This window comes from Akebia trifoliata, chromosome 9 (genome assembly GCF_017979445.1).
Source record: "Akebia trifoliata isolate Shusen 1 chromosome 9, ASM1797944v1, whole genome shotgun sequence".
In the NCBI taxonomy this organism is placed as follows: domain Eukaryota; kingdom Viridiplantae; phylum Streptophyta; class Magnoliopsida; order Ranunculales; family Lardizabalaceae; genus Akebia; species Akebia trifoliata.
Window position 1 is genome coordinate 11,237,446 of NC_141383.1, and position 144,179 is coordinate 11,381,624.

Genomic DNA, 144,179 nt, shown 5'->3' on the forward strand with positions numbered 1-144,179 from the left:
TTAACTATTAGTGCATATCAATTTGGGGTAGAATAAATTTTTTTCCAAATGTGACAACATCAGCAACATTTTGTCAAAGTCAGAATCGATTTTTGAGCTCGTTTACTATCGTTTACGTTAGCATTTCTGTTTAACGTCTCGTCGGGATACAAAATGAGTAGGAAAAAAGAGCATAAAAATTTTTTTGGCCCAAGCAAAAAACCAGAGGCAATGTGCCTCAAAATGAGCACAAAAAAAAATAATAAAAAAAATTAATTAAATTTTTTTTTTACTTAGCTTGTTCCTTACGTCAGTCTTGGAAACTTTCCTCTTGGAATTTATTTTTGTTTCAAGTTTTAAAACCTTCAAAAGATCAAATGGATCATTTTTTTTAAAAAAACTCAGGGCGTACCGCTCGCCACTATTTGATTGATCAAAATGAAAATTCAAAGCGATCATCGATTGAACCATACAAAAAATATAAAAATAAAAAGAGAAGTCCTTTTGTTATTAGTTCATTCATAAAAAAAAAGAAAATTGAAAAAAAATGATGAAAAAAAAAATCGATTGGTTGATGCGTAACCATGAATGTGCTATCCTTGTGGACTGATTATCTAAGGACCATGGTCTCTATAGGTATATTTTAATGTACCTACATGATTGTAATGTGGATGTAATAGATTTGGTAGTCTTTGAGCTATGTGGTATCCATGTAGAAATGGTTTGATCTGGCCAATGGGCCCACTCATCTGGAAAATGCCCCGGGCACACCCTATCCTATTTGCACACACCACTAGCACGTTTACTTTACTGCATTCTATTGTATGTCCCTAATAGCCAACGTGGCACTAGTGCGTGGCCCGGTCTCCTCGGAGATGCGACGTCATTCATGAAAATCACAACTCCAATCGCGTACCGTAAGGTATATAAAACTGGGGCATCAATACCGTTTGGTCGGGTGATTTTGAAAGGTATATTGATATACCCATGTTGGAGTGACCTGAGCCTTTGTCCTATTGTAAGCCGCACGGTCACATGTCCCGATTGCCAACGTAGTACTAGTACATGGTCGGTCCCCTCGCGAGATGCGAAAAAGCTACAACTCTTGACTCGTACCCGTAGGTATATAAAAGATAATCCAAGTACATCAATTGCACTTCTTGGTCAAAACCAGTGCCTAAACGAGATCCTGCCCCGTTGTACCCTACTGAATGAGGGAGATAGACTACGTCTATTCCAGATGAGAGGTATTTAAGTGGGCCTTTGCTCAGCATCGTGCACCACCTCTCAACTGGGGATCAAACTGACTGTTTTTGACTTCAGAGAAGTGGGTTGAAGTTTTAGATTATCACCTATACGGTATATCAAATCAAGTCACCACGTACCGTCTGATTGAGTACGCTTGAGAGGTATATAGGTGTGCTTGGGTAAGGATGGCTAGATAAAAATGCATTGCACGTAGTAAGCTCAGAGTCTAGAAACCTTCCCTGTAGGTCACGACTCGAACTTATCGTGGGTGTTCCCGGGTTGTTCATTAAATGGAACCTGATGATTGATGTATGTGAATTATGAGAATGATGAGATCAGAGTTTATGATTGTCCTCAAGGATCAAAATTTTGTTTTCAGAAATTAAAATGGGTGCACCGACCCAATAAAGAATCCATTTCTTGTAAAAATTCAATAATGACTCAGTCCATCTCGATCCAACAATCATGATAGGCCGGCCCATTTAAATCAAAATGGAAATTAAATTTTCAAAGGAGAAAAATGGTGTACAAAAAGAAAATATTTTCAAAAAAAAAAAAGTGTTTTCAAGAAAATGTTTTCCATAAGAATAAAAATTTTCAAAAAGAAAAGTAATGTTACATGGACCTTGGAAATGTACTGAACTATTCTTTTGTGTCAACTCAGGATGTTAGCTGTAGGCAATAACCCAATCGACCAATTGGTCAAAACAACCATTACGGGGATGCACACCGTAGAGAAATTCAACTTTGGAAAATTTATGTTGAGGTGCACCCTATACTTCCATGAGGTTGGGATAGATTGGAACCTTTTGCGCGTTATGGATAAGTGTTGGAACCCTTATCTTCACATCTTCCACATTGGACATATGCATTTGTGTCCTACTCATGAACATTATTGTGGTATCATGGGGATATCTACTTCAGGTCCTCTAGTCAGGCCTTCATTGAAAATAGGATATTCTGGTGACCTCGCCACAGGCCTAAACATTTCAAAAGAAGAAGTCAAGGCCTTAGTCTGTAATGGGAGATTGGATTTAGTACCCTTATTGAGTCCACACCACTCCCGCAATCATCCCATCAATATAAAGCCAGAAGCTTGGAGAGCCACTAAAGACTATCGATTGTGTTTAGGAATCTTAGCCCAATACATACTGACCTCCAAAAGTGAGGGTCAAACTGTTCCTGAGTTTTTCATAGACATAGCTTCCCAGCTCTCTAGAAAAGCCAATCCTATACCTCTCATTCTAGCTGAAACCTTTTCAGGTTTGGATGCCATAAAAAATGGTGAGGGAAGGGATTTCAAAGGAAGCCCTCACCTACTTTATATGTGACTTTGCGATCGTCTTAAAATTGTGGACATTCCTTCAACCCTCGAGTATAGGCCAGAGTACTTTTCTAAGAGAGACATGTTAGTGCGTTACAACTCAGTTAAGGCTTAGAGCAAATGGTTGGATTCTCATCTTGCCCGTCATATTGGTTTGAGATGCCCTTGGTGGATGACGAACTACCCTGTTTTAGGGACCAAAGGATCCTATTATGTCTGTTTGATTGGACTGGAGGAGACGTCTTTTTACCAACCTACCTTGATCCCAGAACAATATGGAGTACCGATAGAGTTTTCGCTACCTCAACAGAAAGAATTCTTTCCTTCCGAACCATTGACTGAAAAGTTAGTGCATCTCATTGAGAAGGCTTGGAACAAGCGCACCTTAAGATATCCAGATGGACCAGCAGAGTTCAAAGAGTTAGTCGTTAGAACCAAGAGAAGCAAGCCTAATTGTCCTAGCAATCCTGATGACGATCAAAACAAATCCAAGCGTTCATTGAAAGTTGTTATTCAATGAAAATCCTATTTGTCAAACAATTTTCAATAGTTCAATAAAATTTCTTTTAGTTTCTTTGTAGATGATTATTGCATAAATGAATTGTTTAATGGGTTGGTGTACAAAATTCAAAATGTAATCTTTTTTTTTTCAAAATGTTTTACCGACTCCGTGTTGATGCCAGCTCCGTGCTGATGAAATTATTTTTAAATTTTACCTACTCCGTGTCGATGCCAGCTCCGTGCTGATGAAATCATTTTTAAATTCTACCGACTCCGTGTCGATGCCAGCTCCGTGTTGATGTAATCATTTTTAATTTTACCGACTCCGTGTCGATGCCAACTCCGTGCTGATGAAATCTTTTTAATTTTACCGACTCCGTGTCGATGCCAGCTCTGTGCTGATGTAATCATTTTTAATTTTACAGACTCCGTGTCGATGCCAGCTCCGTGCTGATGAAATCGTTTTTAAATTTTACCGACTCCGTGTCGATGCCAGCTTCGTGCTGATGTAATTGTTTTAATTTTTACCGGCTCCGTGCTGATGAAATCTTTTTAATTTTACCGACTCCGTGTCGATGCCAGCCCCGTGCTGATGAAATTTTCTTTTCAAAATGTTTTACTGACTCCATGTCAATGCCAGCTCTGTGCTCATGAAATCTTTTTAATTTTACCGACTCCGTGTCGATGCCAACTCCGACTGATGTAATTCTTTTTCAAAATATTTTGCCAGTCCCGTGTTGATGCCAACTTCACATTAATGTCAGCTCCGAGCCGAAGAACTCTTTTCTTTAAAACTCGTTTACTTTAAAATAAATAACTTTACCCGACCTAATAAAATGTCATGCATTTTTCTTTTTGTAAACAAGATAGTAATGCTTGGTTTTCTGTACCCAAAGGTGGCCAAACGAAAGATAATATAAACAACCAGAGGAACCTCCGTATTTTCTCATATCTTCTACCGTCATCATGAGTTCCTTCGAACTAGCACAACCCCCAGTAGTTGAACGTTAGCTATCGATCCATAAATAGTAGCACTATTGAAAATAATTGAGAGGCAAGAAAAAAAGGTAAGTGCCGTGTTAGCCAACGCCAACATCATACAAGCCCAAACAATACAGCAACATGCGTCCGGATCGAATCAGGATCTACCCGAACAACCTCCACAGGACCACAGACCACCATGCCTCTTGTAGTAGCTGAATACCAGGGGCCCCTGCTCTATATTCCACAGAATCGACCACCCCCTATGGTCATTCCTGATGACGAATGCGAGTATAGGGTCACAGAGGCCGAGAGTGCCACAGATGAAAAATTGGCTCAGCAAATCGAGTCTCTGCAGGAAAAAATGAGGAGGATGAAGGGCATCAACACTATGAGTGGAACTCGATTCAAAGACCTCTATTTCTATCCCAATGCTCAATTACCAGCCAAGTTCAAATGTTCAGAATTTAAAAATACAATGGGGTAGGGTGTCCGCTGTCACATCTAAAGTTGTACTGTGGGTCTATGTGCCAATATGGCGAGGACGACAGGCTGTTGGTACAATTATTCGAAAGGAGTTTAACAGGGCCGGCCCTCAAGTGGTTCTCCGGATTGGACCATACACTCATCAAAAATTGGCAAGACCTAGCTGAGATGTTCTGGCACAACTATCGGTTCAATACGGATGTGGGACTGGATTGAAACGACATGGCTAAGATGGTGAGAAAACAGAGGGAAACAGTAAAAGAGCATGCCCAGAGATGGCGGGAGTCTGCTTCACAAGTGAGGCCTGCAATGACTGAACAAGAGATGAACACCACGTTCATCTCAACACTAGGGCATGCCTTTTATACTCATCTAGTTGGACACACCACAGGCACCTTCTCAAATTTAGTTCAAGTGGCAGACCGGGTCGAGGACGGGATCCGAACTGGTCTAATATTCGACTTTACAGCCTTGAGTGCAATAGCAGGGACATCGGCACAGAGGAAGTTAATGCCTTTTGTCAAAAAGAAAGAGGAAACTCAAGTCAATCATGTACAACCCAGCCAATCTCTTTTCATTCAGACTCCAATTCAGAGGCCGCAGGCACCACAAGTCCCTTGGGCACCAGTACCTCGAGCTGCTTGAGTTCCAGCACCGTAGAATCCCTTTCAGCAGTTCCTCCACAAGCACAACCAGCACCACAGTATGGGCAAAATCAACAAGCACGGCCCAACAGGGTAAACAGAGTATTCACCAGATTGCCTATGACGCTGACAGAATTACTTCCGCTCTTGCTTAGGGGAGAGTATCTCACGAAATGACCACCAAATCCAGAGGCTGCGAAAGGACTAGGGTATAACCCCAGCTTATTTTGTGAATTTCATATGGGTGCACCGGGGCACTCTACTGATCAGTGCTCGCAACTCAAGCACCAGGTACAAAATTTGATAGATAAAAAAGTACTCATACTGGATGGACCAGCGAATCCCACTCAGCCGCAGAACATCAACCAAAACCCCCTACCTACTCACAATAGAGAGGGGAGTGGGCACAGGGTAAATGTTGTTTGTGGAGAACTCGACTTCAATCCCTCAGATTTAATAGCGCCTATCGAAGCAAAATCAGGGTCCACTTAACAAAGGAATTAAAAGCACCTGCGGTTAACACAGTCAACCACCACACAACAAACTCATCCCAAAATTCACTACCACCTCTCAGATTGTCTGACCTCACCATCCATCCCACTCATCAAACTCCCAATACTGCTACTCGACCGCCTCTCATTATACCATATGCATCGCAAGGTTCTCAATATATGACTCGACTACCCCTTCATATACCTTACACTCCACGACCACCGCTCGTCATTCCATACATGCCATCAACTCCTCACGCAACCCTCCTATCATCATCATATCCAAATCATCACCACCACCCCTCATTCTTAGTGTAAAACCTGACCCACCTCTAATGACCATCTGCTCACCTAAACCATTCCCCTATAGCTCCAACCAAGCAATTCTTTAGAGCTACGAGACCACCATCACCACAACCGCAGCGGTTGAGACCATGAAGAAAGCAATGGTAGTTGACATTGGCCATATGACAAAGGTAGGGAGGTGCCAAAAGTTACCAAAAAAAGGGGTAAGCATCAAGGAAGAAATAAAAGAAACAGTGAATGAGGAAAAAAGAAAGGAAAAAGACAAGGACAAGATAAACGAAGAGGGCAAAGAAGAGAAAATAGGGAAGGTGACAGACAAGGAAGCAGCAGACTTCATTAAACTCATTCGCAAGAGTGAGCACAATGTCTTGGATCAACTGAACAAACAGTCGGCAGATCAGCATCCTGGGTCTGCTACAAAAGTCAGAAGAACATCAAGAAGCATTACTGAGAATTGTGGGAAAATCGTATGTACCTACAACTACTTCGCCGGCACAGTTAGAACAAACAGTGGGTAAAATCATGGCTCCCAACCCCATCGTCTTCACAGAAAGTGAGTTCGTGTCAAAGGGACGGGGGTACGTCGAGCCACTAAATATCATGGTCATGTGCAAGGGCATGATGGTTGCTAGGGTGTTAATCGATAATGGTTCAGCCCTCAATGTCTGTCCTCTGGAAACCTTTCGAAAACTTAATGCGGACTGGTCGCATGTTAAACCCAACAATAAGGTTGTCCGAGGTTTTGACAGCTCGAGAAGAGACTCTCTGGGAGAAATAGATTTACCAATCACTATAGGACCCTGCACCTTCGAGGTAACATTCGAGGTCATGGAGATACCTACAACTTTCAACTTGTTGCTGGGCTGGCCATAGATTCATATTGCTGGGGCAGTGCCTTCCTCTTTGCATCAAAGAGTCCCATTTATTATGGGGCAGAGGATGATATCTGTACTAGCAGAAAACTTGATTCCAGCTGGGAGAGTTCCGGACGTCCCCTTTATTGACATAGAGATGACGAAAGACAAGGTGTTATATCATTCTTATCAGTTGCTGCTGTTAACCACATTGAAAAAGGGAAAGAGAAGGTGAAGGCATAAATATCAATGGTAAATCTGATGATTGGTCGGGTCTTGAAAAAGGCAGGTTATCAACCCAGGCAAGGTTAGGACCGGGAGGAAAAGGGAAAGCTATGCCAGTTGAAGCAAAGAAACATACTCCTTATTTTGGTTTGGGATTCAAGCCCACGAAAAAAGATATTATGGAGATGAACGACAAAAAAAGGAACTCCGGTTAGTCAGAAAACAAAATCGTGAGCCTAATGTCTGGAATCTAGGCAGGATTCCTCATATCAGCGTCAGTTTCCCGAAATCACAAGTTAGACCCGACAGTCTTTCAGAACCACTATCAACAAAGCCAGCCAGAAAGAAGAAAATAGTGAGTTTCAAACTCCAGCATAATCAAGAAGACTTAGTCGTTGAGTCCCAATCATCCTTCATAGAAGGCATTGATGTCTTATTCAATGGGGATTAGAGATGAAAGTGTATCAGAAACGACTCCAGAATCCACCAATGTGGAAACCACCACGAGCCAAGAGAAAAAATCACCATTCCCCACTGGTATCGCCTGGGCATCAGTGTTATCCCACCAAGCTTGGGAGGGACTATGCCCCAACTTAACAAATCGGAGATCATGGTCATCTCCGAACCATCGACCAAATCACCCAAAAAATCACTTTCGCATCTCATTCGCCCCCTCAGAGAAAGGGAAGTTTTGAACAACTGGGAGGATTTCCCATTAACCCGGAGGCTATTGAGGCCTAAAAAAAAAGCCGTTAAACGAATCTAGTTTGCCCGAGGATCATGACGAGCCCTCGTCCTCGGGTAAAGACTGTTTTGAGGGCTCCCTATTTTTATTAACGAATTTGCATAATTATTTTTCTTATTTCAGGTATTCGAAAAGCAACACAAAAAAACAAATATTCCTCAAAAAGCAAAAAAAATCAAAATTTTCTCAAAAGATAAAAAAATCAAAAAGCTTTCAAAATTGTAAAAAAATAAATATTTTCCAAAGCCAAAAAAAGAGTTTTCAAGGGATCTGTCTCAATCAAATGAGTATCCAAAAAAACATAACTTGAAAGGACGAGTATGATTTTGATTTTGAACTCGACTTTGACCTCATGGGGATCGAAGAAGAGTCTGAGGACGAAATGGAATACCCGCCTAAAGAAATCAAAGACTTGGTAGAATGTCACGAGAAAGGTGTTCAGCCAAACATTGAGGATACAGATTCAATCAATCTTGGTACCGAAGAGGACTCACGAACTGTCAAGATCGGAGCCTTATTAACATCGCAACAGAAAGAAGAAATGGTCGAACTCTTACGAAACTATCAGGACGTTTTCGCATGGTCGTACAGGGATATGCCGGGATTGGACACAGATCTTGTTGTGCACAAGCTACCAATTGCCTCCGGAAGTAAGCCGATCAAGCAAAAATTCAGAAGATTAAAGCTAGAATGGACCCTCAGGTCAAGGACGTGGTCATGAAACAGTTCGAAGTCGAATTTCTTGTAGTCTCTACGTACCCTGAGTGGTTGGCTAATGTCGTCCCAATACTCAAGAAAGATGGGAAGGTACGCATGTGTGTTGACTATCGGGACCTGAACAAGGCCAGTCCTAAGGATGATTTCCCATTTCCACACATCGATACTCTAGTCGATACTACAGCAGGGCACGGCATGTTCTCGTTCATGGACGGCTTTTCAGTTTATAACCAGATAAAAATGATGGAAGAAGACCAGGAAAATACTGCATTTATCACACTATGGGGTACTTTCCACTACAAAGTCATGTCATTCGGACTGAAGAACGTAGGGGTGACTTACCAACGGGCAATGACCACACTATTCCACGATATGATCCACAAGGAAATGGAGGTCTACATAGGCGACATGATTGCTAAATTCGACATTGAAGAAGATCATCTGGTGAATCTAAAGAAGTTGTTCGACAGGCTGAGGAAGTACAATTTAAGGCTAAATCCTGCAAAATGTGTATTCGGGGCAACATCGGGCAAACTACTAGGTTTCATCATCAGTAGAAGAGGCATCGAGATAGATCCGGCAAAAATCAAGTATATCTTAGAGATTAAAAACCCGTTTCAGATAGAGATGTTCGGGCATTCTTGGAGAGAATACAGTATATTAGCCGTTTCATTGCTCAACTTACGCCTATCTGTGAGCCAGTCTTTAAGCTACTCAGGAAGGATACACTAAAAAAATGGAACGAAGACTGTCAAGAAGCGTTCAACAGATTAAGCAATTTCTACTCAATCCACCAGTCCTAGTCCCTCCTACTCTGGGGTGACCTTTGCTAATGTACATCTCAGTGCAAGAAACGTCAATGAGGTGTGTGCTAGGGCAACACGATGAATCAGGATGGAAGGAACAAGCCATCTACTATCTCAGCAAGAAATTTACCGAGTACGAAGCAAAATATTCAACACTTGAAAAGACTTGCTGCACATTAGTCTGGGCATCTCAACGACTACGTCATTATTTGCTCAGTACTCGACTATGCTCATCGCTAGGATGGACCCCCTGAAGTACCTTTTCGAGAAACAGGCATTAACAGGTTATACAGCGAAGTGGCAATTATTATTATCTGAGTTCGACATCACCTATGTTACTCAAAAAGCCATCAAAGGGCAAGCTATCGCCAATGACTTAGTCGAGCACCCATTTCCTGATTACGAGCCATTAAAGACGAACTTCCCGGATGAAGCCATACTATTTATCGAGATTGAGAGCGATGATGACGAACCAGGCAGGAAAATGTACTTTGACGAAGCAGCCAATCAGAAAGGAAACGGAATAGGGGCAATCTTGATTAAACCAGATGGATCTCACGTGCCAATTGCAATCAGATTGAAATTCCAATGCTCTAACAACGAGACCGAATACGAATACGCATGCATAGCAGGGTTGAAAGCAGCACTAGATCTCAAGGTAGATGAGATCGATGTTTTCGGAGATTCAAGCTTAGAGTAGTCTATTAGACGACTGGAGAATGGAAAATTAGAGAGCAGAGACTAGTCCCCTACCACGAGTATCTGGAAGAACTAAGCTCGCGCTTTGATAGGATTTCATTCACGTACATGCCGAGAGCTAAGAATTAGTTTCCAGATGCACTAGCTACACTTGCCTCTATGATCAACATCTCGGAAGACCTAATCATCGATCCTATTGAGATTGGAATTCAAGATGAGCCAGCCTATTGCTTACTAGTCGAAGTAGAAGAATCTGAAGAAAAGCCATAGTATTCTGACATCAAGGCATATCTTGAAGATCGAACGCTCCCTTCAGATGCAACGCCAAATGATAAAAGGACCATTCAGAAGCTAGCAGGGCAATTTTTCTTGAGCAACGGTATTCTGTACAAGAAGTCGCACCATGAGATCTTACTCAGGTGTGTGGTAGAAACAGAAGCAAAACAACTAATTGAGACTGTATATGGGGGAATCTGTGGACCCCACATGAATGGTCATATGCTGGCCAAGAAAATCATGAGAATGAGATATTACTGGACTACAATGGAGAGTGACTGCTATCAACATGTCCGCAAATGCCATCTATGTCAGATCTACGCCAATAAGATCAATGCCCCACCTTCAGAACTACATAATATGACCATCCTTGGCCCTTCTCACTCTAGGGCATGGACGTCATTGGGCAGATCTCGCCAAAAGCTGCAAACGGGCATCGTTTCATCCTTGTTGCTATCGATTACTTCACCAAGTGGGTAGAAGCGGCTTCATATGCCAGTGTCACTAAGAGCAACGTCATGAAGTTTGTCAAGAATAACATCATTTGCCGGTATGGACTTCCAAGCTGATTGGTAACTGACAATGCCAAGAACTTCAAGAACAAAGATATGATCAAAATGTGCGAAGACTTCCAGATCACTCATCATAACTCTGTACCTTATAGACCTAAGATGAATGGAGCAGTCGAGGCAGCCAACAAGAACATCAAGAAAATAATCGAGAAGATGGCAGTGACATACAAAGATTGGCATGACATATTGCCTTTTGCACTACACGCCTACCGAACCTCGCTCAGAACTTCGACTGGGACAACTCCGTATTCATTGGTCTACGGAATGGAAGCAGTCTTACCCGTAGAGGTATAGATTCCCCCCTCCGAATCTTAAAAGAAACAGAGTTAGATGAAACTGAATGGATTCAAGCTCGATTCTATCAGCTAAATCTGATTGAAGACAAACGCCTTGCAGCCATTGCCATGGACAGATCTATCAGCGACGAATAGCTCGTGCCTATAATAAGAAAGTTAAGCCTAGGGATTTCTCGCCAGGAGACCTGGTCTTAAAGAAGATTCTGCCAATCCAAGAAGACGCTAGATGAAAGTTCAGACCAAACTATGAGGGACCATTCATCGTGCAGAAGGTAATGACGGGAGGAGCTTTGATTCTCATAGAGATGGACGGACAAGTCTTCCCGCCAACCGATCAATGCTGACATTGTTAAGAAATATTACGCTTAAGATCTGACCCTGAGATGACGAAATGACATCTTTGTTATCCCAAACAAACTATCACACCCTAGTAAACCCTTTTGAGCCATCACGTTCATTTCTTAAACTAAGACTGGGGCAAGTCAACAACTGAATGAAAACGAAAAAAAAAAAGACAAGAAAAGAAAATTAGAAAGATCAAAGCATCAAATTACTCTTGGCCCGCATGACGATAAACTATGAACGGCTAAAAATACAAAAAAATCAAGAAAGTCAAAAAACTCGAACACTTGATCTGGCTTAATTCTCCAGCTTAAACAAGTTCGAGAGACGCTAGGAGGAGACATAGATCACTTTTTCGAAACAAAAATAGACGAACCCCATGTTTAACCCACTTTAGATAAACTAAGACCCAGACCTTAATCTTTTTGTAACCTTCCACTACCATAAGCCTAAGCCAACGTTTCGTCCTACTTAAAGTCCTTTTTTATCAGGAAATGTTCTAGGGCAACATAATGACAATGGCAGCACCAATGATCTTGCAACTTTGTCCGGACCTCAAAGTCTTGTTAGTCGTTGGAAGACTCGAGAGGGGAATCCAGATCGGATATTCGAAAAAAAAGAATACTCGAAGTGTAGAATAACCGATCTCGCGGCTCAACTTGAATTACCGAATCACAAATAGTCATCGAAAAACTCGAGAAGGGAATCCAGATCAGATATTCGAAAAAAAAGAGTACTCGAAGTGTAGAGTAGCCGATCTCGCGGCACAACTTGAATTGCCGAATCACAAATAGTCATTGAAAAACTCGAGAGGGGAATCTAGATCTGTTACTCAAGAAAGAGTGCCACTACAAGAGTAGAGTCACCTATCTCGCAGCTCAACTTGAGTCACCAAGCCATAAAGACACAGAGACTCTGAGCAGAATTGTAATGAAAAAGAAAAAAAAATACAAGCATAATCTGAAAGGGCATAGTGAAAACCTGAAGGGCGCTATGAGTAAAAGAATTAGACTATGGCAAGATCAAAGCCACCGGCACGATGAAAATCCCAAAAAGGACGTCGATGCGCAAAAAATGTTTTCTAATGAATTCCTTGGATGGTAGTGTTATGCAATATGAGTCAAAACTATGCAAGCCCCTTCAGACTAGCAAAGATCAAAGTGGTAATTGTACTAACTGGATCTAACACTTTCACAGTAGCTTTAAAATTGCAGATGCACATGCAACAAAAAAGATAAATGTTAGCGTTGACTTTCTGTTTTATTTCTTTAGTTGGGTTTTATTTTCATTGACAGGGTAACTTCTCGAGTGTTCTCTTGCAAAGCCACAAGCTGATCGCAAATCTGATGCAAGACTCAATTCGCATGAGTCTACTTTTTTCTAGTTAGTTACCCATATTGCTGTCATTATAATGAAACCTATAGTTTCCCTTAAGTGTTGGTCCTACCCTTCAGAAGGAGTAACGAGCTTTTCAACTTTTTTTGTGATTTCATTTTGTCGCAACCACCACCTACTTCAGGTATAGTTTTCTAAAATAGAGTTCTTTGTAATTTTATGTTCTTTCCAAATCAGACTTTTATTGCTATTGTGATTTGATATTCTTTTCACTGCTTAATACCAAATTTCAGGGAGGACAGGGACCCGTGAGAAACGAATTAGTGGTATGGAAACCATACCAAATAGGTTGGTCCATAATAGTGAGGTGACAACCATTCTTGTTATATATGGCATCCCTAGGTAATATTTTTATTCCACATTTTGATTCACATATTTAGTTCATATAGTTTAAGTCCTTGGGTAAATACTTTTGAGCGACAATTTTTCTCTTAGTGTAGAATAATAACTGGGTTGATCCTAGCTCACGAGTTGATGCATGTGTATATGCGACTTAATGGTACTCTCTCATAAATAGGAGACCTTATGCCATGTGGACAACTATAATGCTTCTTCTTAGCAATTCTTTGTATGAAAGCTGGATCAAGATAATGACATCTTAGTAATAGGGTTTTTATTGTAAGCATGGTTGGTTAAGAGTATTGATGGTGAAGTAGTGGGTAATTTTGTATATTATGACCCATTGTAACTCTTTTTTGTATAAATTAATGTGATAGAGAACCTCGATGTTCTCTATTTGGGTCTATTTTGATCGTGTGTAATAGGTGCATAGAAAAAAAAATTAATTAAATTTTTTTAAACACTTTAAATATTGGTTTATGACCACTTAAGATATCAGTTTGTAATCGATGCCTAAAATCTTAAACTTAGGACATCAGTCTCATAGACATCAGATTTTAAATCGATGTCTAACTTATTTTTTGTAGTAGTGCGTTCTGTTTTATAAGTACATATTTGGAACGGTTTTTAGCACTTCCAAAATCTGAGACCTGGACGGTTTTTATCCGTTCCAAATCCTGAGATCTGAATAGCTTCCAATCGTTTAAACTCATCAACGACACCTCGATTAGAGATGGTCTTTCAACCGTTTTAGACAGTATTAGGAACAGTTACAAACCGTTCCTAATTTGCATTTTGGTTGTAGTGTTTGAGAAAACGATCTCACAAATGTATTATTTTCACCCTTGAATTTTAATTTTAAATTTGGGAGTTCGCGCGGAAGTTTGATTGCTATCAATTTTTAAAACCTTCGATCAAGCCCTAACAAATTATTTTTTGAATTTATTCTAATTGGATCTGATGTTTTCAATAAATTCAAGAGGGTTGTGGTGCTGGATTGCCAATATGTTAATCCATTTGAGCTCAAGGACTCTTGGTAAAGGTTAAAATTCATACTAAGTAAGGAAACTGTTTTTCTTCAGAATTTTAGTATGCGGATTACAGTGTGTGTCGGTGAATTGCACTCGGGTGTCTCTAATTGTTTATTGGGAAATGGTGTTAATTTTCTACCAGGATGGTCATTAGTGTTGGAGATAGATATGATTAGGGCTTGTCAACGGATAGATATCCGATCGGATAGTTTATATCCGAATTCGAATCCGAAAATTTTTAGTACTATCCGAATTCGAATTCAAATCCGATCGGATATCACTAATGAATATTCGAATTCGTATCCGAATAAATTATCGGATATCCGATATTATCTGATTCGAATACGAAATCTAAAATTCGAAAATTATCCGAAATTTATCCGAAAAAAAAAATAAATAAATAAAATCAAATGTTTGAGAGAGAGAGAGAGAGAGAGATTTCGACCGATTCGACCTGTCAGTGGACGCCGATGATGAAGGTGAGCCGCTGAGAGAGATTCCGACAGTGATTGAGAGGGGTTGAGATTGTGGAAAACGATGAGGGCTGAGGGCAGAAGACGATGAGGTTTTACCCTGTAAAAAAAATTGATTTTCTTATTTTTTCAACTCCATTCGAATCTGATAAAAAAAAAATGGGGTTTTATTCTACGTGTGAGAGAGAGAGAGAGAGGTGCCAATGGATAGCCGACGAAGACAATGGTTATGAAGTTCGCACCGCATGGGTTTTACCGAGAGAGAAGAAGAAGAAGAAGAAGAAGAGAGAGAGAGAGCTGAGAGAGAGGAGAGAGAGGAAAATGCGTACCTGCATGGTCGCCGGCCGAGAAGAAGCTTGCAACCCCGCACGGTCGAAACCCCATCGTCGTTCCATTTACTTCGACTGGTTCGTGTGGGTTAGGTGAGAGAAGATATAAAAACAATTAAGTTTTTGATAAAACATGAATACACAGCTTATATATACATAAATAAATGTTTTGTTGTAAAACATAAATACAGAATACATATATTATTTCGGAGCGGATATTATCGAATCGGATAGCGCAATATCCGAATTCGTATCCGAAATTCATTCGAATTCAAAAATAACATCCAAATCCGAATCCGATATCCGAAATTTTCGGATAATATCCGATTTTTCGAATTCGAATTCGAATTCGGATTCGAATTTCGGCTATCCATTGACACCCCTAGATATGATGAGGCAGACATGGATTTCATAGGGATAAGGTATTTGTTGGATAATTGTTGTCCAACAATGTTTACACTATCTACCCACAAGAAAAACAAAGGTATCCAGGAAAACATTTCCACTTTGCAAATAAAACACTCATTTATGCATTTCAATCGTGCGTTCTGTTTTATTTTGTCTTTGCCTCTCTCTATCTCTTTGGGTGCATCTTCTCATTATAAAATGCCATTTCTGATACGCAAACATCTGAGGAGTGCAGATGGAGAAGCTGTTACTCATGCCTGCTCTTCTCTCTTCTTCTTTGTTTCAGTATCATCGTACAATGTTCCCGCAATTTTCACTTTTGGAGATTCAATCTTCGACGCTGGAAACAACCATTTCAACAAGAACTGCACCGTCCAGGCTGATTTTCTACCATACGGACAGAATTTCTTCCACTACCCCACAGGAAGATTCACCAATGGGAGAACCGTTGTAGACTTTATCTGTGAGTCATCCATTCATTTATTTCTGTAATTTTTTCAATTTGCTCTATGATTTTGAGGATGATGGAAGTGATTTTTTTTTTTTTTTTATATAAATATATATATATATTATATATATATATATATGGGTCAGGTTCAAGGGCCATATGAGAAAACTTTCGTTTTTCAAAATAAGGGTTAGAGGTTTTGGATTGAGCTGATTTTTTGCAAGGATGGTCACTATGATGAGAAGATCATCCTCACAAAAAATCAGCTCAATCAGAAACTTCTAAATCTATCAAAAGTGATTTACAAATTAGTGATTAAAATTGGTAAAAATGGACGGTCCACATTCTAAATCACTTTTAATGGGGTTAGAAGTTTCAGATTGGGCTGATTTTTTTTTGGGATGATCTTCCCATCATAGAGATCATCCTCACAAAAAATCAGCTCAATCAAAAATTTCTAACCCATATTTTAAAATTTTATTTACCGTCGAAAGTTTTCTCATATGTTTTCTCATATGGCCCTTGAACCTGACCCTATATATATATATATATATTTGATGTGGGGTTGCCCAGACCCGTGGGCCCAACTAGCAGGGCCTAGGCAAATGGCCTTATAGAACATAATATATATCTCCTAAATCCCTCTGGTACATGTAATACCTTATAAACTAGGGGCTCAACTTGGTCAGGTTCAAACCGAGAACTGAACCAAATTGGTGACTTTGGATTGGTTTGGTTGATTTTGAAATAAGTTGTTGTTTGATTCTAGGTTAACAAGATAGAGAACTGATTAATTTGATTCAATTATTGGTTCAAGGCTTGTGTAAAATCGAATCAAACCGAGAGCCGAACTCTTAATCAGTGACTACTTTATAGGAGATATATATTAATGACTTTTTTTTATACATAGAATAATGATTTTTTTGATGGATAGATTTACGAATTATCACATCTTCATTATTTATTTATTTATTTATTATCCTTAATAATATTTTGCTTCCAAGTAGGTTTATAGGATATTGGCAACACTACTCGACATGAAAAAGGGGTAAATTTGACACCAAGATCTATTAAATTTGACGAATTACCTTAGTTTGGTTTGGTTTGATGTGCATTTCGGTTTAGTTCTAATTCTTATATATATAGTGGAATTAACTAGTCTATGTTCATTCGGTTCTAATTTGGTTCCAAATCAAACGAGGTTGCACTCGTACTAAAAATCACTCATACAAGGTAAGTTGGGATAAATCCCTATTAGTGGCCAACGAGGGAGTTTGATCCTAAGACCTCTACCTTTCTGGAGGCAAGCACTGGTTACTACGCCCAACACTCATTGATTGAAAGTGATAATTTTCATTTAGGAATACTTAATCTAACCTCAAATCAAGCGAACTATTCTTATACTTTTACCCAAACATCGATTTGACATGACATGTATGATAGTAGGTGGCATGTGCAACTAGCACACATGTTATACAAAAGTTAATAGTTATATATGACTAAATACTTTTATAATTACTTCAAAGTTTTCAAACAGATTATCTTATTTTATCATTCAGTATATCATAAAGGCCTTTTTGTAATGGGAGTTTTCTAAAAGTTTAGAAAACAAACTAACCATTTTATAGGGGTCGTGGGATTGTAATTTTATGTTCTAAAGATCATTTTGTAATTGGAAATACTAAATAAGGTGATTTAGAAAGTAAATAATAAAAGGACCTTTTTGTATTTTAGAAAACTAATTACATGGAACATGGAATTGTAAGTTTATATTGTAAGGATCTCTTTGCAACTTAAAATAAAACATTAACTAAGGTTTTAATAAGATAATAAATGGATAATTTTGTAATTTTAGAAAATAACTAAGGTCCTAACACCGTCAAGTGATTGTAATTTTATTGATTTTGACGAAAATAACTTTGATATTAGTAAAGTTTAATGTAAAAATGTAGGGTCATTCATGATCTTTCAAATTTTGATTTGAACTGCGCATTCTTCGATTTCTGGTTGAGTTACTAAGGTGATTGATTCATTATGAAAAACTTGGTAGATGGCCTTCAAGTTGCCGAATCAATTAAAAATCATCACCTTTTTAAAATAGTGCTCGATTCGTTTACAATTTTTTTTTTTACTTTCTTTTTATTTGTGTCCTTTCAAAAAAAAAAAAAAATTTCTTCTTATTTGTTAAATCGTTCATTGAGAATGTTTATGTAAATTGAGCCAATGCAGCCCAATTCCTTGGCATCGATTTGCAAAAGCCATATCTCGAGGCTGAGTTGGAGATTGTAAATGGGAGTCGCAAGGATTATCCATCAAATGGCTTGAACTTTGCGAGCGCTGGGAGTGGTGTATTGAACGAAACTAATAACGAAATGGTAAACCAATTTTCCTCTCACGTTATAGTTACTACTTAATAATATAATTCATAAAATGTGAATGATTCAGAGCACCAAATGTTGTAGGAAATTAAATTTGGGCTAAACAAAGTATAATTTGAAGGAGAGAACCTTTTTTTAAACATCAAATCTCCACTAAACAAGTCCTGATAACGGATTCCTTTTTGTATACTCACTTTTACTCCCCCCTTAATGTCACTGTACAAAATATAAATGTTTGGACTTATGTATCCCAAAGCAAAGGATGTACGGTGGTGTGAAGGGAGAGTCAAAGTCAAAGTCAGTATGAAAAAAGTGAGTCCGATTATCATGACTCGTTAAATATATATAATGATATCTTTATACTGAATTTTGTCTCCCTTCCTCTATAGGAACATCACATTTGACATTTGCAATTGAAGCTACATGTCCACAGTCTAGGCCATTTTACATGATAAAGGGGTATATGAATCAATAGCTTTTGAAAATGGAATCTTTAAAAAAATTGAAATTACACTTATAACCATAGCATATTACTCTATACACCCACATCTTCTCCATATTCTACCGAATAAAATCCTAACCTTCTCTCTGCATTCTCTCTCTCTCTCTCTCTCTCTCTCTCTCTCTCTCTCTCTCTCTCATCATTCTTCTACTTTGCATCTAACAAAGTGGAACCAGGGTATGCCAATACTGAATCTTTATTGTAAGGTTCGGTAGGCACCTACCGACCTTATACACAAATATTCGAATTCGGCATACCGAACTAGAGATTTACATGAGAAAGTTCTATTTAGTATGCACTTATAGAATCCGATCGATAGATACCCACCAAACATTACTTTCTTATGTAAATCTTTGTTTGGTATCTCAGTACATAATTGATTTTGTGATGCTCAGTAGGCACCTACCAAATCAACTAAAAAAAGTTCGATTTTGAACCTTTTGAAATTCATTCAATGACTTTTAAGAATTATTACAAGTGGGTGTGATGTGTATTATAAAATAATTGTTGGCTGAAATGAGTGAATGGGTGCCAAGAACATATATGGTGGGCACGAGTAGCAAGACTCAAAATTTAAAAATAAGTACATTTTTCCTGACTTTTTTTCTTTTCATAAAAGATAACATTTACAAAATCAATGCATCATTCACCCAACCAATTTTATTAACATAAATCTACTTGGAACGGATGTCTAGATACATGGTTCTCGATTACGATGGTCATATCTACTAAGGTTTGGAGTCGTCATCATTCATATTGTAAGAGGGTATGAATGGTCACCCGATGCACATTTTTTGAAAAATGTGTCGTTTTTGGCACGTAGTGACTCTTGATGGATAAAGTATCGATCAACCTCGAGATCGGGGTAAACGGCTCGATTGGAGAAAATGGAAAGTGTTAGGCATCCTTTTCTCCTCACCATGTGGTGGTAACCTCAACTCAACTCAGTCATTTTAATTGAAAATGCAAAACAAAAGTAAAGTGCCACATGTTGATATCTTGTACCCTTAGTAGGGATTTGCTTTTGGCTTGATTAGGGAATCATCCCATTGAAGGAGATGATCATTTGAATCATTTGCCTCGGGAGCTAAGTGTGATTTGAAAAATATTGGCTATGGTTATGGGTTTATTCTCATGATTTGAGAAGAACTCGAACACCAATTGCTTCAAAACAGTTGAGGGATTAAAACCGATTTTGTTTTCAAAATGGATTGCAACCTTTATACTTTCTACTGGACCGAAGTCCGATCTACTGGAGATAAGGGAGGGGGATTATTGCATCTGAAGTATTTCTAAAATAAAAATAAAGAAAGAAGGGGGATAATAGAAGAGGGAAAAGGAGAGGGTAGAGAGATAGAGAAGGGGAGGGGGGTTTCTTTTGAACCCACCTTGAAACTTCTCTTTTCTTTTTTCCTTCTTCTTCTATGTTTTCTTGAGTCCTTAATGATTTAGGAAAATGTCCCCCTTTTTTTTGTTTTATTTTGTGTAATTGAAAAGAGTGAAGAAGAGTTGATGAGAGAATTGAGATGGAGTATTTTTTGTTGTAAGACTTGGGGAGAGAAAGTCGGTGAGTGAAAATAAATAAGTGAGAGTTAGTAAGACTTGGTAACTCATTTTGGGAAGAGGAGGGGGGTATTTATAGATGTTTGAAGGGTATTTTAGGGGTATAATGAGGTGAAGAGTTAGGATGATAGATAATGGCATGGGTTTTTAGGGTGGAGGGTATGAAATTTGAAATTAAATAGAGGGTAATTATGTAATGAGTGGAAATGGGTTGTGTTTAGATTCAAATGGTTTGGATCCTACCCAATCCATTTGGTTAGAGTATTTGGTGAGATGAGATGAGTGATGTGTAATGGAGAGAATGGGAGGTGTAAGGTATTAGGTGTTTGATTGAGTGTTGGGTTGGTTAAGGAGGTGAGGTGTTTAGATTTAGGATAATGAGTTGTGTAAGGGGGTGTAAAGAGTTAGGTATTTGGGTTTTTGGGAGGGTTAATGAGATGATGACATGTGTTGAAAAGGCTAGAGAGATAGGGTGATTAGATGAATTGATTGGTGAGGGTAAGTGTTTGATTGAGAGAATGAGTGTTGATTAGGTTTAAAAGAATGGATTTTTGTAAGAAATGATGAGGGGAGTTGTGGGTTGTGATGTGAGTTAGTGAAGTGATTAGAGAAAGGTGATGGGTTAAGGTGTAGAGGATATAGGTGGTTGATTGTGTTAGAGAAGAGTGATGGAGGGTAGGTTAGGGAAGGGTATGGGTTGAGGTGATTTTTGGAGAGAAGTGATATGGGTAGATGGGTTGTTAGAGAAAGGTGATGGGGTAGATGGATTGTTAGAGAAAAGTGATGGGGGTAGGTAGTTAGATAAGGGAGGTGTGAGGTGGTGATGACATGTGTAATCTTTGATGATCAAGATTGTGATTGGTTGATGTGGGTAGTGGTTTGTGGGTTAGGGTTAATGGGAATTGGATATGGATAAGGGCTTAGGGGTATTGGGCTTGGGTTTTAGGGATGATTTTGGTCATTTTGGATTGGGTTTTCGATAGTGAGTATGTTTTAGGTTTTTTGGTGATGTGAGGTTAAATTTAGGTTAGGGAGTAAGGTGAGAAATGCATTTTTGGAGAGTTGAGGGCTTATGGGCTTTAGGTGGGCTTAGGATAATTTGATTCAAGAGTAGAGCGATGGAGGGTAGTGGGTATCCCAAGTCTCATTTTATATATTTTTTTTATCTTTTTAGGAATTTTTGGAATAATTGGATTGATCAAAATGCCATGTGTTGGCAAATTGGACTTTTTAGCCCTGTCGGCAACTTTTATTGAAAATCGGGTAATCTTGGTTTCGGGAGTGGAGCGGTGAACGTGGGGTGCATCAAATCTTTTTGGGTGTGCCCACTAGGCTATCAAGGGGTCTTGGGGACCTCGGTTCGATCAAAATGTCCTTTTTGGAATGATTTGGGCCTTTGAGGCCCATTGACAAATTTTGTTGAAAAATTTGTATTCTTGGGCTCTTTCGAGTAGGGGTTCGTTTAAATTGGGTGTTTACAGCTATCCTTCTTTGTTGGAATTACATGCAAAGAACTGCAAAGAATAGACTAAACCCCTATTTGTACGAGTTAGAAAATTTTGTAAAACATGATTTCAGATTATCGATTGAATTGATGAATTTTGTTGAAAATGGCTACTCAAGCACGGGGTATGACAGAGTTTTACCATATTAATTCCTTGATCTCGATGGTGCAGAGCTCGTGTGAGATTTCGGATTTGATGAAAATTTGATGAATTTTTGACATTCAGATGTTTCTTTGGTCGTGTTTTGACAAATCAGAGTTGAGTACAACTCGAAAGGTTTTTTGAATTTTTTTTAAATCTTTTTGACTTTTTTTGTATTATTATTTTTTATTTTGTTTTTGTATTTTCTTGATTTTTGATTTTTTTTTGTTTTTGTATTATTATTATTTTTTATTTTATTTTTTTGATTTTTTTATGGTGAAAATGTTCAATGGGGTTTGAACAAGCTGGGGTTCACCATCTCCTTGCCAAAAGTCCCATTGCAATAAAGTTTAATTGAGGCAATGTTGGGGTATTGGATTCTCGAACTCAACCTCTTTTGATTTGAGGAGCATGAAATGACTCCCATTATTGAGGAGATTGAAGTATTGTACCCTTGCGTGATGGGTATCGAGACGAGATTTCCGATTTCTTGGGGATAAACAGTAAGTTCTTGAAGACCCCGGACGGTGGGTCGGTTTTGAAAATGATGTCTAGATCATTCTTGGTTGAGTGCCTTACGAATCCCTTGAGACCGTTGGTTCATTTTAATGCCCTCACTTTAATGGTGGTAAGTCAACTCTTGTTTGCGGGTAGCGGAGACATCATAGACCTCTCTCTCATTCACGTGATCCAACAAGTCTGGGAGGACGTTGGTTGGCCCATATGTTTTTGAATAAGATGTTCCAATCTCTTACGGCTTGTAAGTCCGGTCATTATCGAATTTTTCGTGGGTACGCTCCACTCCTATAGGTAGATTCCAAGCTTAGTATGAATTTTCAATTGAGTCTTTTAGTTTTCAAAAGTTTAAAATACTCCTGTTCTTGTAGCTTTGGTTCATGGACCATGTGGCTTCAACCGAAGCAATAAGCTGTCCATTTTGCGTTAATACCGATCTCGTGCTTAATGTCGAGGTGAGTTGCCTTCTTGACCTCGAGTGGTATAGAAGAATGATACTCTTTTATTTACAAACTTGATGATGAAGGGGTGCGATGGGTTGGTGCGTTCCAACCTCGAGGGTCTCTTGTGATTGCCTTTGATGGGGCCCGTGTCCTTGTTTTGGTTGGTCTCAAAGGGGCAACTCACTATGTGCCGCTTCAGGTTCTTCGACAGTTTGGCTATGATTAGGGTGTGCTCCCTGAGAATTTTAATGAGTTGGCTGGTCCTTTGTCGACTACACTTTTGAGTCAACTCGTGAAAGAATGGAGTCGAGTTGAGGTTTTGAGTCAACCCATCTTTGCACCACACCTATTCCCATCATATTGGCATTGGATTCGAGAAATCATCTTTGGGAAGTAATCGGTATCGATAGTGCCCTGAGCATGTCGTGGTGTTTCATCCTTATTTGATTATCGGGATCGAGTGGAGGAGTCTCAAATCGATCATCGAAGAATTCAGACTATCTGGCTTAAGTCCGAGAAGAAAATGCAGAAAGAGATTACTCGACTTACATGCGAACTTGCACGGTTGGGATCCAGTGATAGTGGTGAAGTGGCTAGGCTTCGAGCTGAAGTTGCTGAGTTGAGGGACAAACTTGCCAAGTGTCCTCATTTTGATGATTTTGCAGTATATTTGGTAAGTCGCGATGCTTTAGATGTTGAAAGGTTGATGATGAGCCAGGCTGTCCAGATCCATGCTTTGGTGGAACACCTTGACTCTTTTTTCATTTTTCACCATGATGTTTGACTGACTGCGTTGTATTCCCACCTTTTTGTATTTTCTTGTCATTATCTGGATGTATGAAAAATGTTGAAAGATTAATGCAAAGAAAATAGTTTTTGTACTTACTTGGCCTCATGTATATCTATTGTTCTTGAAAACATGAAGTTTTGTTGAATGAGATCTAGATTTGTTGTCATTGGCCAAAATAATAGTTTTTGAAATCTTACGAAATACTTTTATCAAATGAGTACGATGAATTCAGAGTTTGTAAAATCTTTGGTTGTGACGGTCTTGATGCTTTTGCCAAACACAGGAGATACAAGTATCAATTATCATTTCGATTCCTTTAGAATCATCCTATGTGCCCTGGTATTGGAAGACTATTATCTGTTCGGGACTCAGGATTTTTGGAAGATTTTGCTATTCACAGTTTATACTCTTGCAGACCAGGAGTTTTTATTTTTACCATTATTTCCCCTGGTGCCATTTATAATTTTCAGTAGACCCAGTTTCCATTTTTTTGCGCATCGACGTCTTTATTGGGATTTTCATCGTGCCGGTGGCTTTGATCTTGTCATAGTCTGATTCCTTCACTCATAGCGCCCTTTTGGGTTTTCACTATGTCCTTTCAAACTATGCTTGTATTTTTTTGGATTTTTACATTGCAATTCTTATTTGGAGTTTCTGCGTCTTTGTGGCTGGGTGACTCAAATTGAGCTGTGAAATCGGCGACTCTACTCTTGTAGTGGCACTCTTTCTTGAGTAATAGATCTAGATTCTTCTTTTGAGTTCGCTGATGACTATTCATGGTTCGGCAACTCAAGTTGAGTCACGAGATCGACTATTCTACACTTCAAGTACTCTTTTTTTCGAATATTCGACCTAGATTCCCCTCTCGAGTCTTCCAACGAGTAACAAAACTTTGAGGTCCAGACCAACTCGCAAGATCATTGATGCTACCATCGTCACTGTATTGCCCTGGAACATTTCCTGACCAGAAAGGTCTTTTAATAGGACGAAACGTTGGCTTAGGTTTATAGCTTAGGGTAGTGGAATGATACAAAAATGTCGAGGTCTAGGTTTGTCTAGAGTGGGTTAGACCTGGGGTTTGTCTATTTTTGTTTTGAAAAGGTGATCTATGTCTTTTCTCAGCGTTTCTCAAATTTGTTTAGACTAGAGATTTGGGTCGAGCTCAGATCAAGTATCCGAGTTTTTGAATTTTTTGATTTTTTTATATTTTTAGACGTTCACAATTTATCTTCATGCAGGCCAGGAGTTGCTTGCTGCTTTTGTTTTTTCTGTTTTTCACTTTTTGTTGTTGTAATTGTTGACTTGTCCCAGACTTTAGTTAAAAAATGAACGTGAAAGCCCAAAAGGGTTGACTAGGGTAGATAGTTGGTTTATGATAGCAAAGATGGCTTTTCGTCATTTCATGATCAGTTCTCAAGCGTAGTATTTCTTGACAATGTCAGTATTTATCGGTTGCGGGAAGACTTGTCCGTCCATTTCTATAAGGATCGGAGCTCCTCTCGTCATTACTTTTTTCACGATAAATGGTCCTCATAATTTGGTCGAAACTTTCCCTTGATGTCTTCTTAGATTGGTAAAATATTCTTTAAAACAAGGTCTTTTGGCGAGAAATCTCTAGGCTTGACTTTCTTATTATAGGCACGAGTTATTCGTCGCTGATAGATCTATCCATGACAGATGGCTACAATGCACTTTTCTTCAATTAGATTCAGTTGATCAAACCGAGCTTGAATCCATTCAGTTTTATCTAACTCAACTTCTTTTAAGATCCGGAGGGAGGGAATCTCAACCTCAACGGGTAAGACTGCTTCCATTCCGTATACCAATGAATACGAAGTTACCCCACTCGAAGTCCTGAATTAGGTTTGATTGGCGTGGAGTGCAAAAGGCAACATGTCATGCCAATCCTTGTACGTAACTGCCATCTTCTCGATAATTTTTTTAATGTTCTTGTTGGCTGCTTCAACTACTCCGTTCATCTTAGGTTTGTAGGGTATAACAATCGCTTACCGTTGTTGTCCAGTAATATCCTATTCTCATGATCTTCTTAGCAAGCATGTGACCATTCATGTGGGGTCCACAGACTCCCCCATGTACGGTCTCGATTAGTCATTTCACTTCTGCTTCTGTCACGCATCGGAGTAAGACCTCGTGATGCGATTTCTTATACAGAATACCGTTGCTTAAAAAGAATTGCCCTGCTAATTTCTGAATGGTCCTGTGATCATTTAACATTGTATCAGATGGGAGGGTTTGATATTCTAGGTATGCTTTAATGTTCGAGTACTAAGGCTTATTTTCAGATTTTTCTACTTTGACAGGTAAGCAATAGGCCGGTTCATCTTGAATTCCAATCTCTATTGAGTCAATGACTAGGTCCTCTGAGATACTGATCATATAAGCAAGTGTAGCTAGTACATCTGCAAATTGATTCTTAGCTCTCAGCATGTATGTGAATGAAATCCTGTTGAAACTTAAGCTTAATTCTTTGAGATACTCATGGTAGGGGATTAGTCTTTGTTCTCGGGTCTTTCATTTTCCAATTGTTTGATAGACTACTAAGCTTGAATCTCCGAACACATCGATTTAATCTACTTTGAGATCTAATGCTGCGTTCAACCCTACTATGCATGTTTCGTATTCAGCCTCGTTGTTAGAACATTGGAATTTCAATCTAATGCCGATTGGTATGTGGGACCCATCTGGTTTGATCAAAATTGCCCCTATTCCGTTTTCTTTCTGATTAGTTGCTCCGTTAAAGTATGTTTTCCAGCCCGATTCTTCGTCATCGTTCTCAATCTTGATGAATAGTATGGCTTCATCTAGGAAATTCATCTTTAGTGGCTTGTAGTCAGGCAACAGGTGCTCGACGAGGCGATAGGCGATAGCTTGCCCTTTGATGACTTTTTGAGTGACATAGGTGATGTCAAACTCAGATAATAGTAATTGCTACTTCGTTGTACGACCTATTAGTGCTAGTTTCTTGAAAAGGTACTTAAGGGGGTCCATTTTGGCAATAAGCATAGTTGAGTAACTAAGCAAATAGTGACGTAATCGTTGAGATGCCCAGACTAATGCATAACAAGTCTTCTCAAGTGTCGAATATTTTCTCTCGTATTTAGTAAAGTTCTTGTTGCAATAATAGATAGCCTCTTCATTCCGTTCAGATTCATCATGTTGCCCTAGTACACACCCCATTGACGTTTCTTGCACTGAGATGTACATCAGTAGGGGTCACCTAGAGTAGGAGGGACTAGGACTTGTGGATTGAGTAGGTATTTTTTTATCTTATCGAATACTTCCTGATAGTCCATTTTCTACTTCTTTGGCATGTCTTTCCTCAGTAGTTTAAAGACCGATTCACAGATAGGTGAGCTGAGCAATAAATCGGTTGATATACTGTATTCTTTGCAAAAATGCTCAATCATCTCTCTTTGAAATAGGTGCCTTCATCTCGAGGATATATTTAGTCTTTACCGGATCTATTTCGATGCCCTTTCTACTGACGATGAAACATAGTAGCTTGCCCGATGTTGCCCTTAATACACATTTTGCTGGGTTGAGCCTCAAACTGTACTTTCTGAGCCTGTCGAACAACTTCTTAAGATTTACTAGATGGTCTTCTTTTATATCAGATTTAGCGACCATGTCGTCTACGTAGACTTCCATTTCCTTATGGATCATGTCATAAAACAAGGCAGTCATTGCATGTTGATAAATTGTCCCTGCATTTTTCAACCCAAATGGCATGATGAATGCCGCTTTCTCCTGGTCTTCTTCTGTCATTTTTATCTGATTATAACCTGAGAAGTCATCCATGAACGAGAACATGCCGTACCCAGCTATACTATCAACTAGAGTGTCGATGTATGAAAGTGAAAAATCATCCTTAGGACTGGCCTTGTTCAAGTCTCGATAATCAAACACACATGCGTACCTTCCCATCTTTCTTGGGTACTGGGACGACATTAGTTAGCCACTTAGGGTATGTAGAGACTACGAGGAATCCTACTTCGAACTACTTCGTGACCTCATCCTTGACCTTGAGGGTCCATTCTGGCTTCAACCTTCTCAGTTTCTGCTTTATCGACTTACTTACAAGAGTAATTGGTAGTTTGTGTACAACGAGATCTGTATCTAACCTTGACATATCCTTGTATGACCATGCGAAGACGTCTTGATAGTTCTGGAAGAGTTCGATCATTTATTCCTTTTGCTGCGATGTTAATAAGGCTCCGATCTTGACAATTCGTGGGTCCTCTTCGGTACCAAGATTGATTGAATCTATATCCTCGATGTTTGACTGAACATCTTTCTTGTGACGTTCTACCAAGTTTTTGATTTTTTTTGGGTGGGTACTCCATTTCATCCTCAAACTCTTCTTCGATCCCCATGAGGTCAAAGTCGAGTTCGAGATCAAAATCATACTCATTCCTTTCAAATTTTGTTTTATCTGGGTACTCATTTGATCGAGACAAATCTCTTAAAAACTTCTTTTTTTAATTTTTGGAAAATATCTATTTTTTACAATTTTAAAAGGTTTTTGATTTTTTTGTCTTTTGAGTTGTTTTTGATTTTTTTGATTTTTGAGGAAAATTTATTTTTTTTGTTATTTTTTGGATATCATTAGTAAAGATAGGGAGCCCTCAAAATAGTTTTTTCCCAAGGATAAGAGCTCATTATGATCCTCGGGCAAACTAGATTCGTTTAACGACATTTTTTTTGGAGGCCTCAGCAGCCTCAAGGGTTAACGGGAATTCCTTCCAGTTGTTTATAACTTCCCTTTCTCTAAGGGGGCGAATGAGATGTGAAAGTGATTTGTTTGATGGTTTGGTTGGTGGTTCGGAGATGTCCATTATCTCCGATTGATCTTTGTTAAGTTGGGGCATAGTCCCTCCCAAGCTTGGTGGGATGATGACTGATGCCTAGTCAATGCTGATAGGGAAAGATGATTTATTCCCTTTGCTTTTGATGATTTCCACCTTTGTGGATTCTGGAGCGGTCTCTTATAGACTTTCGTCGGAATCCCTATTGAATAGGATATCAATGCCTTCTACAAAGGATGATTGGGACTCAACAATTGAGTCTTCATGAACGTGCACAGGTTTGAAACTTACTGTTTTCTTCTTTTTGACTGACTTTGTTGGCAATGGTTCTGATAAGTTGTCGGGTCTAGTTTGTGATTTTAGAAAGCTGACATTGATATGAGGAACCCTACCCAGATTCGAGACATTCGGTTCACGATTTTGCTTTCTCGCTAGTCGAAGTTCTTTCTTCTTATCATTCATTTCTATTATATCCTTTTTCGTGGGCCTAAAGCCCAAACCGAAATAAAGAGTATGTTTTTTTTGCTTTGATTGGCGTAGCTTTCCCTTTTCCTCCCAGTCCCAACCCTTGTCTGGGTCGGTAACCTGCTATCTTCAAAACTCGACCAATCATCAGATTTGTTCTTGATAGCTTAGCCTTTACCTTCTCTTTTCCCTTTTCCACGTGATTAACAATGGCAAATTAACAAGAATGGTAGAGCGCTTTGTCCTTTGTCATCTCAATGTCGATAAAGGGGACGTCCGGAGCTCTCCCAACTAGAATCAGGTTTTCTGCTAGTACATAAATCATCGTTTGCCTCATGATAAATTTGACTCTTTGGTGCAAAAAAGAAGGTACTGCCCCGACAATATAGATCCAAGGTTTGCCTAGTAATAAGTTGAATGTCGTTGGTATCTCCATGACCTCGAACGTTACTTCGAACGTACAAGGGCCTATTGTGATAGGTAGATCCATTTCTCCCAAAGAATCCCTTTTTGAATTGTCGAAACCTCGGATGACCTTTTTGTTAGGTTTGACATGTGACCAGTCGGCATTGAGCTTGGAAAATGTTTCGAGAAGATAGACATCGAGAGCAAAGCCATTATCGATTAGTACTCTGGCCACCATCATGCCCTTGCATATGACCATGGTATTCAGTGGCTCGATGTGCCCCTGTCCTTCTGGCACGAATTCACTCTCAGTGAATATGATGGGATTGGGGGCCATGATTTGACCAACCGTTTGTTCTAATTGTGCTGGTGACGTGGTCGAAGGTACATGTGACTTCCCTAGAATTCTCAGCAATACTTCTTGGTGTTCCTCTGATTTTTGTAAAAGACCCAGAATACTGATCTGAGCCAGCTGCTTGTTCAATTGGTCCACTATATTATGCTCACTCTTGCGAATGAGCTTAATGAAGTCGACTGGCTCTCTATTTGTCACTTTTGCCTCTTTCTTTTCCTTGTCATCTTCGTCTGCCTTGCTTTTCCCTTTTTCTTTCCTTTTTTTCATCATTTTTCCCCTTTGTTGTTTCTTTCGTCCCTTCCTTGATGCTTATCCCTTTTGTCGGTGCCCTTTGACACCTTCCTACTTTTTTCATATGGCCAATGTCGGCCACCATTGCCTTCTTCATGGTCTCGACCCCTGTGGTTGTGGTGATGGTGGTCTTGTAGCTTTAGGGAATGCTTGGTTGGAGCTATAGGGAATGTTTTAGGTGAGCGGATGGTCATTGAAGGTGGATTAGGTTTTATACTGAGAATGAGAAGTGGTGGTGATGATTTGGGTGTGGTGGTAATAGGAGGAGTTGCGTGAGGAGTTGATAAATTGTATAAAATGACAAGTGGTAGACGTGAGGATGGGGTATATGGAGAGGGGGTTGAGTCATATTTTGAGGACTTGGCAGTGTGTAAGGTATGTTAAGAGGTGGTCGGATAGCAGTATTGGGAATTTGAGAAGTAGGGTAGATGGTGTGGACAGCCATTCTAAGTGGCGGTCGTGTATTTCGACGTGAATTTGTTGTGCAGTGGTTGACAGTGTTAACCGTTGACATCTCTGATTCCTTTGTTAAGTGGACCCTGTTTTCCTATAGAAGTTCTCAAAGCAGATAGATTGAAGTTGAGTTCCTCGAAAATGACATTTATCCTGTGCCCACTTTCCCATCCACTGTGAGTAGGTAGGGGGTTTTGGTTGATGTTATGTTGTTGGGGTGGGTTGGTAGGTCCATCCAGTATGAGTACCTTCTTATCAATCAAGTTCTGTACCTGATGTTTGAGTTGCTAGCATTGATCTGTAGAGTGCCGTGGAGCACCCATGTGAAATTCACAAAACAAGCTTGATTGTACCCTGATCTTTTTTTCAGCTTATAGGTTTGGCAATTGTTTCGTGAGGTACTCTCCCCTAAGCAGATCTGGAGTAATTCTGATAGCGCAATTGGCAACCTAGTAAACACTCTATTAACTCTGTTAGGCCGCACTTGCTGACCCTGCCCATACTGTGGTACTTGTGGTGCGATTGGTGGAGGGTTTGCCTTGAATTGGTTTTAAGGTGCAGGGTTCCAAGCTGGTGGTGGTGTCGGAGCCCATGAAGTTGATGGCGTTTGTGGTCTTGGTGTTGGTAAAGGGATGAAAAGGGATCGATTTGACTGCACATTGTTAACCTTTGTCTTTTCTATCTTTTTCGCTACCAGCACTGGTTTCCTCTGAAAAAGGATCCCTGTTGCTGCCCCTAAGCTTCTAAAGTCAAATATCAAACTGGTTCAGATCCCGTCCTGAACCCGATCTACTACCTGTACCAGATTTGAAAATGTGCCTGTAGTGTGCCGCACCAGATAAGTGTAAAATGCGTGCCCTAGTGTCAAGATAAACGTGGTGTTCATCTCTTGTTCAGTCATTGCGGGCTTTACTTGTGAAGCAAACTCTCGCTGCCGCCTCTGTGCATACTCTTTCACCATTTTTCTTTGTTTCTTTGTCATCTTAGCCATGTCGTTTCGGTCTAGACCAACATCCATATTGAATCGGTAGTTTTGCCAGAACATTTTTGCTAGGTCTTGCTAACTTTTAATGAGTGTGGTCCAATCCGAAGAACCATTTGAGTGTCGGCCCCGTCAAACTCCTCTGAAACAATTGTGCCAACAGCCTGTCATCCTTGCCATATTGGCACATAAACCTACAATACAACTTTAGATGTGACAGCGGGCACCCCACCCCATTGTATTTTTCAAATTCTGGACTTGAACTTGGCTAGTAGTTGAGCATTGAGGTAAAAATAGAGGTCCTTGAACCGAGTTCTACTCATAGTGTTGAGGCCCTTCATCATCCTCATTTCTTTTTGCATAGACTGAATTTATTGAGCTAATTTTTCATCTATTGCACTTTTGCCCTCTGTGGCCCAGTACTCACATTTGTCATCCAGAATGACCATAGGGGGTAGTCGATTCTACGGAATATAGAGTGGGGGCCCTTGATATTCTGGCACTACGGGAGGCATAGTGGTTTGTGGTCCTTGCGGAGGTTGCTCGGGTAGATCCTGATTTGACCCTGACGAATGGTGCTGCATTATTTGGTCTTGTATGATACTGGCGTTGGTTAACACAACACTTAGCATCTTTTCTTGCCTCTCAATCATTTTCAGTAGTGCCGCTATTCTTGGATCAACATCTGTCGTTTCGGCCGTTGTGGGCTGTGCTAATTCGGAAGACCTCATGGTAACGGTGGAAGATCTAAGAAAATACGGTGGTATCTCTAACTGCTTATATTTCTTTTGTTTGGGCACCTGTGGGTATAGAAGATCAACCGTTATTATTTTATTTGCAAAACATGAAGATGCATGATGTCATATTAGGTCAGGTAAAGTTATTTATTATAAGGTAAATGAGTTTTAAAGAAAAAGTAGTTTCTCGACGCAGAGCCGGCATCAACACGGAGTCGACATCAACATGGAGTTGGATTGTATATTTTCGAAAATAACTACATCAGCACGGAGCTATCATCAACACGGAGTTGGCATCAGCACGGAGCTGGCATCGACACGGAGTCGACATCAACGCGGAGTTGCGTGGTGTTCTTTTGAAAATAATTTCGTCAACATGGAGCTGGCATCAACACGGAGTTGGCATCAGCACGGAGTCGGCATCGACACGGAGTCGGTAAAATATTTTAAAAAATAGAGTTTCATCAGCATGGAACTAGCATCGATACGGAGTTGGTAAAACCTTTTGAAAAATAAAATTATATCAGCACGGACCTGGAATCGACACGGAGTCCGTATCAACACGGAATTGGCATCAACACAGCGTTGGCATTAGCATGGAGTTGGCATCGACACGGAGTTGGTAAAATATTTTGAAAAAGAAATTTCATCATCACGGAACTGACATCGACATGAAGTTGATAAAACATTTTGAACAAAGAATTACATCAGTACGGAGTCGGTAAAATATTTTTAAAAACTAATTTCATCAGCACGGAGCTAGCATCAATATGGAGTGGGTAAAACATTTTGAAGAAGAAATTTCATCAGCACAGAACTGGCATCGACACAGAATCGGTAAAATATTTTGAACAAATAATTACATCAGCATGGAGTTGGCATCGACACGGAGTCGATAGAATATTTTGAAAAAGTAATTTCATCAGCATGGAGTTGGCATCGACACGGAGTTGGTAAAATAATTAAAAACGATTTTATCAGCACGGAACTGACATCGACATGAAGTATGTAAAATATTTTGAAAAACAAATTACATCAGCACGGAGTCGGCATCAGCACGGAGCTGGTATAAATTTAAAAATGATTTCATCAGGACGGAGCTGGTATAAATTTAAAAACGATTTCATTAGGACGGAGTTGACATTAACACGGAGTCGGTAAAATGTTTTGAAAACGGGATTACATCAGAACGGAACTTGCATCGACACGGAGTCGGTAAAATATTTAAAAACGATTTCATTAGCACGGAGCTGGCATTGACACGGAGTCGGTAAAATATTTTGAAAAAATAATTACATCAACACAGAGCTGGCATCAATACGGAGTTGGCATCAGCACGGAGCTGGCATCGACACGGAGTTGGTGAAACACTTGAAAAAGTAATTTCATCAGCACGGAGCTGGCATCGACATGGAGTCGGTAAAATATTTTGAATAAATAATTTCATCAGCATGGATTTAGCTTTGACACGGGGTCGGTAAAATATTTTGAAAAAGTGATTTCATCCGCACGGAGCTAACATCAACATAGAGTTGGCATCAACACGGAGTTGGCATCAGCACGGAGTTGGTATCAATACGGAGTTGGCATCAACACGGAGTTGACATCAAAACGGAGCTGGCATCAACACGAAGCTGACATCGACATAGAGTCAATAAAATATTTTGAAAAAGTAATTTCTTTAGCACGGAGCTGGCATAGACACGGAGTCGGTAAAATATTTTGAAAAAAAGAATTACATCAGCAAGGCGCTGGCATCAACATGAAATTGGCATCAACATGGAGTTGGCATCAACAAAGAGTTGGAATCAGCACGGAGTTGATAAAACATTTTGAAAAATCAAATTTTTGTAAGCACATCAAGTTGGAATAGGACATGTTTTTTTTTGTTAGCTTTCAATTCAGTTCTATGAAATCAAGGTTGGCCAGTTAAATCCTCGAGGAAGAGACAGCGTACAATGCTTTTGTAGGGACACTCTTAAATCACCTCATTTCCTTGAATAAACATAGTCTATCCCCCTCGTATCAACAGGGCAAAAATCATTTCTAGGCACCGACTTTGATCAAGGACTACAATTAGCACTTTTAAATCTTTTTTTTGTTGAAAAAGATCAATTTTATTTGAGTTGATTATTCAATTGTTAGCTTTGTTAGATCATGGGCTTGGTTCGAAATTGCATATGGGTCATGGACCCAGTTTGAAATGGATCTAGGTCATGGACCCAGTTGAGGTGGATCTGGGTCATAGACCCAGTTGAGTTAGATCTGGGTTGTGGACCCAATTGAAATGGATCTGGGTCATGGACACAATTGAGGTGGATCTGGGTCGTGGACCCGGTTTAGATGGATCTGGGTTGTGGACCTGGTTGAAATGGATCCGGGTCGTGGACCCAGTTGAGATGGATCTGGGTCGTGGACCCAATTGAAATTGATTCTGGGTCATGGATCCGGTTTAGATGGATCTAGGTCGTGGACCCGGTTTAGATGGATCTGGGTAGTGGACCCAGTTGAAATGGATTCGGGTCGTAGACCCGGTTTATATGGATTTGTGTCGTGGACCCACTTGAAATAGATCTGGGTTGTGGACCTAGTTGAAATGGATACTGATCATGGACACGGTTGAAATGGATTTGGATTTGGGTCGTGGACCTAGTTGAAATGGATCTGGGTCGTGAACCCGGTCCAAGTGGATACGGGCATGGGTCGTGAGCCGATTTAGAAGTGGATATGGGTCGTGAACCCAAACTTGAAATGGATATGGGTCGTAGTCCCATTTTGAATGGATGTGGGTCATGAATCAATTCGGAGTGATCACGGGTCGTGGACCCGATTCTAGTTGACCCTCGATAATGGATTTGATTGTAGTTGATAGTGCGCCACGTTAGGTCTTGGTAAAGAATAGGCGGACTCAATTTCGATTGCAAATGGATACTTAGGAGAATCGAAATCCTATTTAAAATGATGATGAGTGGTAGGCCCTGAACTTAATTACAAAAATGTTCCATTTAAGCATTTTGAGGTCTTAAAATTCAAAATTAAAATAAACATTAGAACAAAAGTTGTCAAGATTGATGTCAGGAATAAAATAAGCAAATTTTTTTATAAAATATATATCCGTATTTCAAGTACGGATTCAGGTATTTTATACCTATTCGTGCTTGAAATACGGGCCAGTACGAATTTTTGGCTAAATTTTTTTTTTTTTTTTTGAAATTTATGAATCCAAAATTGAGGCACATTATCTCTAGTTTATGGCTTGGCCAATAAAAAAAATACATTTTCCAATTTTTTTTTTGTTTCTATTTTTTTTTTTTGGGTGGAATTGATGCTCAAACAGCAAGTGGGAGCTCTATACATTTTGTTTGTTGTCAGGATTCATACTAGTCCGTGTTCAGGACACGGATGAAACTATCATTTGTGTTATACGTATTTTGGGCTCAGATGAGACATTCACCATTTCAACTGTGCTCCCAACACAGATGAGGCATGTTCTGTTTCAATCGTGCTCCTAACACGAATGAGGTACATTCTATTTCAACCGTGTTTCCAACATGGATGAGACACATTTTTGTCCATCCGTGTCATGGACACGGACTAGAAAGAAATCCAGTTCTTGTAATTCATAGAAACTAGTTTCTTATTTCCTATTTTCGATGTGCCTCACTTAGTTGCTGTTTTACTCACTCACTCACTGTTTTTTTTTTTTGTGAACATGATGCAACATGCATTCCTCCCCTTTTACCTAAGGGAAATAAAAAAGAAAGTGAAAATAACAACCTACGATCTAACATGCCTTTTTGGACTTACAACTTGGGCTTCGAGGCCAGACTACAATAAACTCATACAACGTTGCTTCGGGGGTTGATGTAAACTTGAAAACTGGTGTCCTAACATTGTCTAATCGGACACATGCATGAGTCTAATAGGTGGTTTTACGGCTACCCAATCTTCAAACCTCGATGCATACCGAAATTCACACGTCGTTGGTTGGTAATCGGATTTGATATGTCCATCCCCGAGACTTGAAATAGTTATCTCAAGTCGTATAACTACTAGGCATCGGGGCTAAATATATTAAGGGTGGGGTGGTCATGCAATGGGATTATGCTCGTGAGTGCATGTGCATTTTCATTTATTTCTTTTATCGATCCCCTTACAAATATCTTGAAAGAAAAACAAAATAAATATTACAACATGTCACTTGAAATAAATAAAAAAGAACATGAACAACAAACATAAATTATGTTAGTAAACCAAATAATAATAATAATTTATTTTTGTTTTGTTTTTTTTTTAGAAGTGCCCGAGTAGACACGACGGTAGAACTTTGCTCCCCAGTGGAGTCGTCAGCTGTAAATACGTGGTTCTCGATTACGATGACCACATCTACTAAGGTTTGGAGTTGCCACCATTCATATTGTAAGAGGGTATGAATGGTCACCCGATGCATATTTTTTAAAAATTGTGTTGTTTTAGGCACGTAGTGACTCTTGATGGATAAAGTACTGATCAACCTCGAGATCAGGGTAAGCAGCTCGGTTGGAGAAAATAGAACGTGTTAGGTGCCCATTTCTTCCCACCATGTGGTGGTAACCTCAACTCAACTCGATCATTTTAATTGACCCCACATGTTCTATATAAATTTGATGAAGGAAAAATAGCAATGTTGACGACGGAATTGGTGATCAAATTCCATTCAAAATTCGATGAACAACACAACACAGCAACAACATGTTTACAGCCAAAACATCACGAAAATCCAGCAAGTTGTCCTCCTTACATTCTTCTTTAATGGTGGAATTACAGTGACATCAATGGTTTGTCCTTGAATTCCAGCAGTTCGTCTATGTTCAATGAACGGACATGAAAGACAACTCTAACGATGAAATTCAACGAAGAAGATACAGCAACTTAAAACGTTATCTTTCTCGCTGTTCAGTCTTAATAAGGATTTCAAGTCAGCCACAACGTTCTCAGAAATTCAGAAACGTACTTCTAAAAACATATTCTTTACACTCCAATGTATTCTTGCTGAATTCAGAACAACAGCAACTAATTTCTTGTTTGAGAACAAAAAAAAACAAAATAAAATAAAAGAAAACAAATTCGACAACTTGGACAGTGGTTTGTTCTTAAATGGTAATCAAACTTTAACTCTAACAATGATATTGGTGTTTAATCTTCAGCAGATGACGTAACATGTAACATTCAAGAATTAAAAGTCTGGAGACATTCAGCAAATCGTAATTCAGCACAAAACAAAACAAAACAAAACAAAAAAAAATCAGTATGGCAAACGATATTCAATGGTATTCAAGAAGATCAGATCGTGGACGATCATGTAATAACGTTCTACCATTATAATTCAGCAACAATCAAGAAACACAGTTGCTGAATTCAGTCAATGACCATTGAAGGACAACAACAATAATATGTATACCAACCAAGAACTCAGCCAAGAAGTTTTTTTTTTTTTTTTCAATGAAAAACCCAACTTAGATTAGAATTAATGTAGCTATGTTTCAGCAACAAATAATGTTGTGGATAGCAACTTTGGTTTGTTCTTCAACATGAAATTAGAATCTGAAATCTTTTAAAAAAAAAAACAAAGATGATCATATAGATTATATATCTTAGATTGATTGTTGATGATCGATCATAATTTGTAATTTCAGTAAGAAAATTTTCAGAACTCACAAACAAAAAAAAATACCACAAAGTAAATGCAGAATTCACAAAGAACTATATAAGAACAACTAAGAAATTCAATGAATGTTCATGGTTTCCAACAAGAACGTATCAAGAATGCAACAAAAAATTGATTTAGAATAATAAAAACCTAATTTTCAACTATCGTTGGTTTTGAATTGGTATGAATTTTTTGTTGGGAAGCAAGATCTATCCGTTTTATTCTCCAATCCAATTGTTACGCTTCCCGAATCTTCAAAGAATTCCTTCAATTAATGTTCTATTTTTCAGCAATCTTGATCTCTGATACCAAATGATATGTTTCATCTTGGAAACTCCTCTTGATGATCTCTTCTAGGAATCTTTTAATTCGAAGGAAACACAAGTTGTGTAGAAATAAGAGATGATGTTGATCGGATTAGAGCTTTAAGGAAGCTATGTCCTTAAAACCCCAACCTTGAGACGCCACAAAGGATGATCACTCCTTTGTATAAGTCGAAGATTCATGAACTTCTTCAAGAACTCAAGCAAGAACTCATACAAGAACTCATAAAGAACACATGAAGACTTAAGAAACTTCTTGAATAAACTTCAAAGAAGTGCTCATAAAATGTAAATTGTAAATTGTGTCTCAATTACAAGATGATGTGCCCTTTTATAGATAAATTAGATCAAGATTGGTTCTAATTAGTCATTGAAAAAATAAAGAAAGTCTAATTAGTCCTTAGGAAATAAAGAAATCAAAACTAAGGATATAAAAATTTCCAATTAACCCTTGCATCCAAATTGATCTCTTGCATAAAAAGATAGTTGACCATCCTTGATGAAACTTTGATATCTCCGAAGTTAGCCTTAGAATCTTCTAGAATGGCCTCTTTGTATTGTACTTCCATAATCAAGTCTTGTAATGCCTCTTCCATCCTCTTTGTCCTTGTCCTAGTCATCGGACCGCCAATTCCTTGCAATGGTTCTTGAGAAGACTTGGAAACATCAACTTGACTTATTGGGTCAGCAACTCGATCTCCATTATGCTTGATCGTCCAATATGCATGATGCTCGAGCTCTACAAGAAGATGACAGGCCTTGCCAAAAATTAACCGGTAGGGAGACAGCCCTATGAGTGTCTTGAATGCAGTCCTACAGGTTCATAGTGAATCACTCAATCTCAAAGACCAATATTTCCTTGAAGGATTGACTATTTTTTCTAAGATAGTCTTTATTTCCTTGTTAGAAATCTCCACTTGCCCACTTGTTTGTGGGTGGTAAGGTGTGGCAACCTTATGCGTTATGAGATATTTTTTCATCAACGCAGTAAAGATGTTGTTGCAAAAATGTGAGCCACCATTACTTATGATAGCTCGTGGAGTACCGAATCTTGAAAATATCGTTTTCTTGATGAATTTTATCACAATTTTGTGATCATTACTTCTACATACCACATCTTTGACCCATTTTGACACGTAGTCAACTGCAAGTAGGATGTATTGGTAACCTTGGGAGATAGGTCCCATGAAGTCTATACCCTACATGTCAAAAATTTTAATGATCAGGATAGGATTTTGAGGCATTTCGTTTCTCTTGGAGATTTTCCTAATCTTTGACATCTATCACAAGATTTACTAAACTCGTGGAAATCACAAAAAATACTAGGACAGAAAAAACCGCATTGTAAGATTTTCATAGTAGTCTTCTTACCACTGAAGTGCCCTCCACAAGTATGATTATGGCAAAGTTTTAGGATATTGACTTTCTCACAGGTTGGAGTACAACGTCTAATCATTTGATCGGGACAATACTTAAATAAGTATGGCTCATCCCAGAAATACCATTTTATATTTGATAGAAGACAGAGTTTCTCTTGGTTAGTCATTTCGACTAGGAATTGACTTATAACTAGGTAGTTGACAATATTCGCATACCATGGAGTGTTGGCTTGAGAAATTTGCATAAGTTGCTCATCGAGAAAGGATTCACAGATGTGTAAGGATTCCTCGGATGACTTATTAACTATTATAGACAAGTGATCAGCTACGACATTTTCTGCCCCCTTTTTATCTCGGATTTCGAGATCAAATTCTTGTAGAAGCAGAATCCAACGAATTAACCTTGCTTTAAAATCTTTATTTGATAGAAGGTACTTCAATGTTGCGTGGTCTGTGTGGATCACAACTTTAGATCCTATGAGGTAGGGGCAAAATTTTTCAACGGTATAGACTACAGCTAGCATTTCCTTTTCTATTGTAGAGTAGTTAAGCTAAGCATTGTTAAGGGTTTTACTAGCATATTGGATAACATGAGGTTGTTTTTTGATTCGTTGACCCAACACAACGCCTATTGTATAATCCGAAGCGTCGCACATAACTTCGAATTGAATGCGCCAGTTTGGAGGGTGAATAATGGGTGCCGAGGTTAACTCAAACTTGAACTTATTGAACGCAGAGAGACATGACTCCAAAAATTCGAAAGAAACATCCTTTCCCAATAGTTCATATAAAGGCTTCGAAATTTTCTCGGAATCTTTAATGAATCTATGATAGAAACCCGTATGGCTTAGGAATGACCTAATTTCTATGACGATTGTAAGAGGTGGTAATTTTTTTATTAGACTTACCTTCGCATTATCTACCTCAATCCCCTTAGTAGAAACAATGTGCCCTAACACAATCTCCAATGTTACTATGAAATGGTATTTTTCCCAATTGAGGACTAGATTGACTTCTTTGCAACGTACAAGGACCAAAGTCAAGTGATGGAGACATTCCTTAAAACTTGGTCCGAAAATTGAAAAATCGTTCATGAACACTTTGAGATATCTTTCTAGCATGTCGGAAAATATACTCATCATACACTGCTGAAAGGTAGCGGGTGCATTGCACAATCCAAAAGGCATGCGGCGATACGCAAAAGTTCCGAAGGAGTAGGTGAAAGTTATTTTCTCTTAATCGATTGGAGCAACGGGTATATAGTTGTACCTAAAATAACTATCTAAGAAGCAATAATAAGAAGATCCTACTAGATGCTCTAACATTTGATCAATGAAAGGTAAGGGGAAATGATCCTTAGAAGTTATCGAGTTGAGTTTGCTATAATCGATATACACTCTCCATCCATTTTGGACTCTAGTAGGGATTAATTCGTTGTCTTGGTTCACTACTATAGTGATACCAAACTTCTTAGGAATTATTTATATAAGACTCACCCAACGACTGTCCTCTCAGGTAGATAATACTCACATCTAGCAATTTCATCACTTCCATCTGAATCACGTCTTTCATGATAGGATTTAGTCGTCTATGAGGTTTTAAGAAAGGCTTAGCGAAATCTTATAGACGAATCTAGTGCATCACTATAGATGGACTAATTTTCTTAATATCAACTATGGTCCGACCAATAGCTTCTTGATGTTCTCTTAATACTCCTAATAACTTTTCCTTTTGGACTTTATTGAGGTAAGAGAAAATGATCATAGGAAAGATTTGATTCTTGCTAAGAAATGCATATCTTAAGGTCTCTAGAAGTGATTTGAGTTCTAATTCTAGAGGCTCAACATGGGAAGGAACAAGATTGGATGTGTGCACAAAAAGACTTTCAGCTTTTATGTGCCACCGCACAGAATCTAAGAATGGAACGGATTCAAGCAAAGCATTAATTTCGCCTATAGACTTTTCTACATCCAAGTCAAGGCCAAAGTGAGATAAATATTTCGTTAGGGGATTAGAGTACCCTAACTCTTGATACATTTGATTGACTAGCGTATCTATCATATTCACTTCCTCAATACCGTCATCTACATCAATTCCTTGGAAATTGTAGAAGACATTCAGTTTCACTCTCATATTCCCAAATACTAAAGTCATAATCCCGTTTCTACAATGGATGACTACGTCAGATGTGACTAGCAATGGACGTCCTGAGATGATAGGAATATGACTGTTTGATTTGATGACTAGCTCTGTGTCAACAAAGTCAACAGGAAAGTAGAAATCTTTGACTTTAACTATCACATCCTCAACTAAACCCTTTGGAATTTTTGTGGACCTATAGGCTAGACTCAATGTGATATTGGTGGATTTCAAAACTCTCAAACCTAATTGTTTATAAATCGAATATGGTAAAACGTTCACATTAGCCCCTATGTCTAAAAATCATTTCTTGACCACTTGATTTTCAATGTGAATGGAAATTATTGGACATCCAGGATCCTTAAATTTTGGTGCAATCGTTTGTTAGATGAATGACGAAGCTTGGGCTGCCATGATGGCTTCCCGAGTTAATGTGTTTTCCTTTTAGTTGTAGTCAAATCCTTTAAGAATTTCACATAAGAAGGTATCTACTTAATGACATCTAAGAATGGGATATTGATATGCACATTTTGGAAGACTTCTAAGAAACCTTCAAACTGCTTACCCTTTTTGGGGTCTCTAAGGCAATGGGAAAATAAAACTTTGGAATTGACAAAATGATGAGAGGATTTTTCAAATCTTTCTTCTTCTCTTTTGGAGATTTTATTACATCTTTTTGATCTTTGTCCTTCTCTAGGATTTTTTCTCCCTTGTCAATAGGTTAGACCTTGTTGTCCACCTTCTTTCCCGAACACAAGGTGTGGATAGCTTGGACTGAGTCTTATGGAGCTCTAGAATAGCTTCTTACTTCGTATTGACCCTTCGATCCGTTTGGAATCGAAGGTTGACCTCTAGGATTAGGGATAGTTTGACTAGGAAATTGACCTTTATCTCTCCCACATAAGGAGAGAGCTAACTGCCCCAATTGAACTTCCATCTTAGCTATGGATTGCGTAGTGGCCTGGTTAATCTGAATTTGATTTTGATGGGGTTGCTATTGAGTTTGGATGAACTGTTGTTCTTGCTTCATTAACTTGGCAATCATAGATTCTAAGGACGACTGTTGTTGGGTAGGCTGCTGGTAATTGCTCATGAGATCTGATATGATGAGTCCACAATCTGTAGATTGTTGGGATTGATAAAGAACTTGAGGAACAATGACTTGGTTTGTGAAAGAATCAGATTGCCAGGAAAACTCCAATTGTAACCTAACGGACCACTTAAATTAAATAAGTTCGTTTTGCCTATACGAGAAATTAGGATGGAACCTAGTATCTGGGTGATATGTTTGACTAAAAGAGTTCGGAGTTGGCTTCCTAAAAGTACTAAGTCATTAATCGTATTTGCTTGTTCAACTTTGATTTGAGGTAAGTTGGGACAACACTCGACCAAATGGTCATTACCGTCGCATATGATGCACAAAAAACTCGGTTCGACAGTCACTTGCAAAACTGTACGAGAATTTATGTGAGATTTGGATGCTGAGATGGTAAAGGCATCTAACTTTTTCGTGAGACTGTTCATCCCACTCACTAGACTAGACATAATATTTTTGAGATCAGGGTATGCCTTCATCTCATACATGCCTGTCTTCCTAATTGGATCATCTCTATCAAACTCTCCTTAGTTAGTACTCCAATTTTGAGTACTCTCGGCTAACTCTACAAAGAAATCGTACACTCGGTTGGGAGTCTGGTTCATGAACTGACCCTTATGCATTGACTCGACTATGGTACGTTGATTCATTGTTAATCCTCTATAAAAACTTTACACCAACTGTGCTTTGTCAATGTCATGGTGTGGGTACTTGACCAATTAATAATTGAATCTTTCCCAAGTTTGGAAAAATTCATTATTAGGACGGGCTCTAAAATTTCTAATGGAGTCTTTCATTTTCTCAATTTTGACCACGGGGTAGAATTTGACCATAAATTTCTTGGATAGAACCTCTCAAGTGGCTATAGAATTGGGTGCTAGAGAGCTCAACCATGCAGCTGCGTGGTTTTCCAAGGATAACGGGAACAAAATAAGTTTGATACTCTCTTCATTTAGATTCTTATTTCTAAAACTTTGACATATAGTCAAGAATCGATTAAGGTGGGTGTAAGGTTATTCACGCTCTAAACTGTGGAACTTAGGGAGCATAGTGATGGTGCCAGCCCTAATTTCAAACTGAAGTGAATTATTTAATGGTAACATTATGCATGTAAGAGGAGATGCAGAAGCTAGAGCGAAGAACTCATTAAGAGTTCGCTTTCGATTGTCCATCATAACTATTGATGGTATTTTGCATATCCTACTAATAGTACGTTCGATCTTAGAATCAAATGGTTCTAATACGTTGCTCTGTGAACGTCTACCAAACATGCAAATCACACAATCGATCAAACAATCACGAAAATAAAAGACTGGACCTAGATAGGTTGCCTAAAGCTAGACAGCTCCTAATTAGGTAGAAATAGCACAACTAGACTTCCAACTCGGTTCTATGAAGTCAATTTTGAATCATTTGCATCTCTAGATTGGAGGTGGCGCACAATGCATAAGCAATGACACTCTTAAATCACCTTCCTTTCTTTAATTAAACTGAGTCTATCCCTTCAAAGGGCAAGATCTTACTAGATATAAAAGATGACTAAGAAGCGGAATTGGTACAACTTGAAGTGAAAATTTTCTTATTAAGCTCATGGGCCTTATAGTCAAGTTTAATTAATTTTATTTAATTTGATTGGATGACTAGTGAGTTGATTATCCTAATTACAGTAAGGAATTGGTAATGACTTCTATTCCTTATCTTATCATGTCATCCCTAGGAGAGGAGCGTTCTTTACAACTTAATTAACTATTCTACGTGCGTGCAAATTGGAAATATAACACACAAAGGCAAAGAGTAACCCACTAGCATAGAGAGGCATGGATCTTTTAGGATTACCTCCAGTGCTAGACGGGGTGAAGACGGTTTAAGTCTACTTGGGCCATCAATTCCAATTTTGGTGTGCAAACTTAAGGAGCCGTGACGGTATTGTCTACTCGTTGTCCTTCCTTAGCTTATTACAATCCCAGCCTTCTTGGATAATTAAAAAAAATTACAACGAATCCTATACAAGAGTTTATAAAATAGAAAAATAAACCTAAGTAAAGATTAAAGGAAATTGAAAGAAAAGAAAAAAAAATATACACCTACAAGGAGTAGAACAGAAATGTTAGTAGAAATGATAGTAAACGGATTCAAAAATAGATTCTGACTAATCAAAATCTTGGTGACTATGTCACATTTTGTAGAGAATTTTGTTCTACTCCAAATCGATATATTAAAGTAGTTAATCGGAGATTGGAATAGAAAATTATATTCAGTTTAAGTTCTGCAATCTAGGGTAAAAAAACAGGAATGACTTCTTTTTTCTTTCAATTTTTTTCTTCTTTCTTCTTTTTTCTCTCTTAAACCCTCAAGAACACTTGAACTTACAGAAAAAATCAAAAGAAAAAATAAAACAAAATAAAATGAAAGAAATGGATTTTAAATCAAAACTTACCACTATATTTACCTTTCCCCAATAGCGACGTCAAAATTCTGGTGGGACTATCGTTGTTATTTCCACCAGAGTTAATATTAATTTTCTTTTACCTTACTTGTGGGGTAAGTAGGGGATCGAACCCAAGAGAAAGGTGGAGTAGAGTTAAGCTAAGAGGATAAAATTCAAATTAACCAAAAGGAATTAAAACTATTTTTCTTTGTATTTTGGAACTTCTCAAGAAGATTTAAAGTTGTTAGAAAATTAACTAAAGTAACTGAAGTTAAAAGCAAGTAAACTTATGAAATTAAAGTATTATTGGAGGTGGATCTACCTAGAATATGTTGATGAGCAATTTTTAGTCTCTAGCCTTTTTATAACTCAATTGTAAGGGCTTGGTGTTAGCTCTTTAGATCAGAAAGTTTAGTAAATGAAATCAAATGAGTTCATAAACAGAGTAGAATTCCTTAAACTTTCTATTACCAATTATCTAGTTTAAGCATACTTTATCTTAATCTAATCTAAGTATAAAATATCTATATTAAGAATAAAAAGTGTAAAAAATCTTAAAGAGAACACATAAGCATTTTAGATAAAAGAAAGGCATGAAACTAAAAACAACACAAGAACTTGCTCTAGGCTTTTTCACTCCCCAATGGAGGGGAGCTTAGTCTAATGTCATTGCAAGAGAGGAAAGATAAGAGATGAAAGAACTTTTCTTCATTTTTTGGAAAAATTTACAAATTCTTGTTCTTCTACTTCTTACAAGACTATTTAGTCAAAAAGAAAATAACTAGAAGATAAAAATACAAATATAAGAGAAGAGACTAAAAGTCTTAGATTAAAAGAGTCTTAGATAAGAGAACCAAGAGGGAAGCTTTCTCTAGACATTGAAGCTCTATTTATAGAGACAAATATGTGTAGAAGAGTCCAAAAGTAGCCTCCACTTTTCTTTGCACAAAAAGATAAAAGATTAGAACATGAGTTAAGGATTAGGACATTCCAAAGCAGCCCAAATGCTTTTATCTTGAGATTTTGATTCCAAAATATTGATTTTCTGCACAAGAAACATACGTAATTAGATTTATCTAGTAAATAAATTTATTTATGTATAATTAAGCCTAATTAACATGTAACATGATGTTTCGAGACTTATCATGATTATTACTTAATACGGAGAAATAAGGACAAAAATCAAGATAAATATCCAGGAAATGTGCGTATAATTCAGTGTTTCGAGACATTCATCAAGTAGCATTGCCTCATATTCTACTTCATTGTTCGATGCTCTGAATCTCAATCTGACTATTTTTTCTATCTTGGAACCATCAGGAGTGATCAGCACCACTCCTATTTCTGATTCCTCCAGGTTTGAAGACCCATCAACGTAGAATCTCCAACCTGGATGGTTGTTTTACTTCTTGTCCTTCTTTTGCATATTCCAAGTCTTCTACCAATAAATATGTTATTTCCTCTACTTGAAAGTCTGCCAAGAAATCTGTTACTACTTAGCCTTTTAGAGGAAATATGGGCTTATATTCATGCCTAAATTCTACTTGCTATACAACTTACTTTACCATTTTGCCTGATCCCTCCATCTTTCCTAAGACAGACTTCAAGTGGTACTCTGTGATTATTTGCACTCAATATGCCTAGAAGTACAGTCTCAAATGTAAAATTGTGTAGACTAAAGCTAGTCCCATTTTTTCAATTCTAAAATACCGTGTTTCTATATCGGTGAAAGTCTTGTTTAAGAAGTAAATGGGTTGCTCTGCTACTGTCCTTACTTTAACCAAGACTGAATTGAGCGCGTATTCGAAAATCACTAAGTACAAACCAAGCTCCTCTCTAACTTCTGGTTTGGAAAAATATCAGTGGATGGCTTAGATACTTCTTCAGCTCTATGAAGGCTCGCTCACATTCCTTTGTCTACTTGAACTTAGTATTTTTCTGCAGTAGCTGGTACAAAGGCCTGCATTTTTCTGAAAATCTGGATATAAATTTGTTAAGTGCCGCAACCCTTCCTACCAATTTCTGGACTTATTTCTGCATTTTTGGGGAGGACATCTCTAGTAATGCTTTGATCTGGTTCGGGTTGGCTTCTATACCACTTTTTCGTAATCAGGTAGCCCGAGAACTACCCCGAAGTTAATGCAAAAGTGCACTTCTTCGGGTTCAACTTCATCTTAATCTTTCTCACTCGTGAAAAGACCTCTTCTAGATAAGCGACGTGATCTTTCTTCTTCCTGCTCTTTACCAATAGGTCATGAATATAGACCTCCATGGTTTTCCCTAACAGATCTTTGAAGAGCTTTGTTACCAACGTCTGATAAATTGCTCTTGCGTTATTCACCTCGAAGGGCATAACTTTGTAGTAGTAAAGCCCTTACTCGGTAATAAATACTATCATTTCTTGGTCTACTGGGTTAAGTTATAAATGGTTGTAGCTTGAATAGCCATGCATGAAGGACAACCTTTCGTGACCTGAAGTCGTATCTACCAGCTAGTCCATCCTCGGCATAGGAAAATTATCCTAAGGGCAAGCCTTACTTAGATTTGTAAAGTCAATACAAACTTTAACTTTACCATTATTCTTTAGTACTACCACAATATTTTCTATTCAATCAAGGAACTGCACTTCCCTGATAAAGCCTACTCATATTAGCTTGCTCACCTCTTTACTTATTGTTTCCCTCAACCAAGGTATTAGTCTCCTTGGTTTTTATTTCACTAGCTTGACAGTTGACTCCACATTCAAATGGTGGCAGATCACTCCGGGGTTGATCCCCGACATTTCTTCTATGGACCAGGCAAAAACATTCCATTTCCAATTCAAGCAGTTTGTTAGCTTTTTTAGCTCTTCTGATGTCAAATCTACTTCTACCCCGATCTGCCTACCTACCCTTATATCCACCATTTGGACATTTTCCAAGCTTAGTTTCCCCTCATTGTAATTGCTATTACAGGACCTTATTTTTGGAGAACTCCTCTTTATCTAGCATGCACACAGGTGTTGCTACTTGATCCCCTCGTATATCCTAAATCCTTTGCAGCATTGGGAATCTCAAGACCTGGTAGTGCATTGAAATAATGGCCCTCATATCATGAGTTCACCACCTCCCAAAATGACATTGTATGGAGAACTTGCTTCGACGACCATAAATCTAGTCATCAAGGTTTTTGGTCCTGCCTGTATGGGCAAGACTATCTATCCCTATGGTTTGTTTGTTCTCCCATCAAACCCAATCAAAGGGATTCCTGACTTTGATCGTGTCTAGTCTTAGAAGGGGGTGAATAGGAAAAATAAAAAATTCTTCTAAGTGAGAGTACTTAGATGTAGCTGAATTTTCAATGAGTTCGTTTGATATGTCCATTCATCATTACCCAATTTGTGAACTAATTCTTCAATAAGCAATATAGGTAATTATGTAGAATCTAATTAGAGCATTCACCAAGTCGTTCATAGAATAAGGGATTAAGCATGTAGTGTTTAATCATGACATACATTCAGATTCACATAAAGTTGAGGAAGTTAAATAGATACACAAGACAAGCAATTTATAGTGGTTCAACAATTTTGCCTACGTCCACTCCCAAGAGAATCCAATCAGTGGTTCTTTGGTATTCATTAAAACTAAGGTTTATGGTTCAACTTAAACCGTATATAGAATTTTCTCTAGCCTAATTTTACAACCTTAAGATCGAGTGAACCACATCTACTTGAAATATTTGAGTTTTATTCTTTGGGAACCCAGTAAACCTTTTTTTCTTTTTACTTAACTTGAGTCCGCAACTCAACCAAGTACTTGATTTTGAAGAAAGAAATCAAGAAAACTATTACAGTGTTTTTGAAATTAAAAACAAACAAGGACAAACTCACAATGATGGAGGATGTGATAGGTTTGTTGGTCCTTGGTTCTTCACTTCCTTCTTCGTCTATCGTTCCTTGCTTGGTCAGATATTCATGAGTGGTTGCAAGGAATATGAAGGCAGTGAAGCTTGATCAACTTGGATGAATCAACATGATGTACGTGATTTCGACTTCACCCGAAGAGTCTCCTTCCTTTGTTCAGCTTCTTGATGTTTACTTATGAGCTTGAGCTTAGATGTTGATCAACCACAATGAAGCCAAGAGCTTCTAATTTATAGAAATTGCATTTCAACAGCTTCTTGTCGATGGCATCGACCAAACTCAACGGTGAAAAATGTTTTCGTTGTGTACTGTCGGTAGCACTGTCGGTGGGAACTTCAATTGTCATCGATGGGAACTTCAATTTTCATCGATAGGACCAATGAGTAGTCTGTCGGTGGAATCGGTATAAGCATTCTTCTACCATTGATAATGTTGAAGTTCATTTTGTTCTATCGGTGGATGACGGTGGGACCGACAATTTGTCATCGGTGGAACCGATAACCATTCTGTCGGTGAAACCGACAAAAATATGCCTCTGCCATCGACAAGCTAAAATCCAGACTATTCTATCAATGGCTGACGATGGAACCTCCACTCCTGCCGACAGCCCCAATTCACTTGAAATTGAGCTAACTATGGATTGAGCTTGAACACTATATTCCAATACCAGTTTTTTCTAGAGCTCCACAGGAATGCAAGTGGTTTCGATAATGACCCATGTCTTTGATTAGTTTTGGCACACGCAAGATTTGTCGTTGGTGTACTGCGTAACAATGTGTCTTCACTGCGTAACAATGTGTCTTCATGCATCTTGAACAAGATCTTCAAGTGGTTACAAGTTGACAATATTTGACTAACTCGGAATTGACAACCCATGGTACTAACAATCTCCCTCTTTGTCAATTACGAGACAAAAACCAATCCTAGCCTACTATCTGGGAAACATTCCCAAAAATAATCGAAGTCATACAAAACCCAAAATAAGAGACTTTACAGAAGATATACAGATACAAAGCAGTACAAACTCTTGAATGATTACAAACACTTCCCAAGGCAATGACTGAGCAGAAGTCGGCTTTCTCCTCCTTACTTCTTGCACTATACATATATTTATGCATTAAAAATAGTAGTTCACAGGTGGGATGCTTCTCCCCCTTTTTGTCAGTATTTGACAAAGGGTGTAATCAACCCAAAGCTAACAAGCACATATGCAGAGGCAAACAGAGTAACAAAACATGGATGCATGCAAGATGACTATCAAAGCGAAATGCATGATGGAAGCAATCAAAAACATGTCAATTATAGTATGACTATTAAGCATGGGCATGATATAAATGACACAGTACATATATATAAATGAAGAGAACAGTGTCAAAACAGGCAAATAGGTGTGCAGGAAACCAGAGATGGAAGAATATGAGAAGAACTAACCAACACATATTCATTTCATACAGTAAGAGTCAATAGGTATATACAAGAGCCATAATGGATCAATCAAGGCACAAGTCGCCTAATGCAATTCCAGAAGTACAGGCTCAAACTGACCATATCTAATAACACAAAACAAACAACCTAACAACCAAACAAAAACTATAGGATCTAAGAGCTGCCCGAACTGTCATCAGAAAGAGCATGCCCAAGAAAGCATGCTCGAACCAAACTCTTCAAGTAATGATTCATCTTCTTAATTCGAGACTCCATGCGAGTCTGCCCATGCACCAGATCACGTTGAACTGCTTTCAGAGCAGTGAACTGAGACTCAATGTTGAAAGGGGCAACCGGAGGATGAATGGGCTCAACCAGAGGTGGTGGAATTGGGGCCCAACGAGCAGGATGGGCAAGAACGAGAGTATCCGGGAGGTCAATTCGTATTTTGGAAAGTGTGGATGCTACAAAAATCTCTTCATAAATGACCGGGCTAGTATTAGGTGGAAGCCCACAAAATACTGCCAGTTGAGAGATGAGATGTCCGTAGGGCAGATTCCCTAAAGTACGATCGGATCGTGCAAAGCCGACAATGGTATGGAGAAGATACGTAGCAAGACACATGGCCTGACCGATTGCAACACCATACATGGTATCGACCATGTGTATGGCTACATCGATTTTATTACCCGCACGAGGATAGAGGTTGGAAGTAAAGATTTTGTGAAGTATTCTATACCTTCGGAGGAGATCCGTACCTCGAATGGCATTATCCTTTACCCACTAGATATCCCGACGACCACAGAGGGCATCCATATAGGCATTTCGTTGAGCCCCAATGTTGGGAATAGGATATGAGTGCTATGAGTGCTAACTGAATCAGCCATGCCAAAAGCTATCACATCGAAAGATGGTGGGAAGTCGCGAGAATCCACAATACTGGCATAGAGACACCGACCACGGGAGGGAAAGACATCACCGCCGAAATCTAGCAAAGCCTCCCAACCCATTTGGTGAAGCAAGGCCGGAATGCCAAAGGGGTGAACGACGGCAGCTTCAACTCTGTGTTCATAGATGATTTTCCGCTCACAAAGAAATTACAAGTGCTGGATTTACACTTGTTGATCTTCATCAATACCCACATCTGAAGCAGGAGATGGAGGCTGTCGAGAACCCTTGGGAGAAGGCAAGTCAACGTCTACTTTGTCGTCTTCGTCTTCTTCGACTGAAGAGGGAGAAGATGAGGAGCGTGCATAGAATGTAGACACACGTTTGCTGTGAACATTGCGCCTAACAATCGGAGGTCTTGCTTGTTTTCAACGAGTCATCAAGGCGATCACGGAGAGAATGGAAATTAGGGCAAGGATCTAAAGAAGAATGACATGGATCATCATGATGGTGATGAAGTCACACACGAAGGATGGAGATCACAGAGGAGGGAGAAAATAAGGGAGGAAATGAATAGTCAAGGTGGAGAGGAACAGTGAAGAATTCGAAAGAGTGCGGGAGAAAAGTGAGAAAAAAAAAACTTAAAAAAGGAAAATCAACAGAAGACCCATTCAGCCACTGACAGATTTTTTGTTTTGTTTTGGCCAATAAAGAGGCTAGACTTCTTCAAGTATACCAATAATTTCATATAATGTTCTTGGCCAAAAGGGTTTGGGAAGGAACCTTGCTTCCCAAGTGCACACAGGCACTCAACTCATTTCTCATAACAGATCTGCTCACAGTGAGCAAACTCCAATAGATTTCCTAAGGTGATTGAACCTTATGGAATCCAATGGTTTGGTGAGAATGTTAGCAAGTTGACTCTCAATGGGAACATATTCCAACCTAATAGTGTGCTCTTCAACAAGTTCATGAATGAAGTGATACCGGATGTCAATATATTTCGTTCAAGAATGCTGGATGGGATTTTTGGAGATATTGATGGCTCTCGTGTTATCGCAGAATAGGCACATCATATCTTGAGCTATCCCATAGTCCGACAGCATCTGCTTCATCCACAGAAGTTGAGCACAGTAGCTTCCAGCCGCAATGTATTCAGCCTCAACAGTGGAGAGAGAGATGAAACTCTTCTTCTTGTTATGCCAAACAACTAAACAGTTCCCGATGTAAAAACATCCTCCACTGGTGGACTTTTTGTCATCCACGTTACCAGTCCAATCAACATCTGAGTATCCGGTTATGACTGACGGGGAGTCAAATGGATACCAAAGGCCATACTCGGTAGTACCTGCTACGTACCTGATGATTCTCTTAACAATAATGAGATGAGATTCCTTAGGATCTACTTGAAAATGGGCACAGGATCCTACACTGTAGGAAATGTCTGGCCCACTAGTTATAAGATAGAGAAGGCTTCCAATCATTCTCTTGTAGAGATGCTGATCCACACTCTTTCCTGATTGATTTTTAAAGATCTTGAGAGTAGTGCTCATAGGTGTATGATGTGTGTGTCCATACTTTAAACCAAAGTGATCTACCAAGTCTCGTGTGTACCTAGTCTGTGATATGAAAATTCCATTCTCAAGTTGTTGAACCTACAACCATAAAAATAACTTGAGTTCACCAACCATGCTCATTTCGAATTCAGATTGCATGAGGAGGGCGAATTTGTTAGCCAACCCTTCATCACTGGACTCGAACACAATGTCGTCCACGTAGATTTGAGCAATGAGAGTGTGACCCTTAACCTTTTGAACAAACAGTGTTTTGTCAACAAACCCCCTAACAAACTTATGCTTGATTAGGAACTAAGTCAATCATTCATACCAAGCACGGGGGGCTTGTTTAAGGCCATAGAGGGCTTTCTTCAATCTGAATACCTGGTGAGGATGTTGAGGGTCAACAAATCCTTTTGGTTGTTTGACATATACTTCCTCGTCAAGTAGACCATTCAGAAAAACACTCTTAACATCCATTTGAAAAAGTTTAAACTTCATGAAACATTCAATGGACATCCGAATCCGAATTGACTTAAGTTTTGCAATTGGGGCGAAAGTTTCATCAAAATCAATACCTTCAATCTGAGAGAAATCCTAGGCAACCAAATGAGCTTTATTTTGGACAACATTGCCCAATTTATCGGATTTGTTCTTATAAATCCATTTTGTTCTGATGACATTTTTATCAGCTGGTCTTGGTACAAGATACCATACCTGATTCCGAGTAAATTGAAGAAGTTCCTCTTGCATGGCTTGAAACCAGTAGTCATCCTTGAGGGCTTCATCAATATTTTTGGACTCCATTTTAGATGTGGAGCAAAGATGACTATTCAATGTCTCAAGTTGTCATCGGGTTTTTACACCGGTATTAGGATCTCCAAAAATTTCACTAGCGGGATGATCCTTGATAATAGATAATGTTTCCGGAACCTGAGACATTGAAGGAGGTAAAAAAAAAGTAGGGAAGACTCCCTCGTCCTCAACCTCGGGGTCAGATGGACCATTGTCCTTAATGGGTTGATCATCGATCACCACATTTATGGATTCTTGGATGGATGAGGTCCTCTGATTAAAAACCTGAAAAGTACTATTTGAAAAATATCCAAAAAAGATTGCTTGGTCGCTCTTCGAATCAAATTTGCCCAAGTGTTCGAGGTCTTTTAGGATATAACACTTACTACCGAAGACCTTCAAGTGCTTGACACTGGGAGTTTTGCCGTTCCATAGTTCATAAGCTATTTTGTTTAACCTTGCTCGAAGATAAACTCGATTGATGATGTGAAAGGTAGTACTTACAGCTTCAGCCTACAGACTTTTGGGAAGATTTTTACTGTAAAGCATGACTATGGCCATTTCCTGAAGAATATGATTTTTCCTTTCAGCAACTCCATTTTGCTGAGGGGTCTTAGGAGCTGAGAATTCATGACGAGTTTAATTTTCATCACAAAATTGTGTGAATCGGCTAGCGTCAAACTCTCTATTGTGATTACTCCTTATTCTACCTACGACAGATTCCTTTTCTGTCTAGATATGCTTAACAATCTTTTTGAATTCATCAAAAGTATCATATTTTTCTCTTAGAAAAGTGACTCAGGTGAATCTAGAGTAATCATCAACACCAAGAAATGTCTCTTACCATCCAGACTTCGTACTTTAGTAGGACCTACAAGGTCCATATGAAAATAGCTAGGGGTTTTGAGGTTGCAAGAGTAGTTGTCTTTTTGTGAGTACTTCAAATTTTTTTACCAATTTGGCACTCCCCACAAACATCTCTTGTTTGTTTACCCAACTTGGGTAATCCTCTGACTAAGCCCTTGGAGGCAAGTCGAAACAAGTTCTTGTAATGAACATGACAAAGTCATTGGTGCCATAACTAGACCTCATCAACTTGTGCCACGTTGCTCACACAGGCAACGGTGGGTTCTCCTGTGTTTTCGATAACATAGCAGTTATCAGAAGTGCGAAGGCCTCTCATAATAACTTTACCATTGGGGGTAGAGATCTCGCATACTTCATGATTGAAACTCACCTAGTGGTCTTTATCGCATATTTGGGATATGCTCAGGAGGTTATATTTCAAACCATCAACGCACAACACATTTCCACCGTGGGCAATCCAGGACCACTGACAATTCCTCACCTGATAATCTTAGCGGTGCTGCCATCACCAAAGGTAACTGACCCTCTGTCAAACTCAACATGTGGCTAAATTGACTTTGATCACCTATCATGTGTCGAGAGCAACCACTATCAAGATACCATCGCGAAAAGTTTCCAGCCTTGAGAGTTGTGTAAATTACCAGGCACTTGTTGCCCCTATTTTTTATTTTATATTGTAGAGTAGTCTTGGGGGGTTGAAGATTACATATAGGAGGGGAACGAGTTTTTCTTTTTGACTCAATGTTCTTCTAGATTGGTGAGTTCTTCTTAGGGGACCTACTCTTCTTGGGTGATCTTGAAGGAGATTTTTTCTTTGACAACCTTCTTGCACCTTGATTGCCTCTACTTGATTCAGTAAGTTCTTTCACTTTAAGGTTCAGGAGAGCAATTTGTTTAAAGAGTTCCCCAATATTGTTGTTCTGCTTGGGAGGTGGTGAGTTCTTTATTCCCTTCCCTTTGGGAGAGTCCTCTTTGTGTTCAACTTTCTTATGAAATGGAACCTTTCCAGTGTCATGTTGCTTCTTTTCAACTGATAAGGATTTTTCAGTAGTGGCTTGCTAGGTTGCGTGGTAGATGGTCTTGAACTCGATGCATTCAAATTTCATGTGACCCAATCCACCACAGAAGTTGCATGAGATGAATTTCTTGGGGTTTTTTATAATATTCGATGATTCCCCATGAACAAACACAGTGGGAGAAGGAGGTGATGTAGAAGTGTACCTATCATAGCCTAAACCTCCTTTGTCCCCATAAGATTTTTGAACTCCTAGAAGTTTTTGTAGCTCTAAACTTTCGTAAGTATAATTACGCTCAAGTCTTGTCCTTTGTCTTTGCAGCTCATTGATGTCAAAGTTAAGAACTTTGTTTTCATCGCAAAGGTTTGCTAGTTCTAGATTTTGATGGGTTATTGTGGAGTTAGCCATTGAAAGAAGGTTCTTGAGGATTTGAAGATTTTTTATCATCTTATCCTTCTCAGTCAAGGCTGTCTCAGATACAGAGAGCATGCTAGACTGTCCTTCTAGGTTGTTGAAGTTGAATATTCATGTCTTCTAATTGAAGCCCTAGGGAGAGTTTTTCCTCACAGACTTGAGCATATTTGACATGTCACTATTCCTTTTGGAGTTTATCTTGACCATGTTTTTTGGTTAGCTTTACATGATTGATGAACAATTGGTCAAATGTTGATTGAATCTTGTGTTCATCGTCATCGTCATCTTTTCCTTCCTCATCAGAGGAAGAAGGATCTTGAGGGTAATTCTAACTTTCAGAATCCAGTCCCTCTTCAATTTCATCCCCATCTGGAATACAGACTGTGATGGATGCCATAAGGATCCTAAGGGTGTTTTGGTCTTCAGTATCTGAAGACAAATCTAGTTCTCCTTCACACTCTGACTCATCTGAGTCCTCCCACGTGGCTTTACCTCCATGGTTGTGCCCTTTGTCTTAGGTCTAGAGGGACCTTTGGATTTTGGTTTAGTGGGGCACACATTCGAGTAGTAACCATGGCTACCACATGTGTAACACTCAATATTTTCCCCTAGTTTAGACAAGGGTCTACCTATAGGCACATCTCTATCTACCGGATGATTACATTTACTGGTGTTACCAGGTTCTCTTCTTTTGAAGAACTTTTGAAATCTTGAAGCCAATAAAGCTAAGTCTACTTCATCCGATTCAGTCTCCTTATCTTCCTCATGGTGATTTTCATATGATCATGGGAAGAGGATTGAGACCCGAGATGAGATGTTCGCTTTGATGTGGACTTCGAAGTAGATGTCTTCAGGACTTGAGTCTTTCCTTTTGAGGGAGGGCCTTTGAGATGGAGTTCAAAGGTAGTGAGTGAACCCATAAGTTCCTCAACAGTCATAGTTTCCACATCTCAGAATTCTTCAATTAAGGTAACCTTAGGGTGAACCTCTTAGGTAGGGATCTTAGGATTTTTGCAGAAATCCTACCCTGAGGGACAGTCTCCCCTACATAAAACATAGAGTTTCAAATATCACTTAGGCCTGCATAGAACTCTTGGACAGTTTCGGTTTCCTCAATTTTAATATTTTCAAATTGTGTGTGGAAGAGTTGAAGTTTAGACTTTTTGACTATATTTGTGCCTTCATGTGCGGCTTTCAGAATTTTTCACACTTGCTTGGCCGACTGACACATGCATATCCGTTGATACTCATCATCAGAAATGGCACTTGCAATAACGTTAAGAGCCTTGAAATTATTGCTACTGTCTATTTTACCTTGTTTTGTCCATATTCTTGATGGTCTCAAAACTGAAGTGGTGACATCATCTACCTCGATGATGTCAACAGAAGGTTCCCAACCTTCCTCAATCATGTCCCACACATCCCTACTTAGGGAGTTGATGTATATCATCAATTTGTTTTTCCCAAAGGCACACTTGATACCATCGAGCATAGGTGGATGAGCCGAAGACTATTTATCGGCTCTAGACATGATGCAAAGCTAAGGATCAACTCAAGGTTGTTAGGCCTTTCTAGAGTGACCTAGCTCTGATACCAATTGAAATTACCGACTTTGATCGTGTCTAGTCTTAAAGGGTGGTGAATAGGACAAATAAAAAATTCTTCTAAGTGAGAGTACTTAGATGTAGCTGAATTTTCAATAAGTTTGTTTGATATGTCCATTCATCATTACCCAATTTCTGAACTAATTTTTCAACAAGCAATATAGGTAATTATGAAGAATCTGATTAGAGCATTCACCAAGTCCTTCATGGAATAAGGGATTAAGCATGCAATGTTTAATCATGACATACATTCAGATTCAAGTTCAGGAAGTTAAGTAAATACACAAGACAAGCAGTTTATAGTGGTTCATCAATTTTGCTTATATACACTCCCAAGAGAACCCAATCGGTGGTTCTTTGGTGTTCATTAAAACTAAGGTTTATGGTTCACCTTAAACCGTACATAGAATTTTCTCTAGGCTAATTCTACAACCTTAAGATCGAGTGAACCACATCCACTTGAAATATTTGAGTTTTATTCTTCGGAAACTCAGCAAATCTTTTTTCTTTTTACTTAATTTGAGTCTGTGACTCAACCAAGTACTTGAATTTGAAGAAAGAAATCAAGAAAACTATTACAGTGTATTTGAAATTAAAAACAAACAAGGACAAACTCACAATGATGGAGGATGTGATAAGTTTGTTGGTCCTTGGTTCTTCACTTCCTTCTTCGTCTATCGTTCCTTGCTTGGTTAGATGTTCATGAGTGGTTGCAAGGAAGATGAAAGCAGTGAAGCTTGATCAACTTGGATGAATCGGCATGATGTACGTGATTTCGACATCAGCCGAAGAGTCTCCTTCCTTTGTTCAGCCTCTTGATATTTACTTATGAGCTTGAGCTTAGATAAGGAGTTGTTGATCAACCGTAATGAAGCCAAGAGCTTCTAATTTATAGAAATTGAATTTCAACGGCTTCCTGTCGGTGACACCTTCATTCTGTCGGTGGCACCAACCAAACTCAACAGTCAGAAATGTTACCTTTGTGTACTGTCGGTGGAACCGATGAGTATTCTATCGGTGGAACTGGTAGAAATATGCTTCTACCACTGATAATGCTGAAGTTCATTTTGTTCTGTCAATGGATGACAGTGGGAACGATGACCATTCTGTCGGTGGAAAAGACAGAAATAAGCTTCTGCCACCAACAAGCTGAAATCCAGACTATGCTATCGGTGGCTGACGGTAGAACCTCCACTCCTGCCGACAGCCCCAATTTTACTTAAAATTGAGCTAACTTTGGATTGAGCTTAGAATACTATATTCCAATACCGACTTGTTCTAGAGCTCCATGGAAATGCAAGTGGTTTCGATGATGACCCATGTCTTTGATTGGTTTCGACACACGCAAGATTTGTCGTTGGTGTACTGCATAACAATGTGTCTTCATTCATCTTGAACAAGAACTTCCAATGGTTACAACTTGACAATATTTGACTAACTCGAAATTGACAACCCATGGTACTAACAGACCCATCTTTAGAAAGGTCGAAACGTACAAAATGTCGACTGAGCTGTCGTTGTCAATCAACACTCTTTTAAGAGTAAAACTGTCCACCTGGAGGGTACCACTAGTGCATCATAATGGGGCCTCACTACCCCTTCCAAGTCTTTATCCGTGAAAGCCACAATCTACTCTTTGTAGGGCTCTACTTTGTGAGTCAGTTTCTTGTTGTATAAACGTGAGCAAGGTGCTCTGCTCGCCGCCTCTTAGTTCTTTCGTCAACCCTATTCAGGTTTAACCTTCTACTCTCCTACTTAAGAACAACATGTATAACTACTACCCTTTCATCCTGCCCTTCAACAGGTGGCTGATCAGGCCTCTGATTCCTGTTTCAGGGTGGATTCTCTCTTTATCTTCTAGGCAAGTCCCCTAGTCTGTCCTGTTCTGCTAACCTCTGCAGAAACCTTTTTAAGGCCTGGCACCTATTAGTGGTATGGGCCCGCACCTTGTGATACTTGTAGTATTGCTCATCTCGATTTATCTGATCTCGTGGAAGTGGCACTGACCACTAAAAATAAGGCTTATTCACGATGAGAGGTAAAATCTCGCTAGGGGCATAGAAAAATATATCCCCTTTCTTCTTTGCTCATTGTCTTATTCGAGCGGTCTCTTCCTACTCTACTGTTATAGCTGATGCTGCTTGTTGGGCTTCTCCACAATGTATATTACTTTGCTCTTTCTGACCAAATTTCAGGGATCATCTTCCAATCTAATGTATTTTTCTATTTTTTCAAACAACTTACTTAATGTTTCTGGTCTCTTTTTCATAAAAGACCTATACAACCCTGAGCCAGATGGCAAAGAGTTTTTGAATGCCACTACGGTCGTTCTTTCATCACAACTCTCTAGGAACATTGCCTCTTTCCTGAATTTCTTCATAAAATCTCTAAAACTTTTCCCAGATTGCATTCTCATGTTGAGCAAAGCATCCACGTTTTCGCCACTCTTACTATTGCCAATGTACTATGTTGTAAAAGCTGTACAGAGCTCATCAAATGAAGTTACTGATCCACATGGCAACTTGTGGAACCAAGTTAATACATTTTCCTACAGGCTAAAAGGGAACAACTTGCACATCAAACCCTTAATCCCTTCCCATAGAGCAAGCATTTGTTGAAAGTGGAATAGATGCTCAACTGGATCTTTCGTCCCAGAATAAGGAGTGAAATGTGACGGCATAAACTTCTTTGGAATTTCTCCTATCAAGATCTCTACTGTAAAGGGGGATTTCTGAATTCCCCTGACAATTTGCGCTGCCACTGTGCCATTATTTGCATTCTTCATCATCTCATTATCTTTCTAGATCATCTCTTTGATCCTCTCTCGAGTCAGACCCATTGTGGGCTCTGCCCGAGTAGTTGCTGTGGCAACTTCTGTCTTTTCTTCTCACATTGGGATCAACAATTGAAAACGTCCTTCAGTATTTGAAATGTGATCATCTCCAACAGAAGGTTGAGGATCTCTCGGTGGGAGATCTTGCCTAGCTGGCTGTTGGTTCTCAAGGCGCTAACTCAGGTTCTTATTCTATTCGGCAAAGTCATCCATCTTCTTCTACATTTCTTCCTACTGCTTCCTCATGGCTTTTAACATTGCCAAGAGTTGAGCATCTACGATTGGTGCCATAGGTGGGGGTGCATTGACTTCTATGGTTCTAGTGGATCTCACCATTGTTTCGACTGAAATCAATATGTTATTGGTTTCCCACAGATGGTGTCAGATTTGTGTGGTCAAATTCTGGTAAGCGATGCTGATGGACATTGCCTCATGTATCCGGAGTCACTCATTCCTCCTCCCCGTTAGTGCCGATGTGGTACCTGCCAAAAACTCTTCGACGTTCATGTTAGAGAAGTAGAGGAATAATCTCATAAAGTGGTTAGACCTCCAATCCGCCAAAAGATCATTTCTTCCGTGCTAATCGTGCTATTTATAGATCCTTCCTTCGAATTAGGGTTTCCTCTTCTCACGGGAGATGATCTTGGACAATCCCCTGATTCCTTGGATCCTCAACAGAATGGAGATCTTCTAGATTGGATATACTATAGTGGGGAGATCTCCTCTGACATATCTAGGCTTGACGTATGCGTATCAGGATTACGGGTATTCTTAGACCAAGTTTGCCCTACTTGGCAGACCAAGTCTCTATCAATGTTGTACTACCCTTCTAGCCAGACCTGGTTCTCTGTACCTTGACTTGCCCTTCCACTAGGTATGCTCGTAAGCTGATATATGCCTAGTACCACTCAACCGATTTGGATACATGTATGGTCTAGGATAACTGCACGGTTATTTCCCTTTACACAAGATATTGTTACTATTTTACCCAAGTAGAAATGTTCCTTGTTTATATGCTTGAATATATGTTGATGTTGTAAGGCTCCTTTAGAACAAGTAAAATCTATTTTACTCAAAAGGAAAGTAAGGGTCAAACCATACGGATAAGGGCAAAAATCTAATTCAAACGAAAATGTATTCGAATAAAAATTAAAAACTATTTGGTTTGACTGTTTTGAACAAAAAATAAAAAGATAAACTAAAGTGCTTGAAATTTATATTAGAAACTAAAAAAAGAAATAAAAAACCATTAAAGATAAGGGTCCACCTAGAGTAGCAACAATTACATTCTAATCAAATGCAAAACCTCTTTGAAAACTAAACCCAAGCACATGTTAATGTCTCTTGGGTTGGAAGATTTAAATTTAAAACCAGTAAATGGGATCTTTAAAGTAAGAATTCCTTCACTTATAAGGTGTGAATCCCTACCACCCAATATCTTGTTTAAGCATAAGCCATCTTGAATCTTATCTAATTATGGTCTATCTAAGTCTACTATAAATGGCACAAGGATTCATTTAAGGATTTGATCCATTAGAGTTGGATGATCGTTGAAGATAACCTATTAAGCAATAAACACAAAGAAGAGGAAAAGATGTTAACTAAAACATAAAAGTAAACTTGTTATAAGCTTTTCCACTTTTCCACTTTTCCAATAAAGCGATACCAACCCCTATGATCATTACAAGAACATGATAAATAATAAAAATGAAGTTCTTCCATTAATGAATCAAATTGATACACAAACTCTCTCTTCTTTCACAATTATGGAATTTATAGAGAAAATAAGAAAATAGAATCTAATATAATTGGAGAAGAAGACCTAAAGAGGATAAAGGAGAAGGAAATATTAAAAACGGCCTAGGGTCTTATTTGTAGACAATTATTGGCTTCTAGATTCATTTGCTACGTGTGAACATCAACAATCAGACCAACCTTTTGTGTGAAGCATGGCCATGAATATCAACCTAATTGATCACCCTTTTACTATCGTGCGATTGGGATCCACCATGCCGTGGTTGAATTAACTTGGAAATGATTGAGTTTTGGTCCACAGACTTCTGATATCACCCTGATTGCTCTGATGTGCTTGAATTTCTCAATTGTGTTCATATTTGATTTTCTGATTTTGGGCCCTCACAATCGTAAACATGATTATCATATTTTTTCAAATTAAATAATTATTTATGTCAGTATGCAAATTTAATATGATAGAACATGTAAAGTGATGACATAAGGCAATTGCAAGATTATTTTCTAATTACAGTACAAATAAGGCTAATATTCTAATAAGTGTCGAGATAAAATGTATTAAATTTAGTGTTTTAAGGATTGATCAAGCAACACAAATAGGTTACCCAAGTAGCTGCGTAATTACACTACTCAAGTAGCAACACGGTAACGAAGGTTCTACTACTACACTAACCACTAAGAGCCAAACATAAATCACATCTAAAAGAATTACAGATGCATAACTGGACTCAGTCAACTCAAAAAACCAAATAATCGTCGAGTTGGATCAATTACACAATAATGGCCACTCCTCATGTAAGTTATAATAACCATGAGGAGTTTGTCTTTAAGATCATCAACGCCTCATGGCCTTCAAAGACAAAAAGGCTAGGCAACATGGGAAGTGGTTACAATTATGTTTAATATCCCATCTTAATGAGTTTACTATATAAATAGAGATACTTCTCTTACTCAAGTCCCAAGGCAAAACCCACACAAGAATACACTAGCTCTAATTTTCTCATTTTCTTTCTCTGCATTTTATCAAGTACTAACTTGATCGTCAAAGTTTCTTTGGTCCATATCACACCGATGTCTTTCCAAGTGAAGATTGATGGAAAAGTAATCGAAAAAGGAAAAATCATCGGAGAAGATGACCAAAGTAAAACATTAATTACAACATAGATATTTGGGGTTGGAGACTTGGAAAATCTCCTACATTTTTTGGCACCGCCCATGAGATATCGATATAACAAACCCCAAGATCCCATTGATCAAAAGCCTTCATCATTCCCTCCCTCAATCAAAACCCTTTTATATTTCTCTTCACCTTATTCTCTTTCATATTTCCTTAAGACATTGCCAATACCTTCAATTAACCTCCATCCCAAGCAGATTTTCTCCAAGCATTGCAAGAACAACTCCGTGCAAAGGCAAATACAAGAACAACAAGACGTCATGAATACTCTATGTCAAGAAAATGAAAGTCTATGAACTTGACTTAATTTTTTGGGGCCTGAATATCTTCAAGGAGCAACTAATGTACTAGAATGCAAAAAAAAAAAATAGAAACTTAGAATGAAGAACAATGTCCCTTATAGGAATGTACTCCAATATAAAAGAGGTCATGGCGACAAAAAATCCCAAATGTCAACCAATTGGGTGAAGTAAAATAAAAAACAACAAATCGACAAGAGATAAAACAATTAGAAGCAAACCAAAACAACAACGAGTTCGTCAACTGGGTTGAACTTGACTCAATGTTGAAGCAAAAAAGAGGAATTCAACGCCTTGATGGCATGCAGCGAGGGGGAGTCAATGGAGCTACTTGCTTGGTTGGCAATCAAAGATTTTAAAGAGTCTACCTTTATTATTCCGCTGATGATGAAGGATATGCCAAGGAAGTATTCCATCTCAATATTCAATCTTTATAATGGATTGATCGATCCAATGGAACACCTTTGCCACTACAAACAAGACATGGCTCTAGAGGAGGGAAAATAAGTTCTTTGTCAAGAATTCCCTTGACGCTTACATGATGCAGTACGTACTTGGTTTCACCAAATAACTCCTAAGTTGATAGATCCCTTCTCTAATCTCTACATGAGTTTTCTGGCATAATTTATTGGAAGCAAATGCCAACAAAAGGGTATTGACTTGTTATTCAACATCAAGAAGAAAACTAGAGAGACTATAAGGGAATATACTCATCAGTTCAAATAGAGCTCTTTTAGATCGATAATCATGACAATCTCACCAGTAGCATCACTTATAACAAAAGACTATCTAGCAACTTGAAACTTTATGAGTTTCTGGTGAAAAATAATCCAGAAAAGATGGATGACATCCTATTAAAGGCAGGAAAGTGCATCAAACTGTAGGAAGACAAGCTGAGTACTTGTCAAACTCCTGTCACCATCCTTTAGACTACAGAGAAACTACCTCAATAGTTTTAGAAGAGAATTATAAAAAGATAAGGGAAGAATTAGGGATTATAAGAGGTTGAGACAAAAACGATCTTGAATTTATATTTCTCTCAATAGTTTAACGGAATTCTTACGACAACATATCCAAAACGAACAATTCTTCAAATGGCTAAGGAAACTACACTCAGATCCCTTTACTAGAGATGAGATAAGAAGAATCACCTTCCAAAAGGATCATGGGAATCATACTTTTAATTGTAGGTCCTTAATGAACATAATTCATAATTTGATAGAATGGGGATATTTGTAAGAGTTCGTAGCTCGGTCGAAGAAAGCTCAAGCCAATCATCAGTAACAATAACTCCCACCACCATCTCCAAAAAGGCAAGGACAACATAACTAGAGAATAAATATAATCAATGTGGTTCACGAAGGAGTAGTTCAATAGAAAACTACATAAAATATCTTGGAAGGAGGAACTTGATTCGAAAAGTAGTTCAAATAGAGAGGTCTTTCAGATTTGACCTCAACCATAGTGAACTTGGCTATTGTCAAAAGATGAATAATTAGCCATCCTCTTCTCCTAGTGAGACTTGGAAAGAGTTTATAAACCTTATGAAAATGCTCTCGTCCTCACACTTCCAATCGAAAACTCAATATCTATATAATACTAGTTGACTCAATGACCTCAACCAACGTCGCCTTTATTAAAGCTTTTAAGAGGATAATATTAATGAAGGTTCGATAGAGCCAAATGGATCTCTTTTTGTCTAGTTTAATGGAGTTACAAACTATAAGAGAGATTTCCTTACAAGTAGGACCCATAACAGTTTTAACGAAGTTCATCATAATCGACACTCCTTCTCCTTACAATGTCATCTTAAGCTGAACCTAGATTCACAAGATTAGAGTCATCCCCACATCTTATTTCTAGTTAATATGTTTGTTGGCTCCTAATTATGTCTAGGAAATCAGAGGAGACTAAGCGACAACTAGACATTGTTACAATGCTTCATTAAAAAGGAAGTCTTCTAGAAACTTAATAAACTTTTAGGTAGCCACATATTCACTTCAAATCAATATTTGGAGATAAATTGCAAGTAGAAACACAACTAAGCTACCCATGAACCTCAATGAATGGACAAGTAGTGATAGACCTTCCCACAAATGTTTCAACTCGGCAAGAGGAGAAACAACACCAGAACCAGTCTTCTAAGACTTAGTGGAAGACTCCTACTGGTTTGATCTTACAACTACAAAGGTTTGGGGGTAGGGATAATAATAATAACTACCCCAAAGACTCTCAAGCTAGAGAAAGTAGTCCATTTTAGATTCAAGAACTCCAACAACTAGATAGAATATGAGGCCATTGTCTTGGGGGTTAGAGATGGTTTCACATATGAAAATTGCCAAATTAGCGGTCTATAGTGACTCATTGGTGGTTGTCCAACATATCAAGAAAGTCTACGAAAACCAAACTTCAAACATAAGAGCCCTCGCTCAACATCAAGAGTCCAAGCTTTAAATGCCAAACCTAAGTTCTAAGGAGCTCATGCTCTAAGTCTAGTTGCATGAGCCAACTCCCAACTCGAATGTTCGACAGGACATCAAGTTTGCAACTAAAAACTAACTCCAAATTAAAAAGACCATGCTCTAAGACGAGTTGCGTGAGTTGACTCCCGACTCAAAGGATTGATGCATCATCAAGCATACAAATTAAAACTAAAGAGCCCATGCTCTAAAATGAGTTGTGTAGAATCAATTCCTAATTTAAAGAATCGTTGTGACATTAAGTCTACGACCAACGTTCTGAACCAAGTTACGTGATATTTTTCTCAACTTGAAGAGTCAGCATGGCGACAAACCTACAACTTAGAGCTCTTATTTTAAACAAATTGAGTTGCATGAATTGATTCCCAACTCAAAGAGTCAACACGTCGACGAGTCTAGGATTAAGAGCTCTTACAATAAATCAACCGAGTTCCATGAATCGATTTCCAACTCATAGAGGCTACACAATGACGAGTTTACAACCAAGAGCTATTGTTTTAAATCAATAGAGTTGTGTGGGGGCACCCCGTAACTTGAAGAGTTGAAATGACAACGAGTCTACGACTAAGAGATTTCGCCCTAAATCAACCAAGTTATGTAGGGGAAGCCCTCAACTTGTAGAGTCAACATGATGACAAGTCCATGACTAAGACCTTTTGTTCTAAGTCAATCAAGTTGTGCGACGGCAACCCTCAACTTGAAGAGTCAACACAATTACATGTCTATGATTTAGAACTTTCGCTCTAACTAACTGATTTGCATGGAGCCAACTCCTAACCCAAAGGGACAATATGACATCAAGTCTACGATCAAGAATTCGACTTCCACTCTTAACCAAGATGTATGGGAGCACCTCCTACTCTAAGAGTCAGCATAATGCTAAGACTACAACTAAGAATCGATGCACTATATTAATCGAGTTACATGGGGGAAACTCCCAACTAAAGAAGTTGACGAGAAGTCTATGTTCAACAATTCAAACTTCGTCTCAAAAGAGTTGCGTGGAAACAACCTTCAAAAATGAGAGTTATTTTTACAACCTTGGGTCTCATAAGATCCAAGGTCTTAATAAGGGACATTCTACAACCAAATTTAACAATCATCAGGATTAACAAAGTAATCCTATAGTTGGAGAAAATTACTTTGAGATCCTAAGAAGATCTGTGACCCAAAAACAACCCAATTTAGGTCGATCCAAACCAAACCCATCTAAAGAAGAAGGAGTCGACTCCCTATCCAAGTATTAAGAGGTTCAAACCCTTTGAAGCAGATGACTTTCCTATCTAAGAGATAGGTGGCTTGGCCCATTCGAAGTAGTTGACCGCTCCCCATCCCAAAGATAGGAGGCTTAACCCAATGTTCATATCATCTTCTTCTTCCTCTCATACTCAGACACTTTGAAGTAGACGACCCACTCCCTTTCTAATATAAGAGGATCGGCCCCTTTGAAGTAGCCGACCATCTTCTTATTCAAGATAGGTGGTTTGGCGTACTTGAAGCAGTTAAACCACCTATCTCCTTGATAAGTGGTTCAACCCCCTGCAATAGCCAACACCCCTCCTCCTCTTCGATATATATGGCTTGGCTTATTGGGTTTCACAATCTTCTTCTTCTCCCTCCCTTGAACTAAGCTATCTCAACATTCTTCTTTTATTACCGCTAAGCTATCTCAACATGGAATTTTTATTAGTTATTCACACAAAGAGTGACATATTAAATTATATCAAGCTACCCAAGTAGCAATGCATCGCAAAAGGTGCTACTACCAATTCAATCACCATGTCAAGTCATGCTACTTGAGTATGAACACGATAACCAAGGTATTGCTATTATGCTACCCAAGTAGAAAACAAATAAACTACCCAAGTCACAACATAATTATGCTACTCAAGTAGCAATAGGATAAATGAGGTGCTACTACTATACTAACCACTAAGAACCCGACATAAATCACATCTGAAGGAATTATTGATACATAATTCATTGAGTCAACTTAGAAAACTGAACAATCATCAAGTTGAAGCAGTTACACAATAATAACCACTCTTCTAAGTTAGAAGAACCATGAGAAGATGGTCTTTAAGATCATTAATGCATCATAGGTCTTTAAAGAAAAAAATGCAAGGTAACATGGAGAGTGGTTGGAAATGAGTTTATTGCTCCATTAAAATAAGATTACTCTATAAATAGGGATACTTCTCACACTCAAGCCCCAAGGCAAAACCACACAAGAATACACTAGCCCTAATTTTCTTCTTCACTTTTCTCGGCATTTTATCAAGTACTTACTTGATCGCCAGAGGCTTTTTGGTGAAGATTAACAGAGAAGATGATCGAAAAAAGAAGGATCATCGGAGAAGACGACCAATGTAAATCATTAATTACAACATAGATCTTGAGGAGTGGGAGATCAGAAAAATCTCCTACAGTTTCTCTAATTATTGGTTATGGATAAAAGTTTTAAATAAATTTGGTATTAACCAAGGCAAGAAATTTTTCGGCAATAGAAGAAGCTACCTTTCTAAGAAATTTATATTTGAAAGGCCTTGATCGAGCTATTATTTGCGTGGCTTTTTGTTCTGCAACTATCATACTTGGAGATAAGGTAAGAGTTTTGGGTATTCAGGTGATTCACAAGACAATGATATTTGGAATGATTTCGGCTAATGTTTGATAGAGAAGATTCATATATGATTCCCCATAGGTAGCCCCATAGAAATAATAAAGTCTACAAATCCCCCTGTATCATACTTATTTGAGTAGATAAGTCTCATCAAGCTTTTCCTTCGTGATTTCGTAGATTCCTTGTCTATTCTTCCCCAAGTTCCTTTGATCTTGGGCATCTCACTTAGTGGCCAAAAAATAAAAATAAAAATGGCTTATCATCCTTAATCATTGCTAAATAGGGGTGTATTGGTAAAGAAATAACAAGGATGTTAAAGAATGTTTTTTAGGATAAGTCCCAACAAAGATGACGCAAAGATAAAGTACGTGAAGATTTGAATTCTCTTGGCAACGAATAAGGCAACGGATATTTTGGCTAGACAAGGCATTGCGCATCAGAAGATTATGGCTCTAAATCTTCTCCTCTTGCCGCAAGATCTTATTTTCATATTGCTTGATGATTTGATTAGTGATTTTACTTGTTTGTAGCTTAGTTCTTTTTTTAATGGAAGGGTGGGGTGCCTTAGAGCTCCAATTACTAATAGAAAAGATAATAATAAGAATCATTCTTGAGTGACATTAAAATTGATATCGATTCACACTTTGTTGACATGGAGATGTGCATGGAACCATAGATGCTTTTCACTCGCATCTTGATGAAAATTATTTATGGTTTTGTGAGGACCTCCACATCAACAAAGTGTGAATCGATGTCAATTTTAAAATCACTAGACTATTATTCTGATACTAATCCTTCTTTAACCTTAGCTTAACCTAATTCCATACTAAGATCAATGGAACTTGTGAATTAGGCAAAATAGGAAGGATACAATAATGCAATGAAGCTATTTTGGGATTCCATTTCTCGGTCACCAAACTGATTAATTAATTATTTGATTAATGACTTAGATCTCATGCCTAACTTGATAGCACAGACCATGCTTTACATTGGAGCAAGTGATAGCTACAATCCTTTCAAAAGTGGGTCCTACTCACTGAACACTCTTTGATCTTGTGTGACACAAACAGGGAGTGATGTCAATCCAGGAACAGCTACAAAAATTCCAGAACTTGGTGAAGCAAAACCAAATGGTGGAGAAACTAGTCCATCAATCACTCTTCTTTTTTGAGTCGGGATCCAATGATATCTTCAACTACTTCATATACACCCAAACAATGGACCCTGACCAGTTTGTGCAAGCAATGTTGGGCCAAGTTGAGAGGTGGATGGATGGGATTTACAAAGTGGGTGCGCGTCGAATTGCCATCTTTTCCTTGGGACCAGTGGGTTGTGTTCCAGCAAGAATGAACTTACCAGGAACAAGGATCGATCGGTGCTACGAAAAGATGAACAAGATGGTTAAGAAATACAACATGGGTCTAGAAAATTTGGTACTCAAACAATTTCCCGCCAAGTATCCAGGCGCAGTTGGTGTTTATGGCGCCCTATACGAACTTGTTCAACTATTTCGAGCGATTCCCCAACATTACGGTATTATATATTCTCGACACTAACTTATTTAAATGCTACCCACAGCTAATTCAATATAATCAGGATCCAATAAGCCGTGCAAGCAGTGCATTATGTTTATTTATCAATCAAAATGTGGCACATAGACACCATACCTATAGATAGGAACTGGACACTGTACTAGATCGCTATTCAAGTCCAAAACTATTAATTTGTTTTTCTGTCTAATCTGAGGTAGATCATAAATCTTAAAAGCTGATGTAATTTTTTATTTTTTTTCTAACCGTGAAGCTCTCTCAACCGTCCAACTGGGTACTATAGGAACTCCCACTAGAAATTTGTAAGGGATTGGTTTTCAAGAATGAAATAAAAATAAGAAAAAATAAGTCTAGGGTCCAAGAGATCTCATGGGACATTATATATAGCATCCACGATAATGGATATTTTATTTTTTATTTTTAAATTAAAAGGTATTTTATTATTTTTATCTGGCCTTTTAGTAAAATAAAGTAATAATGAGTATTTTTTGTTGTTGTTGTTGGTGCTGGTATGAAAGGGTGGTAGTTATCAAAAGTGAAGGTTGCTTTAGAAAAAAAAAAAAAGAAAAAGGAGTGTCTTTATTATTATACAATAACAAATCTATAAATAACAATATTCTGAGATTTTGCTTTTATTTGATGTTTACAAAATTATCATTGAATACACCTCCGTGTTTTTGCACTAAAAATCAAAATTATAAATATTTTCAGTACCGAATTCGCTCAAAATTCAACTTATCAGAGTTTGGTTGGAATAAATGAGTTTTTTTTAAGCATAGTTTAATCTGAGAAATTGTTGAATCTAATGAGAGCGTATTGATTCATGTTTAATGCACAGGTTTCTCCAACACATTTGATGCTTGTTGTGGTGAAGGAAGTCTTAGAGGATTAGTGCAATGTGGGACAGAGGACTATAAGAAGTGTGAGAACCCTACTGAGTACCTGTTTTGGGATTATTTCCATCCCTCTGAGCATTCTTACAAGCTTATATCTAAAGCTTTATGGAGCGGTAAGCGACCACGAATTAGGCCTCTTAATTTGAAGACTCTATCAAACATTACAAGTTTTGGTTCTTGAGTTTTAAACTCTTAATCTAGAGGAAATGCTACCAATGGATTCATCAACTACTAATAGCCTGTTTAGCTGTGATAATTATGTTTGTTGCCTAAGTAATGGTATTGCTTACTTCTTTTTCTCTTTTGCACAAATAATAGTTCATCGGTCAAACCTTCTCTTGAGAAATTAAAAAAATTCATTTATGATGGTTTTGTCTAGATAAATATTTTATGTCAATTTCAGTTTCTGGTACTACTAGATATCGGTGACATGCATGGAAGAAATGTCACAGCAACCTGTTAGTGTGTTTGATATGTCTTTGGACATTATTTTATTTATTTATTTTTTTTTTTCCTAGAGAAATTTATCAAAACGGTAAACTGTAGCAATTAATTCTGAATTACCAAAATAGTAAAAACAGTAAAATGTTAATTTTTTTTTTACTGAAAATACCCTTTTTTATTTTACATATGCATTTACAATTATAACCTTCGCAATACTCAAAATCCAAGTAAATCTTTGGATTCACTCTCTTACTTGTTTGATGGAAAACTCAATACAAATGACACCAAAACAAAAATATGATAAAGGAGAGGATTTTTTCGTAATTTCAGTCAAAAAATAAAAATGGGTATTTTTGGAATAATATTTTTTTTATTACAGTTTTTATCGATTTGGTAAAAAAAATTATTTTTAAAAATGGTAAATTACCATTTTCGAAATTAATTACTACAGTTTACCATTTTGATAAATAGTCAAAATGTGATGCATGTTTTGATAAATTTGCCTTTTTTATAAGGTGGGGTTGAAGGGCCCTCCTTAATAATAAAATTCTTGTTAACTCATGTGGAACGCTAGAAGGCTCCTCAGCTACAAAAAAAACTAATAAATAAATAAAAACTATAACCGTAGGAACTCAATTTAGCCAAGTTTCCTTCTAGTAGAATTCAAAATCACACGTCAGAAAATTTGAAGCAACATTTTGAATTTCCTTGACTATCTCTAGGTATTTCCACGAAATCACAGACTCATTCTTTATTGATCTTATTGAGTAAAGTGAATCTGATGAAATAATTACTGGAGGATTGTTTTTCGAACTTGGAAATTTTAGAGCCTCTAAAATTGTATTTAGTTCAATTAAAATAATATCCACCACTTCCTTAATTTTTTCCTATATATCCTGCAAACACTAAATTCCTATTCATGTCCCTTCCAATAAATCCAAGGCTTCCTCCCAACTACTGAAAAAGAACCATCTGTATTCACTTTTATAACTCTTTCCTTCGGGCAACATGAGGAGAACGTATTTCACACTTGCAATTCTAATTCTACAAAAAAACAATGTACCAACCCCAGTCGGATCATCATCTATTTCATAACCATCAAATAATTTGTGAACATTATCTTCCACTTTGCAACAAGACTGAGGCTTTCCCAAACGACATTCCATCAAATATTGGTCTATTTCGTTCTCTCCATATAAGCTAAACTGTAGCATTGAAACTGAATCTTAACACTTTAGAGATAACAAAACTTGGGAATTTAATACCTTGGATTTATTGCGATTTGCCCTTAAAATTTCCCACATTCATGCATGTTATCCCGAACCTTCTCAAATAATGACCCCACATCCAGCTGTTGTGTAAGGGCACTCGAGGAAAACATTGTCAATAGTTTCAAGGACATTAAGGCTTAAACTACACCGTGAGACCAAAATTAATCCTCTCCGCTAAAGATTATCAATCGTGGAAAATTTTCTATTAGCGACAAGCCACGATACAAATGAAAACCTTGGAGCCAATGGTTTACTCCGAATCACATCCACCAAATTCATCCTTAGGCTTCCACCAAGGCTTACTTAATAAGCACTTTTAGAAGTAAAGTGACCATTTGTTGTTAGACCCCAGATAATTTTACCCTCCATAATGATCTTTAGAGTTTTCTGAACAATAACTAATTCAACCTCTTGCATTCTTGAAGATTTTGGACAAAAAAATTTCCATCCCATTCCGTCCACAAAATCACTAACTTAATCATTTTTGTGACTTTGCAATTGATTTATAATTTTGTTTCCAAATCTACCGAGCTTTTACCTTCTATCCAAGGATCCAACCACATTAATGTTTTCTCACCATTCCCAATAAAAATTTGAGAATGCTTTAGAAAGAAATCTCTTCCCATAAATATTCCTCTCCATGCCCTAGAAGCATTTTGAGGTTCTTGACATTTTCTATGTTATTGATACATGAAAAATCGCTTGATGTTGGAATACAGATATTGCTATGTCTTGAAATATAAAAATTCACTTTATGATATATTAAAAGTGCTTTATGTACAACAGGCTAAATATCGCTCTGTATATATATAGATGTCTAAATATTGCTCTATATAACGAAATTGACAGAGAAAAACCATAGCAATTTTTAAGAGAAAAATGCGAAGAAAATGAGTAGAGAAGAGTTTTTTTTTTTAAGTAAAAACTTGTGAACTAAAAATAAAGTGATATAAAGAGTAAAAAACTGTTATATAACAAAAACTTTTAAGAAACAAACGAGAAGAAGTAATAAATGTGCATATTATACATCAATCAACAAACAACAAAAGAAAGAAAAATAAGAAATAAAGCCCGGTCCTAAAATAAAACAAATGATTAAAACAGAAATGTGAGAAAAAGAAATAACAGGATAAGAAAGGAAAGTTTAGGAAAATTATAATCGATCGGAAAAAGTAAAGAGACAAACGATTGATTTAAAGAAAGAAATAAAATAAGAGTTGTAAATCTCCAAAATCAAAGAGAATATTAAATAAATGGAAAGAAAATCTGAAAACAGTAAACAATGGAACTAATCACAATTAAGATCTTTTCAATGAAAACACCATTTTATTTTCTCCCTTCTTCTCGTGGTTTCACATGCACATGTGTGAAAACTACAACTACAACGTGGTTGGGAAAACTACAATTTTTGCAAATGATAAAATATGAAGCTTATGTTAAGGAAAAAATTAGAATCCGGCGTGGTGGCTGTGGTATTTACCATCTGCACAATTCAATCATTTATATAGTTTTCAGATGGTGCAAGGTGGTGAGCTACAAGAGAGTAAAATAATAAGGTGTTGGACCCATGGTCTATGGATGGCCCATTAAGCCTATGATCCGGTTTTGTATTTTCTATATTGGTGGGTTTTCGCATAAAAGGATTAGTTAATAACATATGGAATCCTATGATAAATGGATTTATAGTTTAGATAGGATCTAGGCCCTCTACTCCTATCTATTTAAGTATGGATTGGCTCCCCTATATGGGTAAGGTTATCAATCAAGAACTCTCATTCGGTATACACATCCAAGCCTTTGTAAGGTGTAGAGCTCTTGGAGATCGAATTGTGTCAAGAAAGGTTAAGATCCATAGAAAGAAGATCAAAGAGGAGAAGGTGAGTCTAGAGATCAAAGAAGTTCACCAAAAGGGAATTGTTATTCTCATGAAATCAGCTCAATGGCAATAGCTACAATTCTAGGTAGGTATCTAAATCCCTTGGATAATTATTGGTTAATATTCATCAATCCACGAACTGATTCCATAATCATTCTTGAATATTTATTGATTTAAATTTCTTACCATAGATTATGTAAATCATATTAAAATAATCTGAGCATAAGAATGATGAATCAAATTAATGCTTATAGTTGGTGAATTGAACTAATGTGAGCATAAGGATGATCAATGAATTAATTTTCGCACGAACTCTAGAAAGGTTTATAACGGTAGTTTTTCCAAAACTAGGGTGATAATCAATTATTAAACAGATTTTGTTCACACAATTAATTCATTGATCAGCCACCTTAGTATATGTTGGAGACCATGACAAAGAAAAGAAAATACATTAGTGTGGACACACGATTTATTCAATTTTGAATATATCATCCACTTTGGGAGATTTTGTAGTCGCCACTATTCATATTTAAAATGGGTGTGAATGGTCACCCGGATTACATTTTTTTGAAAAATATGTCAATTTTGGCATTTTGGTGACTCTCGTACGGATATGGCTCATTTGGTCAAACTTTTGATTTAAGTAAAGGGGCTCATTTTATGGAATAGGGAAGGTGTTAGGCAACCTACTCCATCCATCATGGTGGTAACCTCGGATTCGGTCCATTTTTGAAAATAAAAATAAAATTAAAGGAAATCAGAAAATCCGATATGTGCCCTCAATATGAGGGACTTTGATATTGATTCAAACCATTGAGGGCACCCTTATTGAAAAAGGGGCCATTTTGATGGTTCAAGCCATTGGTGGTGTATGTGTAGGTGTAGAGAGGGAAAAAAGTAGAAAAGGGAAGTGGGGAGGAGAGAAGGAGGGTGATTCTTGTCCAAAGCCTACCTTGTTCTTCTTGACCTTCTTTGACTTTCCTTGACTTACTTGAAAGAATTGAGAGTTGAGAAAAAATTAAGAATTGAGTATTGAGGGTTGAAAGTTGAGGTGAGTTGAGAGTAGAGAATTTTTTTAGATGAATTTTTTTTCAAATTTTCATTAGGTAATGAGAGTTGAAAATGAGGGGGTTTAATAGAATTTGGGAGTTATTTTTAGGGGTAAGATGGGGTGAAATGTTGGGAGAGTAGAAAATGACATGCGTTTTGAGGGTGGGGGTATGAAATTAGGAGTTGGGAGAGGGGTAATTATGTAACAGAGGTAAATGGGTTGTGTTTTGATCCAAATGATTTGGATCTTATCCAAACCATTTGGGTGGAGTGTTTAGTGAGGTGAGATGATGGGTGTTTAAGAAAGTGGTTGTAATTGAGTGGTGTTTGATTTAAAAGAATGGAGGGTGTACGAGGGTGGTTGGGAGGGTGAGGGAGATGGTGACATGTGACAAGATATGTGGAGATTAGGGGTTTAAATTTAATTGATGGGAGAGAATGAGTGTTTGATTTGAGAGGAGGGGTGTAGGTTTAGGTTGTAGAGATGGGTTTATAAGTAATAATAAGGGTAGATTACGGGAAGGTGATGGTTGATTAGTAGGGAGTGATGATAGTAGGTTAGGGGGGTATGGGTTGATGTGATTTTTTTAGAGAAAAAGTAATGGGGTAGTTATTTTTTTAGAGAAGGAGATGGGAGTTAGTGGTTTGATGAGGGAGGTGAGATCAGGTGATGACATGTGTCATTTTTGATGAAAAAGTGATGATTGGTTTGATGTGGGTAGTGGTTTGTGGGTTAGGATTAATAGGAAGGATATGGATAAGGGCCTAGGGGTATTGAGCTTGGGTTTTAAAAAAGGGTTTTGGAATTTAGGAATTGTTTGGAGTCATTTTGGATTAGGTTTTCAAAGGTGGGTATGTTTTAGGTGATCTGAGATTAAATTTAGGTTAGGGGTTAGTGTGAGAAACGCATTTTATGTGTGTTGAGGGTTCGTGGGCTTTAGATGGGCTTCGGGTATTTTTGGTTTCGGAGATGGAATGGTGAAGGTTTTGGAAAGTGGTGAGTATCCCAAGTCTCGTTTTAATTTTATTCATTTTTTTGAGGTTTTTTAAATCATTTGATTGATCAAAATACCACGTGTTGGTAAATCGGACTTTTTAGGCTTGTTGGTGAATTTTATTGAAAATCGGGTGTTTTTTATTTTGAAAGCGGAATAGTAAAGGTGAGGGTGCGCCAATTATTTTTGGTAGGCCCACTAGACCATTAGGAGGTCTCAGGGGCCTTAGTTAGATCAAAATGTCATATTTGAGTGATTCGGGCTTTTGAGGTCCGTTAGCCAATTTTATTGAAACTTTGTTATTTTGGGGCCCTTTTGAGTGGGGGCCCTCAAATTGGGGTGTCTACAATTAGCATATTGGCATGGAAGGGTTTGGGAAAGCTTTGACTTTTTTTATTGGATTGAACTATTCAATGGTTGTAAACTTCTGGTGTAGTGATGTGTTTAGACTTTAAAGATTGATGTTCTCTCTATGAAAGAAAGGGAAAGTAACATTGGCAGAAGCAATCAGTGTGTAGCCAAGAAAACAAAGGTAAGTGATAAAAGTTTTTGTGACATTCTATGGAGAAATCAATTTGGATGCATATAGCGAAGAAAGCAAAATACAAATTAAAAAAAAAAAAAAACCTTTATAATGTCAGTTTGTAAAACAACCAATGTAGACACCCCAATTTGAATGGACCCCCACTTTAAAGGATCTAAAAATATCAAATTTTTAATAAAATTCACTAACGGGCCTAAAAAGCCCAAATCGCCTAAACATGGCATTTTTATCAATTTGAGGGCTTCTAAGATCCCTAAAGGTCTAACGGACCCACAATAAAGACTTGGGATACCCCTCCCCCACCTCCCTCACATTTCACCACTCCACCTACAAAATTGAATTATCCCATGCTCGCTTAAAGCCCACGAATCCTCAACTCACAAAAATTCATTTATCACCTTATCCAACCTAATATAAACCTAATTCCATATTATTCAAACCCTACCTAATCTCATATAACCTACAATCTTCCAAAAACCCAAGCCCAACACACCAAAGCCCTCATCACACCAACTCACCCCCCTCACCCAACTACCTATCCCTATCATCTTTCTCTGACAAACCATCTACGCACTTCACCTCTCTCTAAAAATCATCTCAACCCATACCCTTCCCTAACCTACCCACATCACCTTCCTCTAAAAATCATCTACCCCTATCTAAACCCATATCTTTCTCTAACCTTCCCTCATCATTTCTTACAAACCTACTTACACAAACCAAACCCACACCCCTCATTTCCAATCAAGCATTCCTTCTTTCCAATCAACCCATCTAAACATTTAATCTCCACTCATTTTTGACACATGTCACCACTTCTTTAACCCTCCCAAAATCCAATCAACTAATCCCTTACACAATCCATTCTCCTAACCTAAATATCAGTACCCTTCAACCCATCTAACATTCAATCAATAAATCATTCCTTTACATTTACATTTTCTTAAACCAAACACCCATTATCTCACCTCACCAAACACTCTACCCAAATGGATTGGGTAGGATCCAAACCATTTGGATAAAAGAACTATCCATTTACTCTTATTACATAACTACTCTTATCCCAACTCTAAATTTCATACCCCTTACCTCCAAATCCCATGCCATTCTCTACTCTTTCATTATTTTACCCAATTATACCCTTAAAATAACCTCTAAACACCTATAAATACCTCCCCTCACCTTCCAAAATGGGTACTAAGTCTTAGACTAAAAAATCTATTCTCAACTCATCTCTCTACTCTCAACTCTCTTCTATTCTATTCTAAAAAAATACTATCATATCTCACTAAGGACTCAAAGAAGAAGACATAGAAGGAGAAGAAGGAAGGAAAGAAAGAAGACCTTAAGTCTTCAAGGTGGGTTATAAGAAACACCCCCTATCTCTTTACCCTCTTTTACTATCCCCCTCACCTTTTTAATTTCCTTTTTGAAAGACTTAGGATGTAATGTTTCCCCTCCTTTATCTTCGGTAGATCAGACTTCGGTTCGGTTGAAAGTATAGGGGTTGTAACCACTTTCAAAACAAATGTTTAAACCCTTCAAACTGTTTTGAGACAACCGGTATTCGGGTTCTTTTCAACTCATAAGAATGGACTCATAATCATAGCCAATATTTTTCAAAAACACATATAGTTCCCAAGATTAAATGTTTATAAGGATCATCTCTTTCAATGAGATGATCCTATAATCGAGTCAAAAGTAAATCTCTACTTAGGGTACAAGTCGTCAACACGTAGCACTTTTATATTATTTACATTTGCGTTCAAAATGATCGAGTTGTGTTGAGGTTCTCGCCACTTGGTGGGGAGAAAGGGGTGCCTAACACACTCCATTTTCTCCAATTGAGCCACTTATCCTGATCTCAAGTTGATTGGTAACTTATCCAAATGAAAGTTACTAAACACCAAAAATGACACTTTTTCTAAAATGAACATCGGGTGACTATTCACACCCTTTTACAAAAATGAATAGTAACGACTCTAAACCTTAGTAAAAGTGATATTCGAAATCAAGAATCATGTATATACAGCTGGCGACTCCAATGGGGACCTAGGTTCAACCCTCTTGTTAACTCGATCATCTTTGGAAAAATAACAAAAAAAAAAAATTTATTTTGTTTACTAGCGTGGTTTGTTGTTTGTGTTTTTTGTTTACATATGAAATGTTGTAATGCAATCTATTTGCTTATTTCATTACATACTTGTAAGGGGTAGATGACAAAATAATAATAATAATAATAATGAAAAGAATGCACAAGCACTTGTGAGCATAGACCATTGCACAAGCCACCCCTCCCTCAATATATATAGCCCCGATCCCTAGTAGTTCTACGGCTTGAGATCATTATTTCAAGTGTCAGGGATGAACATATCAAATCCGATTACCAGCTTACGATGTGTGTACTTCAGTATGCATCGAGGTTTAAAGATCGAATAACCATAACCTACCTATTAATCGTATGCATATGTCCGACTAGATGTGCTAGGACACATGTCCTAAATGAATGCATTGACCCCCAATCGCGAGTTGTATTTATTTTCGAGGCCTCGAAGCTCAAGTTGTAAGCTCTCGAAAGCAAGTTATATAGGCTTAGGTGTGTTTCTTTTCTTTATTTACTTGTTTCCCTAATTCAGAGAGGAAAATACATTTTTTTAGTAATGCATATCATCAAAAACAAAAACAAAAACAAAACAAAAATGTATATTTTTTTATTGGCTCAAGCCAAAAATCATAAGCATTGTGCCTTTAGTTTGGACTAACAAACTTTAACAAATATATATATATATATTAGCCAAAAAGTCATATTGGTCCATGTTTGAAGTACGGATAGGTATAAAATACCATGATTCGTGCTTGAAACACGGTTAAAATTTTTTTTTTGCTCATTTTGTTCTTGATATCAGTCTTGAAAACTTTTGTACTCGAGTTTATTTTTATTTTGAATTTTAAGGCGTCAAAATGTTTAAATGGGTCATTATGTAATTAAGTTCAGGGCTTACCACTCGTCATCATTTTAAATAAGATTTCGACTCTCCTAAGTATCAATTTACGATTCAAATTGAATCCTATTCTCTACCAAGACCTAACGTGGCGCACTATCGATCACAATCAAGTTCATTATCATCTATTATCGAAGGTCAACTCGAATCGGGTCTACGACTTGTAACCACTTTGAACTGGGTTCACGACGCATATCTATTTCAAATCTAGTCTACGACCTGTATTCATCCAAATTGGGACCATGACCCGTATCCATCCAAATCGGGTCCACGACATGTACCCAACCAAATAGGATCCACGACCCGTATCTAATTTCAAATTGGGTCCACGACCAATATCCATTTCAAACCAGGTCCATGACCAGTATCCAGTTCAAAACAGGTTCACGACCCATATCCAATTCCAAGTTGGGTCCACGACCCATATCCATTTCAAATTGGGTCCACGACTCATATCTAATTCTAAATTGGGGTTCACGACCCATATCTATCTCAAATGAGTCCAAGACCTATATCCATTTCAAATCAGGTTCACAACCCGTATCCACTTCGAATATAGGTCCACGACTCATATCCATTTCGAACATGGGTCCATGACTATACCATTTCAAGTTGGGTCCATATCCCATATCCATCTCAAATTGGGTTTACAACCCATATCTAATCTAGACTGGGTCCACGACTCGTATCCAACTCAAATGGGATCCACGACCCATATCCATTTCGAACTATGATCCATATGTGATCCATCCAAGATCAACAATTAGGCGATCAATTTATTTTTCCAACAAATTAGATTTGAAAAAGAAATTAAAAAATTAAAAAAAAAGAATTTTAAAGCACTAATTGCAATTCTTGATCAAAATCGGTACCTAAGAACGATTTTACCCTGTTGATACGAGGGGAATAAACTACGTTTATTTAAGGAAATGAGGTGATTTAAGAGTGTCCTTGCGAAAGCATTGTGCACCACCTTTTCCCTGGGGATCTCACTAGCTAGCCTTGATATCAGAGAATTGAATTAGAGGCTAACAGAAAATGTGTTTTTCCAACTCGACTTATTTGCAGCAACTACTTTTACAAAATTTTATGCCGACTTCGTGATGATGCCAGCTCCATACTGATGTAATCATCTTTTTAAAAATATTTTACCGACTCTGTATCGATGCCAACTCCGTACTGATGTAATCTTATTTTTCAAAATGCTTTATCGACTCCGTGTCGATGCTAGTTCCATGCTGATGTAATTATTTTTTTCAAAATATTTTGCCAGCTCCATGCTGATGTAATCATTTTTTAAAATTATACCGACTCCGTGTTGATGCTAAATTCGTGCTGATGTAATCCTTTTTTTCAAAAAATTGTAACAACTCCGTGCTAATGTAATTCTTTATTCTCAAATAATACCGACTCTGTGTCGATGCCAGTTCCGTGGTAATGTAATCATTTTTTTCAAAATGTTATATCGACCCCACGTCAATGCCAACTTCGTGCTAATGTAATCTTCTATTTCAAAATGTTATACCGACTACCGACTCTGTGTCGATGCCAGCTTCATGCTGATGTAATCCTCTTTTTCAAAATATTTTATCGACTCCTTGTAGATGCCAACTCTGTGCTGATGAAATCTTCTTTTCCAAATGTTTTACCGACTCCGTATCGATGCCAATTCCGTATTGATGTAATCCCCTTTTTCAAAACTATTCCAACTCCGTTTTGATGCCAGCAACGTGCTAATGCAATCTATTATTTTCAAATTAATCCAACTCCGTGTTGATGCCAGTCACGTGCTGATGTAATCCATTATTTTTAAAATTAACCCAAGTTTGTGTTGATGCCAGCTCTGTGCTGATGTAATCATTTAAAAAAAATCAACTAGCTCCGTGTTGATGCCAACTTCGTGTTGATGAAATCCTCTATAAATAAAATGCACAATTGAACTCCATGCTGATGCTAACTCCATGTTGTTACTAACTCCATGTTGATGCCAGCTTCGTGATGATGACAACTCCGCATTGGTAAAATAAATAATAAAAAATACATGCCCTTCCTAAAAATATTTATCAGACATTTCTCCTCAAGAAGGCTATTAATTTAAAATGTCCATCTTTCAAAAAAAATTCAAAATTAAAAAAAATGCATGCCCTTCTTGGGAATGAAATCCTGAAAGGGCATCGATGCACAAAAATTATGGAATCGGACTTAGTGAAAATCGTAATTAGCATTAAGGGCATGAATGACAAAAAAAATGGGAAAAGAAAAATCATCTTTACCCACTAATCATTTCTACCTCGAAAGTATTTGAAATATGAGTAATCATCGATCTAGCAATATCTTAGACAAATTCTGAAGTCTACCACTAATCACTAATTATCACACAATCCTTTATCTCATCATCAAACACCATATAGTCATTTTCTATCATTTTGTCAATATTCAATAGTGGGGATGACTCTAAAGGACCTTAAAGAAGATTGAGGGCAATTACTATTTATTTGACAGACACACCCTGGTCAGTATTCAACAATGCTAGATTCTTCGTCTAGTCATTTTGCTCATACTAAAAGGATGATTTTTAAAAAAAAACAAAAAAAATAATAAAGAATTTTCTGCATGCATCATGCCAAACTAGTATTTTGGGTCTGTGATGAAAAATTCAATTTATTCTTTAAAAACAAGGTATCGAATTACCCGAGGTTAATAATTATCAAAACTATTTTGCATAAACAATTTCTTAACATTTGCTCTTTGGCAAGAGCCTAAAGTGCATATTACTCATCAACAAGAGCCTAAACAGTATGATGCTTCCCAGTATGAGCCTAAACTACCTAGTGTTCCTTAGCAAGAGCCTAAACTACATATTGCTCCTCAACAAGAACCTAAACTATATGATGCTCCCCAGTACGAGCCTAAACTACTTGGTACTCCTTAGTAAAAGCTTAAACTACACATTGCTCCTTGCCACATGAGTATAAATTGCATGATATTTTGAGTTTTAAAAAAAAAAAAAAAAATAGCAAAAAAACAAATACAAAAAAATCAAGAAAAAAAAAGAATTTTGATCTCTTTTAAATTTCACAGGTTAATCAATTAAAGCAAAAGACGTTAAATCATTGTTGTTGAAATGCACTTAGATTGCAAATCTTATCTCCACTTTCCACAATCGATTTAATCCCTATCAATCTCCTAGCTTAGGAGACCGTCTTAGCAGATTCCATTCTTGTCAGATTTAAAACTCGGGAGGATCATGTTTTCTTTTTTCCAACCACTGCAATCAAAGAGTATTATGATAAATTTGAAAGATCTTTTCGTGTAGACTTCTTAAAGGATCATCATAAGCACTTTAGTTCCTCCAAACAAGTTTTTATTATTTGAATGTATCTCGTAAAAAAAAAATCAAAAAATAAAAAAAATCAAAAAAATCCTCTTTGAATTACATTCAATCCCAATTTGTCGAAACATAATAAAAAACACTAGAATTTAAAAATTCATTATCAAATCTATGATCTCAAACGAGCTCCGTGCCACGAGATCGAGGAATTCCAAGGCTAATACTATCAGACCCCGTGCTTGGGTAACCACTTTCTATAATAAAAAAAATCTTCAATCTACTCGGTATTTTGAAATTGTATTTTTAACAAAGCTTTCGGGCGCGTACAAACAGGGGTTCAGTCTATTCTTTGCAGTTCTTTGCATGCAAATCTGTAAAGAGGGGCAGCTGTAAACACCCCAATTTGAACGGATCCCCACTCAAAAGGATCCAAAAATATAATTTTTTCAATAAAATTCGCCAACGAGCCTAAAAAGCCTAAATCGCCTAAACATGACACTTTTATCGATTTGAGGGCTCGTAAGACCCCTAAAGGTCTAAGGAACCCACAATAAAGACTTGAGATACCCCCTATTTCCCTCACCTTTCAACCCTCATCCCTCAAAATTGAATTATCTCAAGCCCACGAACCCTCAACTCACAAAAATTCATTTATCATCTTATCCAACCTAACCTAAACCTAATTCCATATTATCCGAACTGTAAAACCACCAATTAGTAAGCCCCATCTTAAAATAAACCCTACCCAATCTCAAATAACCTACCACCTTTTAAAAATCCAAACCCAACACACCAAAGCCCACAAACCATTATCCATATCAAATCTACATCCACACCTATAACCCTAACCCACAAACCATTATTCATATCAACTGATTATTCTTTTTATTACCAAATGGAATACATGTCATCACCTCAACTCACCTCCCTCATCCAACTATCTACCCCCATCACCTCTAATAAATCATTTACCAACATCACCTCTTTCTAAAAATCATCTCAACCCATACCCTTCTCTAACTACCCACATCACCTCTCTCTAAAAGTCATCTATCCCCATCTCAACCAATACCCTTTTCTAACCTACCCTAATCATTTCTTACAAACCCACTTTCACAAACCAAACCCACACCCCTCCTCTCCAATTAAACATTCATTCTCTCTAGTCAACCCATTTAAACATCTAATCTCCATCCATTTTTGAAACATGTCACCACCTCCTTAACCCTCCCAAAATCTAATCAACTAATCCCTTAAACAATCTATTCTCCTAACCTAAACATCACCCCCCTTCAATCTACTTAACATTCAATCAACAAACCACTCCTTTACACTCCCATTCTCTTAAATCAAACACTCATCATCTCACTTTATCAAACACTCCACCCAAATGGATTGGGTAGGATCCAAACCATTTGGATAAAAAAACTATCCATTTATCCTCATTACATAATTAACTTTATCCCAATTCTAAATTTCATACCCCCACCTCCAAATCCCATGTCATTCTCTACTCTTCCATTATTTCACCCAACTATACCTTTAAAATAACCTCTAAACACTTATAAATACCCCCCCCTCACCTTTCAAAATTGGTATCAAGTCTTTAACTAAAAAATCTATTCTCAACTCACCTCTCTTATATTCTATATTCTCACATTATCTTCTGAAAAATACTTCATTCTCACTAAGGACTCAAAGAAGAAGACATAGAAGGAGAAGAAGGAAGGAAAGAAAGAAGACCTTAAGGCTTCAAAGTAGGTTAGAAGAAATACCCCCCTCTTTCTACCTTCTTTATATCCCTCTTCTATTATCCCCCTCACCTCTTTAATTTCTTTTTAGAAAGACTTAGGATGTGATGCTTCCCCTCCCCTATCTCCAGTAGATCGGACTTCAGTTCTGTTGAAAGTATAGGGGTTATAACCACTTTCAAAACAAAATCGATTTTTAAACCCTTCAAATGATTTTGAGACAACCGATATTTGAGTTCTTCTCAACTCATGAGAATGAACTTATAACCATAGCCAACATTTTTCTAAAACACATGTAGTTCCTAAGACTAAGTATTTATAAGGATTATTTCCTTAAATGGGATGATCCTATAATCAAGTCAAAAGTAAATCCCTACTTGGGGTACATATTGTCAACACATGGCACTTTTATTTTATTTACATTTGCATAAAACATAATCGTCTGTGTGTTGAGGTTACTACCATTTGGTGGGGAGAAAGGGGCACTTACCACCTTCCCTTTTCTCCAATTGTACTTACCCTGATCTCAAGTTGAATGGTATCTTATTCAAATGAGAATTACTAAATGCCAAAAATGACGTTTTTTCTAAAATGAATATCAGGTGACCATTCACACTCTTTTACAAAAATGAATGGTGGCGACTTCAAATCTTTGTAGAAGTGATCTTGGAAATCAAGAATCACGTATCTACAACCGACATTATATATTTAATAATATTTTGGTTTTAAATTATAACGTCGGTTTTTAGTACAATAGACATTATATAAGTGATGGCATTTTCGTAATATTTTAGTTTTAATTATAATGTTGGTGTTTAGTAAAATTGACATTATTATAATGTCATTTTCTTGTAAAATCGACATTATATAAGTGATGGAATTTTTGAATTTTTTATTTTTAATTATAACATCAATTTTTAGTAAAACCAATGTTATATAAGTAATCTCATTTTTGTAATATTTTCTTTTTAATTATAACGTCGATATTTAGTTAAATCAACATTATATAAGTGATGAAATTTTCCAATTTTTTGTTTTTAATTATTACGTCAATATTTAGTAAAACCGACATTATGTGATGGCATTTTTGTAATATTTTATTTTTAGTTATAAAGTCGATATTTAGTGAAACCAACGTTGTATAATTGTATTTTTGAATTTTTTTTATTTTCAATTATAATGTCAGTTTGTAGTAAAACTGATGTTATATAAGTGATAGCATTTTTCATAATATTTTATTTTTAGTTATAGCGTTCGTTTCATTAAAATCGACATTATAAACATTTTAAAATTAGGGTTTTCTGCCTCATTCTATCACTTTCATGTTTTTATTCTTTGCTCAAGTTCTACTTTTCTCTTAATTTTTCAAACTATACTCACTCAATTTAATCTTTTTCATTATCCTTCTCAATTTTTCTCAAAACCCCTTCCACTGAACTCATCTCTTTTTCGTCTTTTCCATCTCTCTCGAAACCCTAGCTCTCAATCTCTCTAATTCTTGACTACCTCTCTGAACTTGAAGTCGAAGTCGAACTCGATCAATAAAATAGGTATGCCATTTACAATGAAAAACCATTATTTTTTATTGTTTCTTTGTTCATTCTAAAAGTGGGATGCCATGTGTTTGATGAAATGTACAAATAGACAAAACCCTCTAAACAAACTGAAATTTATTTTTTTTGTTTGTGGTTATTTGTTCTTCCAATCATCTTTTATATAATAGTTCAAGCAAATATAAATCCTTGATAAGGTTATGCCTTTTTTAATTTATATGAATTAATGAAATTATTGAATATATGATACTAAAAGAAGTAAAAAAATAAAAATAAAAAAGAAGATAAAACTTAGATTGATCTTCATCTTATACTCATGACCTCTCTCTGTCAAACCTAGGGTATTCAATCGATCTGTAAAGGAAGTGAATTGAAGGTTTCGGTTAGATTATTATATTCGTAGAGATTTCTCATTCTTGCATGAGAAAGTAAATTTCTTGAAAATTTTGATTGATTCAAATTTTTTTTTTTACTTTTTTGGAAAAAAAATATAATTGGTTGAATGTATTATAATGCTATAATTCTCTTCGTGTTGTGGGGAACGAAGCGTGCTTATTATTTCTACTAAGGATTAATATTTGTGAATTTATAGGTAAAGACAAGGATAAAAGCTTGCTTATTTATTCTATACAGGATAATTATTTGCGAATTAAGAGGTAGGTAAACTTAATATTGATTAAGTAGATTAATTTGATTAGTAGAATTAGTTCAATTATATGAGTGACCATTTAAAGTTAGAAAAATAGTCCAAGGTTAAGAATAATCTTTCAAGCTTGGCGTATATGAATTGAGATTGTGGTATCACATGTGATCTTCTCATCACAACTCGATTCTTAATAAAGATTATTAATTAGGTTATTTGGTCAGTGAGTGTGAACAAAACATTTGACTATCTTTCTGATATTTATGTGTTAGAGTTGATTATTGGATTTATAAACATAATCTAAGATTAAGAATAATCTTTGAAGTTTGACTCTTAAAAAATAAGTTTGTTTTAAATTTATTATTATAAATATACTTGTAAAGGGAAATAACCATGCAATTATCTAAGTCATACACGTGTCCAAACCGATTTAGTTGTACTATGTGCAGATTAGCATACGGGCACTACCCAGCAACAAGGCAGGTTAAAGCAGAGATCTCCCTAGCTTGACTAAAAGGACAATACAATACTGAATGAGACTTAGTCTGCCAAGCAAGGCAGACTTAGTCAAAAAATACCTGTAATCTTGATTTGCGCACACCAAGCCTAGATATTTTGGAGGAGATCTCCCTAGTATGGTATTGTAAAACCTTAAGTTTTCGATTTGTATCTTGAGGAAAAAATAAATAGTGAAATTTTGAGAAAATTCTGAAAGTAGGACTTAAGGTAAAATTTTAGGATGTTTTTTTTATCATTTTTAATGAAATCTGACCTTACCATTAGATTAAAAATGATCAAAAAACATACTTTAGCCTATAATTACACTTAAATGCGAGTCCGAACAGACAAGTTGTAAAACCTAAATTACCGAGTTGGACTAGACTAAAATAATGACTTTTTACTAGAGTAAGAATTGTGAAGCTTCAATCATACCATTGGTTCGTAACGAAAAATTATAGAAAATGAACTATTTACTTGTCATTTTTGAAGCTTAAAAAATCAAATTATCGTCAAAAATGAAAACAAAGTCAATTTTAGAGTCCCATTGGGTCGAAAAAGTTAATTTTTGTTAAAGACATAATTTGTAGAATTTGACCATACCATTAGATCTAAAACAAAAAATTAGACAAAATAAAATATTTATTCATCACTTTTAGAGTTTGGACGATCAAGTTATTATCAAAAGTAACAATAGATAAATTATCAATTTCGTCTCGTACTTATATAAATAATTTTTTTAATCAAAAACACTATTCATCATCATTTTAAAACATTAAAAACCAATCGAAGGTTTTAACAAAATTTTTTTAGTTTTTTTCAAATCTTCAAACTTCGATTCGTAGCGAACTGTCTTCGATTTTTGATGTAGAAGGAAAAATCATCTGTAGCCTAGTTCTTTACAAAACCCACCCAATTTCCTTTCGTTTTCTCTCATTTTTCACCCTGTATCGTCAAAAATCAGTCGTAGATAATACGGGTGTTTCGAAACTTCGACCCTAGATTTCATTTGTTTCGAGGCCAAACCGTCCCCCGTCATAGAAGGAAGAAATGACGATGGCATTGAGATCTTTGAAATCACCGGGTCAAATTCAAAAATCAATCATCTCAAATTTGGATCTACCTCGATTTCTACGTTGATCATCTCGATTTCTACACATATGCTTCGATCCTATCGCACAGAGAATTGTAAGGACTCTCAATTTTTATCTATAACTATAGATTGTGAAAATTGTATTTAATGTTTTAACGAAAATTTGTAATGTGTTTTCAAAAATATAGAATTCTTTTTGTTATTTCAAATTTACGGCAAAACTTACATATTTGATATGTTTAATTGTATTTTATAAAAAATTATATGTGGGTAGGATATTTCACCAGGTTATTTGTGCCAATTGGGTTATATGCATTGCTCAGACCCTGTTTTGATATAAGTTTTATAATTTTTCAATGTTATTGATAAAAAAATGATTTAATATTCAATGAACTCATATTGAGTTGATGAATATCAGAAAGTGAATATCTTGTTTAACAGATTAAAAACTGTAAAAATTAGAAAAAAAAAAGAGAAAAAGGGATGAAACGGTAAAATGTAAGAATCATACCTAAGGGGTGATATTTGCATTTTACATTATAATGTTGTATGTAAGTTAGTGAAGGGATATCCGGGGATAATGATTGGTTGCATGTTTATTCATATTATGTTGGCGCAGAAGCTCCAAGTTTTGTTATTTATTTTAGGTTGGGTGGCCACAATTGAATGGTAGAAAACTAGATATATATTTTCAACCTTGTATTGTTAATTTCTCTTTTATTTTCAAATGAAAATACTATGTATAAATATATATATATATATATATATATATATATATGTAGCTATTTTGTGCGTTATTAAAGAGTTTGTGAACGCCTGAAGGGATAGTGATCATCTGAAGTAGTGTCCTATCCTATGATATACGGTAGGGACCACTAATCTCGTACGTGGTATAAGACACGTATGAGAGTGGAGTCACAATTGGAATCTGGGTTATTTCTTTTTATCTTTACCAGTGAACTAGTAATGTAAAGGTGGTAGTATATGAATAGATTGTATATTTGGAAATCACATGCACGATTGATAGGCATAGACGAAGATGATTAGTCAGTGATCACTAACAATCTATAGTAGTCGAACGTTCTGACACATCGAAAAGAGACCCATTACTTACGGTCACGTCAAATAGCCAGCCTGAGCTGGATAAATGGTCAACCAAACGTGGTAAGTGCAACGATCGACAACAAAATCAAGAATTAAAAGTCAGTAAGGAATTATAACATCATGTCCTAACTGGAAGCAATCTAGTCGTGAATCTCAACTCTCTAATTTCACTACTTTACCATTGTAAATTATGTATCTGTTGCCTTATTTCTATATATAAAACGAAATGCATGTTTAATGTCTCCATTTAGTCATTTAGATTTATATAAAAAGAAAATGCTTTACTGAGTATTGTTGATTGATGTAATGTCAGTTTTAAAATGTTTAGTTGCTTATCCCTACCTATATGTACCAGTTTATCGTAGTTTCTTCTGTAAAACTTTGCATATGTTAAAATGATTCAGTATGTTTATTCGTTAATGTTAAGAGAAGATTATTGGCATAAATTATTTATTTCCTACTGGATAACCATTGTTACTTACATTTTCTTCCTACTTTTTTTAGTTTCAGAGTCTACAGTTGGTGAGACAGACGTAGAACCAGCAAGTGAAGACCATCTGGTGAGTCAGATAGACGACCAGAGTCTATTACCCAATGAGTACTAGGGTTATACCCCTTAATTGTGTCAGTTAGATCAGGAGTATTATAGATTTTGTATTGAGCGTTAAGATTTTTGTTGGAGTGGGGATTTTTAGAGTAATCTTGTATATTGTTTATCATTTTGCACTCTGATCTATCTTACATGGCTAGATGTGTATATATCGTCCAATGTTATTATGTTCTTGTATGTATATACAAGATATTGTCGATTTTTTTTATCAGGTGAAACAGGTTGAATGCCTTGGAATCCTAACATAAACAGAAGAGACCATGTCAAAATTTTGAGGCGCCACATAGTGCCTCGAGATCTGACATAGGGCTTTGTGTTAGTGTTTGGTGGGGTGCCACAGGTCAATCCAGAAGATCTCCATCCCGTTTGTGGATCCACATAAGCAAGGAATTCTCTGAGATTGCCCATGAAGGGAGGAAATCTTGATTCGCAGCAAAGATCCATAAATAACACAGTTGGCATAGACAAATAGAGATCTTTAGACAGATTGGAGGTCTTGCCAGTTCCTTAGATTATTTCTCTACTTCTCTAACTTGAGCACCGAAGTGATTTTTGCAGGTACCACGCCGGTACGAGGAGGGAGGTGACGAAAACAACTTCGGAGTAATGAGGTAGAGTCTATCAGTGCTATCAACCAAATTCTGACTGCGCAGAATTGGCACTATCTGTGGGAACACCAATAGCATATTGATTTAAGTCGAAACAATGGTAAGATCCACAAGAATCATCATAATCAATGTACCCCCACCCATGGCACGAACCGTAGATGTTCAACTCTTGATAATGCTAGAGGTCATGAGTAAGCAGCAAGAAAAGATGCAGAAGAAAATAGATGACTTAACCAAGTAGAATTGGAATCTGAGTCAATGTCTCGATAACCAGCAGTCAATAAGACAAGATCTCCCACTAAGAGATCATCAACCTTTTGTTGAAGATGATTGTGTTTCAAATACAGAAGGAAGTGCTCAACCGTTGATCCCAACAGGAGAATGATGGATAGAAGTTGCTACTGCAACTACTTGAGCAGAGCTTGCCATGCGTCTGACTCGGAAAGAGATCAAAGAAATGATTAGGAGAGAAAATGAAATGATGAAGAGTGTTGATATAGGCACAGCAGCAGCGCAAGCTATCAGGGGAATTAAAAAATCTCCTTTTACAGTGAAGATATTGGTGGAAAAATTCTAAAGAAGTTTATGCCACCATGTTTCACCCCTTATTATGGGATGAAAGACCCAGTAGATAATCTTATCCACTTCCAGCAAATACTTGCCTTGTGGGAAGGAAATGAAGGACTTATGTACAGATTGTTCCCTTCAAGTTTGTAGGGGAATGCATTAATGTGGTTCCACAAATTGCCATGTGGATCTATAGCTTCTTTCGAAGAGCTTTGTATTGCATTTGTAACATATTACATTGTCAAGAAAAAGAATTGCAGAGACGTAGATGCTCTACTCAACATGAGAATACAATCTGGAGAGAGCCTTAGAGAGTTTACAAGGAGATTCAGGGGAGAAGCAATGTCCCTGGAAAGTTGTGATGAAATAACGGCCGTAGTAGAGGTAAGAAACTCTTTGTCGTCTGGCTCAGGGTTTTATAGGTCTCTGGTGAAGAAGAGACCATAAGCATTAAGTAAACTGTTCGAAAGAATAGAAAAGTATATTTGCTTGGAAGATGATTCCTAGAATTCAGTTGGGAAGAGCAAGGTAATATATGTTGTGGTGAAGCCCAGCAAGCAACACCAACCATAACAACAGAGCAGAAAAAGACCGCTCAAGCAGGACAAAGAGCGGATGAGTGAGGGGACATATTTTTCTATGCCCCCTAGTGAGATTTTGCTGCTCATTACGAATTAGACTTATTTTGAATGGCCAGCACCATTTCCTCAAGATCATAGAATTTGAGATGAGCGATACTACGAGTATCACATGATGCGGGCACACACCACTAATAGATGCCAGGCCTTGAGAAGGTTTCTACAGAGGTTAGTAGAGTACGGTAGATTGAGGGACCTACATAGAAAATATAGGGGGAATCTACCTTGAGACAGGAACCAGAGGCCTGATCAACCACATGTTGAAAGATAGGATGGAAGGACAGTAGTGATACATGTTGTCCTTAAGCAAAAAAGCAGAAGGACACGTCAGAATAGGGCTAACGAAAGAATCAAGAGAAAGCGAGCAGATCACTTAGGTCACATCTACACAGTAACAAGTGGGCCTACAGAACAGATCCCTACAGAGAGTAGACTATGAATTTCACGAATAAGAACCTGGAGGGGATAGTGAGTTCCCATTACGATGTTTGATGGTGGCCTTTCAAGTGGGCACCTTCATCTAAAAAGGGTGTTGATCGACAGCGGAATTCTGTTAACATTTTGTATGCTTTGGCATTTTTGAAGATGGGACTTAGCAAAAATGTATTTACCCCAACAGGAACACCTTTGATTGGGTTTGATGGGAGAATCAACCAACCCTGGGGATAGATAGTCTTGCCCATACAAGCAAGGCCAACGACCTTGATAACTAGGTTCATGGTCGTCGAAGCAAGTTTCCCTTACAATGCCATCCCAGACAATGGTGGACATATGAGATGAGTGTCGTTCCCTCTACATATTACCAGGTCTTAAGGTTTCCAACGTCGCAAGGGATGTGGGATATACGAGGAGATCAAGCAGTAGCCCAAGTATGTACACTGGACAAAGAGGAACCCTCCGAAGATAATGTCCATCAATAGCAATTACTATGGGAGGAAATGAGCCTGGAGAACCCCCATGCCTAGAGAACATCCAGATGGTGGATGTAGGGGAAGGTAGGCAGATCGAAGTAGGAACAAAATTGGCATCATAAGTGCTAAAAGAGCTAACAAACTACTTAAGAAGGAACCTAGACGTTTTTACCTAGTCTATAGAAAAGATGCTGGGGATCAACCCAGAAGTGATCTGCCATCACTCGAACGTGGAATAAGCTATCAAGCCAGTAAAATAAAACCAATGAGATTAGCACTACGATTCAGAAAAGTAGTTAACGAAGAGGTTAACATGCTGATTAGAGCATGGTTCATCAGAGAAGTACAATTTTTGGATTGGATAGCGAATATCATGGCAGTGCCAAAGAAGAATGGGAAAGTTAGAGTCTGTATAGACTTTATAAACTTGAACAAGGCCTGTCCTGAGGATAGTTTTCTTATACCAAAGATAAACCAGCTGGTGGATGCGAATTCAGGCCACGAAAAGTTGTCTTTCATGGATGGTTATTCTAGCTACAATTAGATACAACTTAACCTGGTAGATCAAGAGAAGACAACCTTTATCACTGAGCAAGGGCTCTACTACTATAGAGTTATGCCCTTCGAGTTTAAAACTTAGGGACAACTTATCAGAGGTTGGTAACAAAACTCTTTAGGGATTTGTTACGCAAGACTACAGAAGTCTACATTGATGATTTGCTGGTGAAGAGTAAAAAAAATTGAAGATCACGTTGCTCATCTAGAAAACGTTTTTTCTCAAGTAAGAAGAGTTGGGATGAAACTCAATCTAAAGAAGTGCACTTTCGCACTAACTTTGGGGAAGTTCTTGGGCTACCTAGTAATGAAGAGAGGTATAGAGGCCAACCCAGACTAAATCAGAGCACTACTAGAAATGTCCTCTTCGAAAATGCAGAAACAACTCTGGAAGTTAGCAAGAAGAGTAGCAGTCCTAAATCGATTCATTTCCAGATCTCCAAGTAAGTGTAGGCCACTATACCAACTGTTGCGGAAGAATACCAAATTTGAATGGACAGATAAGTATCAACAAGCCTTCGTAGAGCTAAAGAGATACCTAGGCAGACCACCTATACTTTTCAAGCTAGAAGTAGGAGAGAAACTAGGGCTGTACCTAGAATGTATACTCAGTTTAGTCTTTGTTAGGGCTGGAACAGCGGTAGAGCAGCTTATCTACTTTTAAGCAAGACCTTCACTGATGCTAAGACATGTTATTCTAGAATTGAGAAGATGGGATTAGCTTTAGTTTAGACGGTGTTGCGCCTAAGACAATACTTCCAGACACACCGAGTACAGGTCATAACAGAGTATCCCTTGAAGTCTGTCTTAGGAAAGATGGAGGGATCAGATAGAATGGCAAAGTGGGTTGTATAGTTAGTAGAGTTTGGGCATGAGTATAAGCCCTAACTTTTACTAAAAGGCCAAGTAGTGACAGATTTCTTGGTTGACTTTCTAATGGAGGAAAAAATCGATCTATCGGTAGAAGAGCTGGAAAATGCCAAAGAAGGGCAATAAGTAAGCAACTATCCAGGATAGAAAGTCTACATTGATGGATCTTCAAACTTGGAAGGGTCGGAAATAGGAGTGGTGTTGATCATTCCTGACGGATTTAAAGCATCTAACAATGAAGCAAAATACGAAGCAATGTTGCTTGACCTCAATTCATTGTTAGGGCAAGGGGTAACTAAGTTGACAGTCTTTAATGACTCACAGTTAGTAGTTAATCACATCAATAAAATGTTTGAAGCACGAAATCCTAGGATGCAGTTCTACTTGGAGTAAATCAGGTCTGTCATATTTGAGTTGGGAAAATCTAAGTAGAGTGCATGATAGACCATATTTTTGGTCATAAATAAACCCTATAGAAGATTGTAGTAAAGTGATTTGTAGGGTATCGTTATTGGCCGGGGATTGCGGTACTCCTATTCTAGAGAATTATAACAAATTTTAGTTAGTTTAATTAACAAGTTGGAAACAAACATATTACACAAATTTAAGGGGGTTTCAATTTTTGTGATTCGGATTTAAAAAAATAAAAATAAAAATAAAAATTAAAGAAATAAATATTTACAACTGATCATCTTCTCTCACAATTCAGAAAATCAAATTCATTAAATGACTAATCAAATTGCTTCAACATAAACAACGAATTTCATGCCTTAATTATATATCCGAATTGAATCAAAGTGCAAGCCTAAAGAAATCATGCATTTTATAAATTCCTTCTTGGATAAACCCTAGGGTTTTGGAAAAGTCCATTACCTAGTTATTTTGATTAAGCAATCAAGTTAATATTCAGCGTATCCTTACAACTTCTTAAATAAATCATTAAGATTAAAAGGAATTATGATTCAATAACCTACTCCTCAAACCTATGGAAAAGTCCATGGCTAAAGAACATGTAATTTTCAGATCACAACTATTGTTCATAGTTTTTCCAACTTTTAAATTATACCCCAAATCAATTAGGTGATTAGAGATACAACTATGGTTTCAATGACAATTAATATCAAAGTTTTCAACATAACCGAACTGAAAATTTAGCATAAATAACTAAGATCACCAATTCATGTGTCTATACTCACCAATTCGAAAACATCAATTAACAAATCTGAAAGTTACTAACTCATTGAATTAAAAAATTTCAATATAAAAATCTAACAAAATAATCTTTAATCCAATAAAAATCATGGTTGAAACAAATAAAAAGACTAGTCATAAGGGTTACACTTTTTAACATAACCAAAGAAGCTTGTGATGTGTTGGTGGTGATTTCTGCAACTTGTTAATTTCAGCAACTCTTCCTTATGGTAGAAATTTATCTTCTTTTTGGCAACTAGTTCACAAAAATTCAGCCACTCTTCTTCTTACGGCCGTTAGTTCCCCAAGTTTCAGCCACTTTTTTCCTAAAGAAAAGATTAAAATAAAAAAATAGAGAGAGAGAGAGATATCCTTTTCAAGTCTCTCCCCTTTTTTTTTCTTCTACACGTTCTTTTTTTTCCTTCTTAGATGCCTATAAAATCTCCTAAAAATATTCTAAATATTATCCTCCAATAACAATATCAAAATCTGACTAATTAAGGAAAAATTATTGAAAATAAAATAAAGTCCTAATATAATTAGGAAAGTAGTGTTTTCAGTTGGAATTTTCGTGCACCAAATTTGGAGACTTTTGAAAATACACCGCGTAAAATCCGTGTCAAATTCGCGTCAATAGTGTACATGTAGTAACTTCAAACCCGATTGTGACTTGATACAGCCAGTATCTCTTAAAACTCAAAATACGAAAGATGTAGATAATTTTCTCAGTGTTCCATAGCATTTTGAATCATCTTAATCGGATTTGAATGAGAGAGTTATGCCCAAATTACAAAGCGATATCGAAACTGTCCAAAATCGTCCAATTAATTTCGTTTTGCACTTATCACCTCCATTTGCATCCTAAATCAAAATAAAAGAATAATTAGTATATTTAGGCACTAAATATGTATAAATGACTAAATAATAAAAGAGAAAAATATGACATTTTACATTCTTATCAAATTCCCCCACACTCAACTTTTGCTCGTCCTCAGGCAAAACAAAATAAAATGTAACCTAGTAGAAACTCAAGGAAAATGACGAAGACTAACTAAAAACACTACAATGACATAACACAAATTAAATGACTCTAATCCTTCCAACTTACATCTCAGAGATCCTTTAGATGGTATGGCATAATAAAGTAGGAAGAGCACAAATTTACTTCAAAAATAAGCCACGGAGTTATTAAGACTATATAGCATTCATACTTGGAGTGTGTGTGTGTTTTTAGCCAAATATAATATGCATCCTCAAGTTAATGCACAAATTGTATCAAACTTTACTTCTCACGATGCATCACTCTGGTTTTCTCTCAATTTGATATGGTCCTAGCTACACTAATCACTCAAACACTTGTGAAAACAGTTTAAACCATAGGCTTGCTTGTCCACCCACTTTCCACATTTAAAACAGAACATCAAAGGATCAAGAGGTCTTTGAAAAGGTAGTAATGGGGCTAAAGGGTCAAGGGTTCATAAGAAGGAAGAGAAAGGGTATCACAAAATTTCTTCAGAACTAGAAAGTAATTAGAAATTTCAATAAATAGGTCTTTATCATTAAGTACCACATTTCGATCACTCTAGGATAGATTTCATCAATTTTGTTTTCTTTGCTTTAGAGATTTGTGATGCTCCCATTTCTTTAGAACTCGTATTCTTTAAATCCCAACACTTCTTTTCATGTCCCTACTTCTCCTTTGATCACAATCTTTCTTTTTTTTTTTTTTTTAACGAATTTTACACCTTAGAGCCATATGATATTCTCCCCCGCACTTATGCTTTTCCACCCTTCCCAATATCACCTTATAAACAAGATCTAAACTCACTAATTCCAAAGAAAAGGGTAGGTAAAGTGTTTAAGTTCAAAAGAGTAAGTGAATGTGGGTTAATGAAGAAAATATGCTAATGAAGGCTCAAAGGACTATCTAAGGGTCAAATCACAATTAGGACAAAGGCTATTTGATCATGGTGGTAAAATCCTAATTTGGCTCCGTCTTCTCCAAATCTAAACATATAAAATTGTCTCCAGCGGGTTTAAAGCAAGTTCTAGAAAACATGATATTCACAAGATGCACTCAGAAAAAAAGTTTAAATTGATATGTATAATGAATCAATTATAAGGCTCAAACAACTCACAAATATTGCGGAATTATGCAAGTATCATTCAATATGTCTCCATGCTTCACTTTAAGATAACAGATTACTCGTATCAAGGCTAATGTGCATCAAAATTTCCAAGTATGACTACAATATAAGCAAATTAACTCCATTTATTATTTTATCTGTAAAAGTATGCTCAAGTCTATTTACAAACCAGATATCTTAAGAATAAGTTTCATCATTGAGTTGGAAGGAATTCTAAGAAGAAAACAATTTTTTTTTTTTTTATTTTTTAAATTAAAGGTGTAAATCCCTCCCCCACACTTAAATCCTACATTATCCTCAATGTAGATCAGAATAAGCCTATAAGTAGAAATATAAACATGAGCAAGGTATTCACGAAAATCACAAAATAAAATAAAAAATGAAATCAACCAAAGTAAATGGAGGAGAGAAAGAAAATGCAAATCTATGTCGATGTATCCTCAATAGCCTTGGTTGAATTGGGTTGCCTCCCAGTAGCGCTTGAATGTTTACAGTCCTTCAGCCTAGACTTTGTACCTTGTTTTTAGTCATTTGTGAATGGCGCCTCTAGGAGGGGTACTTCCTCCACAGTGTGCTCTAGAAAAGCCTCATAGTAAGGCTTCAAGCGATGGCCATTCACCTTGAATTCATTTCCAGTTTTGTCACTTTTTATCTGTACAGCACCATGAGGAAAAACATTAGTGACAACGAAAAGACCAACCCATCTAAAACGTAACTTACCAGGAAAAAGTTTAAGTCTAAAATGGAAAAGAAGAACTTTTTGGCCCACAGCAAAGGCCTTGCCACAGATCATCTTATCATGAAAAGTTTTAGTTTTCTCCTTGGAGAGCCATACGCTATCATATGCCTTGTTTCTGATCTCCTTAAGTTCATTCAATTGGAGTTTTCTATGTAAATTGGCCTCATCAATGTCTATGTTGAAAGACTTACAGCCCACCACGCCCTATGCTCAAGCTCAACTGGTAAATGACACGCCTTATCATAGACAAGTTTGAATGGAGACATCCCAATTGGCGTTTTGTATGCTGTCCTATAGGCCCAAAGTGAATTATCAAGTCTTTTACTCCAATCCTTGCGTGTAGGACCCACAGTTTTTTCCAAAATTCCCTTAATCTCATGATCTGAGACCTCTGCTTGTCCATTCATCTGAGGATGATATGGTGTTGCCACCTTGTGATTCACCTTGTATTTCTTCAAAAGAGCCTCAATTGTTTTGTTGCAGAAGTGTAATTCATCATCACTAATAATCGCACGAGGCACTCCAAACCTAGTAAATATGTTAGATCTCAAGAAGTCTGCACCAACTTTAGAATCAGTAGTTCCGATGCCTTAGCCTCCACCCACTTAGACACATAATCAACAGTCAAAAGAATGTAAAGAAAACCGTTAGATGAAGGAAACGGCCCCATGAAATCTAGCCATTTTCTTAAGCTTTTTTTTATTAGATTGAGAGTATCAGGGAATTGTTTAGTAACTAAATAATTCACAATATCCGAATACCACGGTTCACTTACCTCAATCCCAAAGAGCTGCTCATCTGTGAATGATTTTTGCAATGGTAAGGTGACCTCCTCATATACAAGTCTGCTCAAATGGTCGGCTACCAAGTTTTCACTCCCCTTTTTGTCCTTGTTCTCCAAATCGAATTCTTGAAGTAACAGCACCCATCTAATCAGGCTTGGTTTGGCCTCCTTCTTTGTCATCAAATACTTCAAAGCTGCATGATCAGTATAAACAATAACTTTAGTTTGAAGTAAATAAAAGCGAAATTTATCTAAAGCGAAAACCACAGCAATGAGCTCTTTTTCAGTTGTGGAATAGTTCAGTTGGGCATCATTGAGCGTCCTAGAGGCATAGTAGGTAGCATAGGGCTTCTTGTCTATTCTTTGTCCAAACACAGCCCTAATAGCATAATCTGAGGCGTCACACATCAATTCAAATGGTAAGGACCAATTAGGTGGAGATATAATTGGAGCAGTAGTCAATAAGTCCTTCAAATTCTCAAAAGCCTTCTTGCACTCCTCATCAAACTCAAAGGGAGTGTCCTTTTGGAGCAACCAACACAAGGGCCTTGATGCTTTGGAAAAATCCTAGATAAATCTCCTGTAAAATCCTGCATGACCAAGAAATGACCGAACTTTTCTCACACAAGTGGGAGAGGGTAAGTAACGTACAAGATCTACCTTAGATTTATCAACCTCAATCCCCCTAGTAGATATAATATGTCCTAAAAAATCCCTTGAGTCACCATGAAGTGACACTTTTCCCAATTTAGAACCAAGTTAGTTTCAACACAACGTTTTAAAATAAGTTCCAAATTTCCTAAGCATGCATCAAAATCTCTACCAAAGACACTAAAATCATCCATAAACACCTCAATGATATTCTCAATGTATTCAGAAAAAGTGGAAAGCATACAATTTGAAACGTACTTGGTGCATTGCACAATCCAAATGGCATTACGTCTGTAGGCATAAGTGCCAAAAGGGCAAGTGAAGGTGGTCTTCTCTTGATCATCTTAGGCTATACAGATCTGGTTGTACCCACTATATCCATTCAAAAAGCAATAAAAAGGGTAACCAGCTAACCTCTCAAGCATCTGATCGATGAAGGGCAGAGGAAAATGGTCCTTCCTTGTTGACGCATTGAGCTTCCTATAATCTATTTAAACTCGATAACCAGTCACAACTTGTTGAGGTACCAGCTCATTCTCCTCATTATTTACTACAGTAACTCCAGACTTCTTTGGCACAACTTGAACAAGAGACACCCACTTGCTATCTGAAATAGGGTAAATAACGCCACAATCAAGTAACTTAATTATCTCCTCTTGCACTACCTTCATCATGGGTGGATGTAGGCGTCTCTGGACTTCTCTGGTGGGTTTGGCACCATCCTCCAATAAGATTCTATGGACGCACATGGTTGGGCTGATTCCCTTGATATCTTTCAAAGTCCAACCAATGACGGTCTCATACTTCTTAAGAATGTCCACAAGCTTCTTATTTTGTTTTTCCTCCAACTTCGAGGATATAATAACAGGCAACATCTCCTTATCTCCCAAAAACACATACTTCAAGTGATCTGGAAAAACCTTAAGATCAAGTATAGTGGCCTGTATCACTGAAGGTAACATCTTGTTAGTTGAAATAGGAAGGGACAAAGGAGGAATAAACCTTAGTAAAATGGGTTGGGACTCAAGGGAGGCCACGGTTCAGATCACAATGTGCTCTTCAACCTTCTCCAACTCAGCTTTAGAAATGGAATCTCCATTCTCAATATAACCAACTCCTTGATAGAGTGTTACTTTCAACTCATCCTCTTCCATTGCTTTCATAAATCTCTGCGCAAATGAATCAATATTATCAATAGAAAAATAGGGTTTAATGTCAGTCAATGGATACCTCATAGCTTCAAAGATGTTGAAGCGTATAATTTCATTATCAAATTCCATGGTCAATGTTCCTCCATAAATCGATCTTTGTTCTTGCAGTCCTCATGAATGGGCACTCTAAAAGTAATGGAGTGGAATTTAGGGGTGACTCTTCCATATCAAGGACATAGAAGTCAGCGAGAAAAATGAGTTGATTCACCTTTACAAGAACATCCTCAACGTATCCTTTAGGATACTTGTTAGATCGATCAGCCAATTGGATAACAACATGATCACTTTTAAGTTCACCCAGATTTAAAGAAGCATAAAGACTATAAGGCATCAGCTCCTAAGTCTAACATGACATTATCAAATTTATTGGTACCAATCACACAAGGAATAGAAAAACTCCCTGGATCCTTAAGCTTTGGTGGCAATTTCCTTTGGATGACAGTCGAGACTGTCTCATTCATCTTTACTACCTCTTTCTCACGAGTTTACTTCCTTGTAGTGCAAAGCTCTTTCAGAAATTTGGCATATTTTGGCACTTGCTTCAAACACTCAATCAAAGGCATGTTGACTTTTACCTTCTTAAAAATCTCTAAGATGGCTTGATCAGATTCATCCTTCTTGGTTTTGGCAAACATACTAGAAAAAGGCACACGAGCAAAAGGATTAGAATTGAAAGAATTTTTAAGGTTTTGCTCATTACCTTGAGGTTTTAAAGCATTCTCATATGATGATGAACCAATCACTTCTGTCTTTGATGTGGCAGGATCTTTCTCTTTGTCATTTTCCTTATTGTGGGTCACTTGGGCCTTCTTTAGGGTTTTGGGAACATCCACAAGGGTCTTACCACTCCTTGTGGTAACAGCTTTAGCTTGTTCAATATTTTGGTTGGGAACAGTGTTGCTAGGCAATTTTTCGCTTTCGGTTATCTTTCCTATAAAGTCTACCACTTGTCCCAACTACTTTTTCAACTCTACAATGTCTTTAGTGTGAGCCTGTTGACCTGTAACAAGAGCTTGAGTAGCAGTAGTTAAATTCTGCTACCCTTGAGCATGGGACTTTAAAATCTCATCATAATTAGGAGCAGTAGAATTTGTAGGCACATGAGGATTAGATACAAAGTTTTGAGGTACCTGAGGTGAGACAAAGTGGTACCTGAGGTCTCATCAGAAAACCTGGAGGGCGTGGAAACACTTGCCCTTGTCTTAAGGGTTCTGAATATTATCATTGTTGGCCCAACATAAATTGGGGTGATCTCTAAGTCCAGGGTTATATGTGTTAGAGAAAGGGTTGTACCTTTGTCCACCTTAATTGCCTTGGAACCCAATAGCATTAAGAGACTCCCATCCTCCATTATTGATCAGTTGCGGACATTGGTTAGTTGGATGCCCTTGAGTACAACACACACCACAGATTTCAGCAACTTGTTGTACTTGTGCTCCATTCACGTTCAATACTTGAGATAGAAGAGTAGACATTTTATTAACTTTTCCTCAAGAGTAGAGTTAGAAGATACCTTATTCACCCCACGAGTAGAGTTTAACACTCCCTCATATTGTTGATAATTAAGAGCAAGTTGGGCGATCAACTCCTTAGCAACTTCAGGTGTCTTATCCACAAAAGAACCTCCAGTAGCAGCATCTAACAATTGATGTTCAAAAGGGAGGAGTCCCTCATAAAAGTAAGTAAGTAGATTTCCTTCTTTCATCCCATGTGAAGGACATGATGCAACTAAGCTCTTGAATCTCTCATAGTAGGCATAAAATGCCTCATCCTTCCTTTGCTCAATTCCAGTTATTTGCTTTCTCAAAACAGTAATCCTTGAGACGGGGAAGTACTTAGTCAGAAACTCAGTCATCAACTTCTCCCATGTGTTGATATAGCCTGAAGGTAGATCAAACGACCAAGTCTTTGCCCTATTTTCAGTGAGAAAGAGAATGACTTCAGCTTCAAAATGTTGAGATCCGCATTTTGTGGGTACATACTTGAACACACAAACTGAAACTTAAAATTAAAATAAAAAGAAAGAAATAATAAAAATTAAAATGAAAATTAAAGAAATAAATATTTACAATTGATTATTTTCTCTCACAATTCAGAAAATCAAATTCATTAAATGACTAATCAAATTTCTTCAACATAGACAATGAATTTCATGCCTTAATTATATATCCGAATTGAATCAAAGTGCAAGCCTAAAGAGATCATGCATTTTATAAATTCCTTCTTAGATAAACCCTAGGGTTTTGGAAAAGTCCATCACCTAATTATTTTGATTAAGCAATCAAGTTAATATTCAGCATATCTTTACAACTTCTTAAACAAATAATTAAGATTAAAAAGAATTATGATTCAATTACCTACTCCTCAAACCTATGGAAAAGTCCATGGTTAAAGAACATGCAATTTTTAGATTATAACTATTGTTCATAGTTTTTACCACTTTTAAATCATACCCCAAATCAATTAGGTAATTAGAAATCAGTTCGAAATCTCCTTGATAGGAGGATCAGTAGGACCTTCATCCTCTTTGTCATCCTCATACTGAAGTTGAGCAACCTCAAAGCTTTCATGCAAAGCCTTTGAAAAGATTTCTTCTGCCAATCGAAAATATTGGATTTGTAGTTGCCCCAGCAATCTCCTAGTCTTAGCTTCATCTTCCTTGGACTGAGTTGCCCTAGCCGTCTCGATACTAGCCCTAAGGGAGCCTAGCTTAAGCTCTTGTTTCCATACCTTTTCTTGGAGTTCCGTTAGTTCTGCGTCTCTCCTTTGTACTCTCTCTTTGTAGTTGGCCAGTTCCAGTTGAAGAACACCCTGAAGATCTGTCAACTTCTTATTGGTGGCCTCTAAGGCTAAGTTTGCCTTAGAAAATTAGGCCAGGTTGACCTTCATTTCCTCTTTAGACTTCTAGGAAAATTAGTTAGAAGAGGCCAGTTCAGCCTAAAACAAAGTAATCTTTTCCTCATGCTTCCTAGTTGAACAACAGTCTGGTTCTCAGCCTCATGCCATTTCAAGAAAACCAAGGTTCCATAGACGTTGGCCTGCAAGAAGAATAAAGCAGTTAAGTGAGTAAAAGCCTGAAAGGTAAAAAAATAGAATAGGAAGAATAAATAATTACCTAATAAAGGTCGTAGACAAATTGACCAAAGCTCAGGTCAACATTGACCCGATCCACAACATCCCAATCTTTGGAAGAAATGGATTGGGAGAGTAGACAGGCAGCAACGATAGGGTTCTTTACCCCGTAACTTTTATTATGAACATGGAAATGAGGCCAAAAGATATTATTCTCATTTTCCTCTTGGAGGAAGGCCCCATGATCCCCCCTAAGAGAATACAACTTCCTCTTAAGGAGTCCTACGATGACTGCGACCCTCTTGGTTAGACTCCTCTAGAGGGGAAGGACTCCTTAAACTCTTCTTGATTAGCCTGTGCTTCTTGCGTGACTGAAGATCAAGAACAAGGTTGTATTCCCTGATGGTATTCGAGCTCTGCCCTGCTTGAGCCTGAATCTTCTCAAGAAGCCTAGTAGGGATAGTAACAACAGTAACAACACCAATGGTAGTAGAAGTAGAAATAGAAGCAAGAGCAACCTACTCCCAATACACTAAGGCAAGTAGGCCTACTTCTCTAGTGAGGATGGCGCTTTGAGAAGTCAGACTCTTCTTCTTCTTCTTTTTGGCTGGGTCAATGAGAGGAGTAGCCCTTATGGTAGGGGAACAGGAGAAATGGAACTCCGAGAGGTCAATGGTCATGGTGTTGGGGGACCTTAAAAGAATTAGAGGTGAAAGAACACCGGAAATAGAAGCCAAGAAAAGATCAAGATTTTAAGGGATCCATTCTACATGACCAAAGGAAGCTTGACCAAATATGGCCCATCGTGCAAGTGGCCAAGGGAAAATAAAGGCAAGGAGAAAGGGAGATCGAGATCTGGTCGACCTAATCAAAGGATACTCGTAGTGCAAGTGGTCGAGGCAAAATAGAAGGGAAGTCTTTTTTCAGCACCCCCTTAACAGCTCTGGTTTGGAGGTCCACTACCACTAGTTTTCAATCTTTAGATGCTCTATGTTGCTCTTTCTTAGCTTCAACAGTGAAAAGGGTAGAAGAATATATGAAGAAAAAGAAAGCAAAAGGTAGAAGCATATTAAGTTGTAGACAGAATAAAAAAATGAAACATAGCCAGAAACCTAAAGTTAGTCTTATCCTGAAAGGTCTGAAGGACTCTAAATCCCTCACGAAGAACATAGGGGCGAACTCCCAGTTCTCAAAGATAAACGGGGTTGTACTACCCTTTGTCAGCATTGGGGAGAGAAAGAGCTACTGCCACTGTTGCACTCTTGGAGGATAGTGAGTAATACCCCAGATGTTGGGGGATAGCTTTTAGATTGTATTTGGAAAGGAACTCATTGGGGGTAATGCCCATCTTCTTTACAATCTCCACCAAATGGTAGAAGTTGCCAAACATTTAGCTTGGCACCCGATTTATCTTACTCACTACCTCCCTGAGGAAGAGAGTGAGAGGGAAATTATGATCAACATTAATTTAACCGGTGTAGACCATAATTTTCCCTTGACGGCATTCACTAGGGGTTTTTGGGATCATTACAAACCCAAAGAGACAGAAAGACAAGGATATAGAGACCCTTCTGAAGTTGGGTTAGCATTCATTAAGAAAATAAGTTTGTAGAAAAGAGAAGAAAAGGAAATAAGGTTACCTTAGTCTGAGAGAGGTAGGAATAGTAGTAAAGTAGAAAAAAAAAGAATTTTACGTAGAGTGCAAAGAGACAAAGTTATAGAGAGCAATAACACAATAAGAGGAAGAATGAACACTAAGTCTCCTATTTATAATAATAAGTAAAGGAGTACACACGCCTGAGAGGATAACTTTAGTCCAACCTAAACGTCGTAATTTGGCGGTAGTACAGATGATAGTAGAGCACGTGGACGGACACAAATGAAGATTGATTGATCTTAACCATTAGAGATGATTTGAATGACGTATTAAATACGTCAATTCATTAAGGGTAAAAGTAATTATAGAGAATCAAGGGAGCCAATGAGAAAGAGGTTATATGCTTCGAAAAGATGGAGAGACTTCGCATCTTCTCAAGAGGGGATAATTGTAAAGGGAAATAATCGTGCAATTATCTAAGCCATACACGTATCCAAGTCGATTAAGTAGTACCATGCGTAGATCAGCATATGGATGCTACCCAGCAGTAGGACAGATCAAAGTAGAGATTTTTCTAGCCTGGAAAGAAGGGCAGCATAACACTGAATGAAACCTGGTCAAAGAATACCCGTAATCTTGATATGTGCATGCCACACCTAGAGATCTCAGAGAAAATCTCCCTAGTATAGTATAACCAATCCAGAAGATCCATATTCTGTTTGTAGATTTACAGTGTAGACATGAGAAGTTTGAATTGAAAACTCAATGCTACATTGTTTGGAGTCGCCACCAATCTTTTTTGGAAATGGGTGTGAATGGGCACCTGAATCGATTTTTTGAAAATCATTTTTTTTTCATGGCATTGTAGTGACCTAAGATCTAGGTAATAAGGTCTGGTTAGAGGATGGGGAAGGTGTTAGGCACCCCATCCTCTTCATCAAAAGTGGTTACCTTGCTTGGCCATTATTTTTGTGAAACTTAAATAAATAAATACTAAATGTATAAGAATGCATGCTAAAGATGGTGTGTGCATTGAGCTAAATATTCCCTTAAGAAAGGAATTTGATTTCAATATGACATTAACGACATCCTATGGAAAGGGATGGCTTATGTGGTCACATTAAATTTTATGAATATGAATGTAAGTTTGAGCTTTTAGAGAGACTTCATGATGAAATTCCCTTGAGGCCACAACTTTGATGCATGTATGCATGGTTAGAAACTTAGTATTTCACCCCATCAAGAGGGTGACACATTTCTTCATCATTGCCATACATATGTGAGTGTGTGCATTATATATAACATGATGCATAAGTTTAAGGTAAAGAAGACTTTAACCCCATCCTTTTGATGGAACCTTGGTCCAATCTATCGGAGATGGGAGAGGGTGTGCATTATATCCTAAAGTTTCTATAAAGAAGAAAATGAGAGGGGTAGAAGAAGAAATGCAAACTTTAAAATAAATAAACTAGATTTTAAACCCCACCATATCCCTTGATGAATTTGAACCTTGAAAGGTAAACTTGAGAGTTGAGTGAGATGGGTGAAGGTTGAGTGAGTTGAAATTTAGAAGATGAGAGAATGAGTAGGGATTTTGATAGAGTTTTAGGTTGAGAGATGAGGGCGTCAGAGCATGAATTGTTCATATAAAATAACGGTATTTATAGAGTTTTTAGAAAAAATTTAAGGATAAAATAGTCCAATAGTAAAAATAAAGAGAATGGACATGAGGTTTAGGTAAATTTTTTTGGATTTTTCATTTGTATGAGGGTAACGGTGACATTTGTGAAAAAATCCTAAAAACATACTTTGATAGTTGGTTTTTTGATAAATAGTGGTAAGATAATAAAGGTTACTTTTAGGAGGGTGAGTAGGGTAGTGACCTGTGTAAAGGTGGAGTAGTAGGTGAAAAATAGACCTTCTGTTCATTTGTAAATAACTCATAAAGTAAGGTGGATGTATATTTTTGAAATGGACCAATGGAAGAACAAAAGTAATTTTGAGAGGGTGAGTAGGGAGTAACATATGTAAAGGTGAAGTGTTAGGTGAAAAGTAGACCTTGGTTCATTTGTAAATAACTTATAAAGTAAGGGTGGAAGTATGTTTTTGAAATGAACTAATAGGAGAGTTCCATGTATGTACTTGAAGATTCCCACTTTTTGAGGGTATGATTGGAAGTTCTCTCAACTTTGGAGTCATCTCGAGAAAATTTGAATTTTTCTAATGGGTTCGTGCAAATTGGGGTGTTTACAGCTGCCCCTCTTTGCAGGAGTTGCTTGCAAAGAACTACAAAGAATAGACTAGACCCTTATTTGTGCGAGTCCAAAATGATTTATCACAAGATGATTTAAAACGTCAAATGGATTGAAGATTTTTTTATTTATAGAATGTGGCTACCCAAGACGGGGTTTGACAGGGTTAGCCTTTTTTAAACCCTTGACAGCATGGAACTCATTTGAAATCTTAGATAATTTTTTATTTTTTTATTTTTTGATTTTCGAAAGTGATTGACATTTCAAACCAAACAATGCAATCTTTGAATTTTTTTTCTTTTCCCCTTGTTGATTCTGAATTTTGAACTTATTTTTGCATCTTCATGTAAGTTACAAGATCGTCTTAAGAGGGCTAAACGATACGTGGCCGTTCTTGAGAAAGGCTTGCTTTGAAGATGTATGACAACCTGATATTTGAGTATTTGGTAAGTCTTCTGCTTCAGATGCGAAGAGAATTGTCATTGACTAGACTGCTCAAATTAAAGTCTTAGAGGATAGATTTGATGCCTATTATGTTTTGCATGTAAATATTTGAGTAGTTCTTCCTCCGTTGTCCCCTTTTATACTTTACTTTCAAGAAGAGCTATATAGTACTTGTTTGAAATAAATGAAATGAAAAAATAGGTTTTTTACATAGTAGCCTCAGATATATCTACTGCTTTTGAAAACTCTTGATTTTGAGAAAGTCCTAGGTTTTTCGTCACAGGCTAAAAATAGTAATTTTGATGATATATTTCTTTTTGTTTTAGATTTTGAAAGATTGCATTTGTTGAATAATTTATGACAAACTAATATTTGCCAACTCTGAACTTTGACGATTATGGTGTTTTTGCCAAATGTCAAGGATGCAAGTGTCAGCTAATCCTTAACATCTTTAGAGTCATCCCCGAGACTAATAATTTTGATTGAGATATCTTCGTTATATCTATTGGAACATTGATGAGTATGAGATTTTTATCGTTGACAGTTTATACTTTTGTGGGCCAAGAGTTGTTGGTTTTTTTTTGTGTTATTTTTTTTTTTTCATTTTTGCCCATGGTGTCAGTTACAATTTTCACTAGACCTAATTTTCACATTTTTGCATATCGATGCCTTTTTTGGGTTTTTATCATGCTAGTGGTTTTGATTTTACTATAGACTGATTTTTTTACTCACAGCGCCCTTACGGGTTTTCACCATGCTTTTCACTTTGAACCCCTTTTTTATTTTTCTATGCCCCTCGTGGCTTGGTGACTCAAATTGAGCTGCGAGATCGAACACTCTACTCTTCTAGCGGTGTTCTTTCTTGAGTAATAAATTTGGACTCCCTTCTCGAGTTCCTCCGATGATTTTCATGGTTCGGTGACTCAAGTTGAGCTTCGAGATCAATGACTCTATCCTTCGAGTCGCTATTTTTTTTTCAAACAGTCGACCTGACCTCCCCTCTCGAGTCTTCCAAAGACTTCAACGGCTTAAAATCTGAATTAAGTAGAAAGATCGACTACACTTTGATAATTTTCTCATGACATGCTTTTACCATGATTGAGTTGCCTTAAACCATTCCATGATTTGAGAGGACTTTAAATAGGATGAAACTAGGCTTAGGTTAGGGTTGTGAAAGATAAGAAAATGCTAAATCTAAAATTATTGATGGATAGAATGGACAAGGGGTTTGTCTGTTTTTGTTTCGAAAATATAATCTATGTCTCCTTCCAGCGTCTCACAAACTTGTTTAGGTAAGAGATTTGGGTCAAGCTTAAGATCAAACATTCGAGGTTTTTTACTTTTTTGATTTTTTTATATTTTTAGTCGTTTACAGTTAATCCTCATGCGGGCCAAGAGTATACTTTGGCATTTTCTTTTTACTTTAGATCTCTTTTTTTTATTTTTATTTTTTGGTTTTGCTTTTTTTTTATTTTGATTTTCTTGATAACGGTGACCTGCCTTAGTCTTGGATTAAGAAATGAAAGTGAGGGCTCAAAAAGAGTTAACTAAGGGTGGATAATTGTTTAGGTAGTAGAAAGATGGCCTCTCTTCATTTCAAGGGATAACTTTAGGCGTAATATTTTTTTACGGTGTCAGCATTAATCGGTTGTGGAAAGACTTCCCCGTCCATCTCTATAAGAATCAGTGTTTCCCCAGACAATATATTTTGGATGATAAATCGCCCATCGTAATTTGGACGAAACTTCCCTCTCACATCTTCTTGTATTGGCAGAATCTTCTTCAGAACTAGGTCTCCTGGTACGAACTCTTGAGGTTGAACCTTCTTGTTATAAGCACATGCTATTCTTCGTTGATAAGTTTGACCGTGACAAATTGCTGAAAGACATGTTCAACTGATCAAACCGGATTTGGGCCCATTCTGTCTCGTCCAATTCAACTTCTTTTAAGATCCAAAGGGAGGGAATCTCGACCTTAACAGGTAAGACTGCTTCCATTCCATAGACCAGTGAATAAGGCATTGTCTTAATTGAAATTCGGATTGATGTTCGATAAGCATGTAGAGCAAATGGTAACATCTCTTGCCAATCCTTATAAATGACAACCATTTTCTCGATGATCTTTTTGATATTTTTGTTGGTCGCTTCGACTGCTCCATTTATCTTTAGTCTATAAATGACTAAGTTGTGATGGGTGATTTGAAAAACCTTTCACATCTTAGACATGTCTTTGTTCTTGAGATTTTTGGCATTATTAGTTACTATTCCGCTTGGAAGGCCGTATCAATATATGATGTTGTTCTTCAAAAAATTCAAGACGTTGCCCCTCGTCACATTGGCGTAGGATGCGACTTCTACCTATTTTGTAAAGTAGTCGATGGCAACCAAGATGAAGCGATACCTATTGGAAGCTTGAGGATTGATCTGTCCGATGACGTCCATGCCCTAAAGTGAAAAAGGCCAAGGAGAAGTCATGTTGTGCAATTATGAAGGTGGTGCATTGATTTTATTGGCGCAGGTTTGACACAAATGACACTTTTGAACATGTTGGTACCCGTCACTCTCCATAGTCATCCAGTAGTAACCCATTCTCATTATCTTCTTTGCGAGCATATGTGATCCACAGATTCCACCATGTACAATTTCAATCAGTCGTTGAGTTTCTACTTCTATTACACACCTTAAGAGAATCTCGTGGTGTGATTTCTTTTATAAGACTCCGTTACTCAAAAAAAACTGTCCTGCCAATCTCTGAATAGTCTTTCGATCATTTATTGTGACATCCAGTGGGAAAGTTCGATCCTCTAAGAATGCCTTGATGTCTACATACCATGGTATTTTCTCAAGTTCTTTGATCTCCCCAGACAAGCAATATGCTGGCTTATCTTGAATACCAATCTCAAGAGGATCAACAACGGTATCTTCGGAGATGTTGATGATTGAGGCTAGAGTGGCTAGTGCATCTGTAAATTGGTTATTAGCCCTTTCCATATAAGTGAATGAGATCCGAGTGAAGTTTTAACTCAGATCCTCGAGATATTCATGATAAGGAACCAGTCTCTGCTCTCAAGTCTTCCATTCTCTCGTTGTTTGATAGACTACCAGACTTGAGTCTCCAAATACATCATTTCATCCACTTCAAGGTCAATTGCTACTTTCAACCCTACGATGCCTACTTCGTACTCAATTTCGTTGTTTGAACATTGAAACCTTAATCTGACTACAATGGGAATATGAGTTCCTTCTGTCTTGACCAAGATTGTCCCGATTTCGTTTTCCTTTTTATTTACTACTCCATCAAAGTACATTTTCTAGTTTTTGTCTTCCTCGTCATCTTTGGTTTCAGCAAACAAAATAGCTTCATTAGGAAAATTTGTTTTTAGTGGCTCATAGTCGGGTAGGAGGTGCTTCGCTAAGTGGTCAACAATCGCATGTACTTTATTGGCCTTTTGAGTGACATAGGTAATATTGAACTCAGATTATAGTAGTTGTCATTTCGCAGTGCGTCCTGTTAGTACCAGTTTCTCAAAAAGATACTTCAAAAGGTCCATTCGAACGATAAGCATGGTTGAGTAACTGAGCAAATAGTGGCGTAATTGTTGTGATGCCTAGACGAGGGTGCAACATATCCTTTTGAGAGTCGAATAGTTCACCTCATAACTTGTGAACTTTTTGCTAAGGTAGTAGATGGCTTTCTCTTTTCGGTCAGTTTCATCATGTTGCCCCAGTACACAGCCCATGGAGTTTTCTTGTACAGATAAATACATCAGTAAAGGTCTACCTGGTATAGGTGGAACCAAGACTGGTGGATTAAGCAGGTATCTTTTAATCATGTCGAAAGCTTCTTGACAGTCTTCATTCCATTCTTTCGACTCATTCTTCTCCAGTAGTTTGAATATTGGCTCACAGATTGGTGTTAGTTGTACGATGAACCAACTAATGTACTGAATTCTACCTAGGAATACCTTGATCTCTTTCTCTGATTTGGGTGGCTCCATATTTATAATGTACTTTGTTTTAGTTGGATTGATTTTGATGCCTCTTCTACTGACAATGAACCCCAACAGCTTCCCTGACGTTGCCCCAAATACATATTTTGTTGGATTAAGCCTTAGATTGTACTTTCTTAATCGATTGAATAATTTCTTTAAATTCACCAGATGATCCTTGTTGAGATTTGATTTAGCTATTCTGTCGTCTACGTAAAATTTTATCTCCTTATGAATCATGTTGTTGAACATAGTAGTCATGGCTCGTTGATAAGTTATCCCAACGTTCTTGAGAATGAAAGGTATCCCATGGTGATGAATGTAGTCTTCTCTTAGTCTTCTTCTGTCATTTTTATCTGATTATAATCCAAGAAGTCATTCTTGAAGGAGAACATGTCGTGCCAACTGTATTATTGAACAGAGTATTGATGTGCTGTAATAGAAAATCGTCCTTAGGGCTAGCTTTATTCAAATTTATGTAGTCAACACACATGCGTACTTTCCCATCCTTCTTAGGTATAGGAACGACATTAACTAGCCATTCGGGGTAAGTGGATACCATGAGAAACCCTGCTTGGAACTGTTTCATTACTTTATCCTTGACATTAAATGTCCACTCTGATTTCAACCTTCAGAATTTCTACTTGATTGGCTTGCTTTCCGATCTGATAGGTAACTTGTGAACAACTAGATCTGTGTCTAATCTGGACATGTCTTGATAGGACCATGCGAAGACATCTTAGTACTGTTCTAAGAACTTTGTCATCTCTTCTTTCTGTTCAGTTGTCAATAGGGCTCCGATTTTAACGATCCGTGGGTCATTTTCGATGCATAGGTTCACTGAGTTTGTGTCCTCTATATTTGGCTGAACATCCTTTTCGTAACGTTTTATGAATTCGTTGATTTATTTTGGAAGATATTCTACCTCTTTCTCTAACTCTTCTTCAATCCCCATGAGATCAAAGTCAAGCTTGAGATCAATGTTGTATTCATGTCTTTCATACTCTGTTCTGTCACAAGACTCATTTAACTAAGGAAATTCTTTGAAAACCTTTTGTATTTTGAAGATTTCTAATTTTTTTGAATTTTTGAAGATATTTGATTTTTTAAACTTTTGTAGAGTTTTTAATTTTTTTGGATTTTGAAAGGTTGTTTATTTTTTTGAATTTTGAAAGATTTCTGATTTTTTTGGATTTTGCGGACTATCTGTATTTTTGCAACAAGCTGAAAAAAAATCATACAAATTCATTAGCGACAAGGGTGAGCCCCCAAAATAGTATTGCTCCGAAGACGAAGGCTCATTATGGTTCACGGGCAAATGAGATTCCGTTGTTGTCATTTCTTTTTGGAGGTCGTAGGGATTCTGGACCCTATGGCGGCATCATAAGTGATTGGGTATTCTTCCCAATTCTTGAAGACTTGCCCTTCTTCTGCTAGGTAGATAGGTCGGAAGAGTGGCTCCCTTGATGGTTCAGATATGACCATCACTTCTAATGACTACTGTCAGACCGGGTACAGGCATTTGAAAGGTGGGTGGGATTACGACAGATCCCCAATCGATCTTAAAGGGGAACAATGATACTTCTTCTTCACATATTGCGACTTCCGCCTTGGTGGGCTCTCTTTCTTTTTTTTTTACTCTCTTCGGAATCTCCTCTGAACAGGATGTCCATGCCATCCATAAAGGAATGCAAGACTTAACAAATGAATCTTCTTACGATTGAACGGACTCGATATTGACAACACTTGGTTCTCCTATGTGGTTTGTTGGTAGTGGTCATGACAAATCATCGGGCTTCCTCGAGGATCGTGGGAAGATGGTGCTGATGTGTGGTACTTTGCCCAACTTCTAGACATTGGGCTCTAGACATTGCCCAACTTAGAGATGTCCTTCTTTGTAGGTTTGAACCTGAAACCAAAGTAGGGAGAGTATGCTTTTGCGTGCTGATAAGGGTGGCCCTATTTTTTCCTTTAGGCTCTAGCCCTTGTTTCGACCAGTACCTCACTTTCTTCATTACTCTTTCGATCATTAAATTTATTTTCTATAATTCTACCTTTGTCTTCTTATTTTCCCTTGGGATATGGTTAACAAATGTGAACTAGAAGATGTGATATCCTTCCTTGTCCCTAGTCATTTCCACATCGATATAAAGTACATCTGGCGATCGATCGATGGGTATGAGATCCTCTGCAAGAGCAGAGATCACCCTCTGTTCCATAATAAATTTGACCTGTTGATGTAAGGAAGAAGGAACTACTCTAATGATATGAATCCAAGGTCTTCCAAAGAGAAGATTGAATGTCGTGGATATGTCTAAGATCTCAAATGTCACTTCAAAGGTGTATGATCTGATGGTGATAGGGAGGTCCAGTTTCCCTAACAACTCAGTTTTCTTACTATCAAAAGCCCTTACGGTCTTTTAATTGGCCTGAGGTGAGACAAATCTATGTTTAGCTTGTGCAATGTTTGTAGAGGATAAACATTAAGAGCCGAACCATTGTCGATCAGTACCCTTGCTACCATCATACCTTTGCAAATTACCATAATGCACAATGGCTCAACGTGTCCACGCCTCCTGTTAATAAATTCATCATTTGTGAAGGTGGTCGAATTTGGGGGTCATGATCTGACCCATTGTCTTTTCCAACTCTTCTGGCGAGGGGGTTTTAAGTATATGTGCACTACTAAGGACTTTGAGCAATACTTCTCGATGGTGCTCTAAGTTTAATAGCAGGTCAAAGATACTGATTTGAGCTAGCATTCTGTTGAACTGCTCTACTATGTTGTACTCACTCTTCCAAATGAGTTTGAGGAGATCGACTGCTTCCTTGTCGGTTACTCGACTTTTGTTCTTTTCTTGCTCTCTCTGCGGTGTCCGTTCTTCTTCCACCAATTTTTCTTTCCCTTTTTCTTTATTTTTTCTTCTTCATCTGTCAACCTTTTCTGTTCTTTCTCTGATACTTTGTAGTACCTCCTTGATCTAGTCATGTGCCTAATATTTATTATCATAGCCTCCTTCGATTTTTTGACCCCTGTCGATGTAATGATCATAGTCTCATAATTCAAGATAAGAGGTGGTAGATTGGGCTTGATGATTGATGTGGTGATATCAGGGATTTGTGGGTTAGTATAGGATGAGAGGTGGCCGGGAGGAAAAGCTTGAAGTTTGAGAGGTCAATGTAGTGCAGGGTATGATAAGAGATGGTTAAGAGGTAGAGCCTGAAGTTGGTATGGTGCAAGGTATAATGGGAGGTGGCCGAGAGGAGAAGCTTGGAGTTGGTAATGTGTAGGGTATGATGAGTGGTTGTCATGAAGGATTTAAAGTTTGGGAGTTGGAGTAAATGGTGAGATTGGCCATTTTGACTGGAAGTTGGGATGGTGTAAGGTTGGTTGTATCTTGTGGTAAAGCATTGATGTTTGATGATACTGACTCCTTACTCAAGTTACCATGATTTTAGAGCCAATAGGTGTTATCAACACTCAAGGGTCAAAGCTTGGTTCTTCTCTTTCCATGGCATTGACTATCGGCCCATTACCTCCTCCATTTTGTGTCGGTAATGGATTATAATTAATATTCTACTAAGATGCTTGGGCTGTTGGACTATCTAGGATAATTGCTTTTCTATCTATCAAGTTTTGAACTTGATGCTTAAGTTGCAAGCATTGGTTGGTGGCATGCCCTGTTGTACCCATATGAAATTCAAAAAATTGTTTGGGATTGTACCCTGGTCCCTTTATCTCCTCTAGGTTTAGCTTACTTTTGGTGAGATATTCTCACCTAAGTAGTGTTGGGAGTAGTTCTGACAGAGTCATAGGCAGACAAGTAAAGACTCGAGGGATCATATTGGGTCTACGCTGCTCAATTTGATGATTTTGGGCAAACTGTGGGTTCTGACAAAACACTGGATTTTGCTTGAGCTAAAATGCCTACAAAACTGGTGCAGCTTGAGGTGGGTTAACGTTGAAGGGAACCTGAGTTGTTGGCAGCTTCTGGTTTGGTGCTGAAATGAAGAAAAGTCGAACAGGTTGTATATTATTAATTTGTCCTCCATCCTTCTTCTTGTTCAAAACTACCAATTTTCGTTGAGTAGACCCCCCTGTTGGTGTCCCTAGACAGGCCAAGTCGTGGATCAGACCTGACCGAATACCGTCCTCAACTCAATCCGTTATTTAGACCAATGACGAGAAGTTTGCAGTTTTATGACCCACTAGATGTGTGTAGAATGAGTTGCCCAGAGTTGAGATGAATATGGTGTTCATCTCTTGTTCAGTCATTGGTAGCTTCACCTTAGAGGTCGATTCCCACCACGTTTGGGCATATTCCTTCGTGCTTTCTTTGGGTTTTTGAGTCATTTTTGCCTTATCATTTTTATCCAATGCCATGTCCATATTGAACTTGTATTCCTTCGAGAAAATCGTAGGCAGATCTTGCCAGCTCTTAATTAGAGAATGATCTAACTGAGAAAACTATGAGAAGGCCGCCCCTATTAGACTCCTTTGGAAGAGCTAAACCAACAACATATCATCGTTACCGAATTGGCACATAGATCCACAATAAAGCTTCAAGTGGGACAGAGGGCACCCGATGCCGTTATACTTCTCGAAATCAGGACACTTGAATTTTGGCGGAAGTGGTGCATTTAGGTATAGGTAGAGATCTCTGAACCTTATTCCGTTCGTGGAATCCTTTCCCTACATTTTTCTAATCTCCTTTTCTATTGCCTCGAGTTTGTTGGCAAGTTTCTCTTCTATGGTGCTCCTTACTTCGGCTGCCCTAAGCTCACATTCTTCTTCTTGGATCACGTCATGTCGTTGCGGATTGCAATGGATGTGAATTGGTGGAAGCCATGGGTGGCAAGGTATTTTGTGCTAGTGGTGGCTATTGTTGTGGTTATTCGGGTACAGCCTGATTCGAGCTGAATGTTTATGTAGACACCCCATTTTTGCATCCGCCTGATTAATCAACTTGTCAACCCGATCGCAAGGATTCCCAATGATGGATGTGTATTCCGTTGCTTTATTTTGTTACCAGATGTGTTTCAGAAATCCGGATGAGGTATCTCGAACTGACAAAACCTTAGAAACCACGCTACGCTAGGAAAACACAACCCCAGAAACATAGAAATCATCATCTTGCAGACCAAAAAGAAACTTTACGATAATAATCACTAAAAATTGATCAAATTACCAAAATACCCCTGACATCAAAACAACCCTAGAGCCTACGTTACGCTTAGGAAAACTCTCTCGAACACATAAAATAACAAATTAAAACCAAATAGATCATTTCACCAATTTTAACAGAATTTGACAAAATTACAAAAATGCCCCTCATAAAGTTCACAATCATTTCACATAAAAATTTTCATAAATGACACAAACCAATATTTTCATTGAATTCCTTATGAAAAATCGATTCTAAAACATCCTAGAACATTAAAAACCAACTTAAAACGTGAAAAGTCCTCTCCGGGGGCAAAACGGTAATTTCATAATTTTCATAATTAAAAAATTCGAAATTAATAAATAAAACATTAAATAATTAAATTTAAATATTAATGAAATTAATTTAAAATTTTGAACCTAAAAAATCGATCAATCGGGCTCTCAGGCAAAATTGTTGAGGGTTCGTGGGATATTTCTTTAAGACCCCTCCATTTGGGGGTCCAAAGAATTAAAGAAATAATGGAAGAGGGTTCTCCAAAAATCAAATTAAATCAAGCAAGACTAAAGTCAAGGTATTAAAGTCGATCAAGTAAGACTGAAGTCAAATTAAAGTCAATTAAGCAAGACTGAAGTCAAGATATTAAAAGTCAATCAATTAAGACTAAAGTCAAAACATTAAAAGTCAATCAAATAAGACCAAAAGTCATAATAGAGATCTAATTAAATAATAACTCTATCTAATAGAGTTCTAACTAAAAAACAATTCTACCTAAAACAATTTGAATTAAAACACAATTCTACCTAAAACAATTCTAATTAAAACACAATTCTACCTAAAACAATTTTAACTAAAACACAACTCTAATTAAAAGATCTCTAATTAAACACTAACTCTATCTAAATCAACCCCTAAAAACATCTATAAATAGAGGTGCTCACACCCTATTTTCGTATCAAATTATAAACCCTAAGAGAAGTAGGTCTAGAAGCTCCCCTAGCCCCCCATAAACCCTAGTTTTGGAGCCCCAACTCCTTAGCTAACATCCCTCCTTCAATTTTAGTCTAGAAAACACCCAAAGGCCTTCTAAAATACCCCCAAATCCGCAACGAACTTGAAGAGTTCAGATTCAAAAACAAGGAGATACCTTGCCTCGGAGATCCAAAGTCAAATCCGGAAACAGAATGAAGCAAGGGAGCACGGTACAAGGAGCTCTTTTTGTCAGATCTGAGGGAACCAAGTCCTTGCCATCGGAAAGGTAAATTTTTATTTTTATTTATTTTTTTATCTAGGTTTTAGCAATGTAATTTACTTGGGACTTTAGTAGAGACCGGCTTTGGCCGGGCGGGGTTGGTGCCTAACACCTTCCAACCCCGTAACTTGATCCCCGAATTCAGATTTTTTATAGTAGATTAGTTCTTTTTATCCATGTTAGAGTCAGTATGGTTCCTAGACCACAATAACTAGGTGGCGACTCCCAAACCTCAAGGGTCAAAAGCAGATCCGCGCACCCCGCGGATCGAGGGCGCTTTCAGTTTAATGTACAGCTTGAATGATGCTTAGATTTGTCATTAGCAAATCTAGAATCTTGTCGTGTTTTCCCAATGCCTTCACCACTATATCTAGCTTCGAGGTGAGATCTGTTATTACTTCTATCATTAGCTGTTGAGATTACTCTGAAGTGCTCATGATTAGTTGCAAGCATAGAAAATATGGAGAATTATTAGGTGGCAAGTACTTCAATCTAGGTCGTTTGACTACCTGTGGACAAGAGGTTATGCGTTAATATATCATATACATAATGAGAATGCATGATGATTTATTATGTCAGATTGCATGAATTGGTAATGTTGCATTAAGAAATTCCTAAATTTGGTTGGGGTTGGATTTTTTGTCAGTACAGAACTGGGGTTAGTCGGCATGGAGTCAGATATTGATCAGCACGGAGTTGGGGTTTGTCAGCACGGAGCTAAAGGTTTATCGGCGTAGAGCTAGAGATTTGTCAACAAAGAGCTGGAGGTTTATCGACACGGAACCAGAGGTTTGTCAGTATAGAACTAGAGGTTTATCCGCATGGAGCTGGAGGTTTGTTAACACAAAGCTAGAGGATTGTCGCACGGAGCCAAAGGTTTTTCAGCACGGAACTGGAGGTTTATCGGCATAGAGTCGAAAGTTTGTCAACACGAAGCTAGAGGTTTATCGGCAAGAAGCTAGAGGTTTGTGAACATAGAGCTAGAGGTTTATCGATGCGGAGCTGGCGGTTTGTCAGTATGGAGCTGAAAGTTTTTCTGAATAGAGCTAGAGGTTTATCAGTGTTGTAGACACCCAATTTTTGCACTCGCCTGATTAATCAATTCGTCAACCGGATCGCGACGATTCCTAATGATTGATGATTATTCCAATACTTTATTTATTACTAGATATGTTTTAGAAATTCAGATGAAGTATCTCAATCTTAGAAAACTGTAAAAACCATACTCCGTTAGAAAAATATAATCCAAAAAACATAAAAATCATCGTCTTACAGACAAAAAGAAGTTTTACGATAAAAATCACTAAAAAATGATCAAATTACCAAAATACCCCTAACATCAAAACATCCTTAGAGCCCCCTTACACTTAGGAAAATCCATTCGAATACATAAAACAACTAAATGAAATCAAATAAACCATTTTGCCAATTTTTACCAAATTCGATAAAATTATGAAAATACCCCTCACAGTGTTCGCGATCATTTAATACCAAAAAATTTCAGAAATAATACAAACCAATAATCCCATTGAATTTCTCATGCAAAATCGATTCCAAAACAACCCAGAACATCGAAAATCGACTTGAAACACAAAAGTTCTCTTCGGGGGCTAAACGGTAATTTTTTAATTTTTAAAATTTTTAATTTCAAAATTAATAAAGAAAATATTAAATAATGTAAAGTAAAACCTTAATAAAATTAATTTAAAAATCTAAACCAAGTCAATCTCATAAGACTTAAGTCTAAACCTTAATAAAATTAATTTCATAAACCTTAAGTTAAAATCCTAATCAAGTCAATCTTATATGACTTAAGTCAAAACCTTAATTAAAACCCTAATATAAAGGAACCAAATCAATCTCAGAAGACTTAAGTCAAAACCCTATCTAAAAAGACCAAGTCAATCTCATAAGACAAAAGTCAAAACCCTAATTAAAACCCTAAAAAAACTCTAATCTAACATTAACTCTACCCAAAAAACTCTATAAATAGAGAACCTCAACAACCTAATTTCGCAGGTCAAAGAAAACCCTAGAAAAAGTAGGTCAAAAAGTCTCCCTAACTTTCCCAAAATTTTGATTTTAAAGTCCTAACCCCTTACCTATTATCCAAACCCCAACTTTTGCTCAAAAAGTACCTAGAGACTCTTCAAAAATACCTAGAAATCTATCAAAAAAATTAGAAAACACTCAGATCTAAGAAGTAGATACTTCATCTTGGAGATCAGAAGTGGATTCAATGACGGAAACGAAGCAAGGGATCTCATACGAGGAATCTCTCCACCAGATCTGAGGGAACAAATCATCGCGACCATCTAGGTACATTTTTCTATTTATTTTATTTATTTGTTTTTGGTCTTTTAGCAATGTAATTTTTTTAGGGGATAGTAGAGACCGATGTTTGCTAGGCGGGGTCGGTGACTAACACCTTCCAATCCCGTAACGTAATCTCTGAACTTATTTTCTTTTCGTAGATTAGTTATTTTTATCCATCTTGAGTTGATGCTCGGTTCCTAGACCGTAATAACTAGGTGGCGACTCCCAAACCTCAAAGTCAAAAGCGGACCCGCACACCCCGCACATCGAGGGCGCTTTCAGTGACAACTCCACTAGGGACTATTGAGGATCAGACTTGAAAAGCCCCAAGTAAGGGAAGCATTGCTAGTAGGAACTTTTTTTATTTATTATTTGTTTATTTGTTTATCATTCTTTTTGGCTCAATTAATAATCATTTGTTTGGATTCCAAAATCTTTGTTTAGGCACATTTTTATGGTTCAATCTAGGATCATTCGAAATTACCCTAAATAATGCGAGATTTTGAGGAAATGGTTTTATTGAGGATAGGATAATGGTTATTGAACCATGATTTTTGTTATGTATGTAAGAATATATATTTTTTTGAGGAAAAAAAACAAAAAAAAAAGTTTTTTTTGGTATGTGTCGATCTGTCCTTTGTAGTATATTTTTTATTATTTATTTTCTTTTATTTGTTTATTATATTTTTTTTTTCTAGCTTATGTCCATTGACAGTAAGTAAACAAAAGAAGGAAAACGCATGTTAGGGTGATGTTGGCAGCAGCCATAATGTAATGGCGTTAGTTTTTTAGACGGGTGTGTTTTTAGTAAAAAATGGATTTTTATTTTTTAACCCATGTATTTTTACATATGTTTTCACACTCTGTTCATCATCTCTAGCAGAGAGACTATAGTTTTTTTGCACAGCTTCATTGTGTTTCGACAGAGACGATTGGTTTAGGCTCTCTATTCTCTCAGGCCGATCAATTTAAGATCACTAATACCCTAAAGAAATCTACGATTTCTTCTAAAGAGAGAGAGACGCGCAGCGTGAGGTCGTTGAACTTGCTTGATTTTGAACGATTTTAACAAAAATCAATGTCTCTTTCGTCTGTCAAAGAGAGTTTTAAAGTTGCTGGTCATTATCGATCTCGCCCAAAGAGCCAAAGTTTGTTTTTCAAAACTAAATCTGTGCTGGTTTCTTACTAGAAATTGTTCGATAGAAGATTTATATGGAGATTCATCTACGTTTCATCGATATATCGCTGTCGATTTTCTTTAATCTTGGTTCGACTTCTTACATTCTTTGAACCACATATATCAGATCGATGGTGGAACATTCGAACATGAACTCAACGCCAAATGTAGAAGTGTTAAAATTTTGGATTTTTTGGTTGTTTTAAACAGTAGATCAAAGAGGTTCAGAAATTTTGTTGAATTTGAAACAAATCACCCTTGATTGATCCGTTTTCACGAATTTGGGTTTTGGAATATTTGAACTCTCATTTATTGTTCACAAATTTACGGAGAATTTGATCTTTCTCTTGTAAACTGATTGGTTTCAATCAACTTCTTGAGTCGTTCAGCCTCTAAATCCATAAAACTGTCACGTCTTGCAATAAGTAGAATCTCGAGAAATTGTCATGTGCGCTGCTAGAAAAAAAATTATTTTGTAAGTGTTTTTTTTTTTACAAATCATGACAGTGCCCACCTTGTCTACTTTTAAAATTAATATTTTTTTTGGCATGCTTGTTGAGTGTTCATCACAGAAACTCACTAACTTTATGAAGTTTTTTACTCAAAAAACAACTTTATTTGGTCCTACATGTGTGAGAAAATAAAAGAGAAGGGATTGAATGGCAGCTTTTTTTGATGGGGTGTGTAAAGTGATTCTTTTTTTCTCTTTTAGTCACTATGGTCACACCAATTTCTACTTGGGGCACATCACATCATGATATTGATCAATACTTTATTAGGTTAAATGTACAAGTTGGTGTGGCGGTAGAATCTTTTTTGTTTCATATTATGTTCTTAGGTTTTTAGAAATAGTCTTTTAAAAAAATTAAAATAATAATAATAATAATAATAATAATAATAATAATCTCTTTTCTTTTGAAAATAGTTTTTTAAAAGGGGGGAGGTCATAACTTCTTATTTCAACAATTATCATTCTATTTACAATTTAACATTATTTGAAATCCCGAATTATTTTGGGCCGCCCAAAAGCAATCTTTGATTGGACCATAAAAATCATACAAATTGTGCCTATTGCAATAATTGAATCTGATCAATTATTTTATGCCATATTTAGTGATTGATTTTCCATAATCCTAATTGATGTGTACATGAGATGTGCATGCTTTGATCTTGAGTTGAACGATATGGATATTGCCTTTTATTTTTCCTGATCAATATATATCCTTGCTTGTATGGTTTAATCTGGCCCATGAGCCATTTATCTATAAAAAAAAGGCCCTAGGCATACCTTACACTGTTTTGCACACACTACTAGCACGTTTATTGCTTTGCACGTTTGCATGTATCTTATAGCCAACATGGCACTAGTGCGTGGCCCGGTCTCTTCGAAAATGCAACGTCATTCATGAAAATCACAACTCCAGTCATGTACCATAGGGTATATTAAACTGGGGCATCAGTACTGTCTGATCAGGTGACTCTGAAAAGTATATCGATACACCCAAGCTGGAGTGACTTGAGCCTTTGACTATTGTAAGTCGCACAGTCACATGTCCCGATTGCCAATGTAGTACTAGTATGTGGTCAGTCCCCTCGTGGGATGCTAAACCATTTATGAAAGCTACAATCCTAGACTTGTACCTATACGGTATATCAAAGGTAATCGAAGTTCACCAATTGCACTTCTTGATCAAAATCAATGCCTAAGTAAGATCCTGCCCCGTTGTACCCTACTGTACGAAGGGGATAGACTACGTCTATTATAGACGAGAGGTATTTAAGAGGGCCCTTGCTCAGCAGTGTGCGCCACCTCTCAACTGGGAAATAAACTGGCTGCTTTTGACTTCAGAGAAGTGGGTTGGAGTTTTAGATTATCACCTATACGGTATATCTAACCAAGTCACCACGTATTGAGAGGTATATAGGTGCACTTGAGCAAGGGTGGCCAGATAAATTGCATTACACGTAATAAACCTAAAGTCTAGAAACCTCCCTATAGGTCACAACTCGAACTTATCGTGGGTGTTCCCGGGTTGCTTGTTGGAAATGGACCTTACAAATGATGAGATCAGGAATGTACGATTTTGTCCTCAATGAGTAATCTTTCTATTTAAACTTGATTCAAAATTACTATATTACGGGGTGCACCAACCCAATAAAAAGTCCATCTTGAAATTTTGGCAATGGTTCATAATGACCCAGTCCATCTCGATCCAACAATCATGATGGACGGACCATTTAAATCAAAATGGAATTCAAACTCTTTGCTAATTCGGGTTTCAATTCATTTTAAAAGAAGAAAAATGTTTTTCAGAAGAAGAATGTTTTCTAGAAAAAATATTTTTCAAAAGAAAATACTTTCTAAAAGAAAAGAAAATGATTTAGTCTTTCATGAAAAAATGACTTACAAAAATATATTTTACATGGACCTTGGAAATGTACTAAAATATCGTTTTGTGTAATACCAGGATGTTAGTTGCAAGTAATAACCCGATCGACCAGTTAATCAAAACAACCATCCTAGGGATGCACCCTGTAAAGAAAATCAACTTTGGCAAATTTATGTTGAGATGTGCTCTATACTTCCACGAATTTGAGATAAACTGGAACCTTTTACGTGCTATGGTTAAGCGTTGGAACCCCTACCTTCACATATTCCATATTGGGTGTATGTATTTGTGCCCCACTCATGAGGATTATTGTGACATTATGGGAATATCTACTTCAGGACCTCTAGTCAGGCCCTCATTGAGGACATGATATTCTAATGACCTCGCCACAGGACTGAATATTTCAAAGGAAGAAGCCAAGGCCCTAGTCCATAATGGGAGATTGGACTTAGTACCTTTACTGGGCCCATATTGCTCCTGTAGTCATCCCATCAATGTAAAACCAGAAGCTTGACGAACCACTAGAGACTATCGATTGTGCCTAGGAATCCTAGCCCAATACATACTGACCTCCAAATGGTGAGAAAGAAAGTTTCAAAGGAAGCTCGCACCTAACTTTCAAGGAAAGCCAACCCTGTACCTCTAATCTTAATTGAAATTTTCTCGGGTTTAAATGTCATAAAAAATGGTGAGAAAGAAAGTTTCAAAGTAAGCTCGCACCTACTTTATATGTGGCTTTGTGACCGTCTCAGAATTGTAGACGTTCCTTCAACCCTCGAGTATGGACCATAACATTTTTCCAAAAGAAACCTGATAGTGCGACACAACTCAGTCAAGGCTTGGAGTAAATGGTTAGACTCTCGCATTGCTTGTCATATTGATTTATGTCCGTTTGATCGGACTAGAAGAAACATCTTTCTACAAACCTGCATTGATCCTAGAGCAGTACGACGTACCCAGAGAGTTATCTTTACCTCAGCACAACGCTTTCTTCCCTCCCGAGCCATTGACTGAGAAGTTAGTATATCTTATTGAGAAGGCTTAGAACAAATGCACCTTAAGGTATCTAGACGGACCAACAAAAGTTAAAGAGCCAGTTCTTAGAGCCAAAAGGATCAAACTTGGTAGTTCTAGCAATCCTGATGACCATCAAGACGAGGCCAAGTATCCATGTAAAAAATAGTTTAAGTCAAAAAGATGTTATTCAATGAATTTTTCTTTGTCAAAAAATTTCAATACTTTCAATAACGTTATTTTTCTTTTGAATAAACATTTATTTGGAATGAATATTGCATGAATGAATTATGTAATGGATTGGTGCACAACTTCAAGGACTCATTAAAATGTTATCAAGGGGTAACACTGCAATTAATTAAATTTATGTTTGATGGGGTGTTTAGGGTTATCATTGCGCTCAAACTCAAGCGTCCACCTCCTAGTTGGAGTCGTAAGTCCAATCGATTAAAGCGAACGTCAGTACCATGTCAATAGGCAGAAATGACTTCAGAATCTAAACTTACAGAGATCCGTAAGATTTTGACAGCCTTTACCAATGACATCAACGAGACGTGTACATAAGGTCTTTGAACTTGACGGGGATGAAGAACATTTTGATGAAAATCTAGTGTTAGCCAAGAGGATGTCTCAGTTGGAGTCAGCTCTGAAGAGTATAAAGGGTATTGATGAAATTACAGCAGGCATTGAAGCTCTGAATTGTATCCCTAGAATTCATTTACTAGAAAAATTTGTGATGCTTGAAATGGACAAGTTCAATGGGATAGGTTGTGCAAAAATGCATCTTAAGGTGTATGTTACTAACATGCACACTATGGGGCTCAGTGATGAACAGATGACATTGTTATTTCAGTGAACTCTATTAAGATCAGCTCTACGATGGTTAATGTCTTAAGATCCAACTATAGTAGGTACATGGGAAAATATGTCAAAGGCTTTCTGGCATCAGTATAAATACAGTACCCAAGAAGGGATTTGGAGTCAACTAAACAGAAAAACGGGGAAACATTCACTGATTTCATTGGTCGTTGGAGGGCCAAGGCTACCCAAGTGTGGGATAGACCTTCAGAGAAGGAACAAGTAGCAATTATCCTAAAAAATCTCACACAAGGATATGCTCAGCACCTAGTGCCCCAATATCTTCCTACTTTCGAGTCCCTATTACAAGCCGGAAGCCAACTTGAGGACGCTTTTGCCTCTAGGGTTTTTTCTAACTCCTTAGATAAATGGTCCAAAAAACCTTTTGTTTCCAAATCCAGTACCAACCATGTCTACATAGCTAACACATTAACTACCCCAGCTCAACACCTAGCCCAGGCTAATAACCAAGTTCACCTAATTCAACCGTGAACTTCATGTCAGTTTACCAATCTAGGGATGAGTCTCACTGTAATTCTTCACAAATTGATAAAAAAAAAAGGGTTTCTTACCCCGATCCAACCCCGACCTTTACCAAATCCCCTGCCAGCTAGACACAACTCTAATTTGTTTTGCGAGTTCCATCAAAACTCTGGCCATCACACTGATCAATGTATCACCTTGCGCCATGCCATTCAAAATCTTATTGACAACAAAAAGGTCACCATCCCTAGCCCAACATCATCAAATGTCACCACTAATCCATTACCTACCTATCAACCTCCACCAACTCTAAATATGGTTTCCAACACCCGATTACCATTTGACCTTGTATATCTCATCCATCCTATCCAAGTCAAACCATCTAGTTACCCTAACGTTGGAATAGCTTTCGTTAACGAAGTCTTCACCACGAGCCACAAACCCTTCAATCTAGCCTCAGATGATGCATATTGTCTATCCCCACCTTGTTACAATAGTCTCGCATTCACTAGTTATATGTTGGCTCAAATGAATCCAAAAATTCCTGTCTCTTTCACAAATGAAAATCCATACTTATTGACTGAAGAAGATGAGTCTTTCTCCCTCTCCTACGATGAAGTTAGACATATGACCCAAGGAGGAAGAGTCTTTAAGCCACTAGAAATTCGTGTTGACAATCATGCAGTCTTGACGAGAAAAGAAATAGATCCCATTAAAGAGAATATCGAAGAAGATGACTCCGTGATCAAGCAATTGAAAAGATCAGGGGCTAATATCTCAGTTTGGGATTTACTCATGGCCTCCACTGCCCATAGGAAAGCCGTTCTCAAAGCACTAAGTATAGCCCATGTCTCCCTCGATAGTTCTTCGGATCAGTTGGCCAGTATAGTAGGGGAAATTTATGTGAAAAACATACTATCTTTCTCAGACTCAGATCTCCCAAAAGAAGAAACAAACAACACTAAGCCATTACACATTACAATCGACTGCAACGGGATGAGGATACCTCTGGTTTTAATTGATAATGATAGTGCACTGAATGTTTTCCCTTTGAAGACTACCACTTGCCTCAGGTTTAAAGTTGAAGATCTCAAGCCCACTAATCAGGGTGTTAGGGCATATGATAACACCAAGAGGGATGTACTCGGAATTTGGAACCTTGGATTGTCCACAGGCATAATTGAATTTCCTGTAGAATTTCAGGTTTTAGACATCCAATCTTCTTTTAATCTATTGTTAGGAAAACCATGGCTACACCAAATCAAAGCCAAACCTTCCACACTACATCAGAAGGTTAAATTTATTAAAGATGGACTGGTGATCACCCTTCACAGTAATGTTAAGATTGTAGGGATTGTAAACAGTACAGAAGTCAAGAGTTAATCACTGCTTGAGATTCGGCCAGAACAACAGGGGGTAGAACTCAACGGGTTTGAATTCGAAAAGATATGCTTAGTCTAATGGGATCACTCGGTAAAAGAATATTTTCCTATCAAAAATACCTCCAATTGCTATATGGCTAACAAGTTCAAGAACATGAGATTTTTTCCTGATATGGACCTAGGTCGTAGGCAACAAAGTATTAAAGATGCACCAATGATCAAGGAAGTCATCGGCACATTCGGGTTAGGATATGAACCTACTAAGGAAGATTGGGCCCAGTAATGGAAGATAAAACGGGACAAGGCAATTATAAAACGGCAAGAGCGTACCACGGATCTGATTAAAATGAAGCCTTATCGTAAGATCCTTAAGGGATATTTCATGAATAAAGAAGATTTTCGTTATTGTGGGTTCCTAGAGCCATTTATTGATCACGTCACGGGTACTCGTCTGTCGGGATTCGAAATCTTCTTCGGTATGGATTGGCCTAAAAAGGAAGCAAGCACATGACTCGAAGATAAGGATGCTAAAGACTAGCAACTCAACCTCTGAAAGCGTCCTCAATCCGTGGGGTGCGCGGATCCGCTTTTGACCTTTGAGGTTTGGGAGTCGCCACCTAGTTATTAGGATCTAGGAACCGAATACTGACTCTAAATAGATAAAAAAAAACTAATCTACTACAGAAAAACTGAATCCGAGGATCACATTACGGGGTTGGAAGGTGTTAGGCACCAACCTCGCCCGGTCAATGTCGGTCTCTACTTAACCCAAATAAGACTACATTGCTAATGACAAAACCTAGATAAAAAATAACATAAATTTTACCTTCAATACGCAAAGGTTCTGTTCCCTCAGATCTAATGAAATTGCTCCTTGTACCATACTCCTGGCTTCGTTCTGTCTCCGGATCTGATTTCTGATCTCCGAGCCAAGGTATCTCTTTCTTGGATCTGAATTTTTTGAATTTGTTATGAATTTTTTGGAGTGTTTTTGAAAGGCTTCTAGGTGTTTTTCAAGCTAAAATTGAAGTATAAGTGTTAGGTAAGGAGTTAGGACTTCAAAATTAAGATTTTAGGAAGGTTGAGGAGGCTTCTTCACCTACTTTTTCTAGGGTTTTTTCTTGGATACGAAACTAGGGAGTAGAGGCTCCTATTTATAAAGTTTTTTAAAAGCATTAGGGTTTGATTAGGGTTTCTTTTAGAGTTTTAATTAGGGTTTTGACTTTAGTCTTATGAGATGGACTCCGTCTTTAGGGTTTTAATTTAGGGTTTTGACTTTAGTCTTATGAGATTGACTTGATTAGTTTAGATTAGGATTTTGATTTAGGGTTTTGACTTTAGTCTTATGAGATTGACTTGATTAGTTTAGATTAGTTTTGACTTTAGTCTTATGAGATTGACTTTAATACTTTGACTTTAGTCTTTTTTGGTTGGCTTTTAATATCTTGACTTTAATCTTACTTCATTGACTTTAATATTGACTTTAGTTTTACTTGATTGACTTTGGAGAACCCTTTTTTATTTTATCTTTAATTCTTTGGGCTCCCAGATTGACAGGTCCTTGAATAAATATCCTAGCAACCATCAATAATTTTTCCTGAAAGCCTGATTGATCAATTTTTTTAGTTTATATTTTTAAATTAATTTTATTAATGTTTCACTTTATATTATTTAATGTTTTATTTATTAATTTTTAAAAATTTTAATTATTAAATTTGTGAAATTACCGTTTTGCCCTCGGAGAGGATTTTTTACGTTTTAAGTCATTTTTTAATGTTCCAGGATGTTTTGGAATCATTTTTTCATAAGGAATTCAATGGGAATGTTGGTTTTTGTCATTTATGAAGTTTTTTGTATGAAATGGTCGTGAACTTTATGAGGAGCATTTTCGTAATTTTATCAAATTTTGTGAAAATTGACGAAATGATTTATTTGATTTCGATTTGTTATTTTATGTGTTTGAATGAGTTTTCCTAATCATAATGTAGGCTCTAGGGTTGTTTTGATGTTAGGGGTATTTTGGTAATTTGATCATTTTTAGTGATTTTTATCGTGAAGCTTCTTTTTAGTCTGCAAGATGATGATTTCTATGTTTCTAGAGTTGTATTTTCCTAGCGTAGCGTGATTTCTAAAGTTTTATCAGTTCGAGATACCTCATCCGGATTTCTGAAACATATCTGGTAACAAAATAAAGCATTGGAATAAACATTCATCATTGGGAACCGTTGCGATCGGGTTGACGAGTTGATTAATAAGGCGAGTGCAAAAATGGGATGTGTACAGATGCCCCTCTTTGACAAAAGGTTGAAGCAAAGTAGATAGCAAATCTATTTTGGTAGATAGTGCGATATCCAAATGGCAAAGCTAGTGACAGTTTATTTTGCAGCCTGATCTAGCAATTCGTCGGGGTGTTCGGATCCTTGAGGGTAAAACTCTCCCCGCACTAGAAAAATGTCAGGTCCTTGAGCGCGAGTTCTCACTGGCAATGTCAGATCCTTGAATTTTAGAAAATTCTCCTTAACTGATGTAACAACTGTGCAAGTGTGTGGACTCAAAATCTGAGATAGATTTCAAAGAGTTTGAGTTGGAAATGAGTCAAATCTGAGCATGAAGTGAATATAAACATAACATAATTCCAAGAAAACCCTTGGTGGAGTCTGAGCATAATTTCGAGAAAACCCTCGGTGGTATCTGAGCATAATTCCAAGAAAACCCTCGACGGTAACTAAGCATAATTCCAAGAAAACCCTTGGTGGTATCTGAGCATAATTCCAAGAAAACCCTTGGCGATAACTGAACATAGTTCCGAGAAAACCCTCGGCGGCATCTGAGCATAATTCCAAGAAAACCCTTGGCGGCATCTGAGCATAATTCTGAGAAAACCCTCGACGGCATCTGAGCATAATTCCAAAAAAACCCTCGGCGATAACTGAGCATAGTTCCGAGAAAACCCTCAGTGGCATCTGAACATAATTCCAAGAAAACCCTTAGCGGTATCTGAGCATAGTTTCGAGAAAACCCTCAGCAGCATCTGAGCATAATTCCAAGAAAACCCTTGGCGGCATCTGAGCATAATTCCGAGAAAACCCTCGACGGTAACTAAGCATAGTTTCGAGAAAACCCTCAGCGGAATCTGAGCATAATTTCAAGAAACCCTTGACGGCGTCTGAGCATAGTTCCGAGAAAACCCTCGGTGGCATTTGAGCATAATTCTAAGAAAACCCTTGGCGGCATCTGAGCATAATTCTAAGAAAACCCTCGACGGCATTTGAGCATAATTCCGAGAAAACCCTCGACGATAACTGAGTATAGTTCTGAGAAAACCTTCGACGGCATCTGAGCATAGTTCCGAGAAAGCCCTCGGTGGCAACTGAGCATAATTCCAAGAAAATCCTTAGCAGCATCTGAGCATAATTCTGAGAAAACCCTCGGCGGTAACTGAGCATAATTCCGAGAAAACCCTCGGCGGCATCTAAGCATAGTTTCGAGAAAACCCTTCAGTGACATCTGAGCATAGTTCCGAGAAAACCCTCGGCGGTAACTAAGCATAATCCAAGATAACTCTTGACGGCAACTGAGCAAAATCCAAGATAACCCTTGGTGGCAACTGAGCAAAATCCTAGATAACCCTTGGCGGCAACTGAGCAAAATTGGCAGAGGAATAAAGGAATTTTGGGAAAGAATGAATGAAGTTGGAGAAGACTGATTAAAATGAATCGGAAAACGAATAAATCTAGAAGATAATTAATCTGGAAGAGAAATATCGAATCCAAGAATGAATGGATCTGAAAAAGAGTCTGGGAATGAACGAATGCCATATCTCATATTCTAAGTGAGAGGGTTAATCTCTAGGCACAGTCAAATGTGAGATCCAAAGTGCTTTTGTTTGAACCTCAAGGTTTTATCCAAAAATTTTATGAATTTAAAATCTGAGTTTTTATTTCTTTTGAACCTCAAGGGTTTTTCTAAAAACTATTATCAAGAGGATAACCTTAAGTTTTGGGTTCCCATTATCTTTTAGGATTAACATTGCTCAAAAACAAAATGTCCCTAGTTGGACAATAAACATAGCATTGAAGATAATTGAACGCATCATTAAAAAATACCCCTGGTATAAGGGGGGAAATTACATATTTAGAGGAAAAAGAAAATGCCCCTTGTATGAAGGTTTGAAATATTTGATTACCACAAGCGCAATAAAGATCCAACTTTTAATTTTGATTAATTTTATTGAAGATTTTGAGTCAGGCTCAAGAGAACAAAATATTTTCTTTTGAGACTCATCATAGAATTCATCCTTCTCTCCCTTGGTTCACTTGGGGAAGTAAGAATTTTCAGATCGATCGTAGACAAGATACTTGTAGCTTTTAAGTCTATACCTGGTTTAAGCTAAGTATTCAACTTGATTATTCGGACTTCTGATGTTTCAGCTCAAACCGCTCTCAGCTTGGGATTTTCTTCTATTTTTCTTTGTTGCTCTAACTTTTGCCTAGATCTCCTTTTTAGGTTTTCAATCTATCGAGCTTGTTCTAGCTTTTGCCTAGATAGCCTTTTCAGGTTTTTAATCTAGCGAACTTTTTCCTTTTTTTTTGCTCTGATTGTTGCCAAAGTAGTCCTTTCAGATTTTCAACCTTGCGAGCTTTCCTTAATTTTTGCCTAAGTCGCCCTTTTTGGGTTTTCAACTTAGCAGGTTTCATCATTTTTTTTTATCTTATTCTTCTCCTCTGAACTTCTAGAGTTACTGTCTGATCATGCTTTGCTATCTTCCTTGACTTTTCGTACGGTACTTAGGAGGACTTTTATAGGTAAGCTTAGGTCTGGGTATAAAATGAAAAGAATTTTGAAGCTCAAAAACCTAAATGCGCCTTGTGTGGAATTCAATTGAAACTTTTTTCTTGAATTTTCTTCCCTATTTTGGATGATATTTCTTTTTCTTTTGAATTTTTTTTCTTTTTAGATTTTTTTCTTTGTCGGGGAATCTATTCTTTTATTTTGATGTGGTCGGGCCTGAAGTAACTTCTCAGGTTGCCTACGTACCCCATAATTTTGGGCTTAGACCAAAACGTAGTTCAAATTTTTTCCTCCCCTGGGATAGGTGATCGGGCTAAGGAATAAAAAGGTTTTTTTTTACTTTATATTTTTGAAAAAAGGCTGCAAAAGATTGAGAAATGAGATATTATACTTTTGAACTGGGTAACAAGAAATTGATTCGGTCAAAGATGGCCCCCTTAAATGTAGTATCATTTGATCTGGTCAAGGTTGATTGGTTCTGGTAATTCAATTCTATCATAATCTTGAGGTATGACAGTTTTTTCGGGTAATATTTCTTTGATGATGAACAATCCACCCCAATTTGGTTTGAGTTTCTCTCTAGGGTCAAAGATAGGTGTCTGATTTTCTTTGAGTACCAAATCCCCAACTTGTAAGTGACGGACATTGATCTTTTTGTCAAATGCATGGACGACTCTTCTCTGATAAGCCTGCACGTGGTACAGAACTTTAAGTTATTTTTTCTTCAATCAAGTTTAGTTCTTCGTACCCATGACAAGCCTAGTCTAATTTTAGCAATTGACTTTCCAGCAAGACCTTGAGATACGGGATTTCCATTTCAACTGGTAAAACTGCTTCTATATCATATACTAGAGAGTGGGGAATAGTTCTAGTGGAAAACTGTATTTGAAGTACGACACCTCCATAGTGTGAATGGTAGCTTTTCTGACCAATCTTGGTGCAATTGACACATTTTTGCTGATGATAGTCTTGAGACTCTTACTAACTGCTTCAACCGTTCCATTAATCTGAGGACAGTAGGGGGATGATTTGTGATACCGGATCTTCAACTTTGAACACAGAGTAATGACTTATCCTTTGAAGTACGACCCATTATCAGAGATCAGTTCAAAAGGTACCCCCATATCGACTGATAATATGTGATTTGAAACTCAAGATGTAGTAAGGATAGCGCTGATACATTTTATAACATCTTCTTTGATTCCATCAATATAGACGAGTATCTATTCCGTGTTGAACAACACCCAAGTTTGTACCTAACATACCCTCATATGATCACACGAACAAGTCTTTTGAAATTTTGAGTAAATTCATTATCCCCTCATCTTCCTTTGGGGATAAGATGATTTCTATTTGAATCTCTTTAGGAATTATTTTCTGTTTTGAGGTCAAAGACCTTTCCTTTCTCGATTAAAGGTTGAGTCCGACTCTTATCTTCTTGTTCAAAAAAGAAATCTATCAAATTATTAGTTAATTCGTTAATGCGCTCGAGGTATTCAAAAATTTTCTTTATCAGATCAATTTCAGATGGGGCGACAGACACCTTTATGACTCAACAAACTAACTCGATTGAACAGAAAAAAGAGTCGACTCGAAAAGAAGACATGACCTTGCTAAAAGAAAGGGACTCGAACTAACCCAAATGACTCACGAAAACTCAAGACTACCCACAACGGGCTTGATTAGGACTGAGGACTGAGACATTACTTACAACCGGCATGATTGAGGCACTGTGATTTTCAAAGAACAACTAGGCGATGTTGAGAAATTTTGACGTTTACTCTAACTGTCGGATTTACAACCCTAGCTAGACGATGGACGATTGAGCTTAGGTACAATGGTAACCCTTAAACCTCATCGGAGGTGAATTTAAACAGTTCCAGTATTACCCCCTTAATAATATTTTAAATGAACCCTGAAAATTCATGCAATGATTATTCAGAAGGAAAATAATTCTATTGTACTATTGAAAATTATTGACAAATAATGTTTTCATTGAATAAAACTTTCACAAATCTGATTATTTTTTTGCAAGTCATTTTCTTTTTAGAAAAATACATTTTAGTAATTTTTCAAAGTCCATATAAAAAAGAAAATTTTCAAGGTTCATGCAAAAATATATCTTTTGTAAATCATTTTTCCTTTCTTTCTTTTCTTTTGGAAAATATTTTTTCTGAAAAATACTTTTCTTCTGGAAAACATTTTTCTTCTTTTAAAATGGGTCGGAACCCAAATTTAGAAAAGAATTTGTTTTCCATTTTGATCTAAATGACCCGGCCCATCATGATTGTTAGATCGAGATGAACTAGGTCATTATTGCAAAAGAATGGATTATTTATTGGGTCGGTGCACCCACTTTAATCCGGTAAAAGAAAAACTTTAATCCTTGAGGACAACCATATATTTTGATCTCATGATCCACATCATTTACATACATTCATCAATCACAAGGTCCAATAAACAACCCGGGAACACCCAATAAGTTCTAGTCGTGACCTATAGGAGAGGTTCCTAAACTCTAAGCTTACTACGTGCAATGCATTTTATCTGGCCGCCCTTGCCCAAATGCACCTATATACCTCTCGATACGTGGTAACTTGGTTTGATATACCGTATAGGTGATAATCTAAAACCTCAACTCACTTCTCTGAAATAAAAAATAGTCAGTTTGATCCCCAATTGAGAGGTGGCGCACAATGCTGAGCATGGGCCCACTTAAATACCTCTCGTCTAGAATAGACGTAGTCTATTCCCCTCGTACAGTAGGGTACAGCGGGGCAAGATCTCGCTTAGGTACTGGTTTTGACTAAGAAGTGTAATTGATGTACTTGGATTATATTTTATATACCTACGAGTACGAGTCAAGAGTTGTAGGTTTCATAAATGGTTTGGCATCTCAGGAGGGAACCGACCACGTACTAGTACTACGTTGGTAATCGGGACATGTGACTGTGTGGCTCACAATAGGTCAAAGGCTCAGGTCGCTCCAGCCTGGGTGTATCAATATACCTCTCAGAATCACCTGATCAGACGGAATTGATGCCCCAGTTTAATATATCCTAAGGTACGTGACTGGAGTTGTGGTTTTCATGAATGACGTCGCATCTCCGAAGAAATCGGGTCACGCACTAGTGCCACGTTGGCTATATGAGACGTGTACGTGTGCAAAGCAATAACATAAACGTGCTAGTAGTGTGTGCAAAACAGGGTGGGGTGTGTCCGGGGCCTTTTCCAAACAAATGGGCCCATGGGCCTGATCATACCATCACACATTGATACCATATGAATATTAGCCAAAACAAATACCAGTCCAATAAAATCATTAAGATTACCAATAAGCACATCAACTATATATCTGATCAAGATCCATGGTAAATCAATTAATGAGCATGGCATATAATAATTGATCAAACAAACATTGCAATAGGCATGATTTTTATAATATTTAAGGTCCAATCAATGATCACTTTTGGGTGATCCAAAATAAATCGAGATTCCAATAGATGTTACATCGATGATAGGATGATAATTGTTGAGATGAGCTCACTTTCAGGAACATTAACTATGCTAACACTAGATAAATTCGGATTTTCTGTGAATTAGGAAAATATAATCTGAACTTGCATCGATGATATCTGATTGACTAGATTTTTAGTCATCAATAAACCCTATAGAAGATTGTAGTAAAGTGATTTGTAGGGTATAATCAAATTGCTTCAACATAGATAACGAATTTTATGCCTTAATTACATATCCGAATTGAATCAAAGTGCAAGCCTAAAGAGATCATGCATCTTATAAATTCCTTCTTAGATAATCCCTAGGGTTTTGGAAAAGTCCATTACCTAGTTATTTGATTAAGCAATCAAGTTAATACTTAGCGTATCCTTACAACTTCTTAAACAAATCATTAAGATCAAAAGGAATTATGATTCAATAACTTACTCTTCAGACCTATGAAAAAGTCCATGGCTAAAGAACATGCAATTTTCAGATCACAACTATTGTTCATAGTTTTTACCACTTTTAAATCATATTCCAAATCAATTAGGTGATTAGAGATACAATTATGGCTTCAATGACCGTTAATATCAAAGTTTTCAATATGACCAAACTGAAAATTCAGCATACATAATTAAAATTCACTGATTCATGTGTCTACATATCACCAATCCGAAAACATCAATTAATGAATCTGAAAGTCACTAACTCATTGAATTAAAAATTTCCAACTTAAGAATCCAACAAGATGTTCTTTAATCCAAAAGCACCTAGGGTTGCAATAATAAAAATAAATAAAATTCATAAGGGTTACACTTTTTAACACAACCAAAGAAGTTTGAGATGTGTTGGTGGTGATGTTTCTCACGGCAATAATGTTGCTGAAAAATTTCAGCAACTTCTCCTTCTTCTTGACAGCAACTCGTTGGCCCCTAGTTCCCCCAGTTTCAGCCACCTCTTTCCTAAAGAAAAGATTAAAAAAAAAAAAAAATCCTAATAGAGAGAGAGCAAGAGAGAGAGCGATCTTCCTTTTTTTTTCCCATCTTTTACCCGTTCTTCTCTTCCTTTTTAGAAGCTAACAAAATCTCCTAAAAAAAATCCTAAATCTTATCCTCCAATAACAATATATAAATCTGACTAATTAAAATAAAATAAAGTCCTAATATAATTAGGAAAGTGGTGTTTTAGTTGGAATTTTCGTGCACTAGATTTGGAGACTTTCGAAAATAAACCTCGTCAAATTTTTAACAAATTCGCGTCAAATTCGCGTCAATAGTTTACGTGCAGCAACTTCAAACCCAATTTTAACCTTGATACAGTTATTATCTCTTAAAACTCAAAACACGAAAGTTGTAGATCTTTTTCTCAGCGTTCCATAGCATTTGGAATCATCTCAATTGGAGTTCGGATGAGAGAGTTATGCCCAGATTACGAAGCGATGTCAAAACTGTCCAAAATCGCCCAATTAATTTCGTTTTGCACTTAACACCTCCATTTGCATCATAAATCAAAATAAAAGAATAATGAGTACATTTAGGCACTAAATATGTATAAAGGGCTAAATATTAAAGGAGAAAAATATGACTTTTTGCATTCTTATCAATATCTAATGCTCCTAATAATGAAATCGAGTGAATTCAGGTCCTAAATTAATCTACTCGATGGGATCTACGTTTTATTAATAGTTGCCCAGACCTAATTCTAACTAGAATGTTCCATAAAAATGATTTAACATTGCTGTCCCCAACTTCATTCAACAATAATTCCATATTTACAGATTGAGCTTGGATCGATGATATCTAAGGCTTTCGATAGTGAAATTTAGTGAACTCAGGTTCTAAATTAATCTACTCAATGAGATCTACATTTTATTAATAGGTGCCTAGACTTAATTCTCACTAGAATGTTTTATAAAAACGTTTTAACATTCCTATCCCAACCTTCATTAAACAATAATTTCAGATTTACAGATTGAACTTGCATCGTTAATATCCAAGGCTCCCGATAACAAAATTGAGTGAACTCAAGTTCTAAATTAATTTAATCAATGAGATCTATATTTTATTAAGAGATGCCCAGACTTAATTCTCACTAGAATGTTCTGTAAAAATGTTTTAACATTGCTGTCCCAACCTTCATTATTCCATCATTTTCATATGTTAATTTGAATCTTTCATTATTTAGGTGTCATCAAAAAGTGATCCTTAATTAGACAAAAATGCAATACCCAAAATCATCCACAATCAAGCCACAAAAAGAAATAAATAAATTTAACTAAATAATAATAAAAAAAACTAAGTCATCATGACAATGCTCCCATACTTGGAGTTTCTCAAGTCTGATCCTCAATAGTCCCCAGTGGAGTCGCCACTGAAAGCTCCCTCAATCCGCGGGGTACGCGGATCCGCTTTTGACCTTTGAGGTTTGGGAGTCGCCACCTATTTATTACGGTCTATGAATCGAATACTGACTCTAAATGGATAAAAAAACTAATCTACTACAGAAAAACTGAATCCAGGGATCACATTACGGGGTTGGAAGGTGTTAGGCACTAACCCCGCCCGGCTAATGCCGGTCTCTACTTATCCAAAATAAGACTACATTGCTAATGACAAAACCTAGATAAAAAATAACAAAAATTTTACCTTCGATACGCAAAGGTTCTATTCCCTCAGATCTGATGAAATTTCTCCTTGTACTGTACTCCTTGCTTCGTTCTGTCTCCGGATCTGATTTCTAATCTCCGAGGTAATGTATCTCTTTCTTGGATCTAAATTCTTCGACTTTGTTATGGATTTTTTGAGGTGTTTTTGAAAGGTTTCTAGATGTTTTTCAAGCTAAAATTGAAGTATGGGTGTTAGGTAAGGAGTTAGGGCTTCAAAATTAGGATTTTGGGAAGGTTGATGAGGCTTCTTCACCTATTTTTTCTAGGGTTTTTTCTTTGATACGAAAATAAGGTGTGGAGGCTCCTATTTATAAAGTTTTTTAAAATCATTAGGGTTTGATTAGGGTTTCTTTTAAAGTTTTAATTAGGATTTTGACTTTGGTCTTATGAGATGGACTTAGTCTTTAGAGTTTTAATTTAGGATTTTGACTTTCGTCTTATGAGATTAACTTGATTAGTTTAGATTAGGGTTTTGATTTAGGGTTTTGACTTTAGTCTTATGAGATTGACTTGATTAATTTAGATTAGGGTTTTGATTTAGGATTTTGACTTTAGTCTTATGATATTGAATTTAATACTTTGACTTTATTCTTTCTTGGTTGGTTTTTAATATCTTGACTTTAATCTTACTTGATTGACTTTAGTATTGACTTTAGTCTTACTTGATTGACTTTTGGAGAACCCCCTTTTATTTTATCTTTAATTATTTGGGCTCCTAGATGGAGGGGTCCTTGAATAAATATCCTAACAACCATCAACAATTTTGCCTGAAAGCCTGATTGATCGATTTTTTTAGTTTATATTTTTAAATTAATTTTATTAATGTTTCACTTTACATTATTTAATATTTTATTTATTAATTTCAAAAATTTTAATTATTAATTTGTGAAATTATCGTTTTACCCTCGGAGAAGATTTTTTTGTTTTAAGTCATTTTTCAATGTTCCAGGATGTTTTGGAATTATTTTTTCATAAGAAATTCAATGGGATTGTTTGTTTTTGTCATTTATGAAGTTTTTTGTATGAAATGGTCGTGAACTTTATGAGGGGCATTTTCGTAATTTTGTCAAATTTTGTGAAAATTGGTGAAATGATTTATTTGATTTCAATTTTTTATTTTATGTGTTTGAATGAGTTTTCCTAATCGTAACGTAGGCTCTAGGGTTGTTTTGATGTTAGGGGTATTTTGATAATTTGATCATTTTTAGTGATTTTTATCGTGAAGCTTCTTTTTGGTCTGCAAGATGATGATTTCTATGTTTCTAGGGTCGCATTTTCCTAGCATAACGTGGTTTCTAAAGTTTTGTCAGTTCGAGATACCTCATCCGGATTTCTGAAATATATCTGACAACAAAATAAAACATTGGAATAAACATCCTTCATTGGGAATCGTTGCGATCGGGTTGACGAGTTGATTAATCAGGCGTGTGCAAAAATGGGGTGTCTACAACCTCGACTCCCTTAACATTGATCATTTGTTCATTGAAGATCATAGTGTCTTAGTGTTGTCAGGTTGGAAGGGGACCTCAAATCCTCAGTCTGTAATCAAGCTCGCGGTCGGGTTTCTGGCTAATTATCATGTAAAGAGTCTTGTGCTACATCTCGAGACTAATTCTGTCAGTCCTATCAGTCCTGTCCAGTCTGACATAATTGATGAGTCCTTTATTTCTATTGAGTAAGGTAATTTAGTTGTTTATGCTGAGTCAGGTGAGTCTGTTATTTTTGTTGAGTCAAGTAAGTCCGTGAAGTCTACAATGAGTCATGTTACCCCATTTCTTTTTAATAAAATGAAAGAAATTTTTTATTACCCTGAGTGTAATGATAATTTAACTAATAATCTGGCTTCGGAGGGAGAGTCTTCTGATGAAGAACCTCCCTCTGAAATAATCAAATTACTTTAACAAGAAAATGAACATCGGGCTCAACTTCTAATGGAGGAAGTAAAGGTTATCAACCTCAGAACAAAAAAAAGTACTCAAGAGATTCAAATTGGGATCACCTTATCTTCTGATGAACGCAAAACGATAGTAGATTTGCTCAAAAAGTTTAAAGACGTATTCGCGTAGTCTTATGAGGACATGTAGGGAGTAAGCACAGATATTGTTCAACATTAGATTTCATTATATCCTGATGCTCGATCAATCAAACAGAAACTTCGACATTTGAAGTCGGAATGGACTCTAAAGATCAAAGAAGAAGTTATAAAGCAGATTAATGCTAGATTTTTGAAAGTAGTAGAATACCCTAAGTAGATTGCTAATGTCGTCCTAGTACCTAAAAAGGATGAAAAAGTCAGAATGTGTGTGGACTTTAGAGACCTAAACAAAGTTAGTCCAAAAGACAATTTTCCTTTACCACACATAAATGTTCTAATAGATAGTACGGCAGGGCACGCTTTGTTGTCCTTCATGGATAGGTTTTCAGGGTACAATCAAATAAAAATAGATCATCGGGATATGTAAAAAATGTCGTTCATCACACAATGGAGAACCTTTTGCTACAAGGTTATGCCTTTTAGTTTGAAAAACACTGAAGTCACCTATCAAAAAGCAACTACAACTTTACTGCACGACATGATACACAAGGAAGTCGAAGTCTATGTAGATGATATGATAGTCAAGTCTAAAGAACGATTAGGGCACATTGCTACACTAGAAAAGTTTCTCACAAGGATTCAAAAGTACCAACTCCGACTTAACCAGTAGAAATGTGTATTTATAGTAACTTCTGAAAAATTATTGGGATTTGTAGTCAGTCAAAGAGGGATCGAAGTAGACTATGTGAAGATTAAAGCTATCCAAGAAATGCTACCGCTTGAGATTGATAAACAGATTTGAGGTTTTTAGGCAAAATCAAATATGTCAGTAGATTCATTGCTCAACTCACCAACGCTGCTAACCTTTTTCAAGCTTCTCAAGAAGAATGAACCAACAGTTTGGAATGAACAATGTCAAAAGGTTTTCGATCAAGTCAAGGAATATCTCTTGAACCCACCTATTTTGGTTCTACCTATACCGGGTGAGTCACTTCTTCTTTATCTGTCAGTCACAAAAGAAACTATGGGATGCATGCTTGCACAATTTGACAAAGGTAATCGCAAAGAAAGGACTATCTACTATATCAACAAAAAGATGTTAGAGTATGAACGAAAGTATTCAACCCTAGAAAAAACTTGTTTGGCACTAGTATGGGCTACTCAGAGACTTTGGCACTATATGCTATCTCATTCAGTTATCTTGTTATCCCAGATGGATCCTCTCAAATATCTCTTCTCTCCACACGATAGTTGTTGTTGTTATCAGAATTTGACATCACACATGTTACACAGAAATCTATCAAGGGAAGAGCTATTGCAGAATACTTGGCAGATCATCCAGTGGTAGAAGGAATAAGGCCTATTGATTAGTTCCCAGATGAGAATATCTTGCATATTAAAGAAGAACCACAAAATCAAATATGGCAGCTATACTTTGATGGGACCGCCAATCAGAATGGGTATGAAATAAGGGCAGTTCTATTTTCTCCTGAAGGATGCCACATTCTTATCACTATTAAGTTAGTTTTCTCCAACACCAATAATACAGCTGAATATGAAGTGTGCATCACTGGGCTTGAAGCTATTTTGAATCTGAGCATTACAGAAATTAAATTTTTTGGGATTTCAGCCTTAGTCATACATCAGTCGTTGGAAGAATGGAAAACTAAGGATGAAAATTTTAAGCCTTATCATGAGTATCTGTTAAACTTAGTGAGTAAGTTTAAAGTTATCCTATTGTAGCACTTGTCAAGGGAAGATAA

At 37.2% G+C, this 144,179-nt stretch overlaps 1 protein-coding gene across 1 annotated transcript; it reads left to right on the forward strand.

The window, feature by feature from the left end:
* Positions 1–13,085: 13,085 nt before the first annotated feature.
* On the forward strand, positions 13,086–71,696 carry LOC147394291 (GDSL esterase/lipase 6-like). The gene is made up of 5 exons (XM_086453514.1): positions 13,086–13,229; positions 15,754–15,930; positions 18,145–18,290; positions 70,022–70,484; positions 71,340–71,696. Exons 1-5 carry the CDS (start codon positions 13,217–13,219, stop codon positions 71,576–71,578), a joined length of 1,038 nt encoding a protein of 345 aa, XP_086309640.1. The 5' UTR covers positions 13,086–13,216; the 3' UTR covers positions 71,579–71,696.
* Positions 71,697–144,179: the final 72,483 nt, after the last annotated feature.

Bases quoted from the DNA above. Each gene is read 5' to 3' on its own strand.
- LOC147394291 (XM_086453514.1), top strand. The intron at 15,931-18,144 runs GTGAGTCATCCA...GAGCCAATGCAG, and splicing joins AACCGTTGTAGACTTTATCT to CCCAATTCCTTGGCATCGAT. The intron at 70,485-71,339 runs GTATTATATATT...TTTAATGCACAG, and splicing joins AGCGATTCCCCAACATTACG to GTTTCTCCAACACATTTGAT.